This window comes from Neolamprologus brichardi, chromosome 19 (assembly GCF_056152115.1).
Source record: "Neolamprologus brichardi isolate AB-2024 chromosome 19, ASM5615211v1, whole genome shotgun sequence".
Classification (NCBI taxonomy): domain Eukaryota; kingdom Metazoa; phylum Chordata; class Actinopteri; order Cichliformes; family Cichlidae; genus Neolamprologus; species Neolamprologus brichardi.
In genome coordinates, this window is record NC_142122.1 from 2,948,383 (window position 1) to 3,092,561 (window position 144,179).

Sequence of the window (144,179 nt, forward strand, 5' to 3'; positions counted from 1 at the left end):
AGCTCAGGAATCCTTGTCATCACTGCTGAGATCTGTTGGACACTAACAGGTTCCTGATTGGCTTAGTGATTTAAATATGACACACAACAGGCGATGGATGGATGAAGTTGGACGTTGTCGCTACGGATACTGCGTGTGACTTTAGAGGATTTGAAACCATTAATCAGATTCTTAAGTAAACAAAATGCATTTTAAACGTTTGAGTGGATTTTTAAACAGCACACAGACTCGACTTTGTTATGTTATAGTTTCAGGTGTGCAGATCTGCTAGAGTGAGAGGCTTCGTGGAGATCTTTAGATGCCTAATTTTTAATTTTATTTATTTATTTGTGATCATGAGGGTATGGAGATTGTTGGGATCAGTGTTGGTCAAGTTACTTGAAAAAAGTAGTCAGTAACTAATTACTGATTACTTCCCCCCCCCCCCCCCCCCCCCCAAAAGTAATCCCGTTACTTTACTGATTACTTATTTTCAAAAGTAATTAATTACTTAGCTACTTTTTAAAAACACGATAGATCTTTCAGCCCAATTCTACTTTTTCTGCATAATCCATCATACAAAATGTGATCAAATGGAAAAGTCTCTTTTTCAAACTTGTTTTATTGTTTTAATCTTTTAACTTTATGCATCAAGCAAAAATTTAATTATCTGCAACATTCTCTGACTGGAAGAAATTAATTTAACATTTAAACCTATTTTCTGCACATTCCTGCACATAAAATAAAATATTTTGTGTGTTTACACTCAGTCTTTCAAATAGATGCAAGTAAAACACAGCAGAAAATAAATAAAGTCAAAGACTAGCGGTCCTGTTGCTCTATTTTCACCTGTAAAGCAGGAGTGGGGTAGGCGGAGGTTTACCCTGATGCAGGTGTGCGCAGCGGTCAGTGGAAGAATCCGCGAGTTTCTCTGTGAGTTTCCCATTACGTCGTAGCTACTCGGAGCTTGTTTTGGGGTTTTTTTCGCTGTAAAAAGAAGTTTTCTTCCCACGCACAACGGACACTAATGTTTTTGTCACTTTTTATGGAATCAAACTCAAAGTAAGGTCAGTACTTCCACGCTTTAAACGCTGCACGCTCATACTCTCTCTGCACTCGATATATGATCCATTGTTGATCTGCACACAGCTGTTGTCACGAACGTCGCACTCGCTTACGTCACTGTCATGAGACATTCTCGCAAAAAAAATCACGGTTTTAGTAACGCAGTAACGCAGCGTTCCTACGGTAAAGTAACGGTAATCTAATTACCGTTTTTGCCATAGTAATCCCTTACTTTACTCGTTACTTGAAAAAAGTAATCAGATTACAAGTAACGCGTTTCTGCCCATCTCTGGTTGGGATTAAAAACCGTATTTACAAGAGGAGGATACTACACTACACAGCTATGCACTTCATGTAGATTTCAAAGAGGTCTCAACTGAGTGTTATTCCCACTTTAAGGTGGATGAAAGCCTCACAACCCAGCGTGGTTCTGCAGTGGGTCTGCAACATCCTTCATTGATGTTGGAAATGAAGGATGTTGAAAAGTAATTTTCACCTTACTTGACTCGATCTCCTGGGGTGCCCAGGCTAGTGAGGGGTGGCTGTGTAGCCTCTGGGAGCCAACAGTGAGCTGGCGTTGTACAATAATACATAATGTTTAACCATCCAATAGGAAAAACCGTCGATGAGGAAGTGATGAGCGGTGTGACCTCAGCGCGCTCGAGACGAGTTGGCTGCTTGTCATGCGCCCTTCCAGTGTCTCCAAGGAAGTCCTGGCCTACTCCTGCTGGTAATTGGCTGACATGAGAAGGTCATCAGCTGATGCAGCTCACCTGGGCTTTCCAGGCTATAAAAGATGACTCTTTGATTTAACAGAAACTAGTGTGTGCTCCCTCCATGTCACACACTTGGAGCCAGTTTGTGCCGGTTGTCCTGGGTACCGCTGCCTGCATTCCTCTGTGTTTTGTTCTAAATATCGGTTTTGGTCAACTTGGAATTCTTTTGCTGGCAAGGAAAACTTGAGCTTGTGGGAGTGGCTGGTAGAAAGGACCACTTTGTGTGTCGTCGTCTTGTTACTTTGACTTGTGTTTTGGCTTAGTTGTTACATCACTGGCTCCACGAAGAAAGGGGAAGTGATAAGAGGTATGGAGAAGGCCCACCCAGACCCACCCTCGATGTACTCATCGATGCGTCACACTGTCCTGAACTCCGAGATAACATCCAAGATTAAACATGACTCACACCCTTCATCAAGCAGCTGTGTGTTTAAATAAACAAGCATCTGCTGACTTACCCTCCACTGAGCCTAAAATAAAGCTGGAGAGCCTGTTGGCAGCAGTCAGCTGTTGCTGCTGTGGGCCAGACGTTACTGCAGCAGATTTGCATTTGTGTGAATCTGTGTACTTCTTGTAAAATGTGCTTCTTTCCAAACTCGTGGGCTTTGCCTTCTAAAGATTTTCTCCCCTAACTACAGACTTTTATTGCTTTTTTTTTTTTTGCCTGCTAGCTGATGACGTACCCGGCGATCTACAAACAGAAAGTGCTTTGTGTTGAAGCCCTTTCCTGAATGTCACACCTTAATAGAGGCCTTCTGGAAAGTGTCAGTTGGGCCCATAGGCTCCATATTAGAAGAAATCCTTTCTGGATTTATTTCGGCTATTTTAAAAGCAGAAGTGCTTAAAATGTCAATCAAAAGCTGTTCTTACAGTTCTTTTAGTGCCTGGCAGCTTCCCGAGGAGCACGTCGGAAATGCAGCTCCGCCAGCGTCACTGCTTAAACTAAACAAAGCGCCATCTTCGGCGGGAGGAACAGGACATTTCTGGAATAGTTTCTCCCTCCTCTCCGAATGCCCAACCCCCCCTCTGACTCCACAGAGGGGCCCAGGATAAGGGGTAAGGGATAAAGAGGGAAGAGAAGGAGGAGGAAGAAACAAGAGGGCCAAAAAGCACACTGAAGCTTACTATCTTTCCTCTTCGTCACGCTTTAAGCATCCGTTACCACTTGTTCTCCCTCCTGTTGGTTAGCACCACATGATCCCCAGTTTCCTTCTGGTTTCCTGTAATCTCTGTCTCGGTGTCTGCAGCCTGCTCTGCTGCAGAGTCCAGAGAGTAGGAGTCTGAATGCCCCAAACCTGCAATCGCACTGAGACAGGAAGAAAAAATGAAATGTCTTTGTCAGCTGCTGTGGCCTCCTGTCTCACCACTCGACCTGCAGGACTCTGATGAACTCTCCTTGAAAGCGGTTCACTGAGTGGACGTGCAGTAACGTCTTTACAAATGACATTCAGTGTATTTGCATTTTATCACCACCAAAAGAGAGCCGGCTGCAGACCGCTCACCTGTGCATTGTAATCCGTTTCACAATGCATGCATCGCTTCCCATGTCATACGTTCTGGCCATTGCCATGGGAACAGTTGCCGTGCTGCGTTACCGCCCTTGATGCAGACCTGAATGCTTCTCTGTAGGTGTAGCGCTGCGGGGAAAATGGAGTAATCATCCCATTGATGTCTTTCTGATCCCCTTAGGTTCAGCTAATGCTAGTCCAGCGCCTCAGGGCTAAAGCCTTATTTTGGAATTGAATCGTGTGATGTGAAAAGGGGACTTTCATTTGCTAAACAATGGCAGTGATCTAATCCGAGCTTTTCAGAAATTGAATTCAGAGAGGGAGAGGACAGTGGCAGTACAATGGGAGCCAGCAGGCAGATCAAACAGAGCCGTCTCGCTGGGCGTCACACAGAGGACAACAGCAGCAGCAAGGAGCTGCTGCACTGACTGAACCCTCCACAACAAAGTGCCCTATTGACGCCCTGCATATCTGACATTAACAAATATATATTTGTAAAGTTAAAAATCATTTGAACCTCATGTTTATTCAGCACTCTTTTGCAAATCGGTGGTATTTATGTGTGATTTGTATATCTTTTGCATTACTTGGTATAGCAGACGCCTCTGTGCAGGTGGGAAAAGGCTGAAAAGGACGAAAGAAGCAAAGCGAGTGACGTCAGACGAGGCAGACAACAAAAAATAAATGACATTCGGCTTATTCAGAGGCTCTGCTACAGTCATCCACTGAACGAACGAGTGAATTCCAGAGTGCCAGGGTTTCAATGACCTCCATGTATGTCCTTGTTAACAGAATAGCTTGGCAGGGTTGGTCACCACAGAGCGCAAGAGCTGGATGATGGATGTTGTTGTGAATATTGAAGAGGAAGTACAAAGAAAATGCCGTTTTTCTCAATGCATGTTTTTAAAAATGACGATTAAGAAAAGAAAGTGTTCTTTAGGACACCGTGTAAAACTCTTAATCACATGAAACGCTTACTCTGCCTTCTGATGTGGAGTCCAGATGATATTTGTGCCCATGTGGTGTAAAACTAATAAAACAGCCTGCTGTGTGTGTTTGTGCGCAGATTAATTTGCTGCATTATTCCCTAGTTTTACAGTACTTAAGCTGAACTGCTATTGATTTGTTTTTTTGAAACAGATTAAATTTAATATCCAAATAGCGTCTTTACCGCGCTCCTTCCCATTGCTAAACGATGAGTGTGCGTCATTCATTTGGAGCGCACACCACTTCCATTGATCTCGTTCCCCGCACAACTCGGCCTTGTTTTTGTGCAGTCTGGCTAAGAAGGAAGCACAAGGCTATCTGAGCCTTAATCACTCTACAAGTTTCCTGTTGCTCTCAGGCTGTGGTTCTCCAAATGTTAGGGGGAAGTGTGCAGACGCCTTTAAAGGCAAGCGAGTCTGTTCTTCAGTCTTTCCCTCCTGCTCGAGTCTGAAAGAGTCATTGTGTGAAACGGGCCCCTGTGGGTGAGCGCAGCAAAGCGCCCGGGTTGTGCAGTACAGCTGAAATCTCTATCAAGGTTATCAGGACCTGTTTGTGTTTTGGACTAAGCAGTAAGCAAAGTGCTGTCGGCCATGGGAATCAGTCATAGGTGCTTTTAGATCTTTGTCTGCTAGATTGGGTTGTATGACAGTGGTAATTAAATGTGAGATGCTTCCACCCATCTTTTGTGTACTCAGTTCTCAGGACTGGTACCTGGAATATGTTTCTGGTGGTTAATCCTGATCCTCTGTTTGTGTGTTTGTTGAAGGCAGGAAGTGATGGCGAGAGCATTGGGAACTGCCCCTTCTCCCAGAGACTCTTCATGATTCTGTGGCTGAAAGGAGTCGTCTTCAACGTCACTACTGTGGATCTAAAGAGGTGAGCGCTGTTCTCTTTCCTCTATAATCATCTGTTCCAACACTTTTCCTTCTTTGTTAGCCTACTGGAGCGTTCCTGGGCGTTTCCCAGTGTACTGCTTTGATCCAGCCCCACCTCTGACACACTCGCTGCTTCCCCACTGCTTATTTGGTTTTCCCATGACCCCTTCCCAGGCCAGGGAAAATTGGGGGAAACTAAACATTCAGACTCTGGAGAGGTTATTTTAAGATTCTTGACTCTGCTCACTTCCTGCCTAGAATTTGTTGGGCAACTGTCTTCTTTTTTAAACCACTGGGATCAGTGATCCCAGTGGTTTGCAAGCCGACACACTTTCACATGTGGATTCCAGTACTAGGAGCTCCAAACAGACTACGTTTCCGTCTGTATGATTCATCTAAATACTCCCTAAATGTTTATCCACTTGTTAGGCCTGATTATTTTGAGCTGTATCCACCAGTCAGATGGACGCCTGGTTTCTGCAGTCTCTCTTTATGCGTCTTTAGATTTTTAAGATTACCGACACTGGTTTCCACAGTGTCGTTCATCCTTTGTAGCAACAGCAGAGATGCATTTGATAAAAGTGTTTCCTTTGTTTTGTTTTTTTTAGACCGCTGACAGGAGGAAAGTGAGAGCCATTTGACTAGTGGCTTAATTTTCACACATGCCTTGACGTTCAGGATGAGTGCATGGGTTTGGGTATTTTGCATATATTTTCCTCCCGGGTAGAAAGTCTCTGTGTGAGGCAGCGAATAACCTCCACTGCTTTTGCTGTAGCTGGCCAAAGGCTATATTTGCTGCAGGTAGCAGCCAGTTAATCAAATGCATTTGAGTAACTGATCATCAGGAAGTGTGAGCACTGCTATAAAAGCTGAATTTTGTCAGTTTGCTGGTCTGTTAACAGGATGTCAAGAAGGAACAACATCAGTAATCTCAGAGAAGCAACTGCTGCTGCTCATCAGTCTGTGAAAGAATGTGCCCATCATTCTGCAGTGAGAGATTATTCACAAGTCGCAAACATTCAACACAGCTGTTAATCCTCACAGCTTTGGGTGTCCCAGCATACTGACCCCGTCAGACCGTGCAGTGCTGAGGGGAAAAGTGCAAGAACTGCAGGGAAACTGCAAAAAAAATCCCACGAGCTGCAGCTTGGACTTCCTGACTTGGTGTCAGTCTGCATGTGTTCAAAGTTAGGAAAAACTGCAAAGTGTGGCCTCTTTGGGAGGCTTGTTGGGAGTAGGGCAGGGCAATTAAGCCAAAAACATTTATCACGATATTTTCGAAATTTGAAAATTTGCAATAACAATTTAACTGAAGCAAAACAAAATACTTTACAACTTTGGTGGGTTTTTTGCACTAACAATGTATTTTCACTTAAACAAGCAGCTGTTTTTCATGTGCATTAAAGTTATATACAAATGTAACAGTGCAAATGCAAATTCCTCGCTGACAGTTTAACCAAAAGGCATTTCCAGTGGAAACTGGCCGACATATCCTCAGCATAACCATGTATAATATCCACAAAACTAAAAAGAGGTTATACACACACAATACGGTAATTTTATGTTGAAGCACAGTACATAGCACTCCGCCAGGCTCGTGCCTACGGTAGCCGTAATGCTCCGATAATCCATCAAGCGGTGCGGCTTCGTAGCTTAGCAAAGTCGTACTAAAACATTTTTGACAGCTTTTTGAGCGCCGTGTACATAAAATCGGTTCGGTAATAACGACAACCCGCTTGCTCTACCAAAAATAGTGCTTTGTTGTGTATCTGACGGCTCCACACCACTGAAGTTGCGGCATTTTTACAAACCAATTCTGGTTTCACTCAACGAGCCGCTTTCGCCCTTCTCGTTTTCCGTCGCCGCCATGTTTTTTCCGCCGTGTGCACTGCGCATGCGTGTTTTACCCATATTCTATCGCGATATTTCATTTTCTTATCGTTGCCTTACATTATACCTATATTCCCGTGAACAGTATGATATGGCCCAGCCCTAGTTGGGAGAAGGCCTCCTCTCTCGGTTTGGGTTTGCGAAGCTGCATCTGAACAAAGCAGAAGACGGATTCTGTAAGTTACTGAATGGTGGGGTCTACTTGTTCTCACACACTTTCTGCAGTTCGTCTGGGTTTTGTTGAGTAGATAACAACACAGCATGACGTGCATGTGTTTCTCTCATTTTAAAACCTGCAAAGAACCTGATTAGTCTCACTTTCAGTTAAAATAAATAAAATAGTTTCATGGCTGTACTACAGATTCTGGTGTCATTTTGGGTCAACAGTAAAATGGCAAATATGGGGTTTTATTTATTCTTGTCTTTCAAGGCTCTCCTGTTTTTCTGTGATTTGAGGTAGTTCCTTCCTCACTCCTCGGTGATAATCGGTGGGCATGTCACTTCCCCCTGACATGCCAAAGAGTTGAAGTAATTTCCCCTTTTTTCTGCCCTTAAATGGTTCGTCCCAAAGCTCGCCATCATTACGGGCATGGACTCAAAAAACCTGCACTGTTAGATGAATGATGTTGATGGTATTATTAATATCAGCCACAGTGTTTAGACTGTCCCCACAAACCCATCAGCGGCTGAGTCACTGCTGTTTTGTTGTTTTTATACTGAAGACTCATTCAGCACATGCTCATTGCTGTTTGTGTGTCAGCCTCATCTGCCTGCCAGAGACATCTGGCACGAAATGTGCTGGTTTGAAGGCCACAGAGAAAAAAGGGGACACAAACAGACTCGCAGCACAGCGGCTCCAGCTGGAGGAGGGTTGTAGAGGTCTGAAAAAACACGCAGCAGAAACGCAGCCCTTTAAATATTTGAACTTAAAGTAATTACACAGTATATTATACACACAGTATTAAGTCAAATCTCTGGTTCCTTTTGTGGGGATAAAAGCAGATTTTACATGTTAGAAACAAGCTCCAGGGTTGGTTCTGCCTTCATCTGCCCACTGACATTTCTCCACTCCGTGTCCCAGGAAGCCCGCAGACCTCCAGAACCTGGCCCCCGGCACGCACCCGCCCTTCATCACCTTCAACGGCGAGGTCAAAACCGACGTCAACAAGATCGAGGAGTTTCTTGAGGACGTTCTCTCCCCGCCCAAGTGAGTGCTTTCTGTTTCAAACTCCTGCGATGACTGCTCGCCACACCTAGACACCAAACACCCCCCACTTAGGATTAACTGCACCACGAGCAGTTAATCACAGAGCCTTTTGTTGATCGTAAATGACGATTAAATAAAGTTTTGCGGTATTTATTTTATTGTCAACACATTTTATGAGCCTTCCACTTATATTGTTGGTGTCTGTCAGTAGTAAACGGGGCTTTTATTGAGCTGTTCTTTGCACATTTTTATTTTCTAATGATGTCTGCACAGAGAAAATGTAAAATAACAGCAGCATATGTGTTTATTTTGCAGGTACATCAAGCTTGGTGCAAGACATCCCGAGTCAAACACAGCTGGCATGGACATCTTTGCCAAGTTTTCTGCATACATCAAGAACTCCAAACCAGATGGGAACGAGGGTAAGTCTTTACGCGCATGCACGCGGGAAGGTGCAGGACTTCAGTGTGCTTTACTGGTTGCTAGGTGACACTGGTAGCCCTGCCTGGATTGGTGGATTATAGCCCGACTCGGGAACACACGGCGCTTTTGTTCTGCTGCCTCCTCCTGTCCTTTCGCTCCCAGTCTCACCTGGAACTTTCTAGAAAAGTGCACAGCCATGATCCAGAGAGCGAACTGGTGCTCATAACCTCACCCTCGTTCCAGATCTATGTAGCCCACAGTCTGTAAACGACTATCAGAAATGTCATATATTATTGGAATAATGTGAAGAAAAAGTAGTCCATTGTCTTTGAAATCCCGTTGTGTCCTTCTTTGGGGGAAATGTGGGAGTATGATGTTTTGGAATGTAAAAAAACAGACTTATCATATCATGTTTTAGTTGGCTGATCTCCACTCTGAGAAAATATCAAACCACAGTGAGCTGGATGTGAAAGCCAAGGCTATGTCAACAGAGTTAGAGAGTGAATGTCATGGTTCAGTGATAAGTTACGGGTTAGATCTACTGTCAAACCACTACACCTAATATGTGTTCATTCATGACATACTTTCTATTTGTGGAATGAATTGTTTGGTATCTGTAGATGGGTGGAGTATGAGGACAAACTATCACCTGTGCATTCCTGTTGAGATGCCATTTGAACTTATAAAAGCGCTCTCGTATTTATAAAGTGCTCTCTGTGTGCGTCTCTTGATGAAATGCTGCCACCGTGTGGTTGCTCTGCAGTAAACGTCTCCTTCTTTGCAGCTCTAGAGCGCGGGCTGCTGAAAACCCTGCAGAAGCTGGACGAGTATCTTCGCTCGCCGCTGCCCGATGAGATCGATCACAACAGCATAGAAGACGTCAAAGTTTCTAACCGCAAGTTCTTGGACGGGGACGAAATGACCCTGGCTGACTGTAACCTGCTGCCCAAACTGCATATAGTTAAGGTGAGTCGTGAAACACATCTGCAGGCGTTGGCATTAAACCACCAAATCAGATGTTTTTTTTAAAGAAGAGCGTACAAGCTGTACTTGAGGAAACTCTCGCCTCATGCTGCACCTGCAAGGGAGGGACTGGCTTCAATTACTGGAATAAATGAAAATGGTTCTCGTGTAATTCTCAGGCTAATAATCTGAATACAGGAGAACTCCTGCGTGCATGCTCGGGCTGGTCGGATAGAAACGGCTCGTTGTTCGGAACTGAAGCTTTTGGAAATAAGCTTAAAGGTCCTAATATATCTCTACAAGGCAGTTAATTTTCTTAGTTTGTGATCCTTTTAGAAATTAATTTTCAAGAAAATACTAAAGCATTTTCCCACAGGTTATATATTAAAATGCTTTAGCAAATATTGGCGCATCATCAGAAGTTGTGCCGTTGCCACTCTATACTTTCTACTGTTCACTGCCCTGCTTCAAAAATTACCCAGCTACCCCGGCTCCCTTGGTGAATCTTAACAGTTAACCTTTAACGTGTCATATTTGTGGAGTTTGTGGAACTTGTGCATCAACAGTGTGATTGAATGACTCATGTCATTCTTTCAGGTGGTGACTAAGAAGTACAGAGGCTTCGAAATCCCCAAAGAGATGACGGGCATCTGGAAGTACCTGAACAACGCCTACACGCGCGAAGAGTTCACCAACACCTGCCCCAGCGACAACGAGATCGAGATCGCCTACGCAGACGTAGCCAAGAGGCTGGTCAAATGAGCTCCTCCGTCGCGACCGCCTCCTTCCACCCCCCCACCACCTCTCTATACTCCCCTGCACCTCCCCATCCTCGGCACCGGGACTGATGTGCTCATTCACCAAAAAGGAAAAAACAACAACTTTGGACGTCTTTTCCTTCTCTCCTCATCTAGAGTGAACTCATGCATGAACCCTTGGTCATTCATTTCTTTTTTTTCTTCCGGTCATTATGAAGGTCCGTTTAGTTGAATCACCCTCGCTCATGTTTGTCCCCTTTAATCGCTTTTTGTTTTTCATTTGCCAATGAATGTTGTGAGGCAACGGAGAAGCAGCCAGGCGTGCACGTCAGTGCTTGTCGATGCCTGATAAGTGACCTTCAAGCTGACCTTTCCTCCGTATGCAGGGGGAAAGGCCACACGCTGGTATTTCACTGTCGTCTGTTTAAATTTCACTGTTTCTTGGATTTCTGAAGACTAAGAAGCTTCTTTTTTTTTTCCCCTCATCTTTGTTTATGTAAACAGTGTTGACGCTTCAGTGTTTTTTGGCTCAAGTATTTGACAGGTTAAAATAGAAGCTAATCCAAACCTAAGTGGTCGACATATCAACTGAGAGATGCTTTATTTTAATGTTGAGCTGTTTAAAATAAATGAGAATATTTGTAACTGCAGGTAAATCTACCTGGCAAACATGCTCTGATTTCCTCACTGCCCTAAGTGGGCACACGTCTCGTAGCTCGGTAGAACTGTAGGAAATTTCCCGTACTGCTCGCAGAAGTAAAAGCAGGAAAAATGCAGCTTGAGGTCTAAGAAATATTCACCTGTATGTAGCTTATTATTGCCTTTGAAAGCGGCTGTTTTAATCAGTAGAGTTTCTTCTCATATCGAACACATCGTGCTTACTGTAGCCATAGTTTGGATTATATGTTATGAACCAAAAATGGGGGGGGGGCACATTATTCTGGTCTCACTGTGGATGACAAATGAAGAAACCACACACGCTCACCGTCTCCTGCTTCATAACACACAGGTTGAAGGACACTAATGTTGGGTTGAGCACCACGAAAAGCAACTCTAAAGATATTTATGACTGAAAAAGAAGAATAGAGGAGAGTAGCAATGAAGGAACAGCTGTGCAGATTTCTGTCATCAGTCCGTATGTAGGTCGATCTCCGAGGTAGCGAATGTAGTAGCTCCAAAAAGTGCTTTAGTGTGGATAAAGCAAAACCTGTTTTTGTTTTCTCCCATTCGCCATGTTTTTTTTTTTCCTTTCGTGAATTTGTTATAAAACAAATCTGATGGAAAGGGAATTGTAAATATTTGTTTTCATTGCTCAGATTGTAAATTTAAAGCATTTCATCTGAACCTTTGAAGGAAACGTGGGCCTTTTTCTTGCCTGCTTGGATTTGAACACTAGAGAAAGCATCTCCTCTTTGCCTTACTCGTTTCTCTCTGCAGATGTTTCGCAGGAAGGATTTTTGTTTTACGATATCATTTCACGACAACGTGAGTTTGGCGTTGTACCAAGAAAATATCCAAGCTATGTCATTGTTTTTGGGTTTTGTTTTTTTTTTTTAACAATATTGACTGAATTAAATAAACTTCTTATTGGCACTCGGGGCTTGTGTGTTTGTTTAAACCATCAGTGTTTCAGTTACATTTCACAGCCCAAAGCAACATCCCATACCAAGTGAAACTAGCTAAATTCACTTAAATGTTATATTGTAACATAAAGACAGTCTGAATCCATCAGTGTGAAGATCTGCTATGGTGATAAAAGTGGAGAGGAAGAGCCCTCTTTTAACAGGAAGATGAATTTGAAAGCGTAGTTAAAGCCCTAACGTCACTCTAGACGTGCTGGAATGAAAAAGAGGACAAGATGTGTGTGAAAAGCCTGACAGGGACTAGAAAGAGAGCAGATTTCTCCTGTTTTGGCTTCAGTTCATTGGCTTCCTGTTAAATCCAGAATTCAAAATCCTGCTCCTCACATACAAGGTCTTAAATAATCAGGCCCCATCTTATCTTAATGACCTTGTAGTACCATATCACCCTATTAGAGCACTTCGCTCTCGCTCTGCAGGCCTACTTGTTGTTCCTAGAGTATTTAAAAGTAGAATGGGAGGGAGAGCCTTCAGTTTTCAGGCCCCTCTTCTGTGGAACCAGCTTCCAGTTTGGATTCAGGAGACAGACACTATCTCTACTTTTAAGATTAGGCTTAAAACTTTCCTTTTTGCTAAAGCATATAGTTAGGGCTGGACCAGGTGACCCTGAATCCTCCCTTAGTTATGCTGCAATAGATGTAGGCTGCCGGGGGATTCCCATGATGCATTGAGTATTTCTTCTTCACTCACTATGTGTTAATAGACCTCTCTGCACTGAATCATACTTGTTATTAACCTCTGTCTCTCTTCCACAGCATGTCTTTTATCCTGTCTTCCTTCTCTCACCCCAACCAATCACAGCAGATGGCCCCGCCCCTCCCTGAGCCTGGTTCTGCTGGAGGTTTCTTCCTGTTAAAAGGGAGTTTTTCCTTCCCACTGTCGCCAAAATGCTTGCTCATAGGGGGTCATATGATTGTTGGGTTTTTCTCTGTATGTATTATTGTAGGGTCTACCTTACAATATAAAGCGCCTTGAGGCGACTGTTGTTGTGATTTGGCGCTATAAAATAAAATAAAATGTGTTTAACAAAAGATGAAAAATCTATGCAGGTCTACTGTTCCTTAAGGCAATTAAAAACAAGCTCCAAAGAAATGAAATACAGATGGAAATATGTTGTAAAGCTGTAAAGCGGTCGATGAGTTGTTCTACTCGGGGTCACACTGATGAGAGCAGCTGTGTTGGAAACGGTGCCGTTTAAGAAAAAGGAGGGAAAGATGGAGGCGGCTGACTTAGTGATGTTAAGATTTGTGTTGGAAATGTAAATATGGACAGGATTAGGAATGATTATATCAGAGGGGAAAAACTAAGAGAGGTGATATTGATATTGCTCTGGATAAGTGTGGAGGAGTCATTATTGGTATGCTGAAGACGGAGCTGCCAGGGAAAAAAGTCCAAAGCGGGGTTTATGGGTGTCATGACAGAGGATATGGAGATGATTGGTGTGACAGTGGAAGATGCAGAGAACTGGGAGAGATGGAAAATGATACTGCTGAGGCGATGACCTCCAACAGGAGCAGCTGAGAGAAAAGGGGAAACTAGGATTCAGTATTTTTGATATTAGGTCTCAGATTGAGCGGTTTGGAGGCTAAGATGGAAAGACAAGGCTGAGATGGCTCGGACGTGTGCAGAAGAGAGAACGTGGATACACCGGACAAGCAGAAAACTGCAGAGAAGATCCGTGAATGCAGTGAGGGAGGACATGCAGAGGGTTGGGGTGACAGAAAAGGATGCTGGGATAGGGTGAGATGGAGGCAGATCCACTGTGGTGACCTCTAAAGGGAGAAACCCAAAGTAGAAGAGGTCTAACTTGGTGCTTTTTACTAGCTTTATTATGTAAGGTTCTTGGCACTCTCACCTTTGCTCTGACCTGTCTGATGTTGGACTATGATGAAGAATATTGAATACACTACAAACACTGTGGTCCAGCTTCTTCTCTACATTGAAAACAAGCTTTCTCACAGCCAGTGTTGGGAAGTTTACTTTTAAAATGTATTCCAATACAGAATACATGCCCCAAAATGTATTCTGTAACGTATTCCGTTACGTTACTCAATGAGAGTAACGTATTCTGAATACTTTGGATTACTTAATATATTATCATGCTGTTTACAACTACGTGAATGTACTATTAATGTGATTTATTACTGTTACTGAAGGTCCGCGGCTCCGAACCGTAGTAAAAGGACCTCTGGCTAATATGGTGGGTTCGTGTCGGGCTTGTAGCCGAAAACTAGCTTTACTTTGTTGTCTGGGTCAACTTTGCTAGCGAGAGACAGAGAGAGGCGTTGAAAGGCTGCTCCAACGGAACTTATTGTTTCGGAGGAAAACACGAACACGGTGTACAGTCGAGTCTTAATAGCTTACTTACAGCTGGGCTCGTCAGGCTCTCTTCTTGGCTGCAGTGGTTATTATTATATTTACATGCTTCCAGCTCCCGTTTTTGCTCGATGACAGCTCGTACTTTTCCTTTTTCTCCCTCCCTCGCTCACAGACACATAACGGGTATGGCAGTCCATTCTCCCTGCAGCACGGACTACACTGCCCATGATGCTACATTCTTTAGAGCTATACCTGTAGCATTCTGCCTGTTAGCTTAGCACAACAACAACAAAAAGGCCTCTCTCACCCAGGAAACACGCAGAGAGAGAGCGTCACCCTGTAACCATGGCAACCGTAACGCTTCCGCCTGGAACAACAGAACGTAGCTGTCAAACAAAACCCAAACAGTCCTGACCCGCCACAATATGAAACAGGGAAGTACCGCCGTGTAATCCATTTATTTCAACAAAGTAACTGTATTCTAAATACCACCTTTTTAAACGGTAACTGTAACGGAATGCAGTTACTCATATTTTGTATTTTAAATACGTAACGGTGGTACATGTATTCCGTTACTCCCCAACACTGCTCACAGCCAACAAACAGCTTACCCTGGAACAAAACACAGTATCGGCACCACAGTTTGTCCAGGTGCACAGCATCAGGATCCTGATTTCACATTAGCAGCTATGATTTATGTTATTATTTATCTTTTCCTGGTGTGACGAATGTCTCTCTGCGTGTTGCTGTGATGTGAGAATAAAGTTTCACTGCAATAAAAGTAGACATGTAGCAGTTATGGAACCATTTATAGCCTTCTGTGAATAAGGCCTGAACGGGAATTTTGAGGTATCGCATTTAGTTTTATTTTCCGCTTACTCGTGTTTAACAAAAACAGATGTGTGCCTCTGCCAGAGAGGAAATCCACATCTGAATGACTGGAACCGGTAGCACAAAAACATCCCAAGCATCCCACAGAGGTACAGGGCAGCCTGACGTTTTTAACTCTTAAAAATGAAATCAAATTAAGTTCAGAAGGAATTTGTTTTCCGCACGATAATAAAAATATCTATTTGGCTTTTTTGCTTTAACTTCAAATATGTTGCTGTGAGTCTACAGGATTTGGAGATCTGACACACAGATTTACAGGAATCCTTGCACCAAAACATGTTTGCTTCCAGCTCTGTTCTTCTGCAAGGAATGTGTCATGTGGGTGTCCGCCCACTGTGGCTTCCACCTCCCCCCCCAAAGACACCCATTTGCAGTAAACTTGGTGATGTTTTCAGCCAATTCCCTACTGTTCCTACGCATAAACAAGCCCATTCTGAAGGGCTGATTGCAGCCAAACTTTCGCAAGAGAAGAAAAAAAAGGTGTGGGGGCGTAAAATTTTTGGATGCCCTCCAGCTCATTAAAGTGTCATGTTTCAGCCTCAGAGATTCATGAACCGCCTGCTCACTGGTGAGCACTGAGACACGGACTCCACTTGTAATTCACAGGCAGGAAATCCACCCAGATGCAAACAGACAGATGTGTGTGTGTCCATGTGTGTTTTGGTGTGTGTGTCTGAGGTAAGAACCAACACAACAAGGCTGGCTATCGTTCAGACCACACAATCATTACAAGCACAGCGAGTGTATTAGTGTAATTGGGTAATGAAGGTGAGGCCAGGAGGGCCGAATGTTATTTCTCAAACATGTAGACTGGGAATGTGCGGCTTTGTAAGTCTATCTTCGTAAGGAGCCGTTTGAGTTTTAGACCTTGAGGACATTTTTGGAAAGTGAGGAGAGTTCTGCTTTTTGGAGCGAGCTTCAAAGAGGTGTTCGAGGGCTAAGAGTTGGTTTCCAAGTTAAGGTTAGAATTAGACCGAGGTCAGGCATGCATGCATGTGTGCATCTGTGTGTTTTTCTCTTTATTACACACCGTGTGAGGCAGCCAGCACGTCAACTACAAAGACACACTGACTACATTTATAATCTTGGATCTTTCTTTGTCTCAGTGAGAAAACTTCCCCATCTATTATTCATTGAAGCTTTAGTTTTGCCCCATTCTGTTTTACCTTTAACACGTTAACTCGATCAGCTGTGTAAGCTTTGACTCTTTCCCAGCACTGCCAGTTCAATTTGCAGGTTTTACATGACACCCATTTATACAGCTGACTAAATATTTACACTGGTAAAGTAGCTCGCTCAAGGGTACACAGTGATATCCCAACTGGGTTTTGGACCTACAATGTGTTAAAAACCTTCTTTGCATATGGACTCTGTGCACCTGACACTTGATGTGGCTCCATGTATTTGATTTATCCTGCTGACTGACAGGACACAGACCTGAACATTTTATGTGCCACAAGAACCCGAGATTGTTGCTTTTTGCTGTGAATATTGCCCAGAAACACTGCTGTGGTGTAAAATATTAGACTTTAAAGGGTTGTCAGTAAGTTAAACGCTCACCTTAGTTCACCAAAGCTTGTAATAAACTGTCGGTATGAATAGCCTGCGTTTGCTTTAAAAAGTTAAGAGTGTTTGCACACAATATTTAAATGATGCATTCAGAGGCAGAAATCTCAGCTTTTTATTATTGTGCCCCATACACCGCACGGTTACAGAAGCACTCGTTTGACCAACATTTAAACAACAACCATGAACCTTAATACTCACTCGGGGTAATGGTGTCCAGTTTGTGGCAGGATTTAAAGTTACACATTCAACACACATGAATCTTTGCTCTTACTGGATTTTAGCCGTAGAAATATCAAACAGAGCGCTAAATGAAACATGCACAGTCCTGTGAAAAAGTACATTTCAACAGGACTCTATTCAATCCTACACGCACCTTTACTGCTTCCATAGGAAACAACAGGAACTGGCAGCCAGCTGCTACTAATCAAGTGCACTTTATTAAATAATCAGCAACAGTAAGCGTGGGCATCTCCATCAAAACAGAAATGTTGTCTGTTTGTAGATCTGGAAGCTTCAGGTGTGTGTCAACAAAATGCCACAACCTACCCAGGAGGGGACAGCAAATTCACCCCAAGGTCAGACCTTTGCCAAAAAACAAAGCGCTGCTCTGAGGCCTCAGTTAGCAGGATACATCCTAAAGTTCATGATGGTACAGTTACAAAAAGACTAAACAGGTTTGTAAAGCTGCATCTGAATAAACAAAGAGTTCTGCAATAATGTACTTTGGACAGACAAGACCAGAGTGGAGACACCTCATACCAGCTGCCAGCACGAAGGTTGATGATTTGGGCATTTTGCTGTCACTGTACGCCAAAGTGGACTGCATATAATACAGATGGGTTGAAATAAAACTTCAAACACTGCTGTTTGCACTTACAGTGTCATAGTATTCATGCTCACGTGTATACAAATGATCTGACCTCTGTCGTGATCGCTTTAGCTCTAAAGGAGAAACTGCACAGTGTTCAGTGTGGCCCAAAGGCGCCATCAGCCAGCATCAGACTGAGTTAACCTTTCTTGGGTTGAGCTTTAGGGGGCCAAACAAACATGTTCGATTCAGCGATCTCAAACAGAAGCCTGCTGGCAGACCAAGACAAGAATACACTGCTGCATATTTGTAATAAACCACAGTTTATATCATACAGTGAAACAAGGCAGCATTATTCTTCTGGTCATCATATGCTTCCTAACACATTAAACAGTAAATAAAAAAACTATAAAACAGCAAAAATAACAACATGATACAAGCAGACGTGGATTTTGGTTCCAAACATGTTAATAAAGTGACCATCAGACATGTGATTGTAGTAAAATAAAGACTGACTTTATTCTATTTCCATTACAGGAACATATGAAAGCAAAACAAAACAACCTTTCTACTTGTGGTTTTTCGGTGGCTTGTGAGGTCCAGGCTCTGATGTGTGAAGCCAATGCATGAAGAACACTAAGCACCAGTACTATGTAGCGATTACAATAATTATAATTATGTGGTTCTGAAAGTATTTCCTATTTTTCTGTAACAACAGTCGGTCACGCCTTAATAGGGTGTCTTAGCTGTCTAAACACACTGTAAACCAGAGTGTGACTTGTAAATGAACTAATAACATTAATAGTGGCTGCATTCCACTCAGGTGAGCCAGTTGCAACCTGCATGCTGGCTGAGCTCCGGGATATTGGCACATATATACGGAACACAATCATAATTAATGTTATTAGTTCCACCTGTGCTTTGCCTGCTATGAAAAGCCATTTTGTCCAGAGATGACTGCGCAACACGTCGTTGCACGTGGTTTAAACTGCGGCTGTGCGAGTGTATTCAACAATGAGCAGAAAGTGTGGCGCTGCTGCCATCCTGGCACAGACCCCGCGCTGTTGCTGCTGCTGTTGTTGGATTGCGGTGAATTTCAGGCATTTCTCGAGTACTGCAGACCTCACAGCCCCCATAATGCTTTCCATGCTCTTTATCTGCTCCTTACATCTACACTAATGTTATTCAGAAAATATGCTGGCATGAGCTCGCCTCCTTTAAAACCCTCCGTCGTCTGCGGCTGGTTAACAGGAGCGCCGACCCGGCGTGCTGATCCTTCAACAAGGTGCGCTTTTCTTGCCAAACGTCTTCCACTCCTAGAAGCTGTCACTGACCCATCATCTTGCATGTCTTTCTTGGCACCAACAGAAACTTTTTTCCTTTTTCTTTTTTTGTCTAGTGGTAAGTTACTCATGTCTGATAGGCCTGGAAAAAACCGTCAATACGCTCAGAGTGATGCGGAGTGGCACACTGCAGGAAAGCGCGAAACTCGAGCGCAGTGCTCGTTATTTGGCTTTCACATGTAATAAATATCAATATTTTGGCAATTTACCAAACTAACAGTGTGAAGACTGTAATAAAGGGTTCACGTGTTTTAAAGGTGTAGTCCACCCAAAGATACAGTACAAGGAAGTTAATACCGTTGCAAGCAAGGCTACAAAAAGTTAGAGGCCACTTTATTAGATGCACCTGTTCAAGTGCTTCTTAATGCAAATACTTAATTAGCCAATCGCATGGCAACAGCTGGGTGCGGTCAGGCATGCATGTAGGGTCAAGGTGACCTGCTGAAGCTGAGCGTCAGGATGGAGGATGCTCTGAGTGTGTGGTCTGAATGTTTCAGAATCTGCTGATCTGCTGGGATTTCCCCGCACAACCATGTCCAGGGTTTACAGAGAATGGTCCTAAAAACAGAAGGTATCCAGTGCCAGCAGTCAGAGGAGAATGGCCAGTCTGTTTAGGTTGCTTTTTGGCAACAGTAGCTCAAATTAAACCAAGGAATGCTGAAGAGCATCTCTGAAGCACGAGACGTCAAACCTTGAAGCTCCGGCAGCAGAAGGCCACACCGAGTGCCACTCCTGTCTGCTGAGAGCAAGAAACTGAGGCTGTAATTTATTCCTGGCTTCTCTGCACTCTGGCTTGCACTTCAGGAGGCTTTTACCAGCTAGAAATCAAAACGAGGAGGAGCTTTACTGTCAGTAAGGGGCATGTGAGAGAAGTCTATTGTCATTTCAGCAGGGAGGAGCCAGCTGGGATGTTTCTGTTTAACTGCAGTTGTGGCTGGCATGAAAAGAAAGCCTGAGCTGGAAATGCACGATTGGCAGTGAATTCCCTTTTATGATATTCTTTACCTGTTATTCATGGCCATTTTTATAGACAAACATGTATTTTCTCCAGTGAAATTCCACTTTAAAAACCGGTTTCAAGTATATTTGAGTGATTTTTGGCTTGGGAAACCTGGTTTTGCCCCACATTTTCCTTCATGTTCTTACACACACACACACACACAGGGCAGCTGTGGCTACACCTGTAGCTGCCTCCACCAGTGTGTGAATGTGAGAGCGAATGAATAGTGGAATTGTAAAGCGCTATATAAATGCAATCCATTATTATTATTATTATTATTATTATTATGTTGAACATGCGATACACCTGAGCTGGCTCCTCTTGATGCAAAGGATCAGGAGCTCCTCTGTATATATTTTATTTTCCCACTGTTGCATCCAAAATCTTCCTTTTTCTGTCTGCGACTCTGCGGCACCTTTTATATACGCTGAGGTCGGTGTAAAAGAGGAATCATGACCAACACTCCACACCTTTTATCAACCATTAACAGTAAAACTGGGTCCAAGTGCTCGGGCAGCTTTCTTTAAGAACATCACAGTCAGCGTGATAATATCAGCAGATGCTTTTTTTGTTTCTTTTAGCAACAAAAATTGTATTTATTCAACTTATTTTGACTTCATATTTTTCTCTCCAGTCATCCACACCCGGTCTGCAAAAAGAAGTGGCGCTAAAACAGTTGTTCCAGACAGCAGAAGAACTTAATGACCGCACAAAGGCTCACGATATGATAAATACGGATTATTTGAAACTATCGATCATGCAGAGCTGCTCTAGTGGAGTCCCAGAATAAAAATATGGAGGTGGAAATGAGCATAATGGGTCTGAAAATATTAGAAGATCAGTGTAAGCAACATAATATCATACTATAATAACTAATGTAAGCGGATTGGTTTTATTAGTGACCCCAAAATGTTTAAGCCACATATTGTTAGTGTAGTTGGTTCAAATATTTGTGTGCAATTAAACAAGTTTATTTTACAGGAACAAATGTTGCTGATGTGTTTTCATGATATAAATCATTTCCTTTCCTGTTGTGCACAGGAGCAGAAATCATCAGATGGACATCTGAAGGAACATCTCGGCTGTCTGCGTCTCTGAGCAGCACCACAGGTACAACATGTGTTTATTCGTCTGTTTCCATTCAGTACACAAACGCTGGCACCCATTATTCAGTTTGAGTTCGAGTTTTTAGACCACAGAGTAACAACCCAGCTTATCTGCACCTCTCCAGTGCCTACAGTCAACCAGTCAGGGTGGATTTTGTGTGCTTGCATTGTTTATTTTAGCCCTCATTAAAACGTGGTAGTTGGCTTTCTCTCTCCAGGGTTTTTTGGCTACTGTGGTGGGGAGATAGGGGAATGCGGTGGACCCCTTGGGCGTCCCACAAAAAGCTGCCTAACCCCCTTCCCCGGCTCACCACTCACCCCATCTGGGTCCTGCAGTCACACCCTGTGGCAGGGCTGCGGTTAACTGCAGCTGTTGACTGGTAAAGAGGCACAGTGAGGGGTTCTGGGAGGCAAATCCAAGCAGATGTGACTTTCACTTTAACTACCACTAGAGGGTGCTCAACCACAGTAAGCCAAAACAGGGGGACCTCAGAAAGCTGGCACAGACTCTTCTCCCGGGGTTTCTTTCTTATCTCTTTTACATGGTCAGCACTTTTTTGCAGGAAGCACAAGAAGTTGTGTGTGTGTGTAAGAATAAAGAGAGATGTTTGTCTTTTACAGGAGATGTTTTTAAAGAGAAAAAGGGGGGCAGAGAGCCCTCCTCGGTACTTAAAAGACACCTTGTGACGTCAGCTCTGCTGCCTCAAGCAGCTTTTGTCCATGTTATTTAGTCTCTTTATAGGACTACAATAGTGGTCTGTTTTATTTTGTCTGTGACGGGGAAAAAACTATTAGACATGAAAGGCTTTGCTCTGTCAGCAGCCACACCCTGACCTTCACGCCGCACATTTACCTCGCAGTTTATGCTACCTTAGTGTATCAGAGCCTGCGGCAAATACCTGTCTGGTATGCTCTGACTGTGCGGCTGTGCATTAGTTTAATGCTGTGTGTCTGAACGGTGTATTTTCACAATGCACCATACTACTGTTGTTCATTTTTAAAGGAATCAGGAAACGTCTGTTGGGTGTCTTGATAATCCCAGGTGTGTGTGCTTAACAGACAGCGCACGTATGTGTGCGTGCGTGTCTTTGTGCTAAAGTGAACTAGCAGGTTCTCTTTCAGAGTTGTACAGCACATCGAGGGGGAGAGAGAGGGAGAAGAGGTCTTTGAAGTTTTGGTTCTGCCATCCGTCTCCAGCGCTCAGGCTTTCTTTTCATGCCAGCCACTGCAGATGCCTGTTAAAGAGAAACACCCCAGCTGGCTCCTCCCTGCCATGTCTCTTTGGTAAAATGACAACAGGCTGCACTCGCATGCCCTGTGCTGACAGTAACGCTCCTTTCTGTTGTGATTTCTAGCTGGTAAAAGCATGCCAGAGTGCAAGCCCGAGTGCAGAGAAGCAGCTAAAGAGCAGCCAGCATTAATGGACAAATCTGATCTCCCCTTTCTCCAGCTGCTCATTGCTGGTTTTCCTCTGATTTAAACCAGTGTCTCCTTTACACGCCAGCAAGCATAGACGATGCTATGACATTTAGCTTTAACACTGGAGGAGGAAAGCAGCAGCAGCAGGAGGATGATGATGAGGGGAGATGTATTGATTACCCTTAGCTGTTCTTTCATAGTCTGTGCGCTTGGTTTGTGTTGGCTAAGCCCTCTAGCCTAATGGCTTTTAGACTTCCATTAGGTCGTTGCAGGCAGCGTGGTTTAAGTAAGTAACAAAAGGCTCTGTCAGAATGCTTTAAGCATTAATAAGACAGTCGGTGTTACTTCTCTGGTCTGCCAGCTCATCAGGAACACACCAGTCTGGATCAGAAAGCCAGAAGGCTGGTTTACTGTCGTCATCTCGAGCTTTTATTTGGCTGTATTGCTCCTGGTAAGCCCGGAGCTGGATTAACTTTTAGACTTTGGGGAATTTGTTTCGATTGAGCAGTGAAAGCTGCGGCTCACTCACCCCGTAAACTTTCAGGGTCCTGGAACTGTGCGCAGTAAAAGTCCTGTCTCACACTGACAAACGTGAAGAAGTGCCAGGAGCTCTCGGCATTTGCATGGTTCGCTTAATGAGGAGAGAGCTATGGCTCGAAGTAGGGAAAGAGGCTCAATAGGAATGGGGTGAGGAGTGCATTGTTTGGTGCTACATGGCAACAGACCCGTGTCGCCAGTTTCAAGGAGGCCGAGTTGTTTTCTGGTTTTATGGGCATCTTGTTTTTATAAAAGTTGTTTATTAGGAGCGAGGTCCTTCTACTTTTGGTAAAAGAAGCTGTGGCCTACACTGTTTCAAATCTCTCTAATTATTGGGTAGGTCTAGCTTTGATGGTGAACATGCTAGTATTTCGATTTGTACACGTTTCCCGTATACACCAGCTTACAGCCCGTCTCATACTGGTTTGATTCAACAGTCTGTGGGCGTACGCTGCCGCACTGACCCATCAGTCCTGGATATTGTGTGGTCTGCGTGTCTTAATGTCGCTGCGTCCCTGCAATCCCTCAAAGTCCTGAGCTTTAATGCATCGGTTACCATATTTTTCCACCGAGATGACTGTCGCTTGCCGGGAAAGCTTCACATCGTGTGTATGTGCGTGCACGCACTTGTGCCATTTTTGGACAAGACCCCGTGTTCTCTCTGCACCAGCTACGGAAGCCTCCAGGGTCCATTTCTTCTGTGGCTAGACCACATAACCTAGAATCCTGCTTTGGTTGGAAATGTGTCTGTTTTCTTTTTTCATCAGCCATCATAAAACAGACAAACTCCCCAACTGTCTCCATCCTATATTAACAAGCTGTGTTTGGCCCTGGACTCATCTTAGCAGCTCTTCTCTGGCTTCCTGCTGGTTACAGTAAAAATTAACACCTCCTCTACTGCAGGCTCAGGCTTTTCATTGTGTGGATCCAGTTTCTGCTAAGACCTGCTCAGTCATGTGGTCTGTTTATGTTTATTTCCTATAAGAACCTCCAGACTTTACACATGTATGTAAATGATGGGAAAGGTCTGCACGGTGGCACCCGCGGGTTCTTTGGCAGCTGCCGTGGTGTTTTCTTTGTTGCTAAGTAGCATGCATGTAAAACTGCAGACACCAAAGCGGCGCACAGACGTCTTGCTATTTATCAGATCGTTTTGTTTTTAAAAAACGTTCTGCAGAAAACACTGACAGCACGAGAGGTTGAGTTCAGTGAGTGAAGTTAGTGGAGGTGAAACCAGGCAAACGACTTGCAGCCACAGCTGCCTGTGCTGGCATACTCGTCAGTCAAAGCGGCCATGCCCCAAACTTTAAGCCCTACTGAATCCGAACGGGTGAGTAATAACACAATTAGTCCAAAGTACAGTTCTTATGAAGGGTGAAATCTGCTTTAGAGGCCAAAACAGGTTTTGTAGCAGACGGTAAACATGTGGGAACTTCTTGATTCAGCTTCAAGTGGACATTAGAGGAACTGCAGTTGTTGGCACTTTCACTTTAGCTTTATTTTTGCAGACAGTTGCTGCTCAGGGTCTACTTTGATATTGGGCGGTATTTACAGGACTGTACAAGCCTCATTTTGTTCTTATAAATTGCTTTTAAGAACAATTTTATAAAGTGCTCTTGAGCACGGAGCTGGAGATCGACCAACGGATTGGGGCTGCAGCTGCAGTGACACTGCACCGGTCTGTCGTGGTGAAGAGGGAGCTGAGTGTAAAAGCGAAGCTCTCAATTTACCGGTCGATCTATGTTCCTACTAGGGATGCAACGATACCAATTTTTTCAAACCGATACGATACCGATACTTGGATCTGAGTACTTGCCGATACAGAGTACAAAAACCGATACTTCTACCACACACACACAAATGCAGACAAGTTTTATTTTATTCTCTGCCAATAAAAAATAAAATCTTAATAAAAATGACCACAAAAAAAAAAAAAAGATTTTCTTCGCTTTTCCAAAACCTGAGTTAAAGTTGGCTGTTCCACGCTGCTGACATTTTGTTTAGCCTAGCTACAGCAGCCTCCAGTTTCTCTTTTTTATCTAGAGCCGCCAGTCTCACTCGCCTAACCCTGTGCCTGTTTAGCGCGGGATGTCCCCCTAGTGGCCAATCTAGAAAACTACAACAGAAATGACAAGCCACCCTCTGATTAATCAAATAAGTTGGTATCGGTTCATGGTATCGGTTAACTTTTACGAGTATGAGTACACACACATTTTACAGTATCGGCCCCGATACCCGATACCAGTATCGGTATCGGTGCATCCCTAGTTCCTACCCTCACCTATGGCCACGAGCTGTGGGTAGCGACCGAAAGAACGAGATCGCGGATACAAGCGGCGGAAATGAGCTTCCTCCGAAGGGTGGCTGGCCTCTCCCTTAGAGATAGGGTGAGAAGTTCGGCCATCCGGGAGGGGCTCAGAGTAGAGCCGCTGCTGCTCCACATCGAAAGGAGTCAGCTGAGGTGGTTCGGGCATCTGACAAGGATGCCTCCTGGGCGCCTCCTGGGTGAGGTGTTCCGGGCATGTCCCACCGGGAGGAGGCCTCGGGGCAGACCCAGGACACGCTGGAGAGATTATATCTCTCAGCTGGTCTGGGAACGCCTTGGTGTTCCCCTGGATAAGCTGGAGGAGGGAGAGGGAGGTCTGGGCCTCTCTGCTTAGGCTGCTGCCCCCGCGACACGGCCTCGGATAAAGCGGATGAAGATGGATGGATGGATGGCTCTTGAGCAATAGTTCTCCACATTTTCTTTGGCTGCTTTTTTATTCTTTTTCAGTCCATTTTCAGAGAAATATCACTTAACACTGACCTTTGAATTTTTCAAGCATAAAAAGGCCTCACTCAGGGCATGAACCAGTGTTGCATCTACAGATAACAGACACCGGTGGCTCATTGCAAAACACATCTGTCCTCGTTTCTTTAGCTGAATCTATGAATAAACAGATTGACAAGCATAAAATAGGATTTTTGCAACAGCGAGATGATTTCCAAAGAGCTCTTATCTGAAAACTTGGCATCTCCCAGCGTGGTGTGGAGTGTGTCCTTGAATAAATGAGAGGAAAGTGGACAAGTAGAGGACAAAAAAAGGACACATTATCTAAAAGGCATGTCTCTAAACAGCCTGTAGTCCTGGGTGACTCGTCAAAATTGATGCAATTATCAACACAGAAATCTGATGGCAGAAAAGTCCGATCAGATTTTGATGCACTGTGCAGCAACATCTGGAAAGTGTCTGATTGGCTCCGTTTTGTCAGCATGACAATGATCCCAAACACGCTGCCAGTGTAGTAAAAGCATACCTGGATAGAAAAACACTATCAGTCATGGATTTGCCTCCAGAGCCTGGACCTCGACGTTATTGAAGCAGTGTGGGATCATCCTGACAGAGAACAGAACAAAACGCAGAAACATCCAAGGAAGACCTCTGATTATTCTTCGGGAAGCCTGGAGAAACGTTCCTGAAGACGGAAAGAAAGCTTTCCTAAAAGAGAGTTCGTGCTGTGAGGAAGAATAAAAGAATAAAAGAGGTCATACCAGTTATTGACTTTTAAGTTTATTCGCTTTGTACAAAGCTTATTTTTGCCTTATATGCCGCATTTTCATTTATATTCCAGTTGGTGCGCCTGTTTTTCATTTCCATGGTCAAAATATAAAGAAATGAGGTGTGGCTCAAGACTTTTGCACAGCACTGTATATAAATGATCTTTTGATACTTGCTAAGCTTCCTCACATTCTCTCCTTTCACATGCTTTCTGCTTCTAGACGTGAGCATTGTCTGCAGTAATTTTGCAGGATTATCCCCTCACCACGCCACCTCAGACATACTCGAGTGGCGCTCCAAGACCAGGATAAATCTACCTCGGCCTCTCGCTGGCTGGCTGCTCTCCGGTCTGCCAACCAAGCAAGGAAACAATAGAAGTCCAGAACAATGTGCTGGCTGCAGATCAGTAGGGGCCCACTTGGACTCTCCCAGACGCTACGTCTTATTTCCTTTTTGACTACTCACGCCTGCCCGATGAGCGGCACACTCACACTCCTCGCCGTCTGCCCGTGAGAGAACTCGCAAAGAAAAGACTTTTTGTCGGAGGCTGGTTTTGATTTGCAGGCTGGAATGCCTTTGTGATAATGTCGCAAGATTTGCTGGCAACGAGAAAAGTCGGGGAGAGTTGCGATGTGCACATTTTCCAATTTTAGGCACTCTCAGGTGTCGAGGCTGTCAGAGCGTGTGCGCTTATGTGTGTCAGAGTGTTTTTCTGTGCCGATTTATGTCGCTTTCCACCGATAGGCTTTCAGGATATGCTCGTAAACAGCTTTTAAATGAAGGAATAATAGTACTGGTCAACTGTAATGCCACCCAAGCGTGCTGCACGCCTGCTGTGGGCTGGGCTCCCTTTGCCTTGGCTCTTGCTAACTCCCCCCACCCCCCTCACCGCCAGGCCGGAGGTAGGAAATCAAACCAATTACGGTTGTATTTAAAGAAAATTGGAGCAGGGCCGGAAAAGTGGGGGCATTTCCAAAAGCCACAAAAATAAAACTGCAGGGCCACACTTGACAGGATACATGGCGGCTGGAGAAGAAAACGTAAGGAGAAATCCAGTGTGAGCAATGAATGGCTACTATATCTTAATAAAGCAGTCAGAGCTGGTAATCCACCCTAGCAACAAAACGTGCCAAAAACTCTAATATTCCTCTGGATGTCATCAATAATCTGTTTCTGCGTCGGTCTCGAGGAGAGAGATTGATGGATTTTGCTTCCCGGTGGATCTGTTTGATGGATGGCGTTTCAGGGGCCAACCTTGTTTATATTCAGGTCTGCTGTGCCCCGCTGCGACCGGCCTGCCAAACGGCCGCGCCTCATAACGTGGCTGAACGTGCCAAGAGCCCAAATCCTCCTTGGCGTGCTCTGCTGCTGCAGCCCCTGCTGCGGTGTGGTACGGGGTCTCTCGTAAAACACAAACACCTGTATGCTTCATGACTAATGCACATGTGCGCACAATCCTTTGGCCAGTGTGTGTCACAGTCTGGAGACGCCTTTACAGCCAGAAAGCTTGTCTGGGATCAGTTGTGTGATCGCCACCTCCTGATCTGATGCATTCTCTCTGTTTTACCATCGCTCTCTGATCCTCCTCCTCGCTGTCATCTCTCAGGAAAACCCCCTCATTACCAGGGCCCAAATGTAAATGCTTCATTTTCCATAACCCCACAATCCCTCTTTGTTCCACGGCCCATTTGGCTGTTATATCTCAGCAATTATTTCTAAATCTGAATGCTCCCAAACAGACTCCTCCAGATACTTGAAAGATATTTTTCTTCCTTCATCTTCACCTCTGCCTCATGGGCAAAAACAAAAGGAGCAGAAATCAAGGTGTCTGGTGTCTGCAGGCCATCATACCTCATGTGTGTATACACACACACACACACACACACACAGCACCTTGTTCTACAGGTGCATGCATAGAAAACAAGAAAAGCACACACTCAGACAGACTGTTTACTTCACATGCACACACCATAAAGAGTGTAACACGATCTCCCATTAAGGATGAAAACAAACCAGCGAGTGGGAGGTGTCCCCCGAGGACATCCACAGTAGCTATAGTGGAACCATTGAACCATGGGAACTGGTTAGCAGAGCCCTTCCACGCACACACCGATGGCTGGAGATGGAAACACCAAAGTAATGGCTTTTAATCACGTCACCTGTCTAACGGTAACAATGGCTCACATTTTATCGGGTGTCAGCAGTAATTTGATTTATCCACACCTGGCTTTGATGATGTTTGACAATCAAAGCACCAGAATCACAACAGCGATAAAATGAGAAAATGACGATTTAAGAAACGCAACACTGATTATTTAGTAATGTTTAAAAAGATGCTTTAATCTTGTTGCTCTGTGTCAATCGTTGTTTTTTTACCCACTGATTTCTTAACAGCCACTTATTAGATAACAGATAACAACCACGTGGATTTACTGTTACGTAGAGATGCAAAGGAATTACTGACTTTGCTGCTTCCAAAGGAGACAATGAGAGCAAGAAAGGACGGGACAGTGCAGCTTTTAACAGTCATCCACGTTCCCACGTGATCCAAAACAGACTTAAGCAATCATCCTCATTTTACTCGCTGTTTGTGCACATGGATTAAAAAAAAAAAGGAGTAGTAGTAAGGGAGATAGAAAGATAGAAAGTGTGTATGTGAACCACCAATTTAGCAAGTTCCCCTGCTCAAGTGAACACAGACCTGGTCCACAGGGATCCCCGTTTCCCCTCGCCGTCTTCCTTCCCCCCACTAAAGCCCCTGCCATGAGCCTGGCAGAGAGCTATAGCGTGCGTGTGTGTGTGCGTATTAATTTCCTGTTTTATAGAGGAAGTAGTGTTTGCATGTACAGATCGTTATTCAGATTTTCTCTGTGAGAAAAAAGCACAGAAAAAAAATTGTGTCAATTCTCATGAATCTGTATGGGAACAACTAGTAGTTTCTGGGAAGCTGCCCTACTTTCTTAATAAAAACATATTTTGGTTCACTGGTAAAGTGCAGCGTCTAAATCAAACTGAAAAGCATGTCATTTCATTATTCCAATCAATAAAAACGATTGTCATTTTATTTCAAATGTTCTACTTTTACTCCTTGACAAATTAATCAAATTAAGGGCAGATTGGTTAGACACAGAAAGCTGTGGTCATTATGCAGTAAGGACAATCTGCATCCGAGCCAGTAGGACATCTAAATGAAAGTTAGCTGCTGTGGTCTTAGCCAGATTACCCTCTAACCATGGACTGAGCCACAGGTCGGCCATCCAGTGGTCTGATGGGTTTCTATAAAGGCCTCCTGTTTTTGATTCGTTTGCATGTCTTGGTTTCCTGTGATGAGATGACCGAGTTTAGTCATGAGAGTGTTTCGAGCATCGCTTATCGGCGTCATCGCACGTCTTTGTATGAGCGTTACTCAGTAAATGACGTGCAATGTGAAATTCTGTGAATTGCCACCACGGAAGGAAAAAAGAAAACATCCTGCAGCCTTAAAAGAAACTCCTGTGGTTCGAAATCACATCTCAGTTTCATTCGGGGCTGTTAAACCATAAAAACATGCAACTGGCAATATGGGCAGAAGGATGTAGGTTATATTATTGCTTTTTGCATCTGTGGAGTTATTTTTGTGGCTGTAATGTGCAGTCAAGCAGAGCAGGTCTGCTGTGAAAAACAGGCCTGAGAGAATCACCATAGACTCTGTGATTTTTATTTTATTTTTTTTGCAAGTAAAATAAACACGAGATTAAAATATGAATAAAGGAGTTTTGCTTGCAAATCTAAACGTTTGTACTTGTTGCTGAGCTGATTGTAGTTGGGAAGTGCACTGAAACCGGCTCCCTCTTGTTTACTGACAGTGTTGGGGAGTAACGGAATACATGTACCGCCGTTACGTATTTAAAATACAAAATATGAGTAACTGTACTCCGTTACAGTTACCGTTTAAAAAGGTGGTATTTAGAATACAGTTACTTTGTTGAAATAAATGGATTACACGGCGGTACTTCCCTGTTTCATATTGTGGCGGGTCAGGACTGTTTGGGTTTTGTTTGACAGCTACGTTCTGTTGTTCCTGGCGGCAGCGTTACGGTTGCCATGGTTACAGAGTCCCGCTCGTGTTTCCTGGGTGAGAGAGGCCTTTTTGTTGTTGTTGTGCTAAGCTAATAGGCAGAATGCTAACAGTTTAGCTCTAAAGAATGTAGCATCATGGGCAGTGTAGTCCGTGCTGCAGGGAGAATGGACTGCCATACCCGTTATGTGTCTGTGAGCGAGGGAGGGAGAAAAAGGAAAAGTACGAGCTGTCATCGAGCAAAAACGGGAGCTGGAAGCATGTAAATATAATAATAACCACTGCAGCCAAGAAGAGAGCCTGACGAGCCCAGTTGTAAGTAAGCTATTAAGACTCGACTGTACACCGTGTTCGTGTTTTCCTCCGAAACAATAAGTTCCGTTGGAGCAGCCTTTCAACGCCTCTCTCTGTCTCTCGCTAGCAAAGTGACCCAGACAACAAAGTAAAGCTAGTTTTCAGCTACGAGCCGACACAGAACCCACCGTATTAGCCAGAGGTCCCTTTACTACGGTTCGGAGCCGCGGACCTTCAGTAACAGTAATAAATCACAGCAATAGTACATTCATGTAGTTGTAAACAGCATGATAATATATTAAGTAATCCAAAGTATTCAGAATACGTTACTCTCATTGAGTAACGGAATACGTCACAGAATACATTTTGGGGCATGTAATCTGTATTCTGTAATGGAATACATTTTAAAAGTAACCTTCCCAAAACTGTTTACTGACAGCAAATGTTGTCAGTCGGCACTTACGATTAAGACTTGCTATATTTTTCAGGGTAGGTTAAACTCAACAATATCCAGGTTTGTTAACAAAACTCTTAAGATTCATGTTCTAATTACAAATTCCCTCAAATTAGAAAAAATATTAATTTCTTTCCAAAAATCTGCAGATGATCATTTTTGCATTAAAGAAGTAACCGTTACATTCTCACAGCTGAAATTAGGAACATATTTCACATCTTGGCTTCAAAAGTGTGATGATGATGATGATTCAGCAACAGTTATCGTGTTGCTCACAGCCCACGTCTCCTAACCGTTACATTTCCCCCTCTTTTTAAGCATAAATAGTCATAGATAACGAAGCATCCATTTATCAAACTGATGAGTAACAGCTTGACATATCTTAGGAAAATATGTTCGGTTGTACCCAAATATTTTCCAGGTGCTGTCAGTACACTGATGAGATCACATGTTTTCCTTTGCTAAGGTTTGTTGAGATCTAAAAACTGTAATTATTCATTGTTTTCATACATTTCCCAGCAATGCATCCAGGGAGGCGGTTAAAGTGCGACACGGCTGATTTAACAGATTGTTCTTTGGGAGACTTTTAAGAGTGACGTGTCTCCCATTGCTGCTGAATCTGTTTGTGTTTCTATGAGATCAGCAGCTCGTTAAGAGGTCACACAGCAGAGTGTCGTGCTGGCAGCTCTCCGGGTCCATCTGACACTGTGACCGTTGCTCCCGCTTTGAGCGGGAACCGACTCCTACAGTACAGCCCCGCAGAGAGGTGCTCCACTGTGGGAACTGGGAGTCGCCCGGTTCCAAAGATCAGTCTCTGTAGACTCGGCATGGATGAGAAACTACCTTCACTGGGATCCTTCTGAACTAGGAGAACTCTCTCTCTCTCTTCATCTCTCCCTCCACATCCCACTCTGCATCAGCAAAGCAGTGCTCTGTGTGAGAATGGTTGCATCACAGCTCTCGTGGTTTCTTAGCCCCTGGCCCTTGTGTTCCTCGGTCAATCTGTGGGAACCCTGATTTTGGACGGTAGTTGCTGTTCCCACCACCAGTCTGGTTAGAAAATAGACTGCTGGCCAACGTACCAGGCACCCAAAACAAGCCGGTTCAGGCCCACTGCTTCTCACGGGTTCAGGGCAGAGGTTGTTAGTGGCTCCAGAAGAGGCTGTAATTGGTTTCGCATGCAGGTATCATAGAAGCAACAGCGGATGCTGTTATCATGAGAAACTTTCTCTGTTTCTCTTTGTTTGTGTCTTATTTCCAGTTCAGTGTTTTATCATCTTTCTTTTGAATAAAGATGAAAAATCCTGGAGGCCGATAAGCAACAGACAGAATAAACAAAGCAGTCGTTAGTTATTCTTTTCTATCGCCATGGGGCAAGTTATGCGTCTATTTTTTCAACTTTACCCACTTAAAAAGTGGTTTTGTTTGTGCTATGCACCAATTCATCATGCCTTTTGACTACAATCACATCCAGACAGGCAGCCTGATCCAGGCAAACGCTTCCCCTCTTTCCGGGAGAGTTACAGTTTTCGGAAGAGGAGCAGCAGAGAGAAGATGAAAAAAGCAGCTCTGCTCGTGTACATCCACGACTAAGGCAGAGCCAGATGAGAGCCTCTCTGCTCCACACATGTGGACAAGAGAGTCGGGTCTCACAGAGTGTGCGAAGACAGCTGTAAAATCCCCCTGAGCCTGGCCTAATTGAAAGCTTATCATTTTCTCTTTGTGCTTCCTGAGTGGTGGGGGATCAGCGAGGGGCGAGGCAGAGCGCTTCTCTGTGATGAGACCTGGAGGAAACGCTGTTGTGAACTCGCACTGCAAAGTGGAGCTCAGACCGTCTGGGTGGAGGGCTGACGCGAGATCTGTCAGCGGGGGATTGTGTGCGTCTGCGTGGAAATGCTTTGAGTGTGCAGAGTTAATTGAATGCAGTGTGTATCGAGGCTGCATGTGTGCATCCCGAGGCTCTGTTGTTCTGCCAGCGCTGCCCCCATAGAAGGCCTGACACAGACACATGCATGCAGCAGAAGCCACACAAAGGCAAAGAAAGGAGAGAGCTGAACGAGAAGAAAGGATGAAAGAGTCTAAACACAGGAAACAAAAGAGTGAAAAATTAGTGAAAAACAAAGTGAAAGCCTTTCATGGCGCATCAACAGGTGGCATTAGTTAAAGAGCGAAGAATTGTGGGTATTTGGTGTCAGGATAACCACATCTGAAATCAGACCACCCCGCAAGGTGGCATCTCAAGTGTTTAATCTTACGGCTCGGCTTCAAATGGGGCAAACAGATGGCATCGGCGCGGTGTAAATTAACGAGCGCGCCGTCGGTTAAAAAAGGCCGCCGACATTCCAAACTCCTGTATTGTTTTTAACAAGTGACGACTTGCCGACGTGCGCTAACACGGAGGCTGCCAGGGTGGTGTCGGATTCCTGAGCAGCGTTTTATTTACGCTCAGGGTACCACCGCGCTGACAGCTGAGGCGTTTTCAAACCTCTGGGAAGCGAGAGGAATTGCCAGCGAGAGTTTCGCTAATGGGAGAGGGGAGGAGAATTATTAGAGGGTTACTGGGCACAACCCAGCAAATGTAAGGTTATGAGATGAAAACAGTGGCATTCGTGGTATTTTCTGTGTGAGCTGAAGAAGTTAGAAGTATGTGCTGGCGTGGAATCGGGTCCCATGGATGTTTATGAGGGTTTTCTTTTTCCTTCTTCATTTTTCAGCTGATGTGATGGGTAAAAATGTACCCCCCCCCCCGTGTTTTAACTCTCAACACCTCGCCCTGTTAAACTACAACACCTCACAAGCCCAGGAATACTGCTACACTGTGCTATTGTTTTTATAATTAAGCAAATAAATTCAAACAATGTGGCCATAAATATGCAACTTTAATCTAACCTAGGTGTGATTTATTCATTTCACTCCAAGAGTTCCTTTGAAGGGGCTATAATGGTTCATTCCTGGACTCCGGTGTAGTAGCTGAAGCCTGCTGGCTCTATTTTTATGCTCTCTTTGAGTCTTTTTTTCTGATTGGCTGCTCCTTGTAAACAAAAGGTTTCACAAGTAGGTGGGCGGAGCCGTGAGCACAAAGTGTGGCCATGTTTTACAAATCGTATCCTCCAAAAGAAAACAGCTTTGGAGACAAAAGTGAGACACATTTTTTTTTAATTAAAATGAATAAAAACTACATTATCGCAAACTTTACAAGCACTCAGTATAGAAGCATTATTGATATCATTACATACATGGTGAGATTTTAAATTAACATACCAGTTTCAGATGTACATGCTTTGAGCATTAAAGAGATGGAGAGAGCAAGACGAAGGAACATTTTGCTGGAAAGGGATTGTTTAAAAAAAAAAAAAGTAACATTGTGCTCTTTAATTAACACACAATAAAAATAAGATTTGCTCGCACACTTGGGCTTGTTTGCAGAAGAAAAACAAAAACAATGATATTTTTTTGCCACACATTTTCTCCATCGAAAACATCCAAACAGTATCACAGGCAGTCGTGAAGATCTTTGGTTTTTTGTGTTTGAAGGAACCACACAAATCTCAGTAAGTAGGTGGTTTCTCTAGCTGCATGATGTTTGCCTATAATACAGTAAGGTTTTCAGGCACATCCAGGCCAAAGGGAGATGGGAATGAGACGCTGTCGTTTAGAAAAAAACTAGGAATAAGGCAGAGGGCATACAAAACAGCTTGCATACTTTATTTTCTTTACCTGAGCTGCAAATGCTAGCTTCTTTGGATCACTTCTCACTTACATTAAAGCTTACTTGTTTATCACACGAGCCGCCAACTTTCAGAGTCGTGAATCCTAATCATCTTCATTCTTGTGAAAGAGTTTCCCGGTAAATACTGGATACCTGATACTTCTTGTAGATATCTTTAGCACACCTCGTGCCAAGGCGATGTGTGCAGGCAGAGCTGGCGGAGCTACGACCCCCATGGCACTGACAGTAAATTAGACTGGGAGCCATAAAAGGTTTCAAAGCACTCACTGATTATTTAGAACAAAAGGACCGGTGCACAACAACAGAGGGTTTTTTTTTTCCAACTGCCCCTGGTTTTGTAAGAAGATACCCCTTTTGACCCCACCTGTCTTCCTCCATCCCTTCATCCTCTCCTCCTAATTTATGGAAACACGGGATCACATGTGTAGCTAAAGGGGAAAGGCCCTCCCAGGACAGGGGGAATGCGCACACACACCTGTGGTGCAGGAATGTGTTTGTGTGTCTGATCACGAAATGATTTGGCGACTTAAGTTGATGTCTATATATCTATCCATGTTTGTGTCGGCATGCTTCTGGATATTTGTAAATGTAGAAACCCAAAAATAGAGAGAAATGAAAGTTCAAACATAGTGCAAAAAATTCAGCAAATGGCTTTTTTGGTTTTTTTAAGCGCAGAAAGGCAATTTTGGAACTTTTTTTAAAAGCTTACAGCTCTAGAAGATGCTGTTGGGCACTGTTCACTCAGGAATAAAAGTTTTAGTGCATCGAAGCTACATTGGAAGGCAAAAAATTACATTAAAGGTTTTGGTTTTTTTTATAATTTAGTAGCAATATATTACACAAATTCCAAATTTATACTTAACAACAAAACATGGTATATATACTGTATATATATTTATATAAAAAAAAGGAAAGGCAGAGAGAAATGCTTAAGGATTTGGGGTATATGCATACATTTCCTCAAATTTTGGCTCAAATAAATATGAAAGGTAAACCGTCTCATCCAGTTTAAAAATACCAGACTGGGACTTTTTTTTCTTTAGAAAAGGGCTTGAATAAGAACATCAAAGGAAAAGTAAAGAGTAGAGACAACAGGACTCCTACAGGAAAACAAAAAAACCAAGAAACCCTCCTCTGCTTTAGTCTTTATACATTCCTTGAAATATCAGCCACTGTCCTGTTGAAGCGCGATCGACTGATGACGCGGCAGAGGAGGAGTCGTATCTAAAAACACGACAGGTAAAATGCTTTTGTTTCTCAATAATGCAGCAGTTGTGTCGAAACGTCCACTGCGCAGCGTGGCTCCAAACGTGTCCATTTGGATAATAAATTAGGCAATAAGGTACTGCATAACCACCGTGAGCGCACGAAACAGCCTTTGGGTGCAGCTGACAATGTTTTCACAACTGACTCAATCGTTTTTACAATGTTGAAATTTGACAGAAATTAAAGCTTCAAAAAGGAAGGATTGCTACAGCAGTGCAGCCATGCCTCGCAGGAGTCCGACTTCTCTCCTCCACCCGCCGAGTGAGCTGGATCGGTCTGTTTGAGGGATTTCTGCTGCGGTTTTTCAGTTCGTCAGCTGTGCTGATTGATCACGCCTCCGCCGCCTTTTGTTCATTCGTCTTTGATGAGTACCTGTTTGCACAAGACAAACGATGCCGGCACATTACTTCGGCTTCACTCGTTTTACTCTCTCTTCTGTTTGCAGTCTCTGCCAAGTAACGCGTCAGCTCGTATGGCTTTTCCGGTTCTTTGGCGGTACCTCGGTACAGTGCAGGAGTTCAAGAATTTACAAAACAAATAGTCTCGGGGGATTTGGTGAAAGCAGAAGGTCTTTAAAGCGAGTGCCGGAGAAATAAAAGACAAACATGCAGCATTTCTCTTTTTTTTTGTTTTTTTTCTTCTTCTTTTCTTTCAGTGTTCAGCTTCTTTTTTCTTTGTTCATCATCCTCTTTACGTTGTTTTCTCCTTCTCTTCTTGTCTAGCTGTCTGTCAGTCAGTAAGGCCTCCAGACAGATTCATCCAAGCGACCCGAAGCGCTCATGGCTGTGGGGGAGTTGCTGTGGCTGCCGTCGGCTTCCACGCCCTCGCTCTGGGTGTTTAGGCCCGGGTTCATCAGGCTGTTGGTCCCGCCAGCGCCTGTAGCCCCCGAGCAGGACAGTAGGCGGGTGGGAGAGCGCTCGCCCCCGGTATTCCCCGGAGCCACCATGGAGAACTGGTAGGATCCAGAGCCTGTGCCATAATACAGGTAGGAGTTGGACTGGAAGTTTTGGGATTGGTTGTTTGAGTAGGGTGGTGGCAGGTAGGTGTGGTATCTAGTAGAGGCTGACATGCTAAGGCCACTAATGCCGGTGCTGGAGGTGTTGGTGGAGTAGGGGAAGGCCCCGGGGTAGTGCATGCGGGGATCTGAGAAGCGAGGGTCGGTCAGCGGTGACAGAGACGGGAAGGTGGTCCTCTGCGGGAAGAGCTCTGTAGTCGCTGTTATAAAAACAGAGAAACAAAAGGTTGGAAAGAGCCAGAAAACATTCAAACTGCTCTTGCAATTATGAAACCAGCGACTCAGAGATCTCTCTTTTCTATTATTCCCAAGAAAAAAACAGACCCACATTTCCAGAGCAGCAAATCTCCCCAGACCCCCAATTCGGAGCTCAAGTTTCTTGCGATATACCGGTCCATGGAAATGTTTGCTCAAAGTAATGAACTGAGACATTTCTTTGCTTAATAACAGTCATCAAGCACTGACAGCACATCATCCCACAGCCCCGTGCACAAGACCGGAGTTATGAAAAGGCCCCCTTGCCACAGCCCTCCCACCACTGCTTCAAAAGACGCAACGCACAGTTTTCTATCTTTTTCAGAGCAATGAAAAGAGGCATTGTCTGTAGCGAGGGGTGCTTTGTATAAACACAGACGGCTCGCTGCGCTGTTGTGCGGCTTGTCATAAATCATATTTAGGTGGCAGAGGCGGACGGTCGCAGTCGGAGACGGTCGGAGAGACAGAGGAGGGGAGGGGACGCAGGAAGAGAAGTTGTGTTTCTGTGTATATCTAAACTAATGTGTATCACAGTGAAGGACCTGTCAGAGTCACTGCCAAGTGTAATCTCACAGGTAACGAAGCACAGCTGAACCAGGCTGCTGTGTCTGCCATGTCACTGCACACGTTCTCATTTATTCAGCTGGCAAAAGGGAAATAGAAATATCGCTGAAGGGTTCGGCTTGGCTCTGTGATTTGATGCCACTACTGTCACCAAGTAACTCAAACACCATATTTCCCTCCTCGCTCAGCTAAGGAGCGCTATTGGCTGATCTTACACCGCCCGAGCTTTGGAAACGAACCCATTCACAGATTTCTGAAAGCTGCCGACTGACACCTCCGATAGTATTTGTGTTTCAGTCCAAGTACAGCACCAGTTATTTTCCAAGTTTCTGCTTATTGTACTTAATACCTTTGTTTTATTTTCACTTTGTTTTAATTGCATGTAAGCTAAATGCTAAAATTACCTGCTACTGTTGTGGTTTTACTGGCTTCAGACACACTTTTAAATTCCCAGGTAAAGGTGTGAAATATTAAGTGTTGTTTGGCAAGTTGAGCGCGTTGAGTCTTTGTGTTCGTGATGCTCAGATATTTTGCAAAACAATAAGGTGGCCTTCAGCCAGAACAAACGCCCTTGACCTGGTTGTATGCCATAAAGACTGAGTGTTCCTCATACCTGATGTCAGCGCTCAGTCCACGCCTGTGTACGCCCGTGGTTATTTGTTTGTCTGTTTGTGGCTTCCATGGGTCCAGTCTGCCCACATGACTTCAAGTGTAAAATGTGGATTTGGATGGCAGAGAAAAGAAAGCTTGTATTTGTCAAATAGCAAGCGCTTGCACGCCACAGCCCCGAGGGGGGAGAATGCCAAACTTGCGTGCCACGGTCTTGTTGAAATGTCTTTTCCCTATGTCTGGAGAAGTGGGTCCATTTTCAGCTGCAAAAAAATCAGTTCCTTTGCAATTTCCATGGCCCCAGCTTTACTCTTTGTGTTTTTTTTCCAGCAACACATTGGTGCTGTTGAATTTCCTTTTTTTTTTTTTTTTTTTTTGGGAGGGGATGAGGGAGTTAGTAGTGGTGGTGGTGGGGGGGCTGTTTCTTTTTCCAGAGTCTACCAGGCACAGGAGTCGGGCTCCGTATCTGATTTCACGCGAGGAAAATCCAAGCCCTCAGCTGCTGTTGATTCGGGTGAAGTGGAGTCAGCCTACTAATTCCTACCGGACTCTCAAAAAGCTTTCGCTCCCTCTCCCCGTCTCTCGCTCTCTCTCCCTGTCTGTCCCTTCATCTGTCCCACTCTGTGCTAAATTTAGGCTTCGGGGTGAAACTGGGGAGGCGTTCTGCGGCTTGGGGACACGACAGCTCTCGCTGCTGCCGCCCACGCCGCCCACGCCGCCCACGACCTCCGCTTAATTGAAGTCGGTGGAAATGTGTGGGCCAAACTGCGGTGGGGATCGACTCCTGTGCTCCGTCAGGGGAAACTGGACTGGACGCTTATCACAACACCTTAATGGGCTTGTGCAGTCTCAGGTTTTTGGCTGGGAGCCCTGAGGAGTCTGGTACAGTACAGTAGCTCCCTCTGGAGGAGAGGGCTAAACAAAGTGTCCTGTAATCGAGAAGCAAAGTTTGCAGTCTGCTTTTTCTCCCTCTTGACTGCGTTGCATACCTTCCTGCATCCCCACCCTCCCCCACCCAACATAAGTGCAGGGTTTGCTGCTGCGGCTGTGGTAACGGTGGTGTATCTTTGGCAGAGAGGGTCTTCCTAACCGAGCCGAGTGCTCGCTGCCTGTAACCTCTACGGCACAAAACCACACATGATCTCCATTAGGCTCATCTGAAACGTGTTGACTAAATTGCAGGGACAGGATAAAGGATGGACCCCAGAGGCCTAGCTAGCACAGTGTGTGATGTTCTGAGTGTATGAAGCGGGTAGCTGGGAATCGAGGCTTTTATAGAGAACACGGTGTTCTAGCGTGAGCTCTGAAGTGCAGCGCCATGCTCTTTTTGAATTCTGCAGTGCCAAGGGTGGAGCCCTCCTCCTTTCTGCTTAGGTCAAGAAGTCCTCTAGTCCACACTCAAGCGTGTAACCCAGATATGACAGGAGGTTTGTCTTGTTTGCATACGGGAGAAACTGATTTTGGTTGTTAACACAAGGGCAGGTTTGAGGCGGTCACGTCTCTGTGTGTAAATGTGCACGGGCTTGTGTGTGTGTGTGCGCACGTGTGCCTCAATGTGGTGGCTGACAATGGGGGGGATGCAAATCCAGGCGTTCACCTGTGAAATGTTTACTCAGGCTTGATGCAAACTGTGACGGCCAGCACCCAGAGAAGGGTGTCTCAGGCAAATAAGTGGAAGGAGGAAAAAGAGAGAAGGCTGGTGCGGCTACGAGGAAAGAGCCACCGTGCTGCGTAATAAGAAAGTTTTCTAATCTTTTTCTCTGATATAATCGCTGAAAAGGCCCAGCTGCTCACAAGCAGAAAGCGTCTGGTTGATTTACAGTGGATGCCATTAGGTTGAGACGGCGCTGTTGATAATTGGCCGACGAGTACAGGGTAACGTAACGCCACGGCGGGGCCGGCGCTGCAGAATAGGAGACCCAAATGAACACAAATGATCTCCAGGTGTTTATTTAAGCGCCGAGGCTTTGGAGCCGGAGCATCGTGTCGGATGCAAATACCGATCACCTCTGTACTGTGGCAGCCCCAAAGCCTCGTCCATGTTAGCACTTCATCATGTGAGCGCGGAGGATTTTGCATGTTCTCAACTTGTGACATGCAACACAAGCACGGGAAAAAGAAGTCTGTGATTACAAAAACCCTGAGATTTCCCTAATGCGTCGACACACGAGGTGACACGATTAAAATATTTTTTTGTTAAGTAAATCTTTTTCTGCGAGAGATACGATACTCACTTGTAAAGCGACCGGTGTGATGTATTTGTTAAGCAGTCATTGGGATTGTAGCTACATGAGAATCGCTGTTGTTAAATTGTTTTCTCGCTGCTTCCAGTCTCTCACACAGCCCCGAGTGGCTTTGCACAGACGCGTAATTCTGCCGTGTCAGCGCTCGGACACATTTCTCTTCTTTGCCTTAGACATTGTGTTGTATCTGATAAAATGCAGAAAAGAGAGCAAGAGCGCCGTGCTAAATCTAAGAGTCATTTTGTGTCACAGCGTGAGCGTATGAGTCAGCACGTCCGGTGTGGAGTGGTGGGTTGTGTGTGGGAGAATGCAAGACTGAGAGGGCTTTTGATCAAAATCGCCAAGATACAAATGAAACAAAGAAGAAGGGGGAAAGGCAAGAAGGATGGTGGCACTACGGGAACGCCGTGTGATGTAGTCGGGCCCTACAGGCAAAATGAAACAGACTAATATCATTGGTACGCTGGCGCGCCCTCTTTCCAGCTTTTTTCTTTTGGTTTGGAAAAACGACGTTTACTAATTAAAACAAAGCAGTGCGAGATGTTTTTAAAGACTTATATTCAAAAGGATCTCCATTGTGTTTTGCACGCTTGCTCACACAAGTCCTTACTAGTGACTTCACCCTTCAGGCTGCTTTTTCGCAACTCGGTTTCAAATTGAAACACACGCACAAAGACACCGTCATGCATAAACAACATCCTAAAATAAATACAGTCTCATGCTTAGTTAAATTAGTTCTTTTATCAAGTATGAAGTGTAATAGTGAGACTTCTTGCAAGAACCAACCATGACAAACGTCTCTCCCCTTACAACCAGTGTGCAGTCTGAGACACTTTCTGATTTGATTTCGACTTAAATATGTTTAATTTAATTTACGTATATTTGATCTATAACTGTTGATTGCACGAACTGTCCTCGTATAATTTTCTGTATGACGGTATTTTATTGCGTATGATGTGTTTTTAGAAACCTCCCTGTCAAGCTGAGTGTGTGGGGGTAAAAATAAAAGCAGTGCATTGCAGTGTCTCACCTGGCCATGGTCTCAGGTCCTCCTCCACCTTGCAGGTCTTCAGGGTGGGGGTGTCCATCTGCTCCTGCCACAGGGCTGCAAGAACACACACAGATACAAGCAATATGTGAGGATGTGGGCTTTATAAACAATCCAGTAGAGCAATTCTGGGAATTAATACGAGTTATGTGCGTGTACGGGGTGAGGAGGTCACTGCCTGCGCCTGAGCAATCTAAAACACAATCCAAAAACGCCTTCTCGACAGACTGGGCAGAACCGTCTTGACATCTGGACATTTGGAGATGTTTTCCTGTCACAGGTTGGTCTGTGCTGACTGAGCAGTGAAGGCTGGGAAGAGGAGGGGTGGTTTTCTCACCACGGTGAGACCGAGCTTGGAAAAACATGCTCGATGGGTGCATATGAGATATTTTTGGGACTTTCAGGCGAGACGCCGGAGAGACCTGTGAAGCTTCTCCAGCCAAGCTGTCAGGAAGCCGAGGAGGGTCGAGGAGCTACTGGCCCAACGCGTGGGACCCTGCTTCACACTGCACGGTCACACCGCAGCACAAACAGCTGGCTGTTTGCTCTCGGTCTGAGACGGCGCAGTCGTTACACGACAACGCGCACGAAGCTGCGTGGAGCGCCTTGGCACATGTGCTGCGTGACAGCCCAGTGGATAGTGTTACGTCTCGTTTAAAACTTTTTCATCAAATGTGCGTAAATATAAGAAAAACGTGCATTACAATTTTTCTCGTGTCGTCTCCCTTTAACGACAGCATCAATCAGCCGTCTAACCTCAGCGTGACTCCGCACACCCTCCCTCTCCCAGCCTCCTGTAGCGGCAATTAGGATGGAGAGGGGGGTGCCAGAGGCAGAGAGGAGGGCGGTGCTGGGTTGTTCACCTATAGCCACACTGGGCTTAACTAGTGTACGATCTCTGCTTCCCCTGGAGCTCCTGCACTTCCTTTGCAAAGACCCAAATCAGCACTCAGTCACCGAGAGGTCCTGCACTGTGCCTCACAATGGCAAATTCTTACACATAAATGGCCTTATTCAGAAAGGCTTGCAAGCAGCTGGTGCGATTCGCTCAAGAAAATAAACATTTCCTTCAAATATTTTGATTGGCCAGCAGACAACGTCAATACCAGAGGCACAGATTACCCCTGTTAATAAGACGGCCGGCCGCCCCTCAGCCCTGGGCGGAGCCGAGGAAAGAGGAAGGCGGTGGCTGAGCAGTGGCCACCGCGTCACTAATGAGAAGCTTTTGGGGGCGGTGCCAGTGTAGTTTCGGAACACACATGTGCTGCTTTTTGAAGCGCATGTGTACATGAAAGGAGGCGGCTGAGAAGATGTTAGAGCCAAAATGGCGTCCATCCTCGTGACTCCGGATCCAGCGACGCCTCTGAGACATGTAACGCGCCTGCCGTAATGAAGCGTGTCATTGAGACACAGTGAATGCCGGTCCTTGTGCTGGCTTCCTGTTTCGCTCAGGCCTCAGGCGTCGCAACAGGGAGAGAATGTGAGAGAGCGAGCAAGACAGAAAGAAAGACGCCAGCGAGGGAAGGGGGGAGAAAGAGAGCGTGTTAGAGAGGGGAGGGACACGGCCTTGGCTCAGCTATGTGGGACATTTGATATGTCTTTTGAGCCCTCACTTATAACGTGAGCAAAAACAAACACATGGGCTGAAAAATCCTATGTTCTCTTTCAGGGCTCGTCGTCCGCCCGCCCTTCCCCTCTCCCCAGACTCAATAGAGACTGTTCATGGCTCACATGTAGTTTCTGTAATTGCTGAAATGTAAAACTGGGCCCGGCTCTGATGTGAAATTATAACTTACACAAACAGTTGAGTCTGGTAAAAAACATCTCGCTCTCACTTCTCCTTTTCTTTGTTTTTTTTTTTTGGTGTTTTTTCCCCACCAGGGCTTCAAAAGAGCTTTTTTTTGTTCCTCAGTTGAAGAAAAGAAACATTTTCAGTTTGAATTATTCATCTCAGGGTCACAAAAAGAGACTAACCACAAGTGAAGCTTTCAGGCACCATAACAAATAAACTCTGTGGTGGCCATTGACATATTATGTAAATAGTGGAGTGCAGAAGTAAAACAGAGTGTCTAAAGGACTGTTCCAGTTCCTGCTCGTTTTAGTTGCATTTACCTCAGAGGGCCAGCTTCCTGCTCGGGTTTGGCACAAGTCTGCATGAAACCCAACGAGCGCGGTGGCTATACTCCACAGCTACCTGACGGCGCTAACTTCCTGTCTTCTAATTGGCTGATCGTGTCGTTCGGGATGTGTGAATTAGCTCGAGCCTCTCAGTTTGCGGCAGTAGCAGAGCGCCGCCTCGAATCTGGGGGGCCGGCCGGCTTGTTTATGTGGAGTAAACAGTGTGGTCACTGTGGACGAGGCAGGAGGGGCTGAATCAGGCCGGTCCTCCATCAAACGGGACTTTTTCGAGTCAATTCCAACTCGGAGGCCACAGCCTGAACGCACTGAGCGAGCGCGCCAGAGCCGAGCTGCAGCAGATGTGCGCCAGTTGTGCAGCGTGACGCCAGCGGTACCAGCATTTGTAGAAGAGTCATTAAGGGGCAAGAGCTTTCCGGGTAAAAGCTGAATACGGCAAAAAAAATGCAGTGAGTAATATAGTAGATCTGGAAGATTACGCCGAGTTTTTCAGCAACATCACCACATGACTCAGACACACACACACGCACACACAGTTTTGGGCCGTCATCAAAGCCCTGAGCACTTGACTCGATGGTGGAACGTTATGCTAGTATCTGATATTCATCTTCAGAGAGGAACACACAGGTGTTGGAACAAATAACACGTTAAGTGATACCACCTCAAAAGTGCCAGGACTTTCTTTTTGGATGATTAAATTGGTGCTCCGTTTCTTTTCTCCCCCTCCCGCCTCTCTAACTGTTAAAACACATTTAAAGTTAAAAGAGCGTCTTTCTTCTCCGCTGTCTGTTAGAGGCTCTGCCAAGGGCTTGTTGAGTTTTGTCTGCTTTTAAAACGGATTAGGGTAAAACTGGAATCTGTTTTCCACTTTTAACTTTGATATAAATGAATCACATTATCAATCAGCTGCTCGCTTCCCTTAAGACTGTAAATGTTGTCGAATACATTGTGTATCTGTGGGTGGCAGTTTTTTTTCTTCCCTTCCTCTGATACACATAGTGTACACATGTAGCTCACTTGAGGTTTTGAAAACCAGAATAACAATTTAGTACTTGATTGTCTGAGTGTCAGATTTGCTTGACTGCACGAGTTGAACCATGCATTTTTCAACCACACACACACACACAGTCCCTCCACCCTAGCTGAGAATCATTCCACATGTCTAGCAGGCTTACCTGTGGACACAGAAGAACAAAAACAAGCAGCGAGTGTAGCGTCTGCCAGCGCGCAGGAATCCTGTCACTGCATGCACTGTAATGAGCTCTTAATTACCCTGTCTGTCTGGGGCACTAGCGGAGAACTTGCAACACTAGAATGAAACTATGTGTGTGTGTTTTTATTTTCAGTGTGCTTATGGTGCAATCATCTTTGTCTCGCTGTGATTTAAGAATCCAGCGGTGGCTGATGTCTGCAGACGTGTCCTGTTGACGAGCAAACTGAGACGGTGTTTCACGGCTCAGACAACAATATGAAGCAAGGAGGCTTTAGGAGGAGGGTGACACTATGCTTTCCTTTTTGTAGATGTCTTCAGAGGGGACGGGGTTGGAGGGGGGGAGGTTCCAGCCTCGGATAATGGAAAACATCTTTTGTAACAGCAAGAAGGGAATCCATTTAATTATAACATGTTGATGGGCGATTTATCACCCGGCAATTCTCAAACAAACAGGCTTCGGGACTTAAAGTATCTGCAAAGTACAACAGCGTCTGGCGGGGATTGTCAAAAGCAGAGACGTGTGTGTTGTTGATATGTAAACACCTCCCTGTGTCTCTGGATGGGATTTATTACAACGAGTCTATTTTTGTTTGAGCTTTGCTCGTAATGCTGTCGCGCTGTCGTCTGTGCGCGAATGCTACGCATACGGGACCGCTCTGCTGGATCCGTGCCACAACATACATCCACGGGCTGCCGCTCAGCCGGCGGATAGACGAGGTGGGAGGGAGAAAGGCTCTCTCCTCTGTTATTTAATTATTTTACCACTCTTGCCCTGCGGTGTGCCGTCACGACGGTAATACCACAGATTAAGGTGTGTGGTTTTTACAGCCCTTCCCCTCGTCTGTCTCGCTCACACGCGCTTCTTATAGACAGCCTCGAGTCACCGGCAGCTGTAACTTGAAGCTCAAGGCCTTTAACTTATCTTGACACTTCCAAGAGATGTTAGCGTGTTGTGTCTGCTCTCCCACTACATGTGTGCGTTGCAACATCGCAGGCCTTTGAAGCCAGGCGAGTCTAATTCCTGCCCTAATCCTGCGAGAGGCAGACGAGAGCCGAGCGCTTCGTCTGCCGTCTGGACCGTGTCTATACACCTCTCCCCGCCGATTGGCGTGCATCCCCGCCGGCCCGCCCATGCGCTCCCCCCGCCCACTTTTCAAGCCAGAAACCTAAAGTGTGAGCTTTGCTGCAGGGGTCTTTTTATTGGCAGGCAACCCTGCGAACCCCGAGCCGTCAGAAAACGATCATCGCAGTGACTGCATTGTGTCGAAGAGCCGCGCCGTTTAGCTTCAGCATAACCTGTCGCTTTGTTTTTAAAATGGCTGACGTGTTTTGATCTGGGTACACGCCGTACAGGGGAACAAAAGCGATATCAACAGTAAGGACAGAGGAGAGCAGGGTGAAAGACCCCGTGTTCTCTGCAGTCAGCTGTTAGATAGCCCTGTACTGGTGAGTCAGTGCTGGCTAAGCTAAGCACAAGGCCAAACAGTGTGCACACTGATAGTGTTCCACCCACACACGGCTCAGAGCTCCCAAACAAGCCCTCCTGTACACAGCAGCGTGCTGATACAAAGGTAATGAGATTCATTAGCCGGCATGAGAACCAGAGAGTGGGCCGAAGTTTGCGTTCAGGCATGTGTGCTTCCTGTTAAAGAGGCTCCAACAGAGAAGGAAGAGTCATCCTCACCCACGCAGCTGTCCACAGCTGACACACAGCCTCCTCCCCTCCGGTCGCACCACCTCTGTCTGACTCTCAGCTCTCCCCCCCCCCCCCCAGCCGCCCCCGCACCCCTACACATTCGGACAGTCTCAGACTGACGTGATTGCCAAGGTAGCGGAAGGCTGCTACATTCCTGAGGCTGTAGTCGCGCGGTGTGCGGAGGCCAGCTTCGGCACCTCGGCCAAGCTCGGCTGGCAGCGGCGGCCGCGCCACCTGGCCGCGGATTCTACCCCGCGCGCTGTGGGGCCCAGACCCACCAGCGCAGGGCATCCGGGGACAAAGCTGACACGAGCTTCCCCTCGAACGGCCAACGCATAACTGCTCTCAGATTAGTGGAACAGACCTCAGGAAAGTTTGTGGAGAACATGAAAGTCTCTTGGCTTAGCTCAGGGCGAGGTGAACAGCGTGTGCTGTGCTGACATATGAACAGATTCAATTACTTCAGCCAAATTAAACCAAATATGTTCGGCTTATTAAAGGAGATTTTCAGTTCTAAGTCTTTAAAGAGCCAAATTAAAGTGTACAAATTCTTCCTTCTAACTCATTTTTGAAAATATGGGCTGTAGATGACTTTCTTCTCTTAAATATGTTTGTGGAAAATGAGATAAACACGGTTAAAAATATGCACTCTTTGTTTTGTCTACAGTATCGCGATAGTAGGAGCAGGAAGTGGTTTCTTTCAGCTGATCTACATCTGTCATGAAGCTAAATAATGTGGGTCGCCATTAATGTTTACGAGCTTCCCGTCACAGGTAGATGCACAGTGATGCATTGTGGGTGAAGCTCGGTAGAAAGAAAATGGCTCCAACAAATAAAATTACTCACAACAAGATTTGTGTATTTTTAGATGTAGCCATGTTGAGTTTTTCAGATGTGTGTGTGTTTGTGTGGCAAAGTGCTTCTGCGCAGTGTACCAGGGGCACGGAGAAAAGTTGTCATACCATAGGCACGAGGAGTGTGTGTTTGTGTGTTCAGAGTCAAGCAAAGGCCTAAAACTATCAATAAAAAGGGTCAAAGTTGAATCATAAATAAAGGTCAGCACGAAAGTAACAGCAAATTATGTTTGTGAATTTTCCCCACACTCGTTCAGCGTCACAGTTTCAGAACTGGTGCTTTCGAAAGAGATGTGAAAGTTTGCCGGTTGCGCTCGTATATGTCAGTGGACCTCCTTACCCGGTGTGGTGCCAAGGTGGGGTTGGTGGATTTGGCGAGGATTGGCGTTTCCCGGGCCTATCCTCATACTCCGCTGGTAGCGTTCGATCTCCGACAGCCTGTCTGAGAACTGCATCTTCTGGGGGTCTTCTAACTTCACCCTGTGCCCTGAAAGAAAGACACGAGGAGGAGAGCAAGTCAAGCACTTGCACATTTTACCTCCTACACAACCTGGAAAATTGGCACTTGTTGCCAGGCTTGTTCAAAAATAGCAAACACAATAACAAGAGTCCTATTAGAAAATTCCCCTTCTCCCTAATTTCTTTCTGGAGCACTGCGGTTTGACACATCCTGGCAAAACAACTTTTCCCGTCTAAACTGTAATTAGTGTAAAATTAGCTTGGACTGTGACGAGCATCAGTATGCTTCAGTGCAATTCATTTATATATATATATATATATTTAAAAAAGAGAGAGAGAGCAAGAGACCGTCACCATGTTTTCAGCTTCCACATACAAAAATATTATTAGAATGTCAGCAGACCTTGAAATACATTGGCTAGACACTAAATGTTATACAAGCTGCACCTGCTGCCACGTCACCCGCAGATAACGATAGCGTAAGTGGTCAAAAATAATTACTGGAGGAATTTTGTTTCCCTGAACCTAAAGTCTAAGAAACAACACACTACCAACTCTTCTGTGCAGCAGCAACAAAAGTGCTTTTTCTTTTCTTTTTAACGAGATTAAAAAGAAAAGAAAAAGCGAGTGCATCTATCCCCAATAACTACTCGTCTCTCACACACACACCCACGCAAATTCAGGTCTGACTGACACAGCACTTAGTCAGAAGGAAACACCCAGACGAGGTTAGCAGACCATACAGTCATCGCTGTTAAACATAACGAAGAGAAGGGAAAGAGACTTTAGTGTGTTTCTGTGTGTGCAGGAGGTGAGACTTAACTCTAAGCAGCAAAGCAGCGCTTCTTTAATCCAAGCGAGTACCTAACCCGCACACACTTAGCCCCCATATCACTTTGATGCCCTGTTCAGGGAAACGACGAGATGAGAAAAAAACCTCTGATCATGCCTTTTATGCAGACGCACTCATGTACAAATACACATGCGAACACACCTTAAATGTCAGACGTGAGTGCGGATGAGGGCTGTGCCTCTAATGGGAGGAAGACATTTTAATGTAACTATCAATGCACCAAAACTGTGTGCGAACCGGCATGTATACATTCTGTGGTTTTCTCCCTGGCATCTCTACAGAGTGGCCTAATGTGAAGTAATGGCTGGATTTGAATATTTTATCACTATATAAAGGGGGCAAGGCAGACGGACCAATATGGATTTTGCCCGTCCTTTCTCTGCACTGACCCATGGGCAATATATCTTCCCTCCGAGGCTGACCCATGGGTAAAGTTTCCTCTCGTTTACCGCTCTGTCCATTTGTTTGTGCCCACCGCCTCGCTTCCGGCCTCTCTTTACAAACTATATAGAAATATCAAGCTTTGAAGCCCCCCCCTCCCCGTACACGCGCAGGCAGCCGCATGCACGGAGCAGGCACTCGAATCAAAATTGTCGCTCTTCATTCGCTCGTTAGGAGTCGGATGAAACTTTAAATGTGTGAGAAGAAAAAGAGTCAGTCGTGACTAATCTGTAGGAGCAGAGACAGGAGTCGTGTTGCTGCTCTGCAGCTGTTTGTGTGAGTGTGTGACTGAGTCCACCCCTGACACTTTGCTCTGTGCTGTTACTCAGAACAAATCCCGGATAGACTCGTACGCTCTCGCACGCTCTGTAATATCATTTTATTCACATGTGGCCTTCTTTTTAAACTTTGATGGAAGGTAGAAGCCAGAATATTTCTCTCTCTCTCTGCACACACACACACACACAGCGCCTGGTACAGGCTCCATAACCCACATAGACACTGTGGCTACTGTCTGTTCCAAGCCAGAGCCGGGGCGGCCAGGGGAAGCAGTCCTCCAAATATAGCCCCTAAATGTGTCCTTGTGTAGTTATTAAGAGATTTACACCACCTCAAACGGCTGAGGTCAGGGAAACGATACATCCCACTGCTCTCTGGTTGGAAAAAAGACAGGCGGCACGGGGGGGGGAAAAAATGATAATTGGTCAGTTTTTCTGTGGCCACTGGTGGTCTGAGATGAATTGGCTGACTCTTTAGGGATGAAAGTGATCATTCAGTTACCCACAAACATGCACATGAACACACTTGAGCTGTGGATCCCGTGGCCCAGTTCCAGTTGGCAGGGACGCTTTAGCGGCACACCGTTCGCAGCTTCCAGCAGGGGGTTTAGTGGCTTGTGAGAGGGCGAGCGGGGGCATCATTAGAACAGGACCTGGCGCTCATTAACCCCGGCCTTGCAGTTGCTCTAAACACCGCACGTCGACTGGGAGGTGGCTTGAAGCTTTCGGCACCTCCTTTCAGTTTTACTCCTCGTCGCTTTTGTCTGTGTGAGCCTGTAAGCCGCACTGGAAATGATCAGAGGTGGTAGGGCACGAGCTTCGGACTGCCCGTGTAGCTTGAAGCAGGAATTGAACGCTACTCTGCGACAGCCCTCCTTTTTTATATTTTGCCATTTCTGCACATGTCTTAAAAAGAAAACTGTTGCTCCCTGTAGAAAAGTTGTAATAGCCGTCTAAATGATCTGCATACAGAAGCCAAAAGAGTCTCTTTGGCCAGCTGACCCCGGCTATAGCTGCTTCGTGTCAAGTCCGACCGCCAACATTTGACTTCTACTCTGCAGGGCTTGGAGGGCCAGAGGGGTGCCGGTGCTCCACACCAGCCCATTTCAGAGGGGTTTCTGTGGTCAGATGAATATTTAATGTGTTAGTGTGCACTTAGGAAAGAATGCCTTTGTTTTTCTCTCTATGATATCATAACCACAAGATAGAGCTGGGAGATGGGAGGCAATGCACACATGAGGCCTAAACAGCAGCGCTCAATATGCATCCAGAGCTGAAAATGGACGCTAAAGGTTGTAGATTTACTAGCCTCCTCTCAGAGTAGTGGTCGCATCATCTGAAAGCATTATGGAAGTCTATGAAGAATAAATAAAACGCTTGATATAAAATGTCTGGTATTAACAATGTAGTGAAAGGCGATGGCTGTGTTTTGAAGAGATGGGTGTGCCGTTCCCAGCCCTGCTTTGTTTTGCGTGTGTGTGTGTGTGTGTGTGTATGCTTTTATTTCCTGATAGTGTTTTATCTTCACTGCAGCATTGCTTTGCTCTTTTGTGTCAGTGCTTTGAAGCATTTTGAGGTGAGTTCAGGTGTAAATCGTGCAAAAAGTGTAAAGTTATGTTCTTCCTCACGCCGCACGAACAATCTCCACCGAGCGTTGCCCGGCCTTCCCTCCACAAAACCCGTATCAGCTCAACAGGGAGGCAGTGTTTGCTCAGCGAGGTGACTGCCAGGACTTTAACGCGATGCCACAGCTGAACGATCACCCAGCGCGACCCGTTTCCTTCCTTCGCCCTCGCACTTTTCTCTACTTCTCCTCTCGTTTTCTGTCTGTCTGTCTGCCTCCTTTAAAAGAAAGAAACACATGTTGCCGTCCAAAGGGAGACACATTAAACACAAGCCCTTTTTAGTTAAGGGCTGGGTTCTTTTTCAGGGACAAAGTGAAACTCTATCTGAACAGCAAAGGCCAATACGTGCTTTGGCCGCGACCCAGCTCTGCACTGAATATATTTGAAGTGTAAATATTTGTTTTCGTCGTATAAATGGACTCGATAGGCCCCTGATAACAGACAAGAATTAACGTGGAGTGCATGTATCACAGTGAAAACTATGTCTGGACTGTCTGTGTATGCACGGTATTGAATTGCATAAAAAAACAATGTTTGGGTAGTGTAAGGAGCACTCCCGAGTCCAGCACAAAGTACACGAAATGGCAGCTGTGTGAGCTTTTTTTGTCGCATTAATGAATCGTTTTAATAAACCACACGTTTTAGGTCAGGGAAGCCCTTGTTTTTTGTGCTAGCGCGCTGAAACTAAAGTCTTGAAAAGATATGAAAACAAGCTGCATCCTTATCTAACTTCTGAAACTCGACAGTGTAGCGGGGTGACAGTTGAACACATGTCGCAGCGGGGCCTACTCGCCTGCGAGCAAACTTCCGTTTGCCCTCAACAGACACTGAGGACGTTTCAACATGTGTTGAGCAAAACCTTGTACACCTGTCTTCCTCTTCCTCCTCTCTAGCGGACCTGAACCCCCCCCCCTCCCCCCTCGCGTTCCCACCCTGCTTCTTTCTGCCACCCTTTTCGTTTACTTCCCTTTTCGTTCTATTACGAGCGCAGCCCAAAACACTTTTCTGCAGCAGTGCATTCGGCTCTGCGCTTCCCAAGGCCACCAATCACACCATTGGGTATTTACAGTGGGGCAAATCAAAGTTCTTGTTTTGAGGCTGACCCTGAAGGATGTGGGTTTTACCCTTGGCTGGTGATTGTGGCTGTCTCGTCTGGGCCTAAATGAGTCGATGCTTGCCACACTCAGACATTACACTGCTTTAAGCTCATTTACATAACGCTCCCGTACGTCTTTATGAATAAACGTCTTCATGATAATGACAAACTGTATCTCTGGATATAAGCGTGAGCTAAAGTGTCTATCATAAACACAGCAGCACTTTTAGTTTTTGTTTCTTCTTCTTTTTTTTTTTGCGGAAACATTATTTAGGCTTTCAAGGGGACGTCAACAAAAGTTGTGGCATGCTTTTATCATCCTCTACGGCCACAGCTGGGGGACCGTCTGGTCCCTGAGGCAGATGCATCAGCCTGTCTCTGGGGACATCAGCACTGTGAAAATCCCCCTCGTAGGCCTAACACAAGCTGCTCACAACGGAAGTTGCTACATGAGACTGTTTGAGCAAAGAGCGAAGCCTTCCTTTTCTGATAAGGGGATAAAGTGCTTTGCGTGCATGTGTGTGTGTGGAACAGAAGCAGTGCCACACAAGGACAGCCCTGCAGCGAGGCAGGTTGAGGCAGGCAAAGAGGATGAAGGGGTGCCAAAATAAGACCCAGTGCACCCAGATTCTCGAACAATACAGCGAGGCCCGTAGCACATTGAGAGCAATCATCCCTCTTTTGTCTGGCCTTTGTGTACTTTTGTGTGTGTGTGTGTGTAACTGTCTTCTGAGGCGTGTTGGGGGGTGATATGAGTGGAGCTGTTTTGCAGGCCTTTTGGCTGAACGCCTGCAGACTTTGCAGTGCTGCTGCTGCTTCGGCCTTGTCGTGCACAGAAGGCCTATTTGGCTCGGGTGACAGATCATATTAAAGCAATAAGCTGCTCTGAGTGTGTTATTTTAGCTCAAACGGTGAATGAGGTTGTTGTGCACATCTGTGCGTGTGTGTGTTTACGCTCGCGTCTGCGTGGTAGTCAGGTTGCTCTAAGTAGCGAGGTGCTGGGTGAAAGGTGGGGGCCTCGCAGAGCTGTGGGAAAGGAAGACAAGCTGCTGCTGTCACATACATCAATGCAACGCCAGCAGATGTGTCAAACGGCTGTGCGTTCACACCTCCGTGCATAGTAGCTCACACACAATCGTGTGCAAAAATGAGTGCATTTGCCCCTAAACACACACGCAAACACGCAGAGTTCCACTGAATGACAAGATTAAGATTCCAGGTGGGTCAGAGCAAATGTGTGAAATGTGAAATGTGTGAATTTTCCATCATGTAGGCACGCATAAATGTATTTTTTTACTTTCAGTTCTTTCTCTGTGTGTTTTTTGTTTTTTAATGCTCTTGGTGGACTGTTGCAGAAGTGTCGAGGTTACAAGACTGACCTCTCCTCTGCTCTGATGGTTCCAGTCTGTGTTTACCTGCAGAATTACAACTTTCTCCACTGCTGGAAGCAAAAGAAAAGTTCTTGCTGCACCTATTATTTGCTCACTGTTCCTAACCATTAAGGCCTGAAGAAATAAATATCCAAACCGCAGGGTGGTGGTACACAGCGTCTTTTCCAGTAACCAGCAGGTGCCTTCTTCCCACAAACCGCCCCCCCCTCGCACTTTTTGCCCCAACGCAGAAAACGGTTTATTGTCATAATCCAGCGGGGGAGAAAAATATTCCTCCACTCATGGGCCATTTATTTTTCTAAATGCAGATCGGAACTTTTATTGAATTACAGCTGAAAGGTCGTAATGGCTCCCTCCTGTATGGGTCAGTGTAAATAAGGAAGAGCGAGCACACACAGAGTGGGCATTTTACTTCGAGTCATAGGTAAGTAAACAGGAAAGACGCTTGGCCGCTGAGTTTACAGGGGAGTGGGTAGGTGGAGAGAGCTGAGTGGAGATGTTGGCCCGGCTTCTTATTTGATTATGAGAGTGTGTCTTCTGCTTGCATCATAAGACTGAATTAAAAGTGCCGTCTGGGACCTCTGTAAATAATTTGGTAATTCCTGGTACGTCCTGCTGTTCTATTTGGCGTCAGTGAATATGGGGAGGAAATTTGTGTCTGAGCGGAAAAAGAAAGGGCATTTTACCCCAAAGCTTTTGTGTGTGTGTTTGTGTGTGCGTGCAACAGTCATCAGCAGGCCTGAAGGAGGAGGATTCACTGCACTGTTTCAAAATGTGGACAATGTTCTTCTTTTTCCTCGTACTGCTGAAACTTGTGCATTGACGCTGCAGCAACATGCCGAACAACAAACAGAGGCAGCAAAGGGAGAAAAAACTGTGCCCGTGATTGGCTAATGGCTGCAATTTCTTTGTTTATATCACAATTCGGCCGAGGTATTTGAACTAATTAGCTCTGCTTTCACAGGAAAGCCTAAGTGCAAAAGCTTAAGCAGGATTACCTACAGCTGCGTGCGAATGCACGAGTGCGCGTCTCGTCCTCAAAGAGAATTGGCCTCAAAGCTTCTAGATGTGGTTAAGGTGGCAACAGTGGTCAGAGAGCTTCCATCTCAGTCCTTTATTTATCCTCCCACGACAAAATTTGATCGTGTTACACTCACAACGAAAAAAGACATGAGAAGATAATTAGCAGCCGAGCGGCTGCTTCTAAAGCGTCGGATATGCATGACACGGCCCTCGTCTGCCTCCTGGCACAAGTCTGAGAGCTCAAAATGCGGTGGATGGTTTGTCCCAGCACACGAGTTCCTCTCTGAATCGGTTCAGAACTATTCAATATGTACCTCTGCATTCCAGTGGATTTATCAGTTAGCCAATATTTGCTCTACGTCTAATCGCTGAAGCCAAGTATGATGCATGTGGAGTGACCCCGGGGGGGAGAACGACCACAGTCGTCAGGCTCCAGTCGCTGCAGACGCCACAGTGTCATTTCTTTGAAAAGACATAAAATCTGCCCTTTATCAGTTCCCATCTGTCTCTATGTGGTGTTGAGGCAGACTCTCTCGTCTCAACCAAATCATAAATTAGGTGGTCATGAGGTTGATTGTTGAGGCTCGCCACTATTTGTCTGTGTATGTGTGACTGTGTGCATGAGCAGGCCGCTATGTCTCCGGGTTATAACATCTCGTAGTCAGGAAAGCACCCGGCGTCACGCATGCCGCTCCCCCCCCCTCTCCCGTGGCACTGATACACCTGTAGGCCTTTCTTTCAAAGACACCCATCTCCATTTTCAAACATCAAAGTTTTCTTTGAGAGAGCAATTCGCACCGAGGGGGGATCCTTTCATGTGATCTGCGGAGCATGGGCGTGGCTGCACTTAAAGAGATGCACCTGGCAGGTGCATAAGCTGGGCACCCGCACACGCAAATGCACACACAGCAGCATTCATGCTATCTCTTTGTTTACTTTGCAGAGCGACTGCAATATCACAGGAAAAATAACACAGCAAATGTCATTGTTTGTCTATTTGCATACTTTGTACAGTCTGTGTGCCAAATGCAAATAAAATCAACCCGCCAACTCTAACATGCACCCGACCCCCCTCCCTGACTACCTCCCTACGCCCACCATTCTCCTCATGAAGCTGCAGGAACACACCCAACCGAGTAAACACAGGCAACAAAACACGACAGTACTTGTGTGATTTTGGATGCGTGGGCCTGTGTTGGTGGGAAAGTGTGTCAGCTCTGGTACTGCAGGTACACTGTGTAATTATGTTAGTGGTTACGATGTTTTCACGTGTATCATTCTCAAGTATCACAAGACAAATGAGCACTTTGACGAGCTGCCGCATCTTCAGCATTCAGCAAACAACAGTCTGTGCAAATCTCATCACCCCATACGTGCACAGAAAATAATGAGCCTATTTATCTAACGCTTCATATTCATCGTTTATCCGTCTTGATTATATTACTCCGATTAAATGAGATGGCACTCAAAAATTCATTTGAAAAACTCAACATCAACCACGACACGGTTACTCAAAAAAAATCCACAAACCTCATCGGGAGCGGTTTCACATAGGAACTATTTTGTTTCTACCGAAGCGCACCCGCCAACCAAAGGAAACACGCAGCTAGATAATATTACAGCTCAGTCGAGTTACAGCATTAATGTTTACGCGCTGTCACAAGCGTGACCCTCTTGTTGCAGGTAGAGAAGCATTTTCTTCTGCATACTGACACAGTTGGCAGGTGCAGTTCAGTTAAAGAGGAAATAGTTCCCACGTGAAACTGCTCACATCAAGGTTTTAGGGATCATTTTGTTTGGTTTTAGTTTTTTAATATCTTGGTTATGATGTGCTACTAATAATGAAACACGGGGCACAGCACATATCTCCAAAAAATAGGGGGGGATCTCCACAGCAGGGAAAGAGGCAGAGTCCCTTTAAAACTTTAAAGATATTTAAGATTCAGCTGAAAATGTGTGGAAGCTATTTTCTAGTTAGTGACATTACAAACGCACACTCATAGCTGAACTGATTTCTCACACACAGACAAGTCTCTAATCTGCTGTCAGATATTAAATTTATATAATTTCTTTGACACCATTTACTTGAAAAGAGCTGTGTTTTTTCTCAAGCTCCAAACATTTCCTACCCTTGTCTGAACTCTGCCTTGACCCACAGCGAGGTCTTTCGGGGAACTGATTCATTTCAGGTTGAGAGATACAGAAATACAAACGGGCCCTTCCCCCGGGGCTAAATAGGCAGCAGTTGATGTCATGTATAAGTGAGGTGGTGAGAAGGGCAACAAAAATATAGCTGAGGGATTAATCGGTGAGAATAACCCTGCTCGGGCGTATGAGCTGTTGTGTGGAGGCATCTGATAGCAGCGACAAACGGGGGGGGAGGGCCTCGACACTTCAGTCGTCTGTTTTCCTTTTTTGCCTTTCTGTCTTTTTCTAGCTCAGCATGCCCTCTCTTGTTGCTGGATGTGATATTTTGTTAGAGCTCAGACGAAACTGGAGGGAGAGCTTTCATCGACAGTTGTGCTTCCAGTTTGGGCTCAGCAGAAGTTTGATATTAAAGTCTGACAGATAGATTGGGGGGTGGGGGTGGATTAGGATGACAAATGCCGGATGTTTGATGAGGAAATCAGCAGCAAGGGAGACAAAAATAATCTGTTCAGGAACAGAATTATGTCTGTGTGCATTCATGACCGCGATGCTGTGTCTGGACATGTGGATATACATTAGTGTACACAACTGTACTCGTAGCGTAAGTGTTTCCCTTACTGCTCGAGCGCTTTCAAGCATAACATTCTTTGTTACATTGCCGCAGGCGAGCCACCGCTGCAGTCCTGTCCATCAGGTTCTCTCGACTAGATCCGTAAACACTAATAAAAAAAACCCTCCTTCCCTTCGGTGCCAGCTCCTGCCACGGCTCGGCAGGCAGCCATGCAAATGCAGGCCGTACACAAACAGCCTGCAAAGCCCCGGGCCCAGCGGCCTGCCAGCCTGCAGACAGGTGAGCCCGGCACTGGCCAAGATGTACAGACATCATTGTGTGCAATCGTTGACTAAAAACAACCAAAAGAAAAGCAGTTTTTGCATGTAAAACTGTCTCTGAGATGACATTCATAATTTTAAAAAAAAGGTTTTGTGTGGGCAGAAGCAACTCGCAACTTTTGGCTCGACACGTTGCACAGCCGGTATAATGCGCTGCCTTGTGGTTAGAAAATGATCTGATTAATTTTATGGTCCTAATAATGTCTGAATGTTGGTGTGTGTTCCTGTTCTTTGACTGTCTGATAGAGTCTCAGAATGTGCTTCTTGTTGGAATAAGAGAGGCCCTTAATCTCATCTTGTGAGGTTTCTATTTTGAGTTTTTTTTCTTTCTTTTTACGAACTAAGCTCATCTCATCAGATCAGACACACCACACTGAAACCAGCATAATGAACAATAAATGTGCTGCGTTTCAAAATGCTCCCTCTATCCTGTTCTCCTCACAGACTGCATTTTAACCTTTGCCCCAAAGCCACCAGTCTGTTTGAAACCGAGGGGGGCTTTAGCTCGACTTCATGAATATTGAAATCATATTCAGATCAGCGACGTTTCTTTTCTGTCATTCTGTGAATTTCCTCTCAGCGCAGTGTATCAGAGTTTAATGGAGCTCTAAATTCCTCCTGCCCTAAATTAAACAGTGTTACTTTATAGCACCCAGCGCCAGTGTAAAAGTAGCACGGCCTCTCTGACGCCTCAGCTGAAGCCGTAACTTGTTGACAGACAGACAGGAGACAGCATTAACGTACACAGTTATTTCACACCGACACACTTGCAGATGAACCAGAGGATGCACTTGATGCACTCGCACACACATTCGGCTTCTTTTTTTTCTATTTGAACAGAATACAATCAAATTGAAACCATGGCCACACACACACACACACACAGCGTTTATTATTATCTGCTCGCTGTTCTCTTTTATACCTCTGCAAATAGACGGCACTTAGTTTGGCAGGGTGAGGAGTGGGGGCGGGGGGGCTCGATGCTTCTCACTCCATGCCCCCTGAGCTCCCTTTGCTAACCGTGTCCTTTCATGTGGCTCTCGCTGCCACTCTCTCTGTCCCCTGTGTGCTCCATGTTCACCGGTTCTAAAGAACCCACTTCCGCATAAGCCGCAGTTATCCACCTCTAAGCAACCCCGATAAGTAAGATTCCTCCATAGAAACTATCAGAAAATCCGATTTCTCATACCTATCTCACCTTGAGCTCATTAAAAAATAAAAATGCACACATACAGCTCTAACCGTCAGTGACTGAGTCATCTGAGTACCTCTGCTTTCACCATCCCTCACGCTAGAAGCATTAAACCACAAGAGCATGTAGCTGTGGCTGAAGGATGGCGCTAACAGCTTTAGCATGCCGTGCCTTCCTGCCAGGGCTAACGGTGGCTGGAGTCTGCCCTGCGTTAAATCAACGAGCCACTTATGTGGTTGTGCAGGCAGGTACAGTACGACCCCTCTGACCAGCGCTGAAGAAGGTGGGAGTGAGGAGGAGGAGGAGGGTAGCACTGAGCTGAGCCACCTGCGGCTTGGAGACTCACTCAGCTCCTCTTAGTGGTCTTGGGTTTTGCCTTAATATGCTTTACAGTTTCCTCTGACAGGGCCCTTCCCTGTGCCCCTGCTGCACACACACACAGACACACAAGCCTACCCTACTATTTAAGTGAGGACAATATATTGCCCTACATTTGTTCTCTAGAGGCTTACCATAACCCAAGCTTAACCCAAACTTCACTCTAATCTTAACCCCAAAACCCAAGCCTTAACCCCAAAAGAAATCTAGGGGAAACTGGATTTTCTAGCACATCTTGATCGTGTGAACTGATTCTCTTGCTCTCCCTTCACCAAGGCACTGCACACCCACGAATGCACTTGCACTTGCTTTCAGGCCTGCTCAGTAAGACTCTCATCTACATTCAAGAAGCCAGTGGGTTTACTGACACCCACACTTGGAGAATCGGGAGTCGCTGACAGTGCTGTGCAGCATCGCACCTCAATGCATTTTTAGCAATAATGCTAGTGTGAGTGGGTCTCTTTGTGCGTGTGCGTGTGCACTTACTGCGTGGTTCGCGGGGTCCGTCCACGGTCACTTTGATGGCGCGGTGGTACGTGGCGACCTGAGGCGGTCCAGTGAACACGGTGATGGTCAGAGTGAAGCTCTTTCCTGCAGCACAGCAACCAAATCGCGTTCATGAGTGTTATTTATTCTTGGTTGTAAACGACCGTTGAGAATGATCTGCAAAACTTATTTTCTCTCTTCTCACAACAATACTTCGCTTGTTCAACCTCAAATCATCACCGGCTTTCGTCCCGCTGCTGCAGCCTTTGAATTCAAATTAAATAAGAAGAAGAAGAGAAAGAAGAAGCCAAGGACCGGCTCTCTTTTGACGGTCTGGCTGCGGGTATGATTTGGATTATTGAGGGAATGTCTTCCAGATTGTGCCAAAGAGCTTACAGCAAGAGTTTATTGTTCAACAAGGCAGGCTCTCGCTCCCATCTGCATCAAAGTGCAGAGAGAGGAAGGCTGGACCACGCAGGGAGTCCGGCGCTCGTCCCAGGCTCTGAGAATAGCGTCCCTTGTTAAATGGAGACTGAGTGGGAAGACAGACATAAAATCCTCATGTGGGTGGGCTAATTGGCTGCAGAAATAAAAGGTACGAACTACTTAAAAAAAAAATCATGGAAAAGACAATGAGATAAAAAATAGAAATATAAAATCCAGAAATGGCCTCACGGAGAGAAGCGAAATGACTCCGATCAGGCTTTTAAAATCGTTTTATTTTATTATTTAAGTTGACATATTTACTTGAACTTTGCCTTGTTTTGATTTTCTCAATATAGCATAAAATGGTACACGGTAGGCCTATGGTTTGACCACAGCATCCTGGAAACGAGCCTGTTGATGTGGGAATTTTTATACAGCAATTAAACGCAATAACCGTGATAAATAGTGCGCAATAGTCCATAAGATGCACGCATCCTAAATGGTGGCGGGGATTATTTGACAAATTGCCCCGGGACATAAATTGCACGGTGGTTTGTCATCCATCCCTCCGACTTGCAGCACGTCGATGATTATTTGTATTCCCTCGGATTAAGAAAATTATACAGCCACATTGCAGCTGCATACCGTGACGCAGGCCAGATGTTTCTGATGACACCCGTGGACGTCAGTTGGCAAGGTGTGGGCACTCGTCGTACCCAAACATAAACGCTTCCACATTTGCAGAATTATCTCAGCAACAGAAATCATCCCCAAAACTGACAGAAAAGTATTTATGCGCGAGCTGTATTTTAATGCGCGCAGCGGTGCAGCCTGTGCAAAATATTTAGTTTCATATCATCCGCGTTCTCTCAAAAATAATATGTTGTCACTCGTTTTTTGTTTGCTTTTTTCTGTGCCCAGAAATATGATCTATTATTATGTGTTTTCAAATGCATTACACGCAGACATTCCCTCATCGTTTGTGTGCAGGCCTGTGTGTGTGAGAGAGAGAGAGAGAGGGAGAGAGAGAGAGAGAGTTTCAGAGGTTACGCTCACCTCGTCCGCTCCTGCCCACGAAGCGCAGGTCGTTGAAGCGAGCCACCTGGTTCTTCATTACAGCCGAGGCGTTCCTCAGCTCGGCCGAGTAGTTCTCGTCGTTTCCGGCCATCACGGTGACCAGAGTCCCGTCGGGGACGTCACCAAGAGCCACAACCTGAGCGCAGAAGAGAGAAAAAAAGATGTTGGTCACTCGGGTCATCAAAGCAAATGTGCTCAATGCGCGCGTAAAACCGCATCCGACTGTTTCGTAATATTAAGTTAGAAATCGTACATTGTACAATTTGAACACAATGTCAACAATAAACTGCTGATTGAATTATGCAGCTTGGAGATTTTTTTTAAAGTAGACAATGTCATCACGTTAACAAAGAAATCCTATAAATTTCACTACACGTTCTGTTACTGTGACGTCCTCATCCGAGCGGATCCGAACACATGACAAAGACAGTTAACTGATAAAAACACAAGAATTGACTCAGAAAGCATCAACATTGCGTAATCCAGAAACACATAAAGGTACAAAATATTAATTCAGCTGCTCTTGCTACTTGCACTTAAATTTCTTATCCCTTATTGTGCAATTTAAAGCCTAAAAAAGCAAATGTTATTTTTACGATTTGATATTTAAAATTTCACTCAAAGCAAAAACTGAAAGTCACCCAAAAATCCCATCAGATAATTCTAAATAAAAGAAAATGGATTACTTCCTCAAGTCCCGTTTGCTTGGTTTTAATTTATTTATTTTTTGTTCTTCTTTTTTTTTCTTTACTCGTACATTTAAGGAAGTCAGAGGCCTGCAGTGGGAATTATTAAATGAAAAACATAACACATGATAATAAGGAGCGATGTGTCTTGCCTTGAAAGCCACGGGGAGCGTCTTGTTGCACCTCCAGTGAGACGGCAGCACAGAGCAGAGGAAGTTCGGGCTGTCGGTTCGGACCAGCTCGCCCGCGTGGTCCGCCAGGACGTCCACCACGTTCCTGGTGTCCGGTCTTGACCTGATGGGCCCTGCGGTGGCCATGGCCCCGTTGCTGTCTACAATCTTGCTGCAGGGGAAGGATGTGGAGGGCGGCGTGAACCGTCTGGTGGTCGGCGGCTCTACGGGAATATGCATCACAACAGCTTGGGTCAGTGCCACCTGACTGGGTCGGATCAGAGGAGCAAAACTCTTTGGAGGGAAAAGTTTTTGTCTGTCTCTCCAGACGCTGCTGGTGTCAAGAGTCCACTGTGTTGGCGCAAAGGTTGGAGGCGAGAGCGCAGAGTGGAAAGAGCCTCGCTACCTGAACAGAAACTACAAACTGGTGACTGTGTGGCTAGATCATCTGCACATGATGTGTCGGCTCGAGCAGCACGAGAGCCGACGAGGTTTGCTCTAATTTCAGCAAAGACGTGCAAATAAAAGCTCTGCGGCAGCGCTCAGCTTGTCTTATATCGGTGCTCGCGTCTGCCGCACACCGTGGATTTCTTTCTGCCGCGTGAGAACTGAATATAAGCACCACAAACTGCCCGAGATCTCACTCAAACTCGCAAATAAGTGAATGAATCTCCCAAATATTTTTCTGCAGATCGGTAAGAGTCTGTTGGCACAGGTAATCCAGGCGCGATATATTAAAAAAATTTAATCCGCCTAACTAAAACCAAAAAAATGTCTCGACTAAACAGCGACTTTCTTTTTAAGCAGACGCCTCCCGCTGATTGCACCAGAAACTTTTTTCACCTCTGGTTTAAAAACAAAACAAAACAAAAAAGTCTAATTAAATTTCTCAAACTCGAATATCTACAGTCAAACTGCAGTTAAAGCACAGCGATGTCCTGTTTCTTGCGTAAAAGTTCTCGCAACCGTATCCCAGTTTAGGTGTTCCCACAAAAAAAAAAAAAAAACAACCCAAAACCAACACAACTCTGGAATAATGGGAACGATCCTGTCGCTCCAGTTGGATTTCCTTTAAAAGTTATCCTTTAGGGCGCAAGAAGGAGCCGTGAGGATGAACAGGGTGCAGAGTGCCGCGATATTATTTTACCCTAGTCATTTTAGTGTTTAGTGGTTGGGAGTGTGGAGATGATTTCGACCAATGAATCTACTGGGCTGGGCTTTCATCAGACCAATCAAACTCGCCGGTGCTCCCTCTGCAGCTATGCACTGTTGTCACACACACGATCTAAATTATTGATACATATCTCTGCTTTTCTCTGTGTTTTTATGCGCTACACACGCTTTTTACATGAAACAGAAAGCAGGAGACAGCGTGCGTTAAGAGGAAATGTTTTATTTTTATTTTTTTCAGAATAAGAGACGCCAGATATAACTTACTAAAACAAAACCAGCGTGCAAGCAAATACTTTTGCTTAAATTAATTTTTTTATTATGACTAATAATGAAATAAGCAGATGCTTTAAATGGTGAATTTGATGGACTTTAGCGCTTAAGAATAAATCCTGCGTTTGGCTTCTGTGGAGATTTACTGTAAACCCCGAGTGTCACAGGGCACCACCTTAATCGTTAAAATATTATATAAGATCAAAGGTGTGCACCTTTATCTCCACGCTGGTTTATCACGCAGCCTCCTCTGAACTCAGCTGTTTGGAAGTGATCTAAAGAAGGCCCGAGACTGCGCAGGTCTGCGGTTTCAATCTCATTTATTCATTTTAGACGCTATTATATCTCGAGGCTTCGCACCATCTCTAAATTTTCATAAAGTGAAATTATGGGTTTAAGATAGATCCATATCATTTTAATTGGCTGAGCGGAATTCAATAAAAAAATTAAAGCAAACAAGCAAATGTGTTTTTTCCACATCAAAGAACACAACAGAGTCAATGTGTGTGTGTGTGTGTGTGCCAGAGGCTGAATTCATTAGAAATGTTGAGGGTTACATCAAATGACGGCACACCCTGCTAAAGCCTTCCGCCGTGCTGCTTTTTGACACTAGTTGGCGCATTTGCCTTTTCAATCGCTGACAGCTCCGGCGGTCTGAGAAGCAGACGTTTCACATCTGCAGAGGAAACTTTCATCTGCTCCCTGAGATGAGTCGGAAATCTGAATTAATTTCGACTTTAGGCCAAACGCTTAAACATATTTTTGATTTTTGGGCGGAATTTCTGTTTAGCTGGTGGGAGATTTGCTCCCCGGGCATTTTCACATTCACATCCACGTGTGAGATATTTGCCCGGATCACAATAAAATGTGTTATTGTCGGGAAATAAAAATTCTTATTAGAGCACGCACATTTATTCGTTTAAAAACTTCACATTGAAGCCAACTGAATGAATAAAATGCGATATTTGCGCGTCTACAATCATCGTTTATAGATTCAATTCTCTGAGAGTTTTTTTTTTTGTGTGTGTGTGTGTGTCTGCTTTAATTCATTTGAAATGCACAGGCAGGCTTTTAAACATCGCTTAAAAATACCGTGTGCACATTTTACTGAGTTTGGCGAGGAGTGATCGATTAGGAGAGAAAGCATTGCGCTCTAGAAATTTGGTAGTTTTGATTTAAAAGTGGCACAAAACGTAAAATAATAATTAATGAATTAAATTCAGCGATTAAAAATTTCATAGTGTGTGTGCAGTTTTTTTTTTAACGCTGTTTGTTTGCAATATAATTAATTAAGAGCAGCTAAGTAGCTCGTCGGAGTGGTTTCCCTTAACCTTTCCTGCCGCAGTGATCAGAGCTGCAGTCACACAGCAGGATGCAGAGCTTAGACAGAAACAATATAAACATCATTCTAAAATTTTTAGCTGTTAAAATCGTCTGAAAACTCAATTTTATTTCCTAATAGCTATCAGCAAACATCACTCGATCATTGTTGGCGCATCTGTGCAACATTCATTAATATTTACAAAGGCAACGTTGCACAACCGCAGAGTGCCAGCCAAGTGTTGCTAAACTTTAGTTCTCTAAATAAATTCTGTGAAATTCTACCTGCGTGCCTTTCTCTCTTTCCTTCTGGGCTGGATGCTGTGAGAAATATTAATGTGCAGACTTGTTTTAACACTCTCACACTTCTTGTCTGTGGTTGCTTGTTTTTTGTAATGTAGGACAGCGGTTCAGAGGGTTTGAGCAAAGCTTTGAAAAAAAATTACGCACTGAAAGCACATGAGAAAAAAAAGAAATATTTTATGGTAGCAAAGCCACCATCACACTTATCCCTGGTTCACAGAGGACAGCAGCATAAATAATTGCTTTATGTGTTGACATTGTTGGTATTTTTGTTTTTACCTGATGTGAGAAATCACAGAAGCTTAGAGCTGTACAACCTGACCTCCCTGAATTAAAACAATAAATAAATGGGATCAGATCAGCTATCACACTGCCTCTATTTTAAAAAAGCACAGCCGGACTGGGACAATGACAATGCTGGTGGTATTTTAGTCATCCTCCTGCCCTAGTTCATTATTAATATGTGACCACACGCCCCAGCTATACCCCACTCAGCCTTAATGTGCGCTCCGGGCGCCTGTCACATTTAGACCTCCGCATTTCAACACGCAGTTTCTACAGTTTCAGCCGCACAGGCATCGAGGACGGAGCCCGCCGTGCCCCTGAACGATTTTTAATGATCCGAGTGGGCTGAGCCTGAAATCAAGACAGAACTCCTGGAGGACACGTGAAACCCAGGACCCACCTCAAAAAGGCCTCAGCGTATAAGATTCTTGAGCATTCAGGGATAAAAAGAAAACAGATCCTTCAGATATAAATCAAGAAATCACATCATTGTTTACTGATGGTCGCTCTGTGAAAACCTGCGGCTGAGAAGTTGCCTTCATCTGTTTTCCTGGCCTGAATCAGAACAAAAGAAGGGGTCTCCTCAGCATCACACAGTCTGTCTGAAGCACCGCAGTAAAACAAATCTGAAATGGGGCATTTTAGACACTCTGGACAAGTCGAAATACAAATAAAAAAGGAGTTCAAAGGTTTTGTGGAATCTTTACAAAGTCTTCTGTGAATTTAAAGCCAAAGGAAACCCTGCTTGCTTTGGGTTCTGTGTGCAATGAGTCAGATTGTAAAGACTAATATGAGTATGATCCCTATTAGTGGAGAAACAGCAAAGCCTTTGGGGTCTGTAAAGGTATACCTGGCTCTAAATGCCAACCACACTGTTTTCAGTGCCACTTAAAAGCCACTTTGAAGATGGGGACAGTCTCAGATATGTCGAGATCTCTTTAAAGTTTTTCTTTTTTTTCCCCCCCTCCGAATATGATCTATTAGCCTGTGTAAACTCCCAGGCTATTTTCAGACATGCACACATAAGCCTCTGGATGGGTAGCTATTCATTTGGAAAAGGGGGCTATGGGGGCAATTAGAAATAGTTTGAGGTTCAGCGATGACATAAGACAAAGATTTCTATCTTTAGAGGAGCTGCGGCGGTCACACATTTCTGTACATTCACAAATTACAGGGCAAGCTTCGGCCCTCAACCCACCGAATGCATTCCTTCCGAAAAGTGTCTGCTCGAATTTCAGCCGGGGGTTTCTGCTCAGTGGAAATATGAGTGTTCTGAATGGACGACTTCTATGAAATGGAGTTTTATTCCTCTTGGATTAAATTAGCTCTACTTTGGGGCTTGGGGTATTTTTTTGTATGAATGATGAATTCTGTGGTGACTGTGGAACGCCAAGCTTGTTTACCTTTCCCTCCCTTTTTCCCCCCTTTTTTGCGTTTTTTCAAAATGCAGCTCGCTATGAAATGGACTTTTTCTGCTTGATATGACAGGAGTGTCTGTGATTAGACTTCTAAGCATGATGTAAGTCACCAAAGCCATTTGTGCTAGTCCCCTCAAAGCCAAATCATATTCTAGCGTCAGAGTGTTTATATACACAAGTATATGGAGAAACTTTTAAACAACAGTGAGTGGGTACAGACTGTTTGGGTTTGGGGCTCTCGCTGCTCTGATGCCTGATTCTTTCTCAAATCTTGATTACAGAATGTGTCAGCACATCACAATTGGCGGTCATTTTTGTCCATTTTGATGTTCGCGCAAGAAAATGGGAAACACATTGAACAATTTCGATCATGTAAATTTGCACGTTACTTTTTCTCCAGCAAGGTCGCCTGTGTTAGTTTTAATGATGGCTGGAATGCATCTGTGTGCGTAAACTTCGTTTGAGCTCCTAATGACCCCAAAAGTCTTTATTTTCATTTTCATTTCTATAGTTTTCTTCAGCGTTCACCCCCCCCCGCCGCCCGCCGCCTTGTACTCGGGCCCCAGTTTCAGATCCTTGAAGGCATTTAGAGTATATTTGATTCCAGAGATGATGAAGAGGACGGTGACACTTCCAAACCCAGCAGCTAATTACTATGTTAGCGTGATGAGCTGTGATCAGGCCGTCACCGGAGGAGACAATGAGCACATTCATCTCATGCATCTTTAATACGCTGCATACATTTTAAAAAAGGTGCAGAGTGGAGCCGAGGGCTTATTAAAGCCTCCCGAATCAATTTAGCAACATAATGGCTGTTGGGGGAACGACTGCAGCTACGTTTTTATTTCTGTCTGCTGAATGTAAATGGCCTTCTTAAAGACTGCGTTCATCTTCAGACCCACCAAACGGTGCTTCATCACTTCATCCCATATTGACTGCATTACGAGTTTGGTAGCGTAGATTCTGACCTGCCCGGTGCTGCAACGCTGGAAAGACGCAACAGTGCGATTGTTCGACTAATGCAGGAAATCTTCTGAGTGATTATGGCGGGAAAAAGTAAAATCACACTTTAATGGCAACCAAACAACTGACATGATGACTCTGTAATGCTAATATTTTATAAATCCGAACAGTTTGCGTTGATTACAGGGACTGAAATTATCATAATTTAATGGGAATATTTGGCATAGCATACGTTTATTTAGCGGCTACGTGTAGTTTTACGTTCAAAATACTTACGTCTAACAAATACACCCAATTAAACTCCAACCAGGTCATTATTTAGGTTATTAAATTATTTCTTGTTATACCAAACTTCTGAAACGGCTTCACTCTAAACATGTGATTAAATATTTGAATTATTTAAAGCAACACAACTCAAACTACTGCAGAAACCAACGTGTAGCCATTTATAATACAGCCATTATAATACTCACTGGGGCAAAGTTAGGAGCAAAAATAACACAACTGCACTGCAAGTGCAATGCACAATCCTTTCGATTCGATAATCTGACAGGTGCTTGCACGCCGTTTGCGATCAGCAGCCTGCCACGCCCATATAAGGTAACGTCTTTGCTGCACCGTGTCATAGAGAAAGCAAGCTGTTCTAATTGAGAAGCCACTGAAGTGAGACAGAAATTGAAACAGTAGCCTCCAAGGCGGAAACCAGAAAGGTACACTTTCTATAACGTTTCAACATAAGTGATTTTAGTAAAAACCGACAATGACAAGCAGATTCCGGGAACGGGAGATAAAATGATAAAGATGGGTGTGGAATTAATTGTGAAAAATAAAATCGACCACAAGACAAAGGAGGAAGTAGCCGCCTAACCTGTGAGCCCGAGACGAGACACACTTATGTCCACGATAGAAATGTTCAAGTGATTAAACCCAGCGAGGATGAAAGACCACCGATTTCAGTGCATAAGTAACTGCATGTTTTCTGTCGAGTACATTCTGATATTTAATAAGACGAGTGTTTAGATTTTCCCTAACAGCCAACAGAATGAATTTTGATGAATGAAACAGTCGCTGTGTGGGGTCACAGACGTCTTTGTGCAGAAATGCTTCTGAGCATAAATTTGTCAATGCTCCTCTACATATGGTATAAAGAGTGTAATGGATATTATAAAGTTATATGGGGACTCGACTAATATAAGTATGTCTTTTAACATTCGAGGCTTTGATTATATCATTGATGCTTTGCTGCTAAACTTGTGGCTAACAGCCTGAGAGCAGGAAGATTTACTGCTGCGAAGCCTCAACGCTCAACGTGACGACGACACCGGATCAACTGGCAGAGACCATCCTCGTTAAGTTATTTTTCCAAAAAAAGGGATTAGGAACAACAATTAATGGAATCAGAAGATGATGAAGACAACAAGAGCCAATAAGAAGTAAAATAAGAGTCCTGTTGCTAAGCAGCTTGGTGAGTTTGGGGTTAAAAGATAGATTCGTGTGTATGTAGTTTTTGCAAAACGGCAATTGTTTCTACTCCAAATAAAAATGTCAATTTACCATGAACAAAGCACGCATCTGTTCGATTTAATGCTGCGTCAGCTTACGTCATTAATGCCCACTAGCTTACGGAAACGTAAAAAATGCCACTTTATTGTCAGTTTCTCACTTTTTGTTAATAATACTCCATTTTTTTCATTTGAGAATTTGACTCATCATGGAGCATTTTTGGATTGTTGTGGCTGTTTTAAAGAATCTGCTGCAAGTCAGTTTAGGTCCCCCTCCTCCCCACCCATCCTTTCAATCCCAGTTCACCCCACCCCCGAGCCAGGCGGGGGGGGGGGAACTCGCCGTAAACCTCGGTGTCACGGTCGCTCCGCCCTCACATCATCCGTCGGGTACACTCACCCAACGATGACAGTCAGAGGCCTGTGATGTGGTTGGCAGGCCTGTTTATTCTTTGGAAACCCACTAAAAGTAGCATTGGATGGTAAGCTCACCAAAAGGCCCCAGTGCTATTATAGGAGCACTTTTGGGTTGAGTTTTGATCTGGTGGGTTTGTAAATAGGGCCCTGCCTTGCTGCGGGGCACCACTTTTGGGCTATATTGTTTAGTATGACCTGAAGAAGCTTTTTGATATTCAGGGTGATTTGTAACGTGGAACAAAATGCAAAGTAAAACTGGAGGCATATAGGCTTGTATACTCCACAAGAGCACCAGTATACGTTTCTCATAATGTTGATGATGATGGACAAAAGGCCTGCTCTACTTTTACTGAAGGACAGATTGCATTTTTTTCTTTCTTTATTTACCCGAGTAAGTCAGTATAACTTTTAAATCTAAATGAGACCCATAAATACGTCAACTCCCCTATTTTTTTTTCAGTTGTGGTTTTTAGTGTGAGCTATAATCATTTCTCATCTTTCTTTGTCTCCGTGTCTCTGTCTATTTGTGTGTAACGACTCACACACACACACACACAAACACATATGCACACAAATGCACAGTGTTTCTCCTTTTCTGGCGAGAGCTTCTGATGCAAGGACGGCAATCTGTAATCTGTAGTAATTGCATGTTGCAGAAAAACATTTTTCCGCTGTGGTAATCGCTGCAATATGTGCAGTTGTGTTGCCAAAGTGACAGCACCCCCACCCCCTACAGTTTCTCTCTCACACACACACACGCAGACACACACGCGGACTGTCCTGAATCACTTTGACTTTGCCAAATGTGGCCGAAATTTTGGAGAGTGCTGATCTCCTCACGGGCAGACAGGAAAAGAGACGAGCAAATGTAGTAGTGTGAGTGGTAAACGCGCACACACTTGTGCACACACCTGTGCCGCTGTCATGCTGCTGCATTCACCTTCTGCAAAAGATTTACAGTTCCTGACAGTGACAGTTTAACTGCCGTGCAGCCCCGGTGCCAGAGCCGTGCCAGAGCCCAGCTGCCGCGTACAGATCGGCAGCCAAATCTCTCACAGGAGCCACATCAATTCACTTTCCCGTCTCCGTTTTACCAGCTATCGCACAGCACGAGCAGGTGACATTAACACGAGTCCGACTCTAATCCCCCGATCTTGCTTGTAAAGTTGTCTCGGAGAGCCGAGTTCCTCCTGATTACTGGAAGTCGCAGCCGCGTTAAATTCAGGCGGTGCAGCGACGGTCTGTGGCTGAACCATCGATGCTCGTTGATGCTAACCATCGTCTACCATTTTCAACACGCCGACACCAACATCTACTCGACTCTGTTGGACTGTGGCTCGGGTTTATGAGGTCATCACCACCGTGAGACCGAGGGCAAACTATGGTGTGTGTGCAGAAGAAAAAACCCGACACGGCTCAGTTGTTTCACTTCATACTGCCTCAGCAGAATCTCTGTCTCGCTCTCCGGCTGTCTGTCACTTCAGCCCAGCAAAGCAGCGACGCGCGTTTATGATATCATTACTCACCGCGTCATCGCCCCCTTTTGCCCAACAGAGCCCCCCAAAGTATGTCAGCCCCGGCTGTGTCACCACGCACACCTACTAGAAGGACAGCTAATACTCAGAGACATTTATAGATACGCAGCACAGACACCAAGATTGCAACCAGACTGTGTGTGCAAACCTTTTCCTCTCTGGGCTGCTACTCTGACTGCTGAAGCCATCCAACCTCCCAGCAGTTGAACTTCCCTGTGTCTCTAATGGAGTCTCTCTGTCAGATCAAACAGCTCCCACTGGCGAGGAGAGGAGACAGATCGCAGCGCTGGAAGCCGTTCAGTCTGACAGCCCAAACACGTTTGACTGGCAACGCAGCCTGCGTCTACTCTTCCATCGCTGGAGATCCCACACAAATATAGTAGCGCCACCAGAGAGGGGAAAAGGGGGTGAAGAGCAGGGAGGGGGTAAACGAGCCCGTCAGTTGCGAGGCGTCCCGCTCGCACAAAAGCAAAGCCCAAAAGCTCAGCTTTTTCTCAAAATGAAATCGCATGTGAGCCGAATATTAGGAAGTGCACATGGCTTCCAGCAACCACCAAGCCATTATAGCAGAGGCTGTAAACCACATTTTCACCAGCAGACAATGCCTCTTTGTGCGTGTTGTGTGGCGGTCCCCACTCGATGGCTCTCAAAGAGAAACGCTACATGTTTAAAAGCTAAAGAGAAGTATAGCTGATGAAGAGCAAGTGTCACTTTTAATATCTGGTTAATTAGCGGCAGTCGTGACAGGAGGGGCGAGCAAGACAGTCTGCCCTCGTTTAGCCCCATGGCGAGGGAAACCTTTGATGTGGTTGCACATGGAATGCTGTTGTTCATTCCTCTCTGCAACAAAAGCCACATGTTTTACTTTTTGAGACGAGGTTTCTGTTACTTTAAACTGCGAAGGAGCACGGCAAGGTATGTAACGTGTGACACGAACGGCACGAATGCTGACCGGCAAAACGCACAAATGTTTTGTTATTAGCGGCGTTGTGCATTTAAAATCAAAAGCCTCAGTCATCGCTGCTCGCTGTGCAAGTCGCTTTACGGGGGACACACAAATCCAGACAATGTTCATGTTTTTGACTTTTAAGCTTTTGTCATCAGCGTTCGTCTCTTCCAGCTCGAAGGGACTCTCTCTCGAGGGTCATTCCAGGTTCTGTCACACTCATTCAAGTGCAGAGAGACTTCAAAGAGCCCCCAAATATTGAATTTGCATTTATTTCCCTCTTCAGAGGGTCAGCCTCCCGAGCACCATCTGACTCACTGCAGAATTCGACCAGATTTGCACAGGAACCCGGCGCTGGATTCCTGACAAGTGTCCATGCCACTTTCCTCTGCAGACGTGAGACAACTCTTGGAAAGTACTCGACTGGCCCTCTGGGCTTTTCATCGTAAGGAAACAAGGGTGTGGTGGCCCGCAGCCTGCAAGCCAAACAGTTTTGGAAAGCACTTAGATGCATAATACTGTCATCCCTCATAAATTTAATCTTTTGCACAGTAAATGATTATTGTCAATCACTGCGATTGATTACAAAGTAATCCAAAAGAAAGTGAATTATCTCCAAATGTCACTCAGCCTTGCATGTAGCCATGTGTCTGTGTCTCTTTTTTGGGTCGATTCCCAGTTTTAGATTAAGTAAACCCAATTGAAGGCAAAAACTTATTTTCACTAGAGTCCCTCCATTCAAGTCATTACGCCAGTCAAGCACTGGGTATAATTGTAGTCCAGGAAACCATCCGCGGGTCTGAAGTGACTGAATGTTTCCTCTCATCATCTCCATCACTAATCAGCAGTGGCATTGCCCGAGTACAGTTAGCACCCCGGCCACGTGGAGCTTGCATAGTAAGGCAGGACTTTCCCTTCTTTGACTCAGAGCCTGAGGCGTCCATCGAGGCTTTGCTGTAACTGCACTCTAATCCCCTGATTGCTGTGTTTACGCCCGGCATGTCGCTGTTCCACGTCAAGGCGGCCACAGCTAACGACGAGCTAATGACACAACGATGACAAGGAGCGTTTGTAAACCCAATCAGTAGCCTCGAGTCTGGCTGCCTGGTGATTAGGTTAATCAAACTTTATACTGACTGAAAGACTGGCTTGCTGTCTGCCTCTTATGTCATCACGCTGATTAAAGGGGAAAAGCTGTGTTCACGTCCATCAGGCTCGTCTGACACACACATACACACACGTCTTTCTGCCAGGTTGGCAGTGTTAACAGATTCGGCTGTCTTACTATAAAAGTGGAAAGACGAATGCCTCCATTTAGCTGAGAACTTCATCTAACGTAGCCTTAACCAATCAGCTAGCTAACCCTGTAGCAAGAAGCTAGATTAGCTATTAAAAAAAGTTAACAAATGAACAGATGACCAAAATAAAGATGCTAAATATATAACAAATAGTCAAAAAGGGCTAAAAAACACTTGAAATCGCTTACTACAAGTACATATACATAAGACGAAACTGTTACCTAACATTGTGGCTAATTAGAGGCTAACCATGTTGAAAGAGCTAGCTAAAATTCTAAATAACAATTTGGAAAATTCTTAGCTATGGATTCGTGGTTGAAAGGGCTAAACAGAAGAAACCATCTTGAAATGTTGCCTAAAATAATTGATAAGAATCTGAAATTGATGACTAAACATGAAGAGTAGCAACTAAAAGTAAGTAAACCAGTTCCTGTTGATACCTGAGACAGTGGTTTAGGCGTTGTCTCAATTTCACTGCCTCTTACGCGAATTCAGCCGAAATAGTCTTCAGCTCATGGATGGATAGATGTAAATGGTAAATGGTCTGTATTTGTATAGCGCTTTACACATCCAGTCATCCACACATTCACACACTGGTGATGCCAGCTACATTGTAGCCACAGCCACCCTGGGGCGCACTGACAGAGGCGAGGCTGCCGGACACTGGCGCCACCGGGTCCTCTGACCACCACCAGTAGATTGAGACATTTTGATAACTGAAAGCACACATCGTGATGAAGATGGAGTTTACTTCTTACTGAGCTTTAGGGGCAGCCCAACTCCAGATGTTGGGGACCACTTCTACAACACTTCATATCTAACAGGATAAAATAAATTGAGTCTCTTTCCAAGTCACAAGATTTTCAGTTTTACAGTCTCACAGGAAATGCTTATTTGGTTACCACCATCTCAGGCCCGACATTACAGTAGTAACCACAGTACACAGTAGTCGGTTAAATATTTTTTTAAGCTTGCAACACCTTATAAAATCATGAAGGCGGTTGCTGATATTTTCCTGTTAAGTCCTGTGTGTGTTTAGTCACCGTGTGGGTAATTCTGCTGGACTAAGGCATCAGGAGACCATATGTTAGTCCTGACCAGCTATTATGGTGAGGTCAGACAGCATTTACAGCAGGAAAACGTCACAGTCATCATGTTGACATGCACGGTCCTCTCTGAGTCAGCACGGGGAGGAGTCTGGCGGTGGACTTGGATACGTGCGTGCAGGCAGCCTATACACATCGCCGGTCTGTACGTTTACGCTCGTGACGGCTGCGATCGTGAGAACGGTATTTGCAGCAGACAGAGTGACCTCAGTGCAGACAGACTAAGGAGAAGAAATGGAGGGGCCACTTCTGCTGCACAGCTGAGGGGGAATCCCTGGCATGGTGTTTCCTACTGAAATAATACAGAAGTGAGCAGCTGCAGAGAAAGTACAGGCTCCCTGAGTTTACTTTAGGGCAAAAACCTGCTGCAGCACAGGGACAGGAGATCGTTATCTTATTCTGCATGAAGTTTCACAATGTAGACAAATACGGGAATAATATACGGGCAGCATTTGTGGAGGAAGTAGATAGTAATTTTAAATTAATTTAAGGAAACATCTTTTTTTAAACGAGTAGTCAGACATTTTGGGAAATATACTGGAAGAAAAAACGTACTTGAGAAACAGCGTAAAACTAATTTTGGCTTTTATAAGGGGGGGGGCAAGTGTCAGACTGTTTCTTATCCAGACGCTGCGACTTCCTCGTCGCTGAGCGCTTCAAAAGACACAGAATCTGACCACAGAGCCGTCAGACACACGATGCCAACTGTCATTATTATTCTTTAGCTTTTGTAGCTATGAAATAAAACTGCTAAAGGTTAGCCACACTTGCTAAGCTAAGCTAACTGGCAGTATCAATACTATGTGAGAGTGATATCAGTCATTACATCTCAGACAGCGTTTTTCCCACGATGTCTGACTAATTCCTCAATAATATGTTGGTCATAGTAATATGTCTTTGTTTTGGGTTTTTTTTTCCCAATTTGCCCACCCCCACCCTCTTCAGTGCTAACGACAAAAAGCACATTTAGTTGGCGCGTTACTGCAGCGTCGTTACTCATCCGTTTCCCCCCCGACGAGCAGCCTGAGAGAAAACTAAAATCCCATTTTTGAAATGCTCTTTCCACAAAAATCAATTCCCTGCGGTTAAAGTTATGTTTGAGGGGAGGGAAGAAGCAACCCAAAAAACATGTTTTATTGCAGCAATGACAATTAGCTGTATGTAAACAAGTCAAGAAAAAAAATTCTGGGAAAATGGAGGAAAATAGAGAATCAGAAAACATTTCATTGCCTGCAGCCGCTCACATCCTATCATTATCTGCATTTTTCCTCCACCGTAATTAAGTGTTTTCTTTATTGCTTATGGGAAGGAGGATAGGCTATAAGGATGTTTTGAGCATGATTAAAGTGGGTCGTAATGAAGTGAAGATTCAGTGTGGAGGAAGGATTTTTGTCTGTGAAAAACATTTTAATCCTTTTGATGGTGACAGAATTGCTCTGAGCCTTAGATATTTGCTAACCTTTCACACAATATAAACTCTTTCTTTGCTCGCCATTTCATTTAAAAAAAAAAAGCAAGAAGTTTCTGCCTGCTGATATGTTTCTGAACATGTGGGATCTCCATAAGTTTGAGTCAGTTTATGTGCCGCGGCGCAGACCCATGCCTGCCCATTAAAGTAATTTGTGGGTTAGAATGGGACTGTAATGTCAAAAACAAAAGTGCGCAGGAATCGGCGTTGTGCTTAGTCACAGGCAGTATTTGCTTCACCTCTTTTACTGCAGCACAAGAGATGCTGTCGACAACATCAGCCTAACGACAAAGGGAGGGGTCCGAACAACAAGTCCTCTTCATCTGAGTCAAGCGCAGGACACGGCGCTCTAATTGCAGCCACTGAAAGCAAACTAAGCCTGTGATGAAACAAATGCTTATTTCAGGTTTTACTAAGAATTGTTTATCTTATTTCCACTTTTGCCGAAAATTGCAAGCAAATTCCATGCACCGGCATAATTGCTGCATAAATTTAGGTTAATAATACATAAATTAGCTAACAATGATACTCCTGTTTTTTCTGCAATCCCAGCCTTACCATGTAATAAGCTGTGAGGCCGGCCTGTGGTTTAGGGCGTAGGTTTAAAACAAAATTAAATACCCAAATTGCAAGAGGAGCTTTTCCTTAATTTAGCTGTCCGCTGTGCAGGATGAATGAGATCACAAAGAGTCTAATAACAGTTTGGATTTAATCATTTTAACGTATGAAATATCATCAGCTCGTAAGCGAAGCAAATTAACCGTAAAGAGATGACTCACCGAAGTTGAAGAGACTCATCCGGTATGGGCATTACTTTTTAGAAATAAAGCTGGAGAGTTTTATATTGTGATCATTTCCACCTCATTATCCAATTACACGAGCGTTTTCAAAGTCTGCATATTTTCCTGCAGACATATAGTTTGTTCCCAAAGAAGTTGGTCTAGACATCGTAAATTCCTCTGACATCGTTTGCATCATATCAGGAAATTTTTCAGTCATTTTTTTTAAAAAGCGCTCTGTGAATCTTATGTAAGACTATAGTGCATTTTCAGTTCTCATGCTTCAAACGTCAGATTTCTCTCGGTAACACACCCGCAGGAAGTTTATTGCTTTCACAGGAGCAATGCATGGTCAGATCAGAGTTTAACGGCAGCCTCGGATCGTTTGCACCCTTCGCAGGATGCCGCTTCGCAGCCAGCACACCTCCAGTTTACTTCCCAGCAGATTCACAGAAACATGCCGGGAGTGTTTATTGAAAGAAGTTGCTCAACCTTTCAGAGCGCTCTTTTATTTTTTTAAAGTCAAAGAAACCTTTAAAAACAAAAATCCATATTATCAGATTGGCTGCTAAGAATTTGGCCCCTGTGGTCGCTCGCTAACCACCAGAAAATTGTATTTACTACTACACTTAACACAGCTTTAACCTTGACCAGTGCAGAGCTGCTGCTTTCAGCCAAAAGTCTGCAAGGGCGGAGGCACGTTTAGGATTAGTCGACCGCATAATCAGCACGCCCCTCTGCGTGCTCTACCTGGAAGCCATCTCACTGGCAACCCTCCCGCTCCCCACCCCCTCCCACCAAAAGTGTGCCCCATAACGTCGTGTTGACAGCCGGTGAAAGCAGCGAGACGGACCAAAAAGTAAATAAGTACCTCCAAAAACATTTACAGCCCTAATCAAGTCCAGAGCGCTGCTTCTATCCAATATGCCTTCAGAGTTTTATAAATAGATATTACACTGGGCTAAATTGGAGACAGGATTTCGCCGCTCTGTGGCTGTCATGCGTTTTCTATTATTTGCTTTCACTTTAAAATATTGAAACTCTTAATATCTTGTTACAGATTTCAGCCGGCTCAGCCAGTCTTTTTGTTTTGGCGTCGCTCGGGGGGCCTCGCACTCGGCAGGATTCTGAACGGGCGCCAATCGAGCATGTTAATTTAAGAGAGGAGGAAAAAAACATTCGCCATGTGACTTGTTATTAATAAATTCAGCAGAGCATGTGTTCAGTTAAATTTATAGCCATTTTTTTTTAGCTACTGTATAAGGCCTTTTTATTTGTCAGTGGTTCTGAGGCAGAAATTCATCGTAAGTTTTATCCTCTGCGAATGATTCATTTTGATGCATATAAAGGGTATTTTTCCCCCTTTCTAACACTTGTAGAGCAAACAAGACCACCTCCCAGAAGCCTCCAAAATACAACTCATTCTCACATACGAGCCTTCACTTCAATTCATGCAGCTCAATAAGCCAAACATATAAAACCATTCCCACCCTAATAAACTGAGGCCTTTTTCTCTGCCACAAAGGGAGCTGGCTCCCAAGAGTGGTAAAAAAAAATCAAATGGGAGTCTTGAATGTAAAACAGCCTGCAGGGAACACAGCGGCCCTTCCAAGTGGAGGGAAATGTGGTGACAGCTACTGAGCCAAGGAAATGACCCAGCACACAGCTGCTGCGAGGCAGGTACCCCACCTGATGCAAACGCTGCCAGCACTAAGGATGGGAAAAGTCAGTAAAGTTTATACAACTCTGCTTCATGGGGGGAAAGTCCGGTGCTTTTTTTTAGGAGCTTTTTTGGGTTTTTTGTTTTTTCAAAAGGTCTCAGAAACGCTGCTTTCTGATTAAATAGTGGTGCTGATGTGTAAGGGTTAGCAGGTGTAGCCTCATTGTGGTTATTATCAGCAAACTGCAGCAGCTCTGCGAGTCTGCATCAGATTACCGTGTCGCAAAGCTCTCCCCGTCGCTGCCTGTTTCTTTCACAACGCGCTATCGGACTATTAGCTTTTTCTCGCGATCTGTACAAAGTTAAAGTCGACGAGAGCAACGGCGTCTGTTCCCTTTGCGCGCGTGTCGTGCGCTCATGTGTGTTTGTGTCTCCATGAACTTTAGCGGAGGACTGAGGTTTCTGAGGTGAGGCGTCCTCTCGCGTCTCACGCGAAGCGCATCTGATGTTGCACATCACATGCGTCGTCTGTCTGCTCTGCGAGATCGGTCGAAATATCTAAAGTTACCGAAATAACACTTATAGACCGAAACCGTCTGCGTATGGTGCTGATATTTTTGTTACGGTCTTTGTTTCTTTTTTAGCTCCGATGAAAATGCAACATGATTTGAAACAACAAGACATGTTAGAGATCAGAATGATCTTGGATGACTGTGTTTTTCTAAATGAATAAGATGCTGCTGTAGTATTTCCTGACATCTGAGGAGATGAATGCAGTGTTTCCATAAGCTTCACGTCACACTGCATTAAAGTCAGAGCTCAGGAAGCCAGACGTTTAACAGTCGTCTTGATTTTCTGTAACCGTTCCTCTTAATTTCAGTTTGATTTGAGTCTAAAAAAGAGAGCATTGGCCAAATTGCTTTGCCTGTGTAATGCAAGTTGTTAAACTAACCGCTGGGGTATTTTGCTTACATGAGGTAGTCCTGGTTGGAAATGCTTTCAGATTGAACCGGGGGGATTTAATGAGTCTTGGCCTTTGTTCTCGTGCAGTTCGGTTTCAGTCTCCTGACAGAGCGAATTGTAAAAGGATATTGCATGTTCGCTAATGATTTCCAATGGTCGATGACCGTTTTAAATGCTCGTCTCTTCTGACCTACTGTCTCCTTCTGCCACCTCGGTGCTCTGCTAGGGTTCAAAGACAAAAAGGTCCCCCGAAAGCGCATTACGTTAGAGGTTAAAAGACAGCAGGCGTGAACCCTGAAGTTGGTGACACGCTGATCTGTAAAACGGTGAGGAGATAAAGGGATGCAGATTATAGAGAAGAAAAGGGGGGCCTGAGCTTGTCATGAGGAAACTATAAATGCCTGAGTGTGTGTAGAAGCTGTGAGAACACTAGAACATCATCTCCTGTCACTGCGGTTCCACCGAGGATATCAGAGGATTGCTCTCATGTGAGACACAGATGTACAGAGTGTGTGAGGCTCTGCAGATTTTAAGATATACTCTGCAAACAATTACCAACTGGTAGTGCTTCTCCTGTGGCTGTCTCTAATTAACACGGCAACAAGGCCTTAATTGGGGGGGCGGGGGTATCTCCTTTTTTCCCCCTATTGCCTTTCAGCGGCTGTCTCGGCGGTTGTTCGAGGAACTGTAAGAAAAACTCGGCCACTGTCGGATTAACAACTCGAGCGTCAACACTACTTCGTCTCTGTTTTTCACGACTTACGGGAATAAACAGGACGAGGACTGAAATCAGGTAAACGCTCTCGCTCTCCGTCTCGAGAGCTTAACTGCGAATAAAAAGCCCTGATTGGAATTGCCATGGCAACAAATGGCTTCTTCAGTGAGGCTCGTCGCCGAGCATAGTGCACTCACCTCACCGCACAGACCAAAAGTACCTCCTGGAAGTAAAGCAGAGAGAGCCTAATATGTTTTTTCTTTTCTCTTTTATTGTATTGCCGTGTTCCAGTAAGGGGCCCGGTCACATGGAGCCTCTGAGCTCGTGTTCTCACCGAGAGAGCACCGAGTTTCACTTGATAATGAATGTCTGTGGTGAGAATCCCATTATGGCGCTACTCCATCAAGCCTACAGAAAACACAGGCGCTGAGAGGCCTTTATGGGACATATCAGATGAGAGCTACTGTGCAAATCACACCCTCCTTTATGAACCTATTTCACAGCACACGTGAGAGACGGATAAATGCATTCGAACGCTACAAGAAGCAACTCTCACATTTCACTGTGGTGCTGTCAGTGCTTTTTTTGTCAATCTGACAGCGCTGCACGTTGAAAACAATCAGAGGGTGAGCAGAGCAGAGTGGAGAGGGCAGGATCAGCACTTACCTCTTAGTAGACTGCTGCTGTAGTTGGAGAAGGAGTCAAAGATGCTGTTGGATGCCATGACAGAGAAGCCAGAATGGTGTGGAGCCCTCGCTGAAGTCAACCTCCACAGACTTCTGAGAGAGGGGGGCAAGAAACAGGAGGATTGAAACACAAAAATAAAAGTGTAGCATAAAAAGAAGCGAGGGGAGGAAGGAGAGCACGAGAGGACAAAACTCCTGGAGCTCCGAGACTCTTTGCAACCAAGAATCTAGGGTTTGTGACTACCACAGGAATCCCAAGCCACAAGCTTGCAGAGAGAGCAGCAGCATGTGTTAGCAGCAGCACCACAAGACATTTGAGAGAGAGAGAAGTGAAGAGACGAGGGTCAGAGGCAGAAAGAAAGAAGAAACAGAAGAAACAGCAAATGTGGTTGAGAGAGAAACAGTTTAAACAAAGGCAGGCATCAACATTTGGGTCTCCAGGTGCGGAGGTGGACTCACCAGGGCTGGAGATAAGAGGGGGCCCCACCTAACGGTGCCCGGGTGGCGTAAGCTGGCTGACGGGGGCGGGGGAACGCTTTTGTGGTGGTCTGTCAGCGGCCTGAAGGTCTGAGGTTAGCCAGCTAGCTTGTTAGCGTGGTCTGTCTTTCTCTTCCACGATGGTGGCGGCCTGACTGGAGCGTCGGTGCTAGTAAAAGGCTAAAAGCCACAGTCTATCTGCATCCTCCTCGCCATCCTCCACACAGACACACACTCCCCTCCGTGAGTGGTGGAGCCCACGTCACATGTCACGTGAGGTCACCGGGCCTTTCCCTCCCACCCTCCTTCCCCTCCCTCCCGTCTTCTCCTATCGTCTTTGCCTTTTCTCTGGTTTCTCTTTTTCGGGTTGTACTTTCCACGGTTCTTCTTCTCTGACTCGCCGTCTTCATTCTCGCTTTTCATTGGTCGTCCAAGTTTTGGAAATATTCTATTTTCTTTTGAGTTCAAACCAGGCAGTGGCCTGCGCCGCTGTGGCTCACTGAGGTTTGCAGAAAGAGCACTAAAAACCGCTGCAGAGGAGCTGGAGAGACATTCAGATGTATTAAGCCCAAGACAAACACAGGAGAGAGAAAAAGACAGGACTGAATCAGATGAGGAGAAATAGAAAATGAGAGATAGCTGTGGCTTGAGGAGACAGGAAAGTGTTGTCTGTAACTGCCGAACAACACTGAGCATGCTGTGTATGCTGTGTATCTGTGTCCTGTGCTAGTTTTATGTTTGTCTGACTCACGGCACATCTGTGTTTGTAAGAACCGGTGGTTTTGGGCCTGCAAAACCTCCACCCTCACTTACCACTTGATAGTATCATAATCTTAGTCTCATCAGAAGCCGAACGGCTCGACTCTGCCCGGCTTCTCTCCTCTGCCATCAGCCTTTGAAGTTCCCTTTTTTTCTCTCTTTATTTTGCCCTCTTTTACATTCATGTACATTTAATTCTCACACAGCTGAACCTGCATAATGCAAAAATAAAACTTCAAAATCTTCAAATATTAATTATATGCGTCCCATTTTTTTTCTAACCTGAACTTCCTTATGCAATACGAAAGATATTTTTATAAAACTTTAGTATTTGCGGGCAACTGAAGTCTCTTTCCCCTGTGAAAGTGCAAAGCGATTTAACCTGATTGTGGTTTTCACACTTTTTCATTTTCTGGGTTGAATTTAAGAACGGAAAAGTGTTCACTGATGTGGCTGCTCGTACTACCCGAACGGCGTGAGCCCGATATGTGATAGCATGTCACATATTGTGTTATTTTTGGAGATTTTGAACTATTTATTTGGAAGTTTCATCTGTAGTTATGAGCAAAACAGGAAACGGTTCGTATAGTTTCAGACTGCGAGAGAAATTAAGGTGCGGCACGACAGGCGAAAAGATAGTTAACAGATTTTGTTTCTACGGTGGGAAGAAGATATCAGAACAAACCATCAGGTGATATTGATGCAAATTAGAGCATAATTAATGAGATAGAATCAGCACCGAGTAAGTTCTCATGGTGTTCATTTCTATTGAAGATGCATGTGCATATCTCCATATCTAAGCTGTGTTCTCAAAACGACTTTGTTCACATGCACTTGTCTGTGCATCACCTCGACTGTAATGCACCAAACGTTCCATTTCTTTTATTTGGTCTATAGCCTCAAACTTCGTTTTGTTGTTGACAGTGTTTTATTATTTATGAAGGTAAGATAAAATATTTTCGATGTCTTTTTTGTTTTTACACCTTAGACTGCACCAAAAAAAGAAACCGTGCTCTGAAATGAAAGTTTCAGAATGAACTTTGCACTGTTTACATCTCCTGGGGAAACTATGCAAATCGTGCTTACTTAGACAGATAGCTCTTAATGTGCGTATTGGAAATACTCAAACTATTTTTAATATTTCCATGTGAATTTTTTCACCCATGGCGGCTCTCGTTAGCAGGGTTACTGTGTGCAGCCGTACTGTTAGGCTGCGATCTTGCAGCACAGCATCTGCATGTGTGTGCAAATAACTGGCATTTGCAGACCTCTGGGATGCTCACTTCCTCTCTCCTTTCTCCTGTCTCCCAGTGACACACTGACCATGTCTGGCCGTGGGACAACAGACCCAAACCACCGTCTGGTCACTCATGTGACCCGCTCGCTTTCCCTGGAAACCTGTGTGTGTGTGTGTGCGCATGTTTCTGTTCCTGCTTCACACCTCGTTGTGTATGGATGTCAGCCCACATCTGCTAATTGCTGGACAAACCTGCTGCATGGACCACAGCATGTGTTTGTATGTGTATATACAGTACCATGTTCTGAACGTGTGTGTGTGTGTGTGTGTGAGAGAGAGAGAGGGAGAGCTCGCCGCTCGTCCTGGTAGGCCGCACTGCCCTGTAAATGAGCAGTTGCCGTTGAGTTAGGCGGCAGCGCGGGCTAAATGACACGGCGTGTCAGCGAGTGTGGCCGAACGCTGAGGCCACAGCCGTGGCCCCAGGGCTTTTATCAGTCCGTCCATGCGGCCACTATAGGCCTCTGACTTAACCTCACACACAGCGGAGCTTCCTCTTGTAACACCTCTCCTGCCTCCCGACATGGCCTCGGCCCTGGCCTGCCAGCCCAGGGACAGATTACAGCTCTATGTCTGCCTGCTGAACAAGAGGTAGTGATGTCACAGGCCCGGAGGGCAAAACCTGCAAGTCCACAGACGGGGTTTACAAACCTTTATGCTGTATTGAGCTTCAGCCCAAGGAGGTTGGACCCAAACCCATCTCCAAACCCTAATCTGAAATGTTGTTTTGTTTCTTTAAAAAGAAGAATAACTTTTGATGAGTGTCAGTTAGAATTTTTACCTTCCTTGGGGTCACAGGCGGGTGTTTGGTTTGGTTGGTTTGTAGCCCGACTTCTGCGTTGGTCTCGTCCGTGTTTGCTGGAGTGCAGCGTACTGGTTTCACAGCACAGAGCCCCGTGGTTGTTTTGGTTTATAATCATTTTATGTGGCTGTATTTGTGCAAACGAGACATGCTGCTGGTAAAAAGTCATGTTTTCTTCTTCAGATTTCATTAAAGTGAGAAATATATTTTTCTGCTATTTGTTTCCAAAAAGGCAGACTGTTTTAGATTATTGTCAATTTCCTTGTTTTTGTCCGCTTGTGGAAACAAAGACACTGCATCTGGATTTTTACTGAGAACTAAAGAAAAAGCTAAAAAAACAAAAACACACACACACACACATATATGCAAAGAGCCATCCCACAGCATTGTGCAAGAACGGGAACTAGCTCCTGCTGTCCAAACTTGACATTTGAAGAAAGCGCCGGAGTCGAGGCCTCAGTCTACTGTGTGTTTTTTCTTCTTTGTCTAGGTAAACATCTGCTTCATGTTTTGAAATGTATCTCATGGCTTTGCACTGCCCATGACCGTGAGGGGAAAATAGTCTCAAGATCATTGTGGCCGTCTTCCTCTCAATTCTTTTTTCCCCTGCCCAGGCCTTGTTTATCAAGCCCCTGTATTTAAGCTTAATATAACTCCTGTTTTGCTGAGAAAACTGTGGTGGTTTAATCACTGTCAGTGGTCCTACGCCTCTCGGGTGTGGCTCGCAAGCAAAAAGGACTCAGTGCGGTCGTGCGTCCAGCTGCAAAGGGGCTTATTTTGTGGTCTAAAAATTGCAGGCTTCCCCATATGTTCCCCATAAACGTGGAATGCAGCGTGGGACTTGAGGAGGCTTTTATAATGAAGTGGCCGTCATTGCATCAAACACCATGATCCTGCCTGCGCTCTAGGATAGGCCATGGGAGCCCATTTTTGGGCTGCGTACACGGGTCCAATGTCCCGACTTCTCACTCACACCTCATTTCCCTGATTTTCTTTTAATTATGTTACAATGCTCATTCCACCTACCAGTGTCCCAGTTTACTCGGAGTCAAAATTCCCCGTCAAATTACAGTAAAGTAGTGGCGGTGTCATTTGACAGCATTAAACTGGTATTTTACAGTGTGTCTACTGTAATAACAAGTTTCTTGTTTTGTATTCTGCATGAATAATGTGTTACGATGGGGTGTATTGCTGTAAATTAACAGTTTTTTAATTATTTTTGTAAAAACACTGAATGCTCTCGACCTTAAATGATGTTTTTAAACACAAAAAAATTTCCAAATTAATTATTTGAACTCGAGCAGTTACATTTCCATGACTCCCAGGCCGCCAACAAGGAAAAAAACTTCGTTATATTGTAAAATGTAAAGTGTCTCCCTGTTAATCTTCTATTTCCCTGATTTTCTTTTAATTATGTTACAATGCTCATTCCACCTACCAGTGTCCCAGTTTGCTTTCAATACTCGGAGTCAAAATTCCCCGTCAAATTACAGTAAAGTAGTGGCGGTGTCATTTGACAGCATTAAACTGGTATTTTGCAGTGTGTCTACTGTAATAACAAGTTTCTTGTTTTGTATTCTGCGTGAATAATGTGTTACGATGGGGTGTATTGCTGTAAATTAACAGTTTTTTTAATTATTAGTAAAGACACTGAATGTTCTCAACCTTAAATGCTGTTTTTAAACACAAAAAAATTTCCAAATTAATTATTTGAACTCGAGCAGTTACATTTCCATGACTCCCAGGCCGCCAACAAGGAAAAAATCTTTGTTATATTGTAAAATGTAAAGTGTCTTCCTGTTAATCTTCTATTTCCCTGCAAAAAACAGGGAATTATTGTAAAAAAATCCTTTATTTTTACAGAAAGTTAGTAAAACGTGAGCTTGCTCTGCTTAAACGTTTAAGTCACTTATTAACTTGCCCATATTTCATGTAAAAATAGCCCCCGAGACAAAACCTTTACATATAACTCCAAACACTTCTGGAAATTCTCAAGCACTGGCACCTCAAAGAGGAAGTGGGCATCGGAGCTTGTAAGAGACAAATAAAAAAAGTAAAACATTCCTAACGTGTCACACTTCAAATAAACCGGGAAGCAGCTGAGCAGCCCGAGCCGTTATTCTAGAGTTCTTAGAAAAGAAAGTTGCAGCTGTGTGAGAAATTAGTTCAGTGTTACCAGCTCAGCATTAATCTGTAGTGTAGCGTGTCTCTCTGTGTGTCTACATGCGCGCGTGCTCGTGTTGTTGTTTTCACTGTCAGCGAGGCACTCCCAGATGCAGCGGTTTCAGCATGCAGTATCACCGTTGGAAGCGATCGCCGGGCCCATTATTTATTTATTGGCTCCAGCAGACATGGAGACTGTGGTAACCGCACTGAGAGGAGGGGCAGCGGGGGCGCCGTGTCGCCACACACGGTGCAGCAGGCCGTATCCCAGAGATCCCGAGGAGCGCTGCGCGTACAGTATACGGTAACTCGTGGCTGCTAAATAAAGGAGAACTGACCACTCCAATGTGGATATTTCTGGAGAAAGCCGACCCCGCATTAGGTCACAATCAGCAACGATAAGCTGAGCGAGGAGATTAAAGCTTAACTTTGTTCCAGCTGCCAGGTGAGGGATGTGGCTGAAGTCATTCAGTGTCGTTTTGGGCCCCTGGCACCTGCTGCGACCCTTTAAGACACATTTACCATGTTTGCAAGTAGTAAAGTCTCCATCCGACCCCCTAAACCAAAGCTCTTCCTGTTATTCAGAAACTGTGCCAACGCAAAGACTGCGCATCCAGCTTGCTTTACACCAGGTTGATTCAAAAGCTTCACGCAACTTCTGGCAAAGAGCCGTGCAGGCTGAACGTCAGACAGTGCCCCTGTGTATTTAATGAACGTGCACAAACAGTGCATTTTGTCCCAATAAGTTATTTTTGAAGTCGTAATCTGATTTGCTTTTATTCATTTTCAACTCAATTCCGTTTGATTTCCAAATCTCAACCACAGTCACCTCACGGAGCTTTATGTAGTAAAGTAAAGACCCTACAATCACTGAGAGAAAAAATACCAACAATCACCTATGACAGGGGTGTCAAACATAAGGCCTGGGGGCCAGAATCAGCCCACTGAAAGAGGACACAAACTTTAAACTGTATGAACTTTGTTTTACAGCTTTCCACTTTTACAAAGTGACAGGCAACAGAAAACACCCTTTTAACAGGAAGACACCTCCGAACCTTCAGTGTAATAGGTAGCACTACATACTTGTATCATTTAGCGCTTCAGCTAAAGAGGAATCTGTTGAGAAAATTGTCCAAGTTGGTTCAACTTTAAATAATTTGGAGCCTATACATTTGCTCTCTTTAGGTGCTGGGATAGCTCGTCAGGTTGAGTCTTGGCCAAAAGGCCATCGCAGGGGCTTAGGTTTGAGTCCCCCGAGACCACTTCCTGTTTGTGTCCTTCCCCCCGTGCGCTTTCTCTCTCTCTCTGACTTCCTGTCTAGTCTGCTGCCCTCACAAAGGATAACAAGTTGATTAATCTTTTGTGTTTGTGTTGCGACAGTCTGGATGGTAGCTGAGACGTAAAAGTAGTTCAAGAAAAAGTAAATTTAACATTTTACAGTCTAGCAGTGTGCACCCACTATATAACCAAGCCTATTAAAAGCACTCTAACAGGTATGGAAAGGTAAGGAAGTTATAGGAATAATTTAAACATAATGAAAGTTACAGATAGAACATTTTAGACTTTAAATAAAGGCGATTTATGTATTTTAGAATGATGTTTGGGGCTTAAAATGGGCTTAAAAAGGTTTTTAAAAATGTGTTAAGTACTGGATGTTTAATTAACGTGTTGTTTTCATCATCAAATTTAATATTCTAAGATTTTAGCATCCTAACCCCAACCCTGTATTTTTAAATAAATAATAAAGAGCGTCTTATTCTAGGCCAGGTTTGTCCTGGCCAAGGTTCAAGCCCAGATTCTTCTGCAGCTTCTAGCTGATCAAATCAACTTCTTTACTCCCATAATTAATGAATGTATACTGTATGCATCGTATCATATTACTGTTCATTATATTTTCATATATAAGAGCAAATACTTCTGGATGTATAAATCAAAATTCTGCTAAATCTGAACGAGTTAAACTGTAAAACTGTTTTTTTATTTAAGTATTTATATCAGGCAAATATGAGCAAATATTTAAGAAAAATGCCGAGCTAACCCAATTTGTAAAGTCTTTGAAGAGAATCTTCAATCAGATTTCCAGCCGGTGTAGATGTTATTTCCTGAAGGTTGTGTGCCGGCTAAAAGATGTGAGGCTTACCAAAAATTTGACGAACTTATCCCAGAAATAATTAATTTAATTTGATTTAGTTTAATTGAATTTAATTTCTTGGCGAAATCGTCAGCTTTTGGCAGATTCTCTGACACACAGCATCACAACTCGGCAGCTTTTGGAGCTAACGCCTACGCACACAGTGACCGGAGTTAGTTTAGAAAGCAAACCTCTGTCCCAAGTTTCCTCCGAGTATTTCTCATTGTGTTCATAAATAGAGAATCGTGAGCACTGCAGTGGCTTTCTGTGTTTGCGACATGACATAATGCTGCCTTTGCTTGTTTTAAACATTAGTGGCTATTACTTTGAAAATCAGATGAGGAAGAGGAGTGATAGAAAAGACGACAGTAAACACCCCACCGAGCGCCTCCTTATTTTATGATGTTTTGCTTGAGAGTGCTTATCACATTGTGCCTGTGTGTTCTGCGAACCGCTCGTATTCACCAGAGTGGTAAATTTACGCTCAGCTTTGAGGTACACAGAGGCACCACATCATGGCAACAGAGCAGCTGGAGGGCTGAAGAGCTGCAGCCTCACATAAAAGCACCCGTAAACCCGAGACCTCATTTACCCCAAATGCCCCAACTCTCAACACGCACGCACACATCTCAGCCCCAGCCAGACCAGAATAGAGCAGGCCACGGGCTTGCCACAAACCCAATTCATCCCATTGACCTCAATGCATCATCGGGATCACCTGCACTAACGCAGGTGGAATGCTCTCATGCTTTTTTGTTCTGTTTCGTGTCACCGTTTCACGGTTACCGCTAAAATGTAACTCCTGTGTAATTTGTGCATTTTCTGCACATCTGCATGTTTTTCTTTGCAGAGCTGCAGCAAGTATGTCAAACCGGTATCAGCATGTTTTATTACGTGTGCGTGTATGCACGCATGCGTCTCTGTTTATGTGTGTGCGTGTTTTACGTATTTCCTGTGGTTCAGACATGGGTTTTGAATGTGACAGACAAGCTTGCGAGCATGCTAGTCTGTGTGGGGCAGGATGTTCCTCTACAGCAGATGCATAGTGGTTTAGTTGTGTGCGTGTGAGCGTATGCCCCTGCGTAGCTACATGAAACAGTCGCTTTAATCCTGCAGCTTGTTTAAGAAAAGTTCAAAGCAAATAAGTCCAGTGCGCACGCATTTCACTCTATAAAAAGTGACGTGCATTTTCGTCTCCATTAAAGCGCCTCTGTAGCAATGTTAGATGTGAAATAAATTCTCATTTGCAGCGTGGTGGAGGAAATAGTGAGCGCCTTAGCTTGTGCCAAAATTGCTTTGACACAATATGAAAAAGCTGTCTTGCAAGTTAAAATTAAAAGTATGGGAACGAAATGTAGTTGTCAAATTTTTATGTTCTTACTCCCTCTTCTAGGTCTATCAGCATTATTGTTATTTACTATAAACATTTTTTGTATTAAAATTTCCCCTCTCGCCCCTGCCTGTCTTTATCCTTTAAGCAACCGTGGTTCTGACACTCACGAGTCCTCGGCCTCCTTCCTTCCGCTCAGCGTACAGCCTCAGGGTGCTGGACTTGGCGTGAAACCCTTCATACGTGGTAAAGTTTCTTGTCTTGATGTCAGTGGCTGCTCTCGCCTCCTTTGGCCAGCTTATTTATCCCATCAGGGTATCGTGTTCGTCCCATTCAGCTGACTCCTCAGGACTTGCCTGACGCTCTGCAGGTATTTGGTGGTTGCAGCTTTCCTTGCAGCCTCTTCATAGGTCTGATTTGCCTGTGGGATCCCCAGGTACATAGCTGCCCTCCATGTCTGCAATATTGCCTTCAGTTCTGACTACCTTCCCTCTCTGATATCGTTGCTGTAGATCCTAGTGGTGTGGATCAGTGAATCGATGTTCACTCCTGGCTTACAGCTTGATGTCATCCATGTAGAGGAGGTGGCAGACGATGGCTGATGATCTCCCTGAGGGGGTTCAGGCCTATCCAGAGGCTATGTAGTGGAGAACAGAGCGTCTCCTTGGTAGATCCCATGCTTGATGATGACTTGTACTGTAGGCTTGAAGTGTGTTAAGCACATATTTTGACATAATATATGCCTAAAGTATTTGTTTGGAAAGTAAATGTAACTACAGCTGTAAAATCAAAGTTAATATTTGCATCCAAAGAGTTCCATAGCTTGTACCTGATGCAGTATTTATTATGTCATCTCATTTGACCAGAGCATGTGAGCGATTACATATGATAACACATGACTGACTGTTTGTAAGCGACGGTTTAACCAAATTAGTGTGATTTATTATTTCCTCCTCACACATCCGAAACGAAAAACAAATCTTTAACGGTGGAATTATTATTTTTCTCGGTTATTTAAACTCGCGCTCCTCTCGGAAATATGTTTTGCTTATCGTTAAATCCTCGTCTGTTTGGCCTTCGCTGTATAATATGATAAATGTTTATAAACCGAACGTCTGTTTTCAAATTCATCTGCTGAAAGCGTTCAGCGATGTGGGAGAAATTTTGCGGCCGATGAATGAAAATTGTCTTTTGAACAAAGTCGAGTCAATAGAGCGTATTTCATATACGGACAGAGGGCTAATGCGCTTAAATAATGAAATAAGATTAGTAACAACTGTCTTACTTTTGTTTACATGATAAAAAGTTATTAATAGAACTTCACATTATCAGCATGATGATGCATCTGTATTATGGAGAGCAAACAAATCAAGATATTTACTTCACAATCAGCAGAGAAGAGGATGTTAGATCACAGCTCGTGGTGAAATTAAAAGCAGCATGTTTGCATTACCAAGAGTTTTGAGTGTAATGGGTAATGGCCAGTGCTGACACCATAGCCTTCACATAACTCCACTGATTTTGTGTGCATGCATGCATGCGTGTGTGTTTGTAGCTGTGACCTGCTTTCATATTGCAGCTAACTCATCTCAGAAACTCGGTGGTTTTACTGACCTAGAACAGGATTTGGGGAGGGGGAGGGGGGGGCGCGCTCAGGAAATCCACGGCTGAGTTTGTGTGTGTTTCTGTGCAAACTGTGAATGTAGGCATATGTGCATAAGCTTTTTACAGTCTTTTGAAAGCCGGTAACATAATAGCACGCACCATTATTCTCCATAATGTCGTTCTCACTTTCACCCCCCACCCCCCCGACAGCCTCGCTTTCATTTGTCTCCTGCTTTGACAAATAGGACTGACGTCCATTACGATGCTTTATGAGGTGACGGTGACACGGGGCACTCTCATAACACCGCCTCGACTCCCCAAACACACACACACACACTCCTGTGTTTCTCTGCCTCCTCGTTCATCCTTTGTGCTCTTTAATATCGGAGCTCATTGCTCTTTGTCATCCGTTGCAATGCATCCTCGTGCTGTCTCCGAGTGTGTGTGTGTGTGTCTGAATCCTCGCTGGTCGAGGTGCTGCGCACGTCTGATCTGTGATCCAAGGCTGGCTTTTTTTTTCAGAGGGAAACATGTTGTGTTTCCTTTGTGGGTGAGGAGTGTGTCTGTGGAGGGGGATTCCTAATGAAGGCCACTCGCAGTGGCCTCTCTCCTGCTCTCTAATGCATCCCAGGCCCCCCAAGACTGGCTGACTGGCAGGCTGTATGACGGCACGGGTGCACGACGATAAAGTAGGCGTGCTACAGCGTAAACCTGCTCCACTCTGCTGATGGTGTCAAAGACCACCGTCAGGCTTCTCCTGCTCTCGCTATTATTTAATATAGAAGGAGCACCTCACTGATAGTTCCAGTCCACTGATTTTTTCACCTCACAGGCACAATACACTCTCAGGAAATAAAGTACAGCTGTTGTACCCTTGACTGCGTACTGTGAGTTCATGTTTTTTAACATACATATGCATAGAAATGGACTAGCATTTGTATTTTTATTTAGATTTGGAGGTTTGAGGAAACCAGAGCACCCACAGGTCCCTAAAGACATTCAAACCCAGACCCTCAGCGAGCTCTACGACTAGTTTCTTTTACGTAAACAATTATATGAATAGTAAAACCTTAAAATGTTACCAATGTCAGCTCACCAAAGGGTCCAATCCAAACCACTGGATGGCTCTGAAACATGAAAACTGCATATTTGAATTTTTCAGCTGCGATCGCGTCATCTTTAAAGTTATTTGAATCATAAAAATAGTCAAAAGTATTCAGTTGGAAACACTTTTGTGCCTTTTTTAGGCACTGCGAGCTGTAAATTGTAACATGTAACAAATAAATGTACTTTACAATAGAAGACTCAGTTTGTGTAATAGATACATGTATAGCATTTTTTCTTGCACTCTGATTGGATCGCATGAACAAAAAAAACGACATCCCCGATTTAGGTGGACTTAACGTCACAGGCCCAATAGCTTTGCATCCCTGTGCTCTTTCATGTGGAACAATACACGTACTTTTACTGTTCCGCCATTTCTGTGAGACAACATGCCAAACCGCGGCCGTGGGCTGATTGTGATGCGACTGACTGCCTCGCTATGTCTTTTTAAGGTCATAAACTTCCCTATTAAAAGCAGAAAATGCCACTTGCTGTATCCATAACTTTCAACACGGAGAAGTCACACAACAGCTGTTTCATTCTGGGAGTTGACTCAAGCTTCGTCACCACAGATAGAGCTCACAATAGAGGCTCAAAATATGTCACCATGATGATATAATTCAGCCTACAGTGAAGAAAAAAATCCCCTAAAATGACCACGAGTAAGTATGACCTGACCTTACTTACACATATTGTGTGTGTATATAAGTGAAGCCTGATGAAGTTGATTCCCCTCCGTGACCGAGCTGCGTTATTGTCCAGTCATCGCTATTAAAATCATACCAAAAAGCCACACTGCTGCAAAGGCTGTTCCCATACACGCCATTCTGCTGGTCAGTAGAGCAAGAAAACATATTCTTCCTGATTTAACAATGCATTTCAGCAAGACGTTTTTTTAACTAATTAAAAATTTGCAGTATTGTAGTGCAGCATTGTTCACAACTACTGATAATGAACCACTTCCGCAGCAGCCATAGAGCGATATTTATAAGAATTTACCTCAAATGATCTGAAAACAACAAAAACTAGAGGCCAGCCTGAAACAGTTATTTATAAGCGCTCTAAACAAAGAAGCAAAAACCATATCGATCATATGTCAGAACGGGACAGGAGGGAAGCTTCTCCGTTTTCTCCTACAGGAAGCCGATTTCACCCACCAAATGCTAGCCTTCAGGTAAAGCCTGCTGACTGGTCAATTAGGATTTTATGGCAGGACGTCCTCTCTCTCCGTGGCGCCTGTTTCAAACAACGACGACAGACATTAGGAACATCGTGAGAACACAACCGAAACTTCGACGTTTGTGTCCAGAGGAGCTGTTTGCGGTGGTGGATGGTAACTGCTATCAGGAAGCTGCAGCTACAAATGTTCTGCTTCCGCTCACTTCTTACCCAGCGTGCGAGTCGTGGTGCTGCATTCTACGCAAATAAAATGAAATATCACTTTTACCTCCAACGTCTTATCAAAAAACCTGAACGTGAATCAAATTTAAGCGCTTTACGGTTGGACTCTAATGCTGATGTCGATGTTGAGTATGTATAGTATATGCAGTATAAGACACGTACAGTAATGATAATAGTAGTATTTTATTTTTTGGATTAAAGAAATATAAAGGCATAATAACAATGACAGCTCGCTAGCTGGGCTTCTGCTGGTGCAGACCGATGTAGGAATGAGAAAGCTGTGACTATTCACCAGCACTGTGGTTTTAACACCTTGGTACGAGAATATAAACTGCACAGAGTTATAGGGAACTATATGATGATGCTTTTTTCCTCCAACAACAACAACAGACATTTTTTCCAAATTTACAGAGATAACTGAGTCAAATTCAGACCTCAGGAGTAAGGTCTGCAGAGATCAGCGATGGAGGCACCATCAACATTCCAGTCTTAGTGTTTGCATGTGTGGAGCGAAGGTACACAAGCACCAGTATGACTTTTAAAAAGATGTTAATCAGGAGTGGCATTCACTTTCTCACACCGCCTCACAGCTTCGGCTTTAGGCTGTAAATTATGTTCAGGTTAGGAGAAGCGCTGGGGTTACACGCGTCATTTTGATGGTTAGTGTTAGGGATCGTGTATTAACAATCAATGTTCCCACAAAGCCATCCAAGCGTGTCTTTGCGCGTGTGTGTGGGTGGATGGGTGGGTGCGTGTTTGTGTCATTTCAGTATTTACTGATCTTCTGCATCTCCTATCTTACATCTGTCTTCAACTTGTGCAGACTTTCATGGAAATTTGCTTTTATTTGTCTTTTTATATACAAATAAATAAAAATAAACAAATATTCAAGATATGTGTCACTAGTAATGTATGTAAAAATATTAAAAGGGAGATTTTATATAAAATAAATGTGTATATATGTGTGTGGGGGGGATATATTGATTTATTTATGTATTTCATGCATATGTATCGCTCGTTGCTTATGTGCGATCTCTCGGTTTTGAAGACAGGGCTTTTGAAGTTGTTTCCCACGCTCATTGCTGTAAATAGGTCTAGAGGCTGCTGGGTAAAAAGAAACGCACGCACACAAAAATACACACAGAGAAACTTCCACTGCGATCCATGCATCGCTTCACCTATATGAAATGTATGGCGCTGCTTTGACAGGAGCAGGTGCTTTTTGCATGTTCTTCCTTGGAAGGCACGAAAAAAGCCAAAGTGTGCATCTTACGGTGCTCGTATGTAAATTTCTGCTTGTGTGTGTGAGTATTTGTGTGTGTCTGCTGACTGTCTGGGAGCGGGTATATAGCCAGGTGCTTGCTGACATACTGGGGCTTTGTGGTTGTGGTTGGTGGCTTGCTTGCTGTGCAGACAACCGAGAAGGAACTGCCTATTTTTTCTGTATTTCTATCTGCTTGTGTGTGCGTGTGTCTGTGTGTGTGTGTGAATTTATTTTTGAGTATAGATCCTATTCTATATCGTTCGCACTCTGTTTCGTGACTAGACTCGGGGGATATGGTTTCCGCTGCAGTGCTACTTGAGTGCATGTGAGTTTGCTGCAGTCTGCCAGTTTGTGTCTGCAGTTGTCGTGATGTTGACATTTTTATTCCATCTTTCCTATCTTGCTTTGAGCTGTGGATGTGTCACACGCAGGGGTACCTGCTGCAGGCAACAAATGCCGTCAACCGTCCCACTTTACTCTACAGTGAATCTCTGTGCTCGCCATTTTCAAAATGGAGCTGCGCCGTATAAACACAGCAGCAGGCAGTTTTAGAGGCAGCAGGTGATAGATCAGAGGATATAGAAACATTGGCTTTATCAAAGGCCCCGTTCCAACCCACATAAGGGAGTTTATTGCGGGCTCACTACAAAGGGAAACAATGGTTGGAGTGGGAGTAGATAAAGCTCTGCCATTCCCGCAGCCTTGGCTCAGGAACCCCGGTGTCACATGATGCCCGAGGTGAATACGATTGTGGCCTATAGGCTTGAAAGCAGCAGCGTTTGGTCTGTGGGCACATGACATCGGTACTGTATGGCAGCGAGCCTGCCTAACTGTGACTGTGTCAGAAGCTGCTTTTATCATGTGGTTAAAACGGCAGATCAGTTAACTAGATAAAATTGATTGTAACTATTTTCAGCTCATAATGATACATTAGCCGCTAATCAGGAATGATTTCGTGTCACATGTATCTGATGAGTGGCTCCGCCCGGGATCTCAGTCGCCCTGTTAGGTGCTTTGGTAAATTAAGGCTGGTGACTGATGCGCCGCCACACCCACAACATCAAATTAGATCTTACCTCATTCTTTAGATAAAATTCAACTTCAGATGTTGTTCTTTGTAAGTTAGTGTAACACCATTTTTGGTGTCTTATAGCATGAACTAGGCTGATGTTGCCACAGAACAGGACATATGTTGCCACATTCTCACGGTGTTGGTTAGCCAAACCTCCCTACCCAGAACTCTTGGCTAGGTTCTGCTAAGTTGAGTCATCTCAACACAGCTAAAGGCTTCAGCTTCACCCACACACAAACCACCAAGTATTATCTGAGTCAGAGAAGAAGTACTTAAACCTGTATGCATTAAAAAACACAGATTTAGCCATTTTCAGTGTCCTGATTTGGCCTCATTCCATTGAGGATTGGTTGATTGGAAAATTTAATTTCCCCCTTCGTGCAGAACCGTCAGGGTTTACAAGAAAAACTCTTTTTGTTTTTAGCACAACCACAGCTGTTATTCAGTGGTAGTGTACAATTAGCCAAAAGCTCAGAGTGGTTTCCCCAACCCACACACACATACACAATTTTCCACTGCAACGTCAACCTGATCTGCTTTACCTGATATTTCACTGATGTGCCACTGTTGTGATTCATGTGTGTAGAGAAATGAGTCACCAAGTTGCGATACTGCGAGGCTCGTTCCATGCAGTGAGATTTGACTTTTGAAAAAGCAATGTTTGGAGTGTCAAATGCTAAAAATTAGCATTTTTCGTCTACGGAGAATAAGCGTCTTTTCACAAGTGTGCTAGACCTTCTTATTCTGCAGCTTCTAATATCCTAAACAGGGGTTAGCTGTGGCCAATTTTATCCTTCCATCCATTTCTATCTGCTTTACAATCACGAAAAGTTGCAGCAGTAACTGGTTGCTGACTGCAGCTTGCAGTACTGGTCCTTGGACTTATCGTCAGCCTGAAGAGGCACATGATCCAGAACAAGGGCCGCCATTATCTTTGAGAATCATAGTCGGAGACTCAGTGGCGCAGGCAGCGCAGGCAGCGCAGGCAGCGCAGGCAGCGCAGGCAGCGCAGGCAGCGCAGGCAGCGCAGGCAGCGCAGGCAGTGCAGGCAGCGCAGGCCTGGTCACCTGCATTCAGGAAACCTCAATGCAGGTTTCCAAAGTTTTTATTATTAAAGTTTGGTGAGCAGACCGAACTTTCACAATAAAGTGCTGCTTTATGAGGCTCCAGCACCAGAGTGACTCTGAATAGGACAAAGGGAAGAGGATGGATGGATGCTTGCGTTAGAGCCTTTAAGAAAAAATGAAATTGGGAAGCATTTTGGATTTTTTTTCTTCTGTTTTTGGTTAAGATTTGTGTTTTAGATTTGGTTTTTATTATTAAAGTTTGGTCAGCAGACCGAACTTTCACAATAAAATGCTTTCATAGTGCTGCTTTATGAGGCTCCAGCACCAGAGTGACTCTGAATAGGACAAAGGGAAGAGGATGGATGGATGCTTGCGTTAGAGCAGTGGTTCTTAACCTGGGTTCGGTGAGTCAGTCTCAGGGGTTCGGCAGAGCCTCCGCCTTGACATGCACAGCTCATTTTGTGCACCAGTAAAAAACACATCTATGTCTTGAATTTGAAAAAAAAATATTTTATTTTTCACTAAAGAGGGGTTCAGTGACTGCACATATGAAACTGGTGGGGTTCGGTACCTCCAACAAGGTTAAGAACCACTGCATTAGAGCCTTTAAGAAAAAATGAAATTGGGAAGCATTTTGGATTTTTTTTCTTCTGTTTTTGCTGAAAGGTTAAGATTTGTGTCCTGTTGTAGATAAAAAGACTTTACGACTAAAAAGACTTGTTGTTGTTGTAGATTTTATTTTTAAAAAGATACTTTGTAAAGAATTTAACTAAAGCTGTTACTCTTCTACAGTCGCCCAAAGGAATAGCAGTTTAAAAACGATTGTTATTGTTGTTAATGCGGTCTTTGTTTGAAGTAAAGACATGGTGTGAAATGTAAATCATGTAATTTTACAGATTCCTTCAAATAAGTATTTTGAAACAAGCTCCACCTTTTCATGCCAATCTTTAAATAAAACCTTACTGAGTAATCACGCTAACAAAAGAAAAAACAAACAAAAATGGTAGAAACGCAGAAAAAACAACACAAAAAATACATTTGAATTTTTTTTTTTGTTTGACTGAAATATTCATCATCTGAAACCTAAACCCTCTTTTAAAATAAACCATAATAGGAAAAAAAAATGCCAGCGACTTTTCGTTACTCAAACCTTTTGCTTATAAAAGAGAAAAACGCTGAAGGATAAACTTTCTTTTCTGAAGTGATTTTTTTTAGAGCTCGCTGAAAGGTTTCAGTGTGTGTGAATGTGTTTCTGTTCTGTTTGTTATGTGCAGAGAGCAGACCTGCCTGCTGTAGCTGAGTGAAATCAGAGACAGGTTGGCATGGGTAAGACTTGCATTGGCACAACTCAGGCCGCAGACGGGTTCCGGTATGAGTTTACAATATAGTGTGCCTCTCTGTGGCTTGACAACTCTGTGCTCTGAGAAAGACTTAACCATGCGACAGACATGCTATGCACTTTCCCACAGCCGCTGAGCAGCTAAGGCTACTCTTATGGTTGTTTAACATTTACACTTGGCTACCTACTTGGCACTGTGATATTGCAGGAGCTTCATTTTTTTCTTCCTCATAACAGAAGCGCAAACATTGATGTGTGTGTGAACCGCGGCTTTCTGCCAAGTTTGCCGGCAGCTGGTTTTGACACTTCTAGTCAGTGTCAATCAGTTGTTTTACATATATTTGCTTTTTAATCAGACATTGCCCTGTTTTATATTCAAGATCTGTGCACGCTCTTCAGTGAGAAAGCTTGATTACTGCAATGACAAAGCAAAAGATAAATTGAGGATTTTTCATTGTTTTTCCTTCGGGCTGTGCAAGTATTGCAGAGTGACTCATGGTTTACATAAGCAATGTCAAAGCCAACGGTCAACAGCCTCGAAATAAACGGCAGATATGAATCATCTCATCCAACACTTGCGGTTGTCACAACGTCTCCCTCATTAGCTGTTTCCATTATGTTAATGAGGAAAGTAGACCTGCTCCCAAACCCACGTCTGTCATTGGTGTCAGACGCAACCTCCCGTAGACCTGCACACGCGGGCAAGGAGCGTTCAAAGCGCAATAACAACCTGAAGTGTCTTAATTAATTAAATAAGGAATGCATTTAGCATCTTTGTGCATTTTCGACATAAACCACACTTTGCCTGCAGACTTGTTACTTTCAGTTTAGCCCAAAAATCCTGAGGAAACTGAATCATCATCACTATGCATCACACCCGCTGCATCAGCGTTAATATCACAATCCTGTAGACAGATTTTTTTTATTTTTTTTTGTATGAAAGGGGGGGAGGGAGATCGCTGTGGGAAGATCGGCTGCTCGCCGTGCATTGTGTCTGCACGTCTCCCCAACCTTCCCTAAATCGAGAAGGCAGAAGTGAGAAACGGTTGAGAAGTACGACCAGCGTCTTCCTGTTATGTGTGCGTGAAACCCCAGACGGCTGTCTAAGCTGCTCGCACGCAAAAGCCGGCCCAGGAACCATGGTAACGGCAGGTCCCCACATGCAGAAGGCGGAAGTGAGCCAACGTGCTGAGGAAGTTATTGGTTTTTTGATGGCCATTGCCGTGGTTTCATGAGAAAGACCGTGACTCGGCCCTTGTGCTGTGCTGACGGTCAGCCGGCGTGGGAATGTAGCCTCCCGAGTGATGACACCTATGACTAGACACTGTCTGTGACACTGATGCGAACGTGAATTTATACAGGAATTGGAATGGAAATAGATAACATCGTTTTTTCACTCAGCAGCAGTGAGACGCTTCTTGATAAATCTCCTGCAGCGCCTCCAAGCTGCAGCTTTTCCTCCTCCATTATGCACGGCGTTCTGAGAAACACTTTATTCCTGCAAACTGCAAAGCGCGTCTGCAGTGTCTGACGTTTCTTCAGCTCACGAGGATGGTTTTTCCTGACGTGAGAAGAGCGAGCCGCCGTTTCTGCCTTTACTGTATTCCTGCTGCCGTAGAAATGGTGACGTATGTCTCACCTGCTCTCAGCCAACCACAACAACCTCACCCTGTCTTTAACTCTGAAGCTCGTACCCTGCAGTCATGTGTGTTTCAGGAGGTGGGGGGGGGATACTCAGAAAAGGCATTTTTGATAAATTCTTGTCAGACGTTACGATGCAGCCACACTGGTTTAACACAGCATCTGAGGCCTCCCAGAGCGGCTTTAGTAAAGTAACTCTGCAATGATTTAATGCGGCCTGTTTTTGTCAGGCCCTCAATGAGGTTTTAATGGTCAGTTTTCTCTTTCTAATCGCTAGTTTGCCTGACGATACACGATCATTACTAAATATTGGGTAAATAAGCGCAGAGTCACTGCAAGAAGACCACGAAATGAGGATGGAATTTCATCCCGGCCTCTGCAGTTCTCTTTTGGTTTTTCCAGGATGTCGCGAGTGTATAGTCATGCATACAGGTTATGAATTAAGTGGGTAATAAAGGCAGCTTGGATATAATTCACTGATTTGCATGCAGCGACATTTAAGGACAGGCTCAGAACTGCACTGATGCTTTCATTTTCTGTAATTTATAAAGCAATTGACAGCTTCCCTGCACACAGTTTCTGTTTTTGAATCATATCAGTGTATAACTTGCAGAGCACAGGAGGTATTTTATCTTTCAGACGAGATGTGTGGCTATAGATGTGGCTGTTTCCTCTCATATCCCATAGCCACACCTGCCACAGCCTGGCTTCTACTTGGCCTCAAGCCTCCTGTGAGCTGCGCCTAGGTTGACCAAGCATGCCACCGAGCACCCTTAGGGGAAAGGGTTCCCCTCAGCCAGAACCCTGCAACCCCAAGGTCTCATCCTACCCGAGAGCCTTAGAGGGAGTGAGTCTGAGGCGACTGGGGTAGAAACCACTCTCGCCTATAACTTGTTTCTGTGGTGCTAAGACACCAGAGGCTGAGAGCTGTGCTGGGACAAACACAAAACTGGAAACCAATCACATGAAAACAAGCACCTGATACTGACTGCAGTAGTTTTTGTGTGCACACGACTTAGAGAGAGAGTGAGAGTGAAAGAGAGGGGAGTGGGGGGCGTTTATGGGCTGCTAAATGCCAGACTCACCACAGGTGGGAGCTCCTCTGGTGACCCCGTTAAAAACAAGCAGAATGTAGGGTCTGTGCAACTACTCTGTGACTTGGCATTCGGCAGCACCTCGAGCAGCGGTCACAGGCGACACAGAACAACAGCTCAGCAAGAAGGTCGTTTTTTTGTTATTTTGTCAGTGTGTTGACACAGTTGTAAATGCCGTGTGGTTTGGTTAGAGGGGGGGCAAGCTGCTACTAGGGTCTTCTGGGAAGTCCCCCGCTTTTATAGATGTGACTGCACTCATGTAGCAACATCTTCCAAGTGCAAGCACCCCAGAGGTGAATCACTCGCTCACCGAAAAAGGGAAAACCAAATGTTGTTGACCTAGAATAAGAAATATATTTCTTTCTCGGACTTTTAGAGCTTGAAAAAAAATCCCCCTCGAAAGGTCAAACGAGCCCACGCGCAATTCTCTGCTGTATTACTTTCTTTTTAAAAAAACAAACAAAATGTCACGTTTACCTGAGATGCTCCTCGGAGATTTCGACGGATAAATTCTTTCAGTATTTCCAACATCTCCTGTCTTTTCACAGGCGAGCGGATCCTACACGGATCAATTACACAGTCCAGCAAACGGCCGCTCTTGTGCGGCCAGGTTTAAGGGCCCTGGTTAAAAACACAAAACCAAGCCAGGCTTTTAGGGTTGGTGCTAAGGAAAACCACCACTCCACGACAATGAATATTTTACCTTGCTACTGGCAGTCCAGCAGCATTTAGTGACCACAGGCAATGTTAAGTGTTCCTGACCAGAGGCGAAGGGGGCACTTAACAAATGATAATGCCCACTATCTGTCAGTGGTCTGGGCTGCCACTGCTGCCTGAGAGCCGGAGCCAGACCACTCTACGCCCACCGCTGACCTGCCAGCTAACCACATACTCCACAGCCTCCAGCACACACACCTTCTATTTCCTGGTGGGAAGTGGGACTCTGGTCATTAGTTAAATGACAGCTGCCACTCTGGTGGCTCCCTGACCCCCTGACCTCAGCCATCAGTATAGAATGACACCCGCCTGAGCTTCTTAAGAGGCTTTTTACAGTAGCCGAAAACCACAATTGCTTTTAAAGACTTGGAGGTTGAGAATGGGTTTATGTGGGGTTACCTTAACCTGCTAGATCTGAAGATGCGAACATTTCACCTGAGCCTGAATACATCTCCGGCTTACATGATCAGAATGCGTAAATAAAGACCAACACGGCAGCATCAAACACTCTGTAGTTAAAACATTTCCCCACATTATGCGGAAAAGCTTTTCAGGCCAATGCGATTAGAGCCAGAGCAAATCAGATCTGCTTCAAGTGTGTTTCAGGGCTTGTTGGGACCTCCGATATCAGCCAGTGTGATGAGAGGCAGAAACAGGACAGCCAGCGATAACTCTCATCTGATTGGATTTGCCACCCAGGGGGACCTACAATGTGAGTTAATTGTTGACCGGCGATGTGCTAGATGCCCACTCTGATGGTTCACATGACGTGATAACAGTGCGGGGTCCCTGGAGGGCGGTGTGAGGGCCGGGGTGGCAACACGGGGCTCTGAATGAACCAGCTGTGCGTGTGTCGTCTTCACATCCTGCGTCACCAATTTTATTTAATTTAAAGAAGAAAGTGTTTAATTTGCTGCGACTTAAAAGCGAGAAGGGAAAAAGGAAGGAGGACTGTAACTACACATCTCACTTTCCTCCAAACTGCGCCTGACGAGCAGCCAACAAAACTGCGAGAGCAGCCCAAGTAGCGAGCGAGGGGAAAAAATCAGAAAGAGTAGCCAGCGGGCCGTCTGTGTGGTCCTGCTTGAGAGCGTGTTCTGTTTAACTCTCGCCAAAGTGTTTTAAAGTGTTACAAGTGCATTAGTGCCGCGGGTCACGCCTTTGCTTGGCTAACCTCTGACCTCCGGCCCCTTTAGCAGCTCCAGGCCTGAGAGTGAGCTCATGTTGAGGGGTTCGGCCCCACTGTTTAGAGAGGGAGTTGCCCTGGGGAAGTGTGTGCGTGCGGCTGTGTGTGTGTGTGTGTGTGTGTGTGTGTGTGTGTGGGTGGGTGCAGAGGAGAAGGCCAGGCGGTGGCCTGTAATGATCTCCTCATGGATCTTTAATGGCTCCCCTCTGTTAGTGTTAGTGTTCGCACTGGGGGGACACTGAATTATTCAGCAGCCTAAAACTGTGATCACACACAGACATGCTCACAGATATATATTCCTACACACACACACATGTGTTCACACATGCACACTCGAATGCAATCACACACACACATTCATTTCTCACACTGCGGCTCTTTATCTTTCTTATTTCTCATTCTTGCACTTGGTGATTTCATACACTCCAAAATAACATCTGCACAGTTTTTCCGAGAACTGTTGACACAGTGTCTTTGCTGAATGTGCAGCTTACAATCACACGGCGTTTGAAGACATAACATCCTTTGATGACAACATCACGTCGCTTGCACAAAGCCCAGTTATTGTCGAGGTGCTTATCGCTGCGTTACTCGTCGAATATCTCATCGATCAGCAGTTATCCCTCACATAATGATCTAGAACTTTAGCTTCTGTGCTAATGCTTGTGTGTGTCTGTCAGCTGTTATCTGTCTCTCAATCAGATACGCAGGAAAACATCTTACTCATCAAGCTGCAAGAGTGATGAAATGTCACACTGCTGCACCTCACATGCGTACGGTTTCTGTCTTTCAATGGGTTTCTTTGTCTAAGTGTTCAAAGTGACCATGCCACCTAGTGGTATTACAGCTGCAGGTCTTTCGGAGCCAACGCTTACACTAACTTTACTATCAAAACAAAGTCAGTTGACCAAAAATGGTTAAGATCCCACATTTGATAATGTAGCTGAAGTTGCAACCTGAGAAATATTTTCTATGACGGGCTCTCTGTTTCCTCCTTTGCTATTCAAATAGTGTGAATGTAACCACTCTTGTAAAACCAACATCGGAGTATCTGCTGATCAGTCATCTGGATTATTTTGCTGTGACTTGGACAGTTTTGCAGATAGCGGCTGTAAAGATCTCTGCATTTCTCTCGCATATATTAAGACTGGATTAGTGCTTACAGCTCCAAAATAAATTAGCTAAAAACAGTAATTAGCTAAAAACAGTCATTATAATATGATCATTAGCATGAAGTAAACAGTGATTATTTGTTTGACGGACCAGCGGCACATCTAGGAAGCTGTGGCTCATTATTGGATGGAAGGAGCTCGTCGTACCGCGGCAGAGATGAAACCATCGATTCGCACCAGTCGGACTCTATCTAAAACTTTATTGACGCGCGTAGAGACCGAGACGGCACGATTATATATTTCTAAACTTTTGTACGAAAGTGAAAGAAAAAAAATGTTGAACTGATTCTACAGTAGATGGATGGCGTTTTCATCAACGCCTGGAGAACCCTTTGTGATGTAGTCTGTTTATAAGGAGCTAGCACAGACAGACAGTTTTTTATTTTTAAAAAAACAGCATCCAACGTATCATCAATCCACAAACTTTGTTCTCTGCTTTCTCGAAATCGTTGCCTTATACTGAAACTGCATGCACCATCTAGCAGAAGAGTGCAACTAGCAAGCTTCAGTGTTTAGGTAAGGGGGGACACTATTATTGTTTACATCCTGTCAAACTTTTGCAAGTCTGCAGTCACGGATAAATGCACGCTTCCTTCTGTGCAGAGATACGATCGACAGGTGTAGTTTGATAAGAGAAGAAGTAAAAATATAGGTGGCCACTTCGAGGTGATTTCTGTTTACTACTAGCGTTGACTGAGATGGATCGCATTGCTCTGTAGGCTAGATTTTGGTTTGGACTGTCCCTTTAAGACCTGCAGCCCCAAAAGCAGCCTGAGCTAATTGCCAACATCGGGGGCACAGTCTGGGCCATGCACACTGCACCAGAGGCCTTACCCTTATCGTTTGCCTTTATTTCTGCCATGCTCACCAGAGGGGACCTGGTTTAAATGAACAAATTCGTAATATCGAGAGCTCGAAATCACTCAGCGTGATTCCTGCTGCAGGAACACGGGAGCTGAAGGCATCCACTGTTCGGTCATATTAAAACTCATTACATATCTTGTAGGTTAATATCTGCGGAAAAGCCTTGAGTGTGCACATCAGGGTTTAATATAAGGCTACTTTCACGATGGCGCTCACTGTACTATAAATGCTGCATTGTCTCCCTGCAGAGTCTGCGTAAGGCACCGCTCACTGTTCAGCATCAGGGAACAGCATGTTTTTCTGTGTATAACACTATAAGCCCTGATTGAACATGTCACTGATGGCTGATGGGGGGTCCCTGGGTAGTAAATGACCCATCGGCTCCCCGGGGTGAGCTTCATCTGTCTCCCTCTCACTCTCTCCTTCAACCCCTTAAGAGGCTGGCTGCAGTTTTCACTGCAGACCCAGGGGTCAGATGGAAAACATACACTCATAAACAGCATCTATTATTCATGCCTTCAGCCCGGCGATCCACTCACAGCGCGCGCCGGCTATGACAGCTGTCCGGCCGCTCCACTGACAGACAGGATCGGCCTAACGGCAACATCTACATACGAGTTAATCTATGGCCGCTTTAACCAACTGTAGTTATTGCTGATGAGATAAACACATCTGTGTGGCATCTGGGTTCAAAATAAGGCAGCCATACACACTTCAGACGGCGAGTACATTTTCATAAGGCTGATGATGATCGCTTGTTGTAAATACGCTGTTTGTGTTGTTGCCTTTTCCTAATCAACTGGCTCAAAACATCGGGCACAAAAATGAGTCATTTGAGTATTATGAAGTCGTTTGTTGATGCCTAACAGGGGCAATTAGGACTTTTCCAGCACACTGATTGTGTCATTTGACAATGTTAGTGTGGGCCCAGCTTGGCCCGGATTTGACAGTGTGTTAGTGTACTAATCCATTAGGGTCCCCTAAGGCCTTGTGATTATACACACTGCTAATACACACATTGGTGCCTTTTTGCTGATGGTATCAGAGGCAGCTTGGGTGGTTTTTGGCATGTATGTGTGACTGTTGGAGGTGGACGGGTGGGGCTGATGGATATTTGTCCCCGCGTGTGCATTTGGGGATCTGGCAGCTCAGAGAAAAGAGAGTGATGTTTGTCACCCCCACCCTCGCCCACCCCTGCCAGCATCCTGCAACCATGCATCTGATATGTTGGTGTTGTTTCTGCAGCATCCTGTAAATGTTGTTGACCGCTCATAGATTTACGACCTTAGCGTGGTCAACCCTCCCATTAAAAAGAAGTGTAGGCTACATAAAGATGGGGTTGTGTCGGATGAAAGGCTCAGAACGTTCACTCGTGGGATTACAGTTTGCCTTCTGTGTAAAACTGAAAGTAAATGTGGGAAAAAAATCAGTTTTTATTTGTTAATTAGGACAGAAACTAAAAATTCAACCCTTTTTTTCCTCGTGTGGTCATTTTCCCCAGGCTGAATGTTGAAGGATCAACACCAGAACAAGGAGATCTGGCCTCCTGCAACAGTGTGCCTAGCCCCCTTTTTTTCCTCCCAACCCCACCCAACCTTCACAGCGAGCTCAGCAGTAAGCGACTCCCGCTAACGACCTCTAATGATTTTAATCATCCGCAATCAGGAGTCACGAATCTCTGGACTAGAAACAGAGAGACAAGACAAACACAGAGAAAAGGGAGAAGGAGTGCATTTACTTCGGTGGGGCAGAGGGGTGGTCGTGTGGAGCGAAGGAGCCTGGCACAATTACCTCCAAAGCTCTGCGGGAACATGACTCCCGACTCCGGCATGAGACGAAGGATGGGAGCGCAATTCCGGCTCAAGCAGGCTTGATTTCTTGGCTGCGTGTGTTGTGATATCTGTAACGGGAGAATCTTAAGTCTTCATCGTGTAATTTGACAGTCGGTTTCCAACGACCATCACCAATGATTTCACTGCTCTGCCTGGGTGATTTTAACTTTGAGCCACGGTTCATTGACTGAGAAAGAGACGGAGGGATGGATACAGCAGCACAGAGAGACACAGGAGGGGGGGAGACACACTGACTCGGTAGATTTGAATAAAACAAAACTTCTCTTTAGTTTGTGTGAACCATCAGTAGCACCTTTTGCCGTGCAAATAAATAAACACAAACTCACAGGCGGACTAAATATAAATGTCCTTGCCTACAGACATTCTTTTCTCACTTTTCGCTTTTCCAAAACCCTCAAAAATACGTCCACATCCTCCCTCCTGACAAAAATATCACTCGCAACATTTACTGACTCTCTGTGGAGCTCCTCATCGGGAACACAGCGAGTTTGTTTGCGGCTGTTGGGGGAGCCAGAGAGGAGGGGAGGTGGGGGGCGATTTGAGCAGTGCCCTGCCAGACCCGCATGAAGCAGGACCACCCAGGGTGGCGTCAGGAGCTTGGCATGGGTTCAGGGAAGTTGGTCGGCGGGCCGGCTGGCAGCCCGAGCCCGGGGCTGAGGCAGCAGGCGGCGGCAGGCACTCTGAGGCCCTGCCAGTGTGGACGCAGCCCACAAAGGCCACTTCAGCCTCCCAGCAGCATAACACAGCAGAGCCACAGTGATAGGGGGTGTGTGTATGCAGAGGTGGGGGGGCTATGAGTTTGGGGAAAGTTGAAGGAGATATTTTTAGGACTTAGTTTCCCCTGAAATAAGAGACCTCCCACATGGAAATTAAGAGGTTAAACCAGAAAATGTTTATTCATGAGAAGTCCATGCCTCAGCAGTATCGCCTCTGTCCTGAGATGTTCTTGCTCTGCTGAAAAATCCATTACTTTGCCATTTAGGATCTGCCTCTCCCGCCCGCTAGCACGAGCGCAGTGAACGTTAACCAGCTCCTCTCTGCTGTAGTCGATAAGGCTGCAAAACAAAGACTTTCCCGGCGTGTTTATCTCTTCCAATGGGGCCAGTCATTTCATCGCAGCACTTACAGCTTATAAACTCCTTGACAAATCACATTAGTATTTAGCTTCTCTCAGCAGTTTACTGCTTTGCTGCCAAAGTATCATTTATCACCCTGTAATTCACTTTACTAGGTAAATTCACTTTGGCAGGTCTGTTGGGTCTGTCTGCAGCAGAGGATGTCCGAGCAGAGGGGATGCTGTTTGAAAACCTCGGGCGACGTTTTATGGAATCAAAAGTGAAAATAACGTCTGTCACTTCATGTGTTTGTTTGTAGTTTCCTGTGATTCCAGGAAGTGATAAAGAGCGAAGGTGAGCAGCGCCGCTGTCATCGAGTCCTTCGGACGCTTTGCCCCGCGTCGTTTTATTCCCCCCTTTGTCTTCCTGTCTGTTTCCCGGGAGACGACCAGTGTGCACAACTCTCAGGCCTGATTCCATTTAAGGCTTATAAAACTTTCTCTAACACAGAATAATATTTGCTGTCAGGCTTTTATTGAATTATGCCAGCAGAGGGGAAAAACAGAGGAGGATGTGAAGGCTCCAGAAGAGCAGATTGACGTTTACAGTGATGATGCTCAGTGTTTTAGTCAGATATTTAAACTTTTTCCGCCCCTCACGTGTCGTTATTGGACAGATATATTTATTATTCTAACAAATAAATTACTTAAACTAAACCATTGGTTGGCTTCACTGCCACAGACAGGATCTAATCTTTTTTTAATTTTTTTTTGATCAAGGTCTTTTTATTGAACAAAGAATTGCTTTCAACAACAATTACGACAATATTAACAAACAGTCGTGACCCCCACCCACCCATCCAGAACAGTGTAACTAAAACCCAGCCAGAGAGGAAAGAAGAGATAAAATAAAATAAAATTACAGATACAAAGTAAATAATAAAATAAATGAACAACAGCAAGGGGAAAAAAAACACTCACACGCACATTAAGCGATAGTATCCGGACTTAATCTTTCAAAGTAAGTAAGAAAAGGTTGCCATGTGTCATAAAACCTCCGAACCGAACCTTTTACAGTGTAGCGGATCTTTTCCAGCTGAGTATAGTGCATGACATCCTTAACCCATTGCCCATATACAGGTGGAAGTGGCTCTTTCCATTTCAATAATATCATTCTACGGGCCAAAAGAGTGCAAAAGGCCAGAAGATCAGAGTGTGGTTTGGAAAGACTGGCATCACAAGGCGTCACCAAAAACAGCTATAAACGGGCAATTGGAACACCAAATATGTTGGACATGGTTTCAAATATGCTTTTCCAAAAGCTACCCAGTTTTGGACATGCCCAGAACATGTGAAATAGGGAAGCAGGCTCTCGTTTGCACCGGTAACATGTGGGCTCAAACCCATCCTTGATTTTGTTCAGTCTAGTTTTAGACCAATGGAGACGGTGAACCACTTTGAACTGAATCACCACATGTTTAAGGCAAATAGATGACGAAGAAATTCTATTGATTATCTTATGCCAAGTCTCCTCTGCAATCCGTTGGCCAAGATCACTTCCCCATCGTTCCCTAAGTGATTGCAATGTGGACAGCCTAAAATTACTTAACAGCTCATAAACATCACTTATAACCCGCTTGGCATTTGGTTTAAAATCAAAAATATCATCCAAAAGGGACGGAGGTGGACAGGACGGAAAGCAGTCAGTATTAGAAGATAGATACCTGAAAAAGTGTGACTGAGGGATCTTGAACTTGTTCACCAGCTGTTCAAATGAGGAAAAGATATTGTCCATGAAAAGAGCAGTCATTGATGTTATTCCAAGCTTTGTCCATATGTTAAAGGATCTAATCTTTTTTAGGCATCGTTTTAGGGGTTTTTCATTACAGTCGAGTAGACGCATAGAGTTGGAGGCTTTCTCCACCCAGTTATTCCGCAGTTTATTTTCATATGCATGAGCAGGAATGGTGACAAAGCAGTCAGGGGGAACAAATTAGTATGGTATAAGTAAATATACTGAGTAGCAAGATGAGTTATTAAAATAAAGACGTAACCCCTAATTTTAACAAGAAGAAAACAAACTGTAATAAACACACTGGAGGAGTCATTGCTTTATATTTTAAATTTGTACTTATGTGTATTTGGAATATAACTTGGCAAAAATAGATTCTCACTTAACATATATATATATATTTAATCATTGTTCGTGTGTTGCATAATGATTTATTCTTAGTCTAAATGCTGCATAAGAAACACTAAAGACGCGTTTGGAGTTTACTTCTGCAACTGTGAACCTTGAGGATGAAGGTCTAAATTAAATTACAGTTCAACCTTGTCAATGGCTTAAAAACAGTGAAGTCTGGTATTTTTGCTTGTCTCCTTTCCCGTCTTGAATCAGCGAATCTCTGTGTGAAGCAGTTAAAGTGCACTTGAATCTCCTCCGTGTTTACTGTCGCTGCAGTAAACATTGTTGCACAGCTTTCTCTGTTACTACCAGGTGAGAGTGGAAGAAATGATCTGTAAAAACAGCCCTCACGTTTTAATATATCAGCTGATTTGCCATATTTTTACCATTTAAAGAACAGTTTTATGGTAGGTAACACAGACATGTCGAAATAAATCACTTGATTGACTTGTTATCTGCTTCCAATATAGGCTTTTGTACTAGTATAAACCTTATGCTTCTTCCAAAACATCAGGTAGGTAGTAGGGGTGCAACAATACTCGTATCGATATTGAACCGTTCGATACAGTGCTTTCGGTTCAGTACGCATATGTATCGAACAATACAAAATTTTTAATTTATTTTATCAACTTTCCTTCTGACGATGCTGTCTCTGTTGAGCGCTCAGTGGATCTGCGCTCGACAGTGCAGCCTAGGCGGAGTAGTCGAACACAGATTCACTGAGCACAGGGCAAGCTAGCGAGACAGAAGCTAAGTTCGTTGCAACATGGCAAATTGAACCTCCCCCACCCTCATTCAGATCTGGCGTTTGGAACTATTTTGGTTTTCATGTGACATATGACCCTGAAGGTAAGCGCGTCATGGACAAAAGTAAAACAGTATGTTGGATGTGCCAGCAATGTGCGTTAGCAGGTTAGCTCGTTAACGTGTTGGCTGTCCAGCCCCACGCACGGGGCGATCCGCGGTAGCTCGTTAACGGAGATTTGCCGTGTTGTGGCGTTAACGTCATTTCAGATTAACGCTGACAGCACTAGTGGGAACACAACGAATATGACTGCACATTTACTCCGACATCATCCTCGTGCAAAGACAAGTGGAAGCAGACAAAAACAACAAGCACGCATGCTACAAACTTTAGCCGAGTCATTTAGACAGCCGTTAGCACATGATTCTCCTTATGGGGACCTGATATGTTTAATATGCTGCTGAGAATATAGCCCAGAAGAAGCGTATAGTATAGCTTTTATTTTGGAAAGAGACATTTCTCTGTAATAAACTCTCTTTTCCAAAGATGAGTGATTCCTTGATCAGATAGATTTATTTTTTTATTACTTTGTTGTTTCAGCAACATTAAATTTAAAAACTGTACTTTTGAGTTAAAATATATATTTAGAATTTTAATAAATGACAAATTAAAAGGCATGAACATTTTTTTTTTGTATCGAAAAAATATCGAACCGTGACACCAAAGTATCGAACCGAACCATGAATTTTGTGTATCGTTGCACCCCTAGTAGGTAGGTATGAAGATAGATGCACGCATGTCTGATTTTGAGTAGTCACTTGACCCACCTGCTGTTTAAACCTTTCGTTTGTGAGAGGAAGCCAATCAGAAGAAAGACTGCTTAAAGGGAGGATGACATTCACAGAAGAGAAGAGCTGTAGATCAGTAAGGTTATGTCACATCGGCCGGTTTTGCAGCTCTTAATTTTGTAACTTGGCAGTGAGCGAAGCGACCGCTGTGAGGGTATAATGGCACATGTCACACCCATAACATGAACTCTAGGCTGCATCTATCTTAAGGGTTAAAGGGCAAGTTCAGGGTGGTAGCCTATCCTAGCTGTGATTGTGAGAGAGGCGGGGCATACCATGAACCAAACCCGTACACCACACAAGCACAAGGATTTGAACCTCCAACCTTCCTGTTCTGAGGCAATAGTTCTAACCACCACTCCGCCCTGTTGCACCATGTGTTTGTACCTCCGCAGCTTAAACAAAGCTTGTCACTTAATAACAAGTGAGTTAAGTTGGGGTTTTTTTATATTGTTTAAGGTTCAAAAGACTGCAATTGTTGGCATTTCCTGTGTTATTTGCTGGAGGCCCTGTTTTGTTTTGAACTGTCAAAAATAACATGAGTCATTCGCTTTGAGCCGTCAGTCACAGTTTTACCTTGAAGACAAATAACCCTGCTTTGTTTTTTTAATGAGCAATGAATCCGGCTCCTCTTTTGTCTTGACACACCTGTTCACATTTTGTGGCTTTGAAACAACAAAAAGAGAGATGGCATTGGCAGGAAAGCGGCCTCCTCCTTCTTACGTTGGCACGCTGCACTTCCTGTTTCCCGCATCTTGTTCGAGTTGAGTGGAGCTCTTGCAGGGCAGGGCAGGTGTTTGACTGCTCGCCATAGCCTGTCTCCCCGGGCCGTTTATCAATGTCACAGCCGCAGCACAATTCACACTCCTCCCATCCTCTGCCTCCAGCAACCGCCGTTTTTAAGGATTAACAGACCCCTCGGATTTCAGATGCAGTCGAACGCGAGCCGCGTATCCAACGGCACGCTGCTTCTGTGCTCGTCTTCTGCTTGTCTGTTCACCTCATCACCTGCGCCGCCGTTCGGTCACCTCACGCTGCTTCTTTCACCACCGGCTCGCCGCTCCTGTCCCCCGTCCATCAGCGTAGATGAATCGCCCTAACCTTTCCTCTTCGCCCCCCTCAACGACACATTTGCAATTAATTTATTTTGCCATGGTTTCCTCTCCCCGTGCCTCTCCTTCCCCTTGATCCACGATGGAGAAGTCTGGAAATAATTTTGACGCTTTGGTTGTAGCATGCAGCTGCCTTTCAGGGCATTTTGCACTCCCTGGCTTTTTATTACAGGGGAAATAGGTTGGGAGGGAAAGACTGTTTAATAGAAAATTGCAACGTGGTGTTTAGTTTTTAGATCTGCAGAACTTTTAAGAATTGCTGCTGCTGCTTCTTTATGTTGCACCTTTATTTTACTGATGATCTAATCAAGGAGTGGACACATGTGAAAACAGACTCAAAGCATGTTTCTGAAATCTATGTCTTTGCTTCCTATATAAAGCGGAAGTGGTTATTGAAGGTAGCTGTGAAGTTGCGAAGGCGTGGGCTCTGAGGTTTTGTGTGCTACATGCCCTCCACCCTGACACCTCTCTCCGCCCTGCTCTTCTCCCCCGCCGCCACCACGGGCTCTTACACTAAAAACACACATTGACCCTAACATCAGCTGACAGGGCAAATCACTTCTGACACTTAAGGACCTTAAGTGCCAACCACAGGTCAAAATAATTTGCCACATTTCTGAATAGTTGTTTAGCCCAAGTGTAACCGAAGCACACAAATCCTGATGGAGCTCGGCGACCTTAAGATAACTAGATTATAATCCAAGTTACAGATGGCCTTCAAAGTCACGCTCGCCGAATGCATGTGTGTGATTGTGCTCAAAACATGGCCCTGCACAGCGGGAAGGTTGCGGGTGGCAGCTGATGTCATTTGTCACAGGAAACCGAAGATAAAGGATAATTAAAGCAAACTAAAACATGTGCAGCTGTCTTTGTGAGAACCGCTTTGAGTTTTGACCATCTGAGTGATTAAACTTTTTCACCCAGGCATGCTTGAGAGTTGTTGGTTTTAAGTGGGTTTAATAAACAGTTGTTGAGAAAATGTAAAGAATAGAGGCACAAACTGATCATCATGAGTGTAATGCTAAACTTTGCTTTTAAAACTGTTCGGTAAAGCTTTATTTCATCGGTGTATCTGACTGTAGGAGTGACAGAAAAGCCCAGCTGCACATTTCACTCCTGAAACTTTATGATTCTCTAACTGTGACCTTGACCTTTGTAGCTGTCTCTGAGGAGCAGCAGCGGGTGTAGCATTTTTTTAAAGTGAAAGGTAAAATTTATGGTAAAATAATGTGATGTCAACAGTAAACATGCAACCTTTTACTGACTTGATGTTTAATCTGCATCACTATTTTGTGTCTACGAGATATCTCTATCCCACAGTCTTCCTCAACTGATGAAGAACCTTAACTTTCACATAATTGCAGCTTTTTTAGTCAATGTTACATTAAAGGCGAGTTCACAAGCTCGTTTTTACCTTGAACGAGAGTTTATTTTTCCTGTTGATTGCGTGGAAAGCACCAGAAAAGCTTTTGAGCAGCCACTTTGGCGAGGCTGTTTTGTAACAGTGACCACAGCCTTTGTAGTTTTTTTTCCTACCAGCTTCTTTTTGTTCCTAAACAAAAGTCATTTTTTAAAAATTCCAGAAAGCTCGAGCGAGCAGATCTCCGTTTAGTTTAGACAATTCCTGCTGGCAGTGTTGGGGAGTAACGGAATACATGTACCGCCGTTACGTATTTAAAATACAAAATATGAGTAACTGTATTCGGTTACAGTTACCGTTTAAAAAGGTGGTATTTAGAATACAGTTACTTTGTTGAAATAAATGGATTACACGGCGGTACTTCCCTGTTTCATATTGTGGCGGGTCAGGACTGTTTGGGTTTTGTTTGACAGCTACGTTCTGTTGTTCCAGGCGGCAGCGTTACGGTTGCCATGGTTACAGGGTGACGCTCTCTCTCTGCGTGTTTCCTGGGTGAGAGAGGCCTTTTTGTTGTGCTAAGCTAACAGGCAGAATGCTACAGGTATAGCTCTAAAGAATGTAGCCTCATAGGCAGTGTAGTCCGTGCTGCAGGGAGAATGGACTGCCATACCCGTTATGTGTCTGTGAGCGAGGGAGGGAGAAAAAGGAAAAGTACGAGCTGTCATCGAGCAGAAACGGGAGCTGGAAGCATGTAAATATAATAATAACCACTGCAGCCAAGAAGAGAGCCTGACGAGCCCAGTTGTAAGTAAGCTATTAAGACTCGACTGTACACCGTGTTCGTGTTTTCCTCTGAAACAATAAGTTCTTTTGGAGCAGCCTTTCAACGCCTCTCTCTGTCTCTCGCTAGCAAAGTTGACCCAGACAACAAAGTAAAGCTAGTTTTCAGCTACGAGCCCGACACGAACCCACCGTATTAGCCAGAGGTCCCTTTACTACGGTTCGGAGCCGCGGACCTTCAGTAACAGTAATAAATCACAGCAATAGTACATTCATGTAGTTGTAAACAGCATGATAATATATTAAGTAATCCAAAGTATTCACAATACGTTACTCTCATTGAGTAACGTAACGGAATACATTACAGAATACATTTTGGGGCATGTATTCTGTAATCTGTAATGGAATACATTTTAAAAGTAACCTTCCCAACACTGCCTGCTGGCGAGTTCACCTTACCTCAGATACAGCGGGCTGCGCTCCCCGTCAGCGATCAGCCCGTGCGCAGTGACCCTGCAGATGTTTAATCTGCGCTCAGAAGCAGCACCTTGGCTGTTCGCTGATAATCCGTCAAATCAAGTGAGGGCAGGCCTGTAATTAACCTTGGCAAAGACCGCCAAACACACTGATATCAGGTTTCCACTCCGGCCTTCACCCCACTGTTTAAAAAGATTCCCGATTAATGTATTTTTACACAAAGCTGTGGATGATTCAAACATATAAGAGGGTAATAAAACTCATCAATATCTGCACGCAGGGACAAATGCTGTGGTAGTGGTGGAATACCACGGAGAAAACTCCCCACTGATAGTGAGAAATCTTCAGCCAATTATGTGGCCGATGGTCAAACAGTTGTTTATATCGCCACCACTGTGGTCGATTTGTTACCCTCCCTCACTATTTCAAGTGTGTGTTTATGTGTGTGTGCTGTGAGTGTTTGTGGACCATCCCACAGTCCCACAGCCTAGTGGTCGTCTGGCGGTTTTAGGGGGAGAATCTCCTCCCCAAGTACAAAGTTGGCTAATTGCCCCCCACAGCCACACAACACACCCATTCAGACGCACACACACACACACAGAGTTGTTCTCAGTTGTTCTGCTGGTTGCAGGGAGGAGGGGGAGGATTACTTCTAATTGCGATGTGTGGGAGTCTAGAGAGAGGCCAGGATTACTGGGGGCTTCTCCTTGATCCACTCAGATGCTGATGGTAATGCTCCCTGTCCGTCCCCTGGCAGCTGCCTGCGCCGTATACGCATATGCATCAGGCGCACGCCACTCCCACACACACACGCACGCACCGGAGTACAGTTTCACGAACACAGCAGCCCATAAGTATAGGTTATGTGTCCTGAATCACCGGGGTTTGGTGATTCACTTCTCCCGGCGCAACCTTAGCTGCACTGCAGTGTGTGTGAAGCTGTGGCCTTGCGTCAGGGCTGCTGCACTGCTGTTTATGTCTGCTGTCGTGTGTGCAGGCTGCACCCCCATCTGACGCACTATCACCTCAGTGGGGTTAACCCTGTCTACAGTGGGAGTGCACTTTGTTCTCTTTCACTGCGACTTTTGTGCACTCAACATTATGAAGGGCATAAGCTCTCTCATTGTTGCATTTGCTCATGTAGGGACTTGGACTTTGGCCTACATCCCTGTTTCAGCAGCATTCTGCCTTTCGATTGCTGTTTCGTTTCTGCTATTTTTAAAATTAGACGTGAAAATTTGCAAAGCGTGTAAATGGAAACAATCGCTGTGAGACAAAGGCTCGGTTTCAGACCATTTCGGACCACGAGCGGCTGCGTCAAGGCCAAAGATGAGATAAATAAGGCTTAATTTAAGCTCTGACTCATCCAAAACTATTCTAGAGCCCAATATTAAAAATATGCATGCTTTTCTTTATATCAATTTCCACAGCCATCACTTTGACTGCAGCGTTTATGAATGCAGGTATCTCTTTGTTCAAGTGGGACCCTTTCTGCCCCGTCAGGCCTCTCCACCATTATCCTAGCCTTTGTGCAAGAAGCCGCAGGCCTGCCCTCCTCTCTTAACAAAATCATGTCAAAAAGCAATTAATATCTTAATACAGCTCCATCAGCGCCAACCGCCAAGCCGCCGAACGGCTCAACTCTTTGTTTTTTCCACCTTGGTGTCTGCTGCCGTGCTGATCTCGCCTGGCCCCGTGGTTTCCTCGGTTTCATTTCCCCGTGCCCCGGTGGTCAGCTGTGGTTTTCCAGGGGGCACAGAGGTAGGACGTTGTGGCCAGGAAGGTCCTCCACTCCACCCAAGCATTAAGTACTACTCTTCAGGCCTAAGAGCTCCACTGGCCACAGCTCTGGCCCCATCTAATGCAGCGGCCTATGCATCAGACCTTAGCAAAGCCTCTCATCTACTCTGCGGGCTTTCCATCCATTAAGGACAGACCGGAATAACATCGACACCTCTGATTATTGCAACAAATTTGATCTCTGGGGAGCCTGACTGTGTGGAGGTGGGAGGTTTTCTTTTTTTTAGTTGAATCTAAATCCAGTTTTCACTGAGCAGAATTGCCGTCCAATCATTAGACGCATCTGTAACAATAACTACCTTTGCATTTCTTTTTCTCTGACATATCAAGGCATGTTAGAAAGTGATTAATAATGTCTCTTGTGCTCTTAAGCCACACAGGGTGGAATAAGGAAATATTGACATTTCCATTTGTTTTGTCTTTGAGTAGCTTATATGAGCTTATCTTGCACAACGCTCCAGGAAATAATTTCAAAAATCAAGAGTTTTCCTCGTGTCTCATCCACAGACATCCATTGATACAATACCTGGTCCTAGTTAGGTGTTTCTTTTATAACTAAGCTCTTCAAAAGGAAGAGAAGGAGATGGGTTTGGACTTCTGCGCCATGGCTCCACAATATTTGGTTTCTCTACGTTTTCATTCATTTTTTTGGCAGGCACGAGCAGTAACTGGTGGCAGGTCTTGGCAGAACATACGATAAAAGCTCATGATTAAAGAGACTAAAATAAGTCCTGTATATAACTCATGCGTCCATTAACCGCTGGGAAGAGAAACAGAAAGAGCAAAAAAACTGTTTTTCTTCCCTACCCTTTCCTCGCCAGAGAGCCTACGTTATAAATGTAAAATATATTCCCCCTCGTTTCCTCTCCCTGCTCCTGTGTTTATCCCTCTTTCTCTCTGCTGTATTGCACCTTCTCATTCAAAGAGCTAAAAATGTCCTCTGTAGTTTATGATATTTTGTGATGCATATACTATATGATCAGTATGGTTGTGTCACATTTACACACTAACTGTCCACAGTCATCTAATCCCAGCCAGCAGGCCCACACACCTTGGCCGGCCTGGGTGGTGGTGCCGTTGAGCACACTGTCGTGGTTTGGCCCCGAGCCTCTGCCCTGCTTGCCTGCAGGCATCTGCGCTTTAGCTCCTCTGGACAGTCCATCTCGCAGCACTTTAACCCTTTAAAACCGGTCAGAGCGGCACGCTCCGTTTTGCGTAACTATTTTTAAATCCCGGTAGCTCTGCAACCACATGAGCTAGCACAATAATTTTTTTTGCATATGAAACCGGAGGAGTTGTACTTACATCTTATGCCATCAGCTTGTCCTCGGTCACAGTTTCCTTCCACATATAGCTTTGCAAAAACTGCATAAAAAGCGCTTGCAGCAACAAAAACATAATATTCCAGAAACACGCTTTGCCGATCCGATCAGCTGTTCGTAACACTTCCTACGTCCATCAGCGTGAACTATCGCATGTCCACCATGACCTGCCCGAAACCGGAAGTGACGTCATTTTCGTGGAAATGTAGTTTTTTACCATCAGAGCCTCATGAGCCTATACTGGTGTTTTTAAAAGTTATGTTTGACTTTATGACTTTCTGTGTCGTTTCTGGGATGCTTAGGACTCATATTGCACTGCTGGAAAAAGTTTATTTTGATGCATATGCTGCTTTTTTGCAAATTTGCATCATAATATTTATTTTTGTTTTTCCTGCAGTGTATAAAAATTGGTGTATTTCAAAAATAAAACTATGAAGACACTCAAAATAAATTTCCTGTGGTGGGAAACTATTTTGTGCAACTTTTTTGTATTTACAGTTTTGAGGGATAAGCCTCTTAAATTTCTCTAACTAGAAATATATGTTAAAAAAACAAAAACGATTTTCAATTTTTTTGTAGTTTATTGCACTTTTTTGCAATTTATGTAATTACTATGAACTTAATGCAGACATATTATTAAAATTTAGGCTATAATGGTTGTATTGATGTATAGCAACTTGAAATGCTCCCAAAAATGGCTCCACAGCATGTAAACATATAATATAAGCTCTGGCGGACTTGGTTCTATGGTAGGTCTTAAAGGGTTAAGAGACCTGGCTATACGGCGTTCCTTTACCTTCAGACGGCTGCTAAATAGCAGCTGTGCAAACACATTTACATTAAACCGGGCCTGTATTAATGACTTTATGTTGGAGCCTCTCTGCGGCGGCGGTTCTGGTATTCTAAGACGTTGCAGTGGTCGTTGTAGCGGTGGTGGTCTTATGGGCAGAAGTGCTGATGTCGGCTGACTTTTTCAAGGGCGCGCGCCGGTGGGGAGCGATGGCGTGGAACCAGCTGGACTGGGCTGGACTTCAGGAAGTGTGTAGCATGAGCCTTGACGTGGACAGTGTAAGTGCCTATAAACTATTGGGTTACAAGTGATTTGGCTATGGAGAGCACATTGTCTTTTTATAATGACAGGTTTTATGATTATGGGGTTTGGAGGACTTTGATTTATCTTCGCAGGGATATGAGACTGTGAACCAATTGAACGGCTTGAGTAGAGATTGTTGATGGTTTAAGACAGAGAGAGGTTGTTACGATCCATCCTGCACAAACTCTGAGTGGGGCAGAAAAGATTGATTTACTATTTATCCCTCTGACAGCGCAGATAGGGAAGAGTCATAATTCTGTGCACTGGGGAGATTAAATTCCTGTATCGCTGTCAGCTACATTAACTGACTTCCTGGATCTCAATTCAATTAGCGCAGCAGCATTCTCTAGCATTAATAAATCAATAGTGATGGCCTGCAGTGAGACGTGCTGCGTACAACATGTTGAAGATGCTCTCCGCGCACATAGAAACACTCATGTGCTGCAGTATGTCTCTGAAGCCTTCATCACTCTTCATTAATGATTCCCAGCCCTGCTGCAGTCACAACAGCCAACTAACAAATTAGCTGATGTTTAACTACACGTGCAGATGGCTGGGTGGTACACGCACACCTACCAGGTGAACAAACTTACTGGTCTCAGTGAAAGTCTCAAACCTTACCTGTGGTGTCCGATCTCCCCTCGAAAGTCTTCTTCCTGTGCAGCTCTGAACCGCTTTTGGATCATTGTCTGGAAGTTCCCAGCTAAATCAGGACTTCAGAAACAGCCAAACACGTAGAAATGACCTCAGTGAGCAAACACGTCTCTGTCCACCACCCACACATTTATACGTCAGCAACACGTCAGTGCATTGTGCTGGATACTGACCTCGTCCCTCCTTAACAGTGTTGGTCAAGTTACTTGAAAAAAGTAATCAGTAACTAATTACTGATTAATTACTTCCCCCAAAAAGTAATCCAGTTACTTTACTGATTACTTATTTTCAAAAGTAATTAATTACTTAGTTAGTTATTACTTTTTAAAAACACGATTTACAACCTGAATAGGTGATAAAGCGATAGATCTGTCAGCCCAATTCTACTTTTTCTGCATAATCATCATACAAAATGTAATCAAATGGAAAAGTCTCTTTTTAAAACTTGTTTTATTAGTTTTAATCTTTTAACTTTATGCATCAAGCAAAAATTTAATTATATGCAACATTCTCTGACTGGAAGAAATTAGTTTAATATTTAAACCTATTTTCTGCACATTCCAGCACATAAAATAAAATATTTTTTGTGTGTTTACACTCAGTCTTTCAAATAGATGCAAGTAAAACACAGCAGAAAATAAATAAAATCAAAGACTAGCGGTCCTGTTGCTCTATTTTCACCTGTAAAGCAGGAGTGGGGTAGGCGGAGGTTTACCCTGGTGCAGGTGGAAGAATCCGCGAGTTTCTCTGTGAGTTTCCCATTACGTCGTAGCTACTCGGTGCTTGCTCGGAAGTTTAGGGGTTTTTGTCGCTGTAAAAAGAAGTTTTCTTCCCACGCACAACGGACACTAATGTTTTTGTCACTTTTTATGGAATCAAACTCAAAGTAAGGTCAGTACTTCCACGCTTTAAACGCTGCACGCTCATACTCTCTCTGCACTCGATATATGATCCATTGTTGATCTGCACACAGCTGTTGTCACAAACGTCGCACTCGCTTACGTCATTGTCATGAGACATTCTCGCAAAAGAATCACGGTTTTAGTAACGCAGTGACGCAGCGTTCCTACGGGAAAGTAACGGTAATCTAATTACCGTTTTACCTAATTACTGTTTACCGTTACAAGTGCCCATCTCTGCTCCTTAATATTGACATCGCGGTGACGGAGGGTTAAACCGGGCCTGTATTGATGTCCAGATATGACCCACAGACCAGGAGGATATATGGACCTGCTTCTCCCACTTTGCTGTATTTTTTCAGAATTTATTTCTCAGGGTCCACTAGGATCAGGCTGTCAATACCAAGTTTGACTGTAACGTCAGCGTGAACAGCTGAACGGTGCGGCATGCCAGCAGTGAAAAAATAAAGAGTGAGGCACAGTCTTCTTCCAGGTTTCATTCCATGCAACTTAGAAATCAAGTCGAGACGTTGCTGTTTGTGCACACTGGAGGAGATCCAGTGGCGAGAGTGGAGGCACGCGTGCAAGTCGTCACAACAGGACATCCACAGAGCAAAAAGAAGTCCAGTATCTCATGAGAATCTGGGGAGATCAGGTAAACCTAATCACCTAAAGGTTTCAATTTGATAAGTCCAAGGACTTGTTCATCGCACCTTGCAGCGATATAATTTCTGGCAATAAGAGAAGCACAGCTTTACAGTAATAGTTGTCATCTTGCTGCTGTTCAACCAAGTAATTGTAGACCAATTGTCCCTCAAGGCCCTGAGCTCTGCGCCTACTTCTTTTGTAGAGCCTCGTGCCAACAGACGTCTGTGAGCTGAGGAAAAGACACAAGCTTGTTGTTTTCCAGCCGTTACAGCTGATTGGAAACCTCTGCGACAGCCAGCGGAGAAGCAGAACCAGATTCTGGGTGCCACTGACAGATAGAAGGAGGAAGAGCATGTCATTGCATTTAAAAAAGGTGCTCTATAGCCTGCACCTGCATTGCAGCAGTACAATCATTCATTGGTCTGTTTGCTAATTGATTTATTGGCCTGATGCTTGCGTGCCGATGCACATCTGTGGCACTTAGCACGGAGACGATGTCGCTGTGAGTGCCAGGATGATCTAACTCTGTGGAGGAGAAAGTATCCAGACCGTCTGGAGTTTGTAAAATGCAATTGAATCAGCTGTCTGTAGTTTAAATATTGTTTCTGTCACATCAGTCTTTTCCAGCTCATCAGCAAATGCGTCTGCCTTTTTTTCCCCCTACGCCACATGTCGGAATAAGGAGGATCCCGGTTATGGGGCATCTTTCTCTGCCCCTGTACATTTGAAATTGTGATTTCTTTATCATCGTCTTCATCTCATCCTGTCGTTGGCCATGCTTAGCTCTTCTACTCACTGTTTTTCCAATGAATGCTCTCATTTCTTAGATGTTGATTTCTCCCTGATTACACAAACTATGCGTCACTCTGTGAATTGCCAGGGGCTAATTTGGCCAGTCGGCCTGATGAGATAGTTGATAAGGGAATTGATTGGCTCTCCTTCAGAAGAAGGGAAGGATTTCATTGGGTCAAAGATACGGGGGAAACGCGGCATACATTTCAGCAATCAGTCCACCGTACTCCCTCCTTCCTCTCCTTTCTCTATTTGACCAAACTCTTCCCAGAAGTCTTTCAATATGGATTACACTGTATGATACACACAGTGGTAATTCAAGGTGAAATAAAACTCTTCTAATCCTACTGGACTCAGCAGTGAGAGAGAATCAGAAAAGGCAGAGAGACAGACATCAAGCTCGAGGTGATTAGATGTACTTGGCCTTTCCTTTGATGCCCATAACTGCCTATTTCTACCTCTGGAAGTTGATTTGGTAGTAACGGTCTAGTGAGCACATCCTTAGTCAAGTCCCTGTCTCCTCCTCTTTCTGGATGTGATCGCTGCTCAAAAAAAAAAAAAAAAATCATAGGCCTTCATTATCTCCAGTCAGGCAATTTTGGGAACATAATACTGTCTCAGGATTGGAGAGCTTGCCCCCATCAGGGCTGGGGCCTGATCAAACCACTTGCACTGAGAGAGGAGAGCTAAAGAGAAGCATGCCTGCCAGTCGGTTCATTCCCTTCAAAGGCATATGGTGCAAATTTCATCAAAAGTATAAGGGGGGGGTTTGAAGGGGCATTCACGTTGCTGATGTGAAAAATAAGGCCAGGCTGTAAAAAAACAAATCAAACCATGATCGGATCTCTGGGAGCGATTAAAGCCAAAAAAGAACCAGCTGCATCTCAATCTCCTCAGCACGCTGGCAGCCTGCTGGCCGGGCAGCAGGGAAAAGGGGGGGAAGACAAGTGCTCATCCCTTCATCTTTCTCAGCGGCTCCTGAGCTCTGAGCAACCACAGAAACAGAAGAGACAGCCGGCGCGCCTGAGACACGAGGATAAGGAGAACCAGAGTCCTTTTTTTGTATATATGTTGGAGGTGTAGAAAGAAAAGCAAACGATGAGCAGAAAGCCAGGAGCACGGATATATGGACCTGCTTCTCCCCCTTTGGGATGCCAAATGGAAGAGTCCCAGTTTGTCCTTAAATATTGATGCGCAGCGTGAGTTGTAGCCTTCTCTAATGTTCACTAGTGGCCCTAAGAGACCAGACCCTCTGTAGACGAGTGTACACTTCATTTCAAATTACAGTCTATCGTTCAGGCAAACACTTAGAAATCACTGTTTTACAGTCAGTCAGCCCAGTGTTAATGAAGTAATGCTAATCTGCATTAATGAGTCCTGAGATCGTTCAGTGTGTTACCTAATATTGTAAGCTAATCTACTGAATTTAATACTATTATGTCACTTGTGGTCAGTGTTGGTCAAGTTACTTGAAAAAAGTAATCAGTAACTAATTACCGATTACTTCCCCAAAAAAGTAATCCCGTTACTTTACTGATTACTTATTTTCAAAAGTAATTAATTACCTAGTTACTTAGTTACTTTTTTAAAACACGATTTACAACCTGAACAGGTGATAAAGTGATAGATCTTTCAGCCCAATTCTACTTTTTCTGCATAATCCATCATACAAAATGTAATCAAATGGAAAAGTCTCTTTTTAAAACTTTTTTTGTTAGTTTTAATCTTTTAACTTTAAGCATCAAGCAAAAATGTAATTATATGCAACATTCTCTGACTGGAAGAAATTTGTTTAACATTTAAACTTATTTTCTGCACATTCCAGCACATAAAATAAAATATTTTTTTGTGCTACACTCACTCTTTCAAATAGATGCAAGTAAAACACAGCAGAAAATAAATAAAGTCAAAGACTAGCGGTCCTGTTGCTCTATTTTCACCTGTAAAGCAGGAGTGGGGTAGGCGGAGGTTTACCCTGGTGCAGGTGTGCAGCGGTCAGTGGAAGAATCCGCAAGTTTTTCTGTGAGTTTCCCATTACGTCGTAGCTACTCGGTGCTTGTTTGGAAGTTTAGGGGTTTTTCGCTGTAAAAAGAAGTTTTCTTCCCACGCACAACGGACACTAATGTTTTTGTCACTTTTTATGGAATCAAACTCAAAGTAAGGTCAGTACTTCCACGCTTTAAACGCTGCACGCTCATACTCTCTCTGCACTCGATATATGATCCATTGTTGATCTGCACACAGCTGTTGTCACAAACGTGTCATGAGACATTCTGGCAAAAAAATCACGGTTTTAGTAACGCAGTAATGCAGCGTTCCTACGGGAAAGTAACGGTAATCTAATTACCGATTTTGCAATAGTAATCCCTTACTTTACTCGTTACATGAAAAAAGTAATCAGATTACAGTAACGCGTTACTGCCCATCTCTGCTTGTGGTAGTGCGTATAAATCTATCCCAGTATGAACCAGCGATACCATAGTGTTAAAGAGTAGCTAGATATGATCATGCTGGGTCAAAAGTATCATTGTCGCTGTCAGGCGCATGGAGGTTTCTTCCTGTTAAAAGGGAGTTCTTCCTTCCCGTTGCCACCAAGTCCTTGTTCACAGCGGGTTGTAAAAAAGCACCTTGAGGTGACTGTTGTTGTGATTTGTGCTAGCTAAGTAAAACTAAATTAAATCGTTCCACAGCCGAGGTCTGAGTCACATATAACAGACACTTTAACAGTTTAACATGTCCTGTTTTATTGCTGATTGATTGTAAATATGTTACTACCTATTCTGCTTCAGCTTATCCAGTTCATTGTTTAGGCTATAACTCTTTATTATGGCCTGATTCATTCATTCATATCTTTATTTATTCTACCAGCATCTGTAAGCTTTGTGTTACCAAAAGGTTCTGCAGAATATCCGCATTTAGCACCAGGGCTGATCACTCAGCCCCTCCTCGTCAATCAACTCAAGAAACGAACTTTTTTAACGTGTACTGTATACTGTTACAGTGCTGGATGTTTGTATTAAACATGCCAAAAGTCTCAAATAATGAGGTCATCTTATGTGAAAGTAATCCATCTGATTTAAAAGCTCATGATTCAGGTTTTTTTCTATTCTTAGATCTGTTTGATGTCACTAAGAGTAAGCCAGACTCACTAGTCTAACCACCCTACAAGTTGGTGTTTGCGAGGGGCAGCCAATCAGAAGAAAGAAGGCTTAAAGTCAGCTTGGCATGGCTAACCGACAGCTACTAGAGCAGGTTTGCATGTCATAACCTTGAGATAGCCCCTTAGGTCAGCGGTCCCCAACCTTTTTTGCGCCACGGACCGGTTTATGCCCGACAATATTTTCACGGACCGGCCTTTAAGGTGTCGCGGATAAATACAACAAGATAAAACTAGTACCGGTACTGAAAAAAAGAAGAGTTATTCATAACACGCGTGAAAAGACCCAGGAAAACTGAGATAACGATAAAAACGATAACAAAATAACGCTGAAAACCGATAAAAACCCTGAAAACTATACATTTCACACCTGAGCCTCAACTCTCGCAGCCCGGTACCAAACGACTCACGGACAAGGCCCGGGGGTTGGGGACCGCTGCCTTAGTTCATCTTCTGTCTGAAACAAGCCTTCTTTCTTCTGATTGGCTGCCCCTCGCAAACACCCGCAAACTGCGAGTCTGGCTTACTCTTAGTGACATCAAACAGATCTAAGAATAGAAAAAAACTGAATCATGAGCTTTTAAATCAGATGGATTACTTTCACATAAGATGACCTCATTATTTGAGACTTTGGGCATGTTTAATACAAACATCCACCACTGTAACAGTAAACAGTACACGTGGCAGAAAATAAGGAAAACCAGAATAGGTCCACTTTTAAAAAAACGTTAGCATCTCGAGTTGATTGACGAGGAGGGGCTGAGTGATCAGCCCCGGTGCTAAATGCGGATATTCTGCAGACCTTTTTCGGTAACACATAAAGCTTACAGATGTGGGTAGAATAAATAAAGATATGAATAAATTAGGCTATAATAAAGAGTTTATAAACACTTCTGATGAACCAGTCTTTGAAACTGGCAAATGATGGTAACGGATTTAGACGTTGCATAGCAGACAAAATTAATATGACCCTTTCAACTTAGAGTTTTGTCAGTCAGGACTCCAAGAAAACTAGAAGGTGAAGCCAAGGTAATTTATTTTATTTAGAGTCCAATTAAACCCAAATCAGAGTCAGCTCTGGCCAGATCCCTGTAGGACTCTGCGTGGTAGAATAGCTGTACCGGATGTTAATTTAAAAATAAACTGTTATATATTATTAATATAACTTAAAACCATTTATGAGGCATAATTTATGTGGGTGTGAGCACTCTCTAGTTCACTGATGTAACTGAAAACGTTGCAGAAACATCTCCCCCCCCCTAAAGGTTAAATGTACTGTAAGTGTCACTCTGGGCAACTTCCTTAGCGAAGTCCTTTCTGCCTTAATGACAGCAGTAGCTGATAGAGAGAAGTCATCACTCATCAGGGCTCTAAAAGCCCCTTTTGTCATCCACAGGGGAGAGGTGTTAGATGGAGCTGAGAGGGCGTAGGCACCAAAGGGACTGTATACTTTGTATTTTACGCCTAGATGTAGTCAGTGTCTCTCATCACCATGAATCATTCAAATAAATCTGGCTCGCGCACACACACACACAAATCCTCGGGTCCAGAAACAGTAATCGATGCCATTACCAATAGAGTCACAGGAGTCAGTGCAGGCCACGCCCCCTTCTCCATCCTCCAAAGCCACAGTCAGGTCCAGAGGTGAAGGTCAAGTTCTCAGAGTGACTGTCCCAGCTGTAGCTTGACCACAGAGCAGAAGGCTCATCCCTGGTCTCCGTCTGTTTGCGCGTTCTCCACTGACCTGGGCTTTTGTTCAGGCTGTGGACCCCCAGATTGCGAATGGCCCCTCCTTGTGGCCCTCGTGGTCACGGTCAGCCGAGAGAGTGGGGTCACGGCACAACAAAGACCTCGGCTGTTAGCTGCAGTTAGTGGGGAGGTGAGGCCTGGCTGGAGGGCAGGGTGGACGCTGATGATATTGATTAGCTATCATCCAGAAGGAAAAACATATCAGGCTGCCGAGGCAAAGCTCGAGGCCTTACTGTATCCGGGTAGCGATTGATCACTTTCCTTGCGTTTAAACGTTGCGAGCTTGAGCTGCTGTGCAGTACAGAAACACTGACTAATGGGGATTTAAACATCCAAGCAGTTTTATCCCGCTCTATTGTGCACGCTGTCTGTATTATTGTTGTGTCGCCATGGCGGTGTCTGTGTTTGCGTCTGTTCAGACACATTCCTGCATACACACGAATGATGACTCATGGAGTAAACTTCGATCTTACGCCACCGGTTTCCTGTCAACACAAGTGCGATGATGAATTGATGAGGAAATAGATGTCCATGAACGTGTTAATGTATCTAATAATAACGTGCTGTTAAGCATAGTCAGGTGTTTTTATCGAGGTGTGGGACTTTGAGAGCATCCGGTGGAGGTCACGGGGAATTACAATCAGTGTTTTCTAATTAGTTTTTATTTTAGTTTCATTTTGCTTGAAGATAAAGGCAGGAGCAAGATTTCCAAATCACACAACTGATTTTTGCAAACACTTGCAAACATCTAGATCTCAGGAAACATATGAAGGAAAGCCTCATCAGGCTAGATTTGCAGACAAATGTAGACATAAGGATTAATTAACTAAAATGCTTTTTTCACAGCTAGTTTTACTGTTTATTTTAGTTTTAGCTCATGACAATAACCCGAGTGGAATAGCTAATATACTTTCTTATCTTCCTTATTAATGTGCATTGCAGTAATAAAAAAAAAAATTAGGGCTGATCTCTGAAAGTTTAACCTTTCTTCTTAAAACTGAGCACTTCTTCATCAAGATATGCGATGTATGTCAGGAGCTGCATGTAGTCAGAGCCGTTGTAAAGGGTGATTAAGGCTGTCATAAGGTTTCTACGCATGCAAAGGTTTCAGTGGAGCAGGTGTCTTGCAGCATTCGTATGAGAAAGGAAATGTTTTGTGCAACGATACAGCTATCTCTCCCAGAAAAGTCACTACAGCAGCATTTTTATTTATAAAGATCTTTAAACTACTTCGATAACAGTAATAATAATTAGTAATAATAACTAGAATATGATTCTGTATTCTGGCGTGATAGAAGCTGTCGCCTGTTTCGATCCATTTATATTCAGCTGTGTATTCCAGTCCATCTCATGGGTCAGCAGTCAAAACAGAGACCACCTCCTCCAGCTGTTCTGCTGGGACACAGAGGTGTTCCCAAAGCAGTCAAGAGATAGAAAGTCTTCACTGTGTCCTGTTTCAGGGCCTTCTCCTAACAGGGCATGCCCAGAGTGATGACTGTTAAAATGATGACTGAGATCTTTGCACAGCCAGCAGGCCATGATCACATGACCTCTGGGACCTGCTGGCAATGTCAAAGCTCACCGGTGTACCCTGGTGCTCGTCGACGCAAGACTCTAAGAGTCAAAACCCGAATCTGAAACTGGACTCTGAAGTCAATGAGGAACCAGCAGCTGAATTAGCAACAGTGTGACGTGAGTACTTGGAAGGCTTAGTCACAGCCTGCGCACATTCTGAGGAAGTTTTGTTTATTTAAGTGAACAGTGAATTACAATAATCCAGATGTGATGAAATAAATATGAATAACAATCATCAAAACAGAGCGTGATACAGTGGAAGTCAACGTGGCGAACACACAACTTGAATCAACAGCTTCGCTTTCACGCACAGTCCTCTCTTCACCGCAGCAGATCGGTCCATCGGCAGTGATGCGGACGCCGTACTGATCCATCAGCCGGTCTCCTGCCGCTCACTTATTGGCAGCACTACATTTAAAGTAAAATGATGCTAACAGAGCTCCATTTGGAGTCCACCTGTGCAGCCAGGCTCTATTATTCAGTCAAATCCTTGTGGTTGTCTGACATTTTATAGTGGAATAAAATAAAGATCATAATAAACTAAATTCAGTTTAACTGAACAAAAATAATCATATTTGTGGGGAACAAACAAATTTCATATTTTTCTGAGCTGTCTGCTTTGCATTAAAGTCTTATTACACTATACACACTTATATCACACTAGCACAGCCAGAGGTAATCCGATTACTTTTTTCAAGTAACGAGTAAAGTAAGGGATTACTATTGCAAAAACGGTAATTAGATTACCGTTACTTTCCCGTAGGAACGCTGTGTTACTGCGTTACTAAAACCGTGATTTTTTTTTGCGAGAATGTCTCATGACAGTGACGTAACACAGAGCAACAATGGATCATATATCGAGTGTGGGAGAAAGTATGAGTGTGCAGTGTTTAAAGCGTGGAAGTACTGACCTTACTTTGAGTTTGATTCCATAAAAAGTGAGCAACAGGACCGCTAGTCTTTGACTTTATTTATTTTCTGCTGTGTTTTACTTGCATCTATTTGAAAGACTGAGTGTAAACACACACAAAAAACTATTTTATTTTATGTGCTGGAATGTGCAGAAAATAGGTTTAAATTAAATTAAATTTCTTCCACTCAGTGAATGTTGCAGATAATTAAATTTTTGCTTGATGCATAAAGTTAAAAGATTAAAACTAATAAAACAAGTTTTAAAAAGAGACTTTTCCATTTGATCACATTTTGAATGATGGATTATGCAGAAAAAGTAGAATTGGGCTGAAAGATCTATCACTTTATCACCTATTCAGGTTGTAAATCGTGTTTTTAAAAAGTAACTAAGTAATTAATTACTTTTGAAAATAAGTAATCAGTAAAGTAACGGGATTACTTTTTTGGGGAAGTAATCTTTTTTCAAGTAACTTGACCAACACTGAGCACAGCTGGTTTCGTCTGATTGTCTTTGTTCATTTCCAGCCTTTGTTGAACCCCCCCCCTCTCGATCTGTGTCATAATGCATAAACACATGCACTGCTGTCTTTGCAGAGCATGTCCATGTGTTGTTTTGTATCACATTCAATGTAAGTCAAATCTGCGATGGTTCCTACACATGCACTGAAATAAAAGAATCAGCCATACTTGTAAAAGCCTCGCCATATGCTGACATATGGAGAAGTAAAAAAAGTTTGACAGTCACCCCCCGCCTTCTTTTTGAGTTTTAGCCATTTTTCTTCCCCAGTGCTGGTAGGTATGGATGTATTCAATCAGAAGCCATTCCCACTGAAACATGCTCTTACACAGCGAGTGAGTAAACCTTTATGTAACCGCCAGTCGAGTGGGGAGTTCATTTGATGGAGAGCCCTGCTTGATTTGTTTGTGGCTCCAAAGAGGCTTACGACACGCAAGCTGCCCCTGTTCTGCTCTGATAAATGGTTCTGGTGAGAGGAAGGAAGGAGAAAAAGTGTGTGTGAGACCTCGCCAAAGACTTTGGGGTTTTTCACAGCTTAACTATATTAAGAGACAATCCCCCACAGACACGCACACACATGCTACACACATACATATTAAACTGTTAAATATGAATACACACTCACGTTGAGTCACAGAGATTGAGCGTAATTAAGTCCCGCTCGCACCGGAGGAGAAAACAAATTTATGGCTCTCCGCTGAGTTTGTTTTGTGCAAAGGTGCCTCGTTGTCTCTTCATCTGCAAACAGCAAAACTAAAAAGTGACTAAAAAGCTTTAGGCCACATCAATATTTCTGAGCAAAAGTATGTTGAAAATGTTCAACTTGTAGAATAAAAGTGGATAACTCAGAAAGTACCATTACTGTGCTCATTTTAACTAACTAAAATGTATCTTTGCAACAGCTAAATAAACAAAGCATACTAAAATCAGATTTTAATAGAGTGAAAACTAATGCTTTTAACTTACTACAGAAGCTTGAAAATATAGCTAACATTGCAATCATAAACTTTAACTAGCTAACAATCAAATAACCCCCTATGAGCAAGCACTTGGCAACAGTGGGAAGGAAAAACTCCCATTTAACAGGAAGAAACCTCCAGCAGAGCCACAACCGGTTAGGAGTGAGAGGAGTCACGTGGCAACAGCTCAACGCATTTAAGCAAATTCAAATTTTATTTGTCACATACACAGTCATACACAGTACGATATGCAGTGAAATGCTCAGACAGCTGCTCGTGACCTAAAGAAAAAAGAAAAGGCTATGAATAAGATAGGAAATAAATATGAAAATTAAAAAGGGTCAATTTAACTTGGAAGGAATAAAATAAAATAAAATATAAAAATTAAAGTTAAAAATGAAATAACTGTACAACACAAATTAGAATGAAGGGTAAATTTAACTGGGAAAGAATAAGATAAAATATATAAATTAAAGTTGAAAATAAAATAACTGTACAACAAAATACACAGTATAGAAATATATAAGAATGTATGAAGAAATATAAATATATATATATATACACAATAACAGCAGCTGTGCAAGTATTAACTGGAAATGAGGAATATAATGTCCAGTGTTGTGCAATCCACATTATTTAGTGTCTTGTGCAGTGCAAATATGCTTAAAGTGATTAGCATGTAGACAACCTGCTGAAGTTCAAACTGAGCATCGGGATGGATTCTGATCTGCTTGGATTCTCCTGCACAACCATCTGCAGGCTTTATAGAGAATAGTCTTAATGCTTAGTCTTAATGCCAGGGGTCACAGGAAAATGACCGAGCTGATGGGAAGGCAACAGTAACTCCGATAACCACTTGTTACAGCCAAGGCATGCAGAGCAGCTTCTCTGAGCGCACATCAACCCTGCAGCAGTACAGGACCACACTGGGTACCACTACTGACAGCTTATAAAAGAGAAGTGAGGCTATAGTTTGCACAGTAGAATATTATAAATTAAAATGATAAATAAAAAGCATAAAGGCGTAGCTCCATCCTGATTTGTGTCAGAGCTTCGGGCTGCTGCTGGTGGTGTAATACTGTGGAGGGTGTTTTCTTGGCACTTTCTTTGGGCTGTGTAGTACCAGGGGCATTGTTTCAACACTACAACCTGCCTGAGTATGGTTGCGGTACATATCCATCCTTAATAATGTACCCATCTTCCAGCAGGACAGTGCGCCGTGTCACAAAGCTCACATCATCTCAATCTGGTTTCTTAAACACGACGGTGAGTTTGATCTGTTCAAATGGGCTCAACACACCAGATCTAAATTCTTTGGGATACGGTGGAACAGAAGATTTACATCATGAATATGCAGCAACACATCTGCAGCAGTGTGATGCTGTTGTGTCAACATGGACCAAAATCAATTGTGGAAATGTCTATAGCTCATTATAGGAACAAACCAGAAATAAGTAACTCCAAGACAAGGAAACAGAAGTGTAAAAGCAGCGACTCTTCCAGGTTTACGGACACCCCACTGTGGGGTGAAGTGATTTCCCCTGTGACGGGTTTGCTTCTGTCTCTTGTAGCTGGGTCGACTCATTTAAATAAACAACAAGTGTGAACCTTTTCTGTTCCGACACCAGAGGAAAAGGTGGCGCTTTTTCCCATCTTCCTGAAGAGCGTGTTGTGCGTTTGCTTAGTAACACAGTCTTTTTTGTCTTTTCCATGCCAGCCGTGCAGGCCTCTAATTGAATATTACCTGTTCCACCCAGTCAGGCCACAGCAAAACACTGCCACAGCCGATTAGCTCACACTGCAGCTATGCTAATGGTCCGTGAACACACGGGGGCCCGCGCCTGTTCACGACAGTGTGTGTGCATGCGTGTCTCCCTTACATCTGCTCCCCTCTTTGTCTCTGAGACTATTATGTGTAATGAGTGAGCATTACTATAGAGACCGGCTGCTGACAGGCCACACAGACTGGAACACCGTGGTCATGCAGTTGTCCCACCGACACACACACACAGTCCTCACGTCAAGACTGGGCAGGGAGTGTGCGCCACTGGAGCACACAGATTTGCTCCGGCTGATGGCAAACCACAGCAGTGGAGCCTGTGGCGGCCTGCATTTCCTTTAATATCCTGGCTAATGTACAGAGAGAAGCCAGGGCCTCTAGAAAGCCACTGGATCCCAGCCAGACTTCCTATCCTACCACCACACCAGTCTTATGTAATGTTTTGATCAGTACAGTAGGCAGCGTTTAGTGTGCGAGATGTAAATGGGACTTATATGTGGACATGGCAGTGTCTCAGAAAGCGCCCCACATGTCTGCTGCTTTTCTTTACTAATAGCTTGTGATTGGATTCTGGCATTACATGGCCTCATATTAGTAAAGTTTTACTATTACTTTGAGTTTTACTTGCACAGAGCCTTTAGTTCGACAGTCAAGAAGCCTAATTTACTGTATTTGCTCCAGTGCTATTACTAACAGACCATTCCTACGAGGTCCCTTTTGCTTTTTTAAATTTAAATATGAAATATCTATTAGAAGCTTATGGACGGCCAACATTTGTGTAGCTAAATCATCCTGATTGTCATTCACATACTCAAAAGCTCTTCATGCAGGCATTTGAAGGTGGTTAGCTGGATTTTCTTGAGCAGTTAGCCTTTCATTCAGGACTTCAGTCAGAAGAAGATTGTTATTTCCATCTGCAGCAATTTCTTTTTTGTGTTACGGCTCTGTTCTGGGACCTCCCCGCCCTTTCAAACTATAAACGGAAAGATTGCAGCAGGACCCCCGCAGTACACAACAGAGCAGGCGTCAGCGACAGCAGGAGAGACACTGATTAAGTCAGACGCATAACCAAAAGGAGGAAATACAGTGAAGGGGGTTGCAAAGCAGCTTGCAGAGGCAGCTGCAACAGTCGGCAGGACTAAACATCTTAAATAGCAGTTTGTGTGCTGTAAATTTGTCCCCAGGGTTGGACAGTCAATGCTGAGTTCTACTAGAACATCCCGAACATTCGCAGACAACGAGAACTGTAGTGCAGCCACTGAGCCACCACCGTGCCCTGTCACAGCTTAAATTAAAGGAGCATTTTTGGTCATGCCAAGTAACTCTACACTGGAGTGCTTTACATGAAATATTCCTGCTTTTATCCCAGGATGAGACACAAATCCCTTTGGGGATTGTGTCAGGAAGGCTATCCAGCATAAATTTTGGTTTGAGCTAACACACGTGTTGCTTGCCAGATTTATCTCCCAGCAACTGCGTTTCTAAAATTAAACTTAAAGTTAAAAGGTGTCTGTTTGGACCAAAGCATGACCACCGGTGCCACAGACTCCAAAGTTACATTTTCAGCTTTACAACCTTAGACCTCCATGGATATCTTCCTTCCTCATAACATCTCAGTGCAGAGTTAAGCGCTAAGAGTGTTGATTAACACACAATTCAATTCAATTTTATTTATATAGCGCCAAATCACAACAAAAGTCGCCTCAAGGCGCTTCATAGATACAGAGAAAAACCCAACAATCATATGACCCCCTATGAGCAGCACTTTGGCGACAGTGGGAAGGAAAAACTCCCTTTTAACAGGAAGAAACCTCCAGCAGAACCAGGCTCAGGGAGGGGCGGGGCCATCTGCTGCGACCGGTTGGGGTGAGAGAAGGAAGACAGGATAAAGACATGCTGTGGAAGAGAGACAGAGGTTAATAACAGATATGATTCAATGCAGAGAGGTCTGTTAATACATAGTGAGTGAGAAAGGTGACTGGAAAGGGAAAAACTCAATGCATCATGGGAATCCCCGGCAGCCTACGTCTACTGCAGCATAACTAAGGGAGGATTCAGGGTCACCTGGTCCAGCCCTAACTATATGCTTTAGCAAAAAGGAAAGTTTGAAGCCTAATCTTGAAAGTAGAGATAGTGTCTGTCTCCTGAATCCAAACTGGAAGCTGGTTCCACAGAAGAGGGGCCTGAAAACTGAAGGCTCTGCCACACAAAGGCCACATTGATTAACAGCTTCCCAGTACATATCAGTGGAGCCAACAGGTGTCTGCAAGACCTCGTGTCCTCTGCACCGAACCTCTGTGAACTGTGTGTGTGCTGTCGGTGCCTTTCTAGAGCATTGAAAGCATGAATTATGGTTTGCTGTGTCATACAGACCATCCAAAAATTGTGTTATTAATGCGTTACTTAGCACTGATTAGCTGATAGTTTTGTTAATCGATCCTTTTGTCCATACAAGTACATTTCTGGCTAAAAGAAAAACGGCACAAAACTTTATAAGTACAGAAAATCAAAGCTGTAACTACATAAACTTTACATTTTATGTTCTTCATGGTATATATCCTGGTTTAACAGAAGAACTCTATATCTATATTTCTATATGAAATGACTCTAACTTTGGGTTTCAAGTTGTGCAAAAAGGCGAACGTAAAGGGGAGATTGGCCAAAGTAAAAAAAAACATAAACTTTATTGCTTTACAGGACACAATGTCTCAGGTTGTTTTTTAATGCACCTCCTATAATATGATCCCCACTTTCCAGCTGTAAAAAGCAGAAAAACGTGCACTCGTATATTAATAAGCGCTGTGTTTATCATGGTTGGTTCAGTAAAGGATGTAAGCAGCAAAGATAAGCCACAAGATAAAATCATTTAAAAAAAAGGAAGACTTCAAAGCCGTAATACACAGAGATGATGGAGTATTGCGAAAAATTGGGGGCGTAAGTGGTGGGGGGTGTATGGCGGCCTCGACCACTCAAACGCAGCATGCTTTCATGCGTGGACCTTCATTGCAGGATTCACAGCAGCTGGAGAAACCGCATCTCCTCCCATGGAGCTAGGCCAGGGCCACAGCCAGACCCGAATAAGCATAATCTTTTTTATACCACAAAAGAAAAAGAGACTGAAGGAGAGGGAGGTGGGGAGAGGACGGTTTAGAGTGCAGCAGTAAAAGGGAGGTTGTCTGCATGGGGGTTTAAGGCCATGGAGCTGAGGAAGGAAACCACAAGAGGATTACAAGCGAGGGGCTCTGTGTTTCAGTTAAACTTTTCTCTCTCTCAGAAACCGTTATATAGACTTGCTGACCCTCTCTCCCCCCAGCAAGAGCTTCCTGCCTCTGTCTACCATGCAGAAAGCCTCACCCGCTTTGAGCCAAATCACACCTCTCACCCGGACTGTGGCAGTTCATGAATTACTCCGCAGAGAGGTGTTCTTGCCCAGACTCACTTCCTCGCCTCCTACTTACAGCTCGGGGGAAAGGGGGGGTTGGGGGCGCACAGATTTCTATACTCTGAGTTTAAAACTGGCAACTTTTAGGCTGGCTGTCACCGAGTCGCTGAGTAGGCACTCCTGAGGTTTGCCTGTCTGACAACCTGGGACGTTGCAGCTGCTTCTGGCACTTTGATAAATGGCAAATGAAATAAGAGTGGAAATAGGAGAGGAAAGCTCCCTCGCCGCTGTCCTAAACCGTGTTATTCCTCCTGTTCCGAAACTTCCTGTTGACCTTGGTCATGTGACAGGGATGACTGCGGCCGGTCGGGATTGGCTGTTCCGGCCTCGTCTGGTCAGGTCTGGTTTCTGTGCTGGGCCCCGCTCTACTCGCCTGCCCACAGAGGTTGGTGTTAACAATGGGTGAATGTTACGGTGAGTGTTTTTGCGTCCACGCAAGATAATTGCACCCTGTCCAGCGGTCATCCTTGGAGCAGAGCTATATGCAGTCCGTGTATTGACTTTAGCTTTTTGGAAACTTAGCTTATGTGACATATTTTGACTGGTGAGTGATGGGCCTTTTTCTTGTTGTGACAATCGGGTTCACACTGAGGTGACGGAAGTGGCTTTGACCTGCTTTGTCTGAGTCTCCTTGCTTTGAACAGTTTAAACGCGCTGTCTCTTCACAGTGTTTTGCATCTCGTAACAGTTTACAGTAAGGTCCTGACCACCTACACTGTACAGTAGAAGGCACAGAAGTCATTCCAGCTGTTCTGATTTTGCTGAAGCCTTTGAAATGGAGCATTTGGCATATAAAATAAATGTAATTAACATCACACTTTTTCCCTCCTCCTGCATTTCTTTTTGTATTATTTGCTGTCTCTTTATTGTTTATAAAGAAGGAGTTATTTCAGCAGCATGGCTGCATTTCAGAATAAATACATCTGTCCCCTCTGTTTGGTGTAACATAACATTTCTACTCATCTCTGCAAATCTGGAAGTCGGGAAAAAGAGAAGAGAAGGAACATCTGCAAAGAGCCTCGGTAATTATATCTGAAGATGTGGATAAAGAGAAGAGGGGGGGGGGGGGGGGGGGGTTATAAGGGAATAAAATAAGAGGGGTGAACAGAGACAGAGGGGGGGGTGGAGACAAAAAAAAAAAGTTCTGACTGTGAAATGACTGCCAGATTCCTATTTGTGCGTCTTGAAAGGCCTGTGTCTCTGCCGCTGCATATGGGATGTGGGATGAGAGCTCTGGCAAATCAAAGGCGTGCTGGATAAAGATCTCTGGAAGCCCGTGCTAGTAAACAGGCCCATAAAAGCGGCTTGAGGGGTGGAGCGTCAAGGAAAAACTTGAACATCTGCCCACCTCCAATAAGCCAGAGCTTCTGCAAGCATCGGTTCCAGCTCTGCGCATGGCCCGGCCCGCGGGGCCGATGGCGGTTTGGAGCTTCATCGTTGTATCTTATCCTCTGATTAAGGGCTATCAGTCATGCAGGGTACTACTATACCTCTGATTGATTTTCCAACTTCTCCTCCCTTCTTTTGCTCTCTTTTTTCATCATTTTGTTCACCACCCTGCAACTAAACTCCTCTCCAGCTGTCAACATTGCCTTTCAGTCTATGTTATGCACATCTTGAAGGCTTAATTTCCTCACCCATCCTGCCATTTTCTGTTATTACGACCCACCGGTTGTCTTTAATCTAATCCACTTAATTCTTTTTCCAGCAAACAAGGCCCATTTCGGCAGTAGCACTTGTAGCATTAGCGCTAAAGATCCAAAGACCTGAGTCAGCAGATCTCCTTTGGCTCTGCAGCTGCTTCATTTTCGCACTTTATCGCTGCCAACCGTTATTGCACGTTATGCTTTTTTTGGTAGCTCCACCAAGCATGTAAGTGTTTGTGACATTGTGACTGCGCAGGCTGAAGGGGGTGAAGGTGCTGAGGCCAAAAAATGTCATTTGCAGCTCCAGTGTTGGCAGTTTGTCTAATAAGGAGGGGGAAAAGGAAACAGGAAGCTTTTATATGAGCAAAATATTTCACACAACCTCCTCCTCCTGTTTTTTTTTAATCTAACATCAGCTTAATATATAAATCGTTGTGTCAGTATTTGAAATTGTGGAGCTATTTGAAAGTTGAACACTCCTGACAGACAATGACGTCTGATCAAAATGTTCCAAAGTTCTTCAAAAGCTTTAGAAAAACATGGTTTTTTTTTAATTTATATCACGCATGACGCAAAATCTACCCAATATTTCATATAGCCTGACTTTGTCCCCCTAAATCTTCCCCTGTGTCTGATGCAAAAGCGTCTCCCAACAAAGAGCGCTCTGTGTGAAGGCGGACAGTGCAGTGCCCTCCAGTGGTGTGGCAGTTTAAAAAGGAACCTTCAGTGCAGAGCAGTCTGACATGCATTCCTCCTCGGTCGCAGTTAAGCGCTCCTGGCTGACAAAGGCACACACAGCAGCTTGAAAAAAAAAAACTGTTTCCACCACAGTCTGAGGAATGTTTATCAGTGGTAAGCACACTGCCCTGGAAGCATATGGTGTGGTTTCCCTGCTTTGGGTGCACGAGAGGTGAACTTCAGGAAAAGTCGTATGATCATAGGAGACCTAACGGCTGGTTGAACATGTGAGTTTTGGTAGTGCATTCTGCCTCGTGCTTTCCACCTATTCGGTCATACACAAAGTGCAGTATTATTTCTGATCCTTCAATTTTCACACCTTTAATTTAAAACACAGGCATGATTTAGGTCCTCATCAAATGACTGTATACACACACACACACACAGATGCATTTATAAGCACTATACTTTTAAAGGTGTTCAGTAAATAAAAAAGCCAACTTATGCATCACGCTAGGATAATAAAGTCACAGCAAAAAACAGGTCTTTGATGTAAATGCTAAATTTTGTTCCACAGTTTGAGGAAGTATGACACTAATGATGCACTGACTGTCACAACTATGTTTGCACATTGAAGACTAGCAAATCTGCTTTTTAGTTTCTGCCATTAGTGAAAAAAGATAAATGTACTTCCAGTAAGTACAGTATATTTTTATACTGATCGCATTATACTTCTGCCTCGCTGCGTTCCAACGGGATGTATTACTTTCAGCTGTATGGATGCAGTTCAGATTTGGATTAAAATGGCGCTTTTGTTGGGACCCTGCATAGACTGGGAAACATAATGAAGGGTTATGCATATTGCTATATGTCGTACTATTAGGCTCAGGGGGCCTCCCTTGTACATTGTCTTTGGGGCAACAGAAACTCCAGGAGGCATGCCTCTATGACTCTTAGGTGAGGCGTTTCAGGCATGCCACAGTGGGAGGAAATCCCACATTTTGGGAATGACTCAGTATCCCTCGCAGAAGCTGTAAAAATCGACTTGGGCATCTGTGCTTAGACTGCTGGATATGTGGCAGAAGATCCTGCCCGCTGCCACCAAGTGTCAACCAAGAGGGTTGTTGGAGTTTCTTTGTAATATTGTAGGTTCTTTACCTTACGATATAGAGTGCCGTGGAACTGCTTCTTTAGCTTTTTCTACGCCTGTGCAGCAGAACGTAGACTACAGTCTGCTGCACGTGACCAACGACATCAGAGTTGTTGATTCAGTTTGTAGTTTTGAGTTGAAGACGTTGTTATGGGTTTGTGTTAAGAGGGGTATAGATGTTACTGCCTTTACATTTACAGATTGTCGCTCTCTGACACTACATGCGTCTCCTTGTACCGATGCAATTAGCCAGCATTTGGAAAAACATAAAATACCCGTGAACGTCATTTAAAAAAGTTCTCCAGATTATGTAAACTCATCATATCCACACATGCAGCCACCCCGTCTCTGTCAACAAGCCTTCCACTGCCCTATGCTTTAATGACCCGCTCCCCAGCAGGCCTCGTTAACGTCTCCTCAAAACAAATTAGGAGGTGTTACATGTGTCATAGGTCACCCCGCTTCCCCTGTGGCAGCAGCGCAGTTTTCTCCTAAATTCGCAACACATGTTCACATCATCCGTAACCCTAAAAAGGTGTTAACTCAAAGTTCACCACCTCATTTAGATCCCTGGTTACTGCTGGAGCTCCGTTGAGCTGAGTCGCTGACGAACGGGGTCAGTTTAATCAAAAACGAACAAACAGGAGCTTCAGCCACACGCTGACGTTTTGCTGGCTGATGCAGCTGCTTGTGACAAACCGCTGTTTTTCTTCGGTTCTCTTAGAATAAAACGTCTGTCTAGCCAGATATTGAATAAAGTTCATTATGTCTTGTGCAAACATGCAGCAGAGGGGATAGCATGGGATTTTCATGAAAGCCACAGATTCTTAATGCTGGTCATTTACCTCACGCAGCCAGTTGATCTGTTGTATACACATAATAAAATATATTTTAGGACCAAAGAGAAACGTTGTTGAATGAGCACCCCACGCGTAAGAGTTTCATCAAAAGTCGGATTGTGTAAACGGATGACTATTATCGCCTTCAGGATTTCAGCTGAATATGCTGGTTCCAGTCATTTCCGATATGAATCAAATCGAGCAAACAGCTGCAGCTTTAGAGCAAAGATTGTCAGTGAAATCAGAGCCCACTGAATAGGATTCACATAACACCCTTTGGAACAAATACACTTGTTTATTTCGGTCTGTGCCCCGTGATTTCTCGAGTATAAGTGTAAATTACATGTCGCCGGCATTAAATATTAAACCGAGTACAGCATTAATAATTGATTGCATCACTTCTTCTTACGCAACGGTGGCCGAAGATCTAGTCCAGAAAGGCCTCTTTGCATTAGGCCCTCATTGAGGTTAGAGACTGTGGCCACGGTACCCACCCATTTCTTTTTAGCAGGCTGATGGATGATTGCAGGAAGTTCGTAAAGGAAGATCTCCCCCACCAGAACGGCAGCGTCTTGGGCAGGGATTGACTGCCTGCTGAGTGGATGTAAGTGCTTCTTCAACCACAACTAAGTACGTTCTGTGGACCTGAGGACGTTTGAGCTGTGGGCACGATGGGTATAATGATTGGCCTGACAACACACTGTGTGTGCGAGTGTGTTTTTGTCTTTGAGTGTGTGTGTGTGGACAAAGTGGTACAGAGTGGGTTAGCCACATGGCTCTGAAAGCCTGTAAAGTCATTCGCTCTGCCGCCAAAAGCTCTGCGTTCGGGGTGGCTCTGGCATCTCGAAATGCTACCGCCTCAAAAGTTTATTCGATAAATGGACAGCTGTAATTATTTCGCAGATCAAAGATGGAAAAACACTGTTGGAATTTAACCGTAGACGCGACTTTCTTGACATTGATCCGAAAGAATAGCGCTCAGTAAGGAGACAGTAAAGACAGTGTTTATTTGAAAACACTCCAAACTGCTTTAAACTGTCCAATACTGCACATTATTACAGTAGAGTGTGTTTTTATTGCAGTGAGCAGTAAAAGTCTCTCCCTATACGCTTCGACAGTCTCTCTCCAGGACGCTTAGCTCCTTCTGGCACTAATCAATACAGCTTAATAATAACCTCTAATCAGGCTCGTCACATTGAGACTGATGGTGACTGATAGACCTCCGATGTCCGCCTGGCGCTCCTGCTGACACTAATGCACTGACTGTCTATAAACGACTGTTTATTACTCAATAAGGACATTTGGAAATAGCTTGATCAATAATGGATGGCGCTTCCTTAACTCTGCCTGCGTGCTTGGAGGAGCCTGATAAATAACATGTAAACAACAAGGCATCTGGTGTTTTACGACGGCGAGGTCGAGCGATGTCCTTTGGAAGAAGTCTGTACAGTTAATCGATCCCACATCAGGAGGTTTTCAGTGCTGTTCACCTAAAAGATTCCTAAATCCACATTTTACGTGAGCGCGTGGTCAAATGACTTTTATGACGTGACTCGGTCTGTTTCCAACTCTTGTCGCATGCCTGAGATTTAAATGTGACCGCTCTGATTTGAATCAGTTTTACTCACAGACTGTGAGTTGTTGTTTTCGATAAAAAGCCCAGAGCAACTCAGTGTATGCTCAAGGCCCAGCAGCAAAGAACACAGGAGTCACAGGAGTTCTTTCAGAAAAACATGCCGTACTGGCCAATTTGACTAAACGGGGCAAAATATAAAGTAATACTGCAAATATGGCTTGGACCAGAAACCGAGTAAACACCGCGTCGGCGTTGGTATCGATCGGATAGCGTTGGTATCTGGATCCATGCATCCACCTCTAGAAAAAATGAAAAACAAAGTTGGAAAAATTAAGTGCGGTCAGTTTCACAGGTGATTTGGAAAAGTTGTGCTGTTTTCGAAACACAGGTGCAGTCAGTTCATTTCAGTACCAAGCGCAAAACCTCAGACATGCTGATTCTTCGGTTGCTCCTAAATATCAAAACAGTTAGCAGTGAATAGTGTTTTGCAATTGTTAGCAAATTGGTTTCCAGGCTTGTTTTAAAAATTATCCCCCATATTTCCCATCCGACTGTGCTCTCTTTGTTAATACCGACTAGGGGTAGGTTTCAATTTCAGTTACTGATTTTCTGATTAAAATCGATTTTTAGCTT

General features: G+C 44.3%; 2 protein-coding genes across 2 annotated transcripts in view; one reads left to right on the plus strand and one right to left on the minus strand.

Annotated features, from left to right (window-relative positions):
• Window positions 1-12,044, plus strand: part of clic4 (CLIC family member 4) — a 19,091-nt gene extending 7,047 nt beyond the window's left edge. Inside the window, exons 2-6 of the mRNA XM_087832890.1 lie at window positions 5,082-5,191; window positions 8,162-8,287; window positions 8,603-8,709; window positions 9,495-9,676; window positions 10,271-12,044. Of these exons, the coding sequence (XP_087689016.1) occupies window positions 5,082-5,191; window positions 8,162-8,287; window positions 8,603-8,709; window positions 9,495-9,676; window positions 10,271-10,435 (690 nt within the window). The 3' untranslated portion in view covers window positions 10,436-12,044. The remainder of the gene's footprint in view (window positions 1-5,081; window positions 5,192-8,161; window positions 8,288-8,602; window positions 8,710-9,494; window positions 9,677-10,270) is intronic.
• A 22,510-nt stretch (window positions 12,045-34,554) lies between these two features.
• On the minus strand, window positions 34,555-81,552 carry runx3 (RUNX family transcription factor 3). Its single transcript, XM_087832788.1, has 7 exons — window positions 81,443-81,552; window positions 62,638-62,879; window positions 61,779-61,935; window positions 60,297-60,401; window positions 48,376-48,522; window positions 42,119-42,193; window positions 34,555-37,617 (listed from the first exon to the last, which is right to left on the minus strand). Exons 1-7 carry the CDS (start codon window positions 81,498-81,500, stop codon window positions 37,136-37,138), a joined length of 1,266 nt encoding a protein of 421 aa, XP_087688914.1. The 5' UTR covers window positions 81,501-81,552; the 3' UTR covers window positions 34,555-37,135.
• Between the last annotated feature and the right edge of the window lie 62,627 nt (window positions 81,553-144,179).

Excerpts from the sequence above, each read along its gene's own strand:
- runx3 (XM_087832788.1), bottom strand. The coding sequence starts at position 81,500 with ATGGCATCCAACAGCATCTTTGACTCCTTCTCCAACTACAGCAGCAGT. Across the intron at positions 61,936-62,637 it reads CGCTCCCCGTGGCTTTCAAG|GTTGTGGCTCTTGGTGACGT; the intron begins GCAAGACACATC and ends TTCTGCGCTCAG. Across the intron at positions 37,618-42,118 it reads GGACCTGAGACCATGGCCAG|CGACTACAGAGCTCTTCCCG; the intron begins GTGAGACACTGC and ends TTTTTATAACAG.